The sequence below is a fragment of the Hyla sarda genome, chromosome 7 (assembly GCF_029499605.1).
Source record: "Hyla sarda isolate aHylSar1 chromosome 7, aHylSar1.hap1, whole genome shotgun sequence".
In the NCBI taxonomy this organism is placed as follows: Eukaryota; Metazoa; Chordata; class Amphibia; order Anura; family Hylidae; genus Hyla; species Hyla sarda.
Window position 1 is genome coordinate 28152243 of NC_079195.1, and position 123755 is coordinate 28275997.

Sequence of the window (123755 nt, forward strand, 5' to 3'; positions counted from 1 at the left end):
TACTGTTAAAGGGGTACTCCGGTGCTGAGCGTTCGGAACAAATAGTTCCGAAAGCTTAGAGCCGGCATCGGGGCTCGTGATGTCACGGCCCCGTGCCTCGAGACATCACGTCCCGCCCCCTCAATGTAAGTCTATGGGAGGGGGCGTGGTGACCGCCACGCCCCCTCCCATAGACTTACATCGAGGGGGTGGGACGTGACGTCAAGAGGGGGCGGGGCCGTGAAGTCATGAGCCACGGCGCCAGCTCTACGGAACTATTTGTTCCGAACGCTCAGCACCGGAGTACTCCTTTAACATTATAGATTTTTAACGTTCCATTTTAATACAAAAAGGCATACTATATTGTGAACAGAGCCTCACTTATCCCCCTGGAGGGTAAGTGATTGTCTCTGCCCACAGTATACATATATAAACATGCATTTAGATGGCTGTATATGTATACCACAACAATAAGGGATAGTTAACTCATTCTTTGCTGGGCCAGCACATCTCGCTCAGCCCAGCAAGGTGTTAAAGTAAACAAGCGATTTGTACAGATCATTGGTTTACAGTATATTGTTGCCGGGGAGGAGATTTGTATACCTCCTGCCCATAGGGTCGCCACCTTTCTTGCAAAAAAACATACCGGCCATGCTAATTTGCATAATTAATTATATAGACGTGACATCACAGGATACACATATGCGGGGGAGATTTTGTCCTATTCTGACCCCTATAACTTTTCTATTTCTCCTTATACGGACCTCACCTTATACGGAGAGCTCATTTTTTGTGCCCCGATCTGCAGTTTTTAACAGGACCATTTTTGTTTTGATATTACTTTTTTTATGCTTTTTTAAAAATAAATTCGGGAGTTGCAGTTGGTGACTAACTACAACTCTCAGCATGCCCTTATACAGCCTGTGGCTCAGCAGCTGCCCCAAATGAAGACTACAACTCCCAGCATGTTGGACTATATAGTAGTATATAGTAAAGGTCAGTGTTTCCCAACCAGGGGTGCCTCCAGCTGTTGCAAAACTACAACTCCCAGCATGTTGGACTATATACAGTGGGGATCAAAAGTTTGGGCACCCCAGGTAAAAATTTGTATTAATGTGCATAAAGAAGCCAAGGAAAGATGGAAAAATCTCCAAAAGGCATCAAATTACAGATTAGACATTCTTATAATATGTCAACAAAAGTTAGATTTTATTTCCATCATTTACACTTTCAGATTAACAGAAAACAAAAAAATGGCGTCTGCAAAAGTTTGGGCACCCTACAGAGTTAATATCTTGTACTGCCCCCTTTGGCAAGTATCACAGCTTGTAAACGCTTTTTCTAGCCAGCCAAGAGTCTTTCAATTGTTGTTTAAGGTATCTTTTCCCATTCTTCCTTACAAAAGTCTTCCAGTTCTTTGAGATTTCTGGGCTGTCTGTCACACACTGCTCTTTTAAGGTCTATCCATAGATTTTCAATTATGTTGAGGTCAGGAGATTGTGAAGGCCATGGCAAAACCTTCAGTTTACGCCTCTTGATGTAATCCCCCGTGGATTTCAAGGTGTGTTTAGGATCATTATCCATTTGTAGAAGCCATCCTCTCTTTAATTTTAGCTTTTTCACTCACAGATGGCATCAAGTTAGCATCCAAAATTTGCTGAAATTTTATTGAATCAATTTTTCCTTCTACTCGTGAGATGTTCCCTGTGCCACTGGCTGCAATACAACCCCAAAGCTTGATTGATCCACCCCCATGCTTAACAGTTGGACAGAGGTTCTTTTCATTAAATTCTGTTCCCCTTCTTCTCCAAACGTGCCTTTGCTTATTCTGGCCAAAAAGTTCAATTGTAACCTCACCGGTCCACAGAACTTGTTTCCAAAATGCATCAGGCTTGTCTATATGTTCACTTGCAAAGTTCAAATGCTGATTTTTGTGGTGAGGACGTAGAAGAGGTTTTCTTCTGATGACTCTTCCATGAAGACCATATTTGTACAAGTATCTCTTTATAGTGGAATAGTGTACCACAACTCCAGTGTCTGCCAGATCTTTCTGGAGGGATTGTGCAGTCAAACGTGTTTTTCTCACAATCCTGCGAGCTGTTCTGTCTGATATTTTTCTTGGTCTTCCAGATCTTGCTTTAACTTCCACTGTTCCTGATGCTGATGACTGCCATTTCTTAATTACATTCCGAACAGAGGATATTGACATCTGAAAACGTTTTGCTATCTTCTTATAGCCTTCTCCAGCTTTGTGAGCGTCAACAATTTTCAGTTTCAGATTTCTAGACATCTGCTTAGAAGAACCCATGGTGCTGATTGTTGGGGCAAGGTCAGATGAGTCTGGGAATTTAATACCTTTGAGATTGACATCACCTGGTCTTCCCACATGATGATTGAGAACAATCCATGACACTGGCAGGTCTCAGCATTGCAAAGGATCAGTGCACGCTATAAATTCTGCAGGGTGCCCAAACTTTTGCAGACGCCATTTTTTTGTTTTCTGTTATTTTGAAAGTGTAAATGATGGAAATAAAATCTAACTTTTGTTGACATATTATAAGAATGTCTAATCTGTAATTTGATGCCTTTTGGAGATTTTTCCATTTTTCCTTGGCTTCTTTATGCACATTAATATACATTTTTACCTGGGGTGCCCAAACTTTTGATCCCCACTGTAGTAGTATATAGTAAAGGTCAGTGTTTCCCAACCAGGGGTGCCTCCAGCTGTTGCAAAACTACAACTCCTGGAGGCTCCCTGGTTGGAAAACACTAGTAAATGGTGCAACATACTGGGAGTTGGAGGATTGGTTGGATTAATAACGGCCATTGCATGGCCGATATTTTTATATAAAAATACTGGCAGGGCGGCCAAAATACCGGCTGTGCTGGTAAAATACAGGCCAGGTAGCAACCCTACCTGCCCAGCATAAGCTGTACTCTGAACTGTACAGCAGGCCCAGTTCTGAAGGGGATTCCCAGTGGTTGGATGCCCCCAGCGCCCAACCAAACATTCGCAATCAGACACTTTTTTCCCCATCCACATTCCCCCTCCCCATAAGTTTTTCATAACCGGAGTACCCCTTTAAGTCTAGACAATGCTCAGCTTGGACTCCAGGCTGATACCAGCACAAATACATTGTTTAGTTCACTGATCATCTTATTTTACAAACTCCCTTGACCTTCTAGTATGCTACTGAAGCGTAACAAGTTCCTGTACCACTACAAGAACCTTCGCTGGGCCCGAGGACGGCACGAGACTTACCTGTGTTACATTGTCAAGCGCCGCTACAGCTCAGTCTCCTGCGCCATGGATTTCGGTTATCTGCGCAATCGGAGTAACTGCCATGCCGAGATCCTGTTCCTACGATACCTGTCCCTCTGGCTGGGGCACGATCCAAACAGGGCCTTCCGGGTCACCTGGTTCAGCTCGTGGAGCCCATGCTGTGACTGCGCGAGGCGCACTGCTGAGTTTCTCCTTAATCACCCTAACCTGACCCTCCGCATCTTCAGCGCCAGACTGTACTTCTGTGAGGAGCGCAACGCCGAGCCGGAGGGTCTGCGGAAACTGCAGAAAGCAGGGGTAAGACTGGCGGTAATGAGTTACAAAGGTAAGATATTAGATGAATAATGGTGCCTATTAAGGAGTACTTCTGTCTCGGACATATATACCTTAAAGAGGTACTCCGGTGGAAAACACATTTTTCAAATCAACTCATGCCAGAAAGTTATGTAGATTTGTGAATTACTTCTATTTAAAAATCTTAATCCTTCTAGTACTCATCAGCTGCTGTGTACTACAGAGGAAGTTATGTAGTTCCTTCTGGTCTGACCAAAGTGCTCAATGCTGCCACCTCTGTCCGTGTCAGCAACTGCCCGGAGAAGGAGCAAATCCCCAGAGCAAACCTCTCCTGTTCTGGACAGTTCCTGACACGGACAGAGGTGGCAGCATAGAGCACTGTGGTTAGACAGAAAAGAAATACACAGCTTTCTCTGGAGTATACAGCAGCAGATAAGTACTGGAAGGATTAAGATTTTTTTTTTAAATAGAAGTAATTTCCAAATCTGTATAACTTTCTGCCACCAGTTGATGCAGAAGGCAGTTGATTTGAAAACATTTGTTCCCCACCAGAGTACCCATTTAATTGAAGTGTAATTGTTTTGACATACAAATTAGATATACAAATATATTACAGACAATAGATTTGATTTCTCAGGTGCTCCATAGACTTCCCATAGAATCTATCCTGCAGCTAGGAGAGACAAGGAGAGAAGAGCATAGCTCTTTAAAACTTTTGACATGTCTTCATGATGTGTCAATTTTAAAAAATCACTGGGAAATACAGATTTATAAAAAAAAAAAATATATATATATATATATATATATATATTTGTTAATATTATTATTGTTATTTTTTATTATTTATTTACCGGTATTTTTAAAGGTTCATTATAAAAATAGGTATACATGTATGGTACCACGGCTATCCTAATGAAATGTTATTTCTACAAAAAAATTATTATTATCTATACCATTTGACATAAAAAAAAAATTCAGATTTGCATTTTTACTTTATTCCCTCCTACAAAAAATAAATGAATAATAAATAAAATCATGTAAGGTAGGCTATGACTTGTGCCCCAAAGTGGATCAAAGAAAAACAAAATCCCACAACTCTTCCTATACAGAAAAAAAAAATGTACAACACAGTTTATGAATAACACTAAAAAAAGGTTTGCCTGCAACACAAAAATAACTTTTTTTTTTTCCATAAAACTCATTATTATTCTACAAAACTGCTCAAAAAAAAACAAAAAACTAGCCATATTTGGTATTCCCACATTCATATTGACCCGTAGAATAAAGTAATTTATTTTTTATTTTTACTTCATGGCATAAAAGCATTCAAGATCTTGGCACATTTATTATTTTTTTATATGAAGTAAAAAAAAAAAATTATAAAAAAAAAACATAGATGTATCAAAAATGGTTTAACAGAAGAATAAAATTCATCACACAAAAATTTTTATAAATAAAACATACAGCTACTTTGATGGGAAAAAAGAGGTTATGGCAATTCGAATACACTGATGAAAAAGGGAAAAAAATGACTTGGTCATACAGGTATGACTGGCCCGGTCATTAGGTGGGAGGGGCCTTGATCTTGAGATAGAAGCGGGTCCCACCTCTGGGTCCTGGACATAAATGTCTCGATTGGGAATACCCCTTTAGCAATACCAATAGTCGTTATGATGTCTGTTGGTTCTCACAGATTTTGTTAAATGACAAATCCAGCTCTGCTAGATCTGTATGGTGCTTGAGCACAACATTTCTTACATGCTTAATCTTTCGTATTGTTTCGCTCACTTTTTCTCAGACTACTTTTACTGTTGGAACACCTTTGTGGAGACCCGGGAACGAAGATTTGAGGCTTGGGATGGCTTGCACGAAAACTCAGTGAGACTCTCAAGGAAACTGAGGCGTATCTTAGAGGTGTGTACAACAGTTTAAAGGGGTACTCCGCCCCTAGACAGCTTATCCCCTATCCGAAGGGGTCCCGCTGCTGGGTACCCCACGATCTCGGCTGAGACACCCCAGACATCCAGTGCAGGGAGCGAACTTTACTCCATGCCGGATGACTGGCAATGCGGGGTGGAGGCTCGTGACATCACAGTCGTGATGTCACGGCCACGCCCCCTCAATGCAAGTCTATGGGAGGGGGCATCATGCCTTTAAAGGCTGTATCTTGGTTATGGCTCCATTATTTTGGAAGAAAAGAAAGAGAAAAAAAAATCTTGACTATTGGTAAGAGATAAAAACTATTCAAATAAAAAAACATCGCCATGCAGTGCCCAGATACCTGTGCCATAAACTAAGTGGGCTCAGCTTGTAGAGCAGGAAGTGCTTTATTGTATTGAGGGCTATTGAGGCCCAGTCACAAGTACCCCTTTTGCCCATATCATAATCTGGCCTTGGTTGACACTACTAAAAGGCCCTAAAAATTTTTCCGAATATGTGGGCAACCCAAGGACAGATCATAGCCAGTGTATATAGGATCAGGGCTGCCATCAGAAATTTCGGGGCCCCTTACACAGCTTCAGGCCTGGGCCCCCCATCACCCCCCCCCCCCCTTGGTAATTCCCCTTCACCTATTAGTTAATGTCCCCATTAGGTAGGTACAGAGGTAGGATATGCCCCTGGTAAGTGGTAGGTAATGCCCCCAGTAGGTAGTGCCCTCTGTAGATAGATAATAGGTAATGCCCCCAGTAGATATTGCCCCTAGTAGGTAGGTAGCAGGTAATGCCCCCAGGTTTGTAATAATGCCCCTCACATAGCTGATGCCCCAGGTTTGTAATAATGCCCCCAGTTAGGTAATAATGCCCCTCACATAGCTGATGCCCCAGGTTTGTAATAATGCCCCAGTTAGGTAATAATGCCCCTCACATAGCTGATGCCCCAGGTTTGTAATAATGCCCCCAGTTAGGTAATAATGCCCCTCACATAGATTCTCTAAAAAAAAATAATAAACATTAACTCACCTTTTCGCCTGCTCTTCCTGCGCTGAGGCCAGTCTGTCAGCAGCCTCTGGAGCGGCGCAGGACTTCTCCTGCAGGCTGCGTGATGAAATTACACCATCACAGGGCATGCAGCGCATTGTACGCTCTTGTACGTACATTGCGTACGCGATTTGCGTAATGAACGTACAGGAGCCGGAAAATGCTATCACCTGTACGTACATTATGTAGACAATTTGCGTACTGTACATCCAGAAGCAGGACACCGCTGTTTACACAGCGGTCTTCTGCTGCTGTGCTTCTGCTGCCGCAGGGGGGTGCAGCGGGGCCCGGGCCCTCTGAAAGCCCAGGCCCCTTACTGGTGTACTGGCTGTACCCCCCTGGCGACGGCCCTGTATAGGATCAAGATCACTTGAAGACTAATCCATTATATCTTCTTCTTCCCATACAGCCGCCCTATGACATGGAAGACTTACATGAAGCATTCGATCTTCTGGGCCTATAGGGGGTCATAGCAAACCAGATGTAACAGGAGCTAAATCCAGGCCCAAGAGCTAGAAGGAGAAACGTCACCCAAAGTCATCATAAAACCCTCATACAGATGAAGTCCTAGGGGATCAATTATCACTTCCAACATCCTCTGATCAGACAATAACTGGTGTCACTGACGTCCTGAGGATCATCACAGGGCAGGAAAATAACAAAATTCAGGAACAAAAAGACAATATGCAATACCACTTGTGACCACTATGTGGGGCACTGAGACCTTTTTTCTATTCTGTAACATAGTAATATAAAATTCAGTATAATGAATAGAACTATTTATAACATCTTAATCAGGGGTCAAGTCCTGAGAAAAAAGGTAAGGGAACTCGCCCAAGATTTCCACTCAAGGGCTGGTCCTGCAGGACTCCTGCTAATGGGAATGAGGATCCTGATGTGGAAAAAGTGCAGGAACTCAGTTCCCACACGTTCCTGCAGGACTTAAGCCCTGATCCTAGTACAATATGCCAGGATGGGGAATTATGTGCTATTTATCTGTGTCTATAGAGAGAAAGTCCACTCACTTAGTATTATAGTAGTTATATTCTTGTATATAGGAGCAGTATTATAGTAGTTATATTCTTGTATATAGGAGCAGTATTATAGTAGTTATATTCTTGTATATAGGAGCAGTATTATAGCAGTTATATTCTTGTATATAGGAGCAGTATTATAGTAGTTATATTCTTGTATATAGGAGCAGTATTATAGTAGTTATATTCTTGTATATAAGAGCAGTATTATAGTAGTTATATTCTTGTATATAGGAGCAGTATTATAGTAGTTATATTCTTGTATATAGGAGCAGTATTATAGTAGTTATATTCTTGTATATAGGAGCAGTATTATAGTAGATATAGTCTTGTATATATGAGCAGTATTATAGTAGTTATATTCTTACAAAGTCCAAAGTATTAGGCACAGCTCACTCGTACGCCCTTTCTGCGTCTCGGACGAGACTGAACCACAACTCGTATAATTAAAAAAAATGAAGAGATGTCCAGCGCAGGTTCCAAGCAATACGAAATAATTTATTCAGCGGTAACACGACATGATGACAGGTAGGTGACGCGTTTCAGCCACAATCTGCGGCCTTAGTCACTTAGTTCTTGTGTATTCTTGTATATAGGAGCAGTATTATAGTAGTTATATTCTTGTATATAGGAGCAGTATTATAGTAGTTATATTCTTGTATATAGGAGCAGTATTATAGTAGTTATATTCTTGTATATAGGAGCAGTATTATAGTAGTTATATTCTTGTATATAGGAGCAGTATTATAGTAGTTATATTCTTGTATATAGGAGCAGCATTATAGTAGTTATATTCTTGTATATAGGAGCAGTATTATAGTAGTTATATTCTTGTATATATGAGGCAGTACTATAGTAGTTATATTCTTGTATATAGGAGCAGTATTATAGTAGTTATATTCTTGTATATAGGAGCAGTATTATAGTAGTTATATTCTTGTATATATGAGGCAGTATTATAGTAGTTATATTCTTGTATATAAGAGCAGTATTATAGCAGTTATATTCTTGTATATAGAGGCAGTATTATAGTAGTTATATTCTTGTATATAGGAGCAGTATTATAGTAGTTATATTCTTGTATATAGGAGCAGTATTATAGTAGTTATATTCTTGTATATAGGATCAGTATTATAGTAGTTATATTCTTGTATATAGGAGCAGTATTATAGTAGTTATATTCTTGTATATATGAGGCAGTATTATAGTAGTTATATTCTTGTATATAGAGGACAGTATTATAGTAGTTATATTCTTTAATCTAGGAACAGTATTATATTAGTTGTATTTTTATATATAGTAGTAATATTCTTTAATATAGGAGCAGTATTATAGTAGATATATTCTTGTATATAGGAGCAGTATTATAGTAGTTATATTCTTGTATATAGGAGCAGTATTATAGTAGTTATATTCTTGTATATAGGAGTAGTATTATAGTAGTAATATTCTTGAATATAGGAGCAGTATTATAGTAGTTATATAGTTATATTCTTGTATATAGGAGCAGTATTATAGTAGTTATATTCTTGTATATAGGAGCAGTATTATAGTAGTTATATTCTTGTATATATGAGGCAGTATTATAGTAGTTATATTCTTGTATATAGGAGCAGTATTATAGTAGTTATATTCTTGTATATAGGAGCAGTAATATAGTAGTTATATTCTTGTATATATGAGCAGTATTATAGTAGTTATATTCTTGTATATAGGAGCAGTATTATAGTAGATATGAATTCAGGTAGAAAAACAGACATGGTGCACATCTACAATCTTGTATAATGATCTGATTGCTTCTCAGCATAATATCAAAAACTAACAGGTTGTTAGTATACATTTTTGATCAAAAAGTACAAGCCCACTCGCCACGTCAAGGCCACCTATTTAGAGTGGGTCCCTAACGTCCCTAGCATAAAATGGCGCAGCACCGGGCGGCGACCACCACCGCTGCGACGCCAATGCCCACAGGGGGGAACGACTCACCGGCAGAGCAGCCCCAATGCCACTCAAACCCGTCTATGGGCCGCACCCCCCCCCCGCAGACACGGCGCCACGGCAGCAACGGACGCCACCCAGCACCACACCAGTGTGAACAAGATGTAATAGCTCACTTACCATGCTCTCCTAGTCAGACTGGGAGGCTGCTAGGAAAGAAATGGCCCATGTGTAGCTAATTACTACTTATATAGGGTTGGGCTGAGGGGGTGGGGAAGAGTGCAGCACATGTTCCAAAAAAAGGAGGGGATAGAAATCACAGTGTGAATTCGGGTAGAAAAACAGACATGGTGCACATCTACAATCTTGTATAATGATCTGATTGCTTCTCAGCATAATATCAAAAACTAACAGGTTGTTAGTATACATTTTTGATCAAAAAGTACAAGCCCACTTGCCACGTCAAGGCCACCTATTTAGAGTGGGTCCCTAACGTCCCTAGCATAAAATGGCGTAGCACCGGGCGGCGACCACCACCGCCGCGACACCAATGCCCACAGGGGGGAACGACTCACCGGCAGAGCAGCCCCGGCTATCCTGGAACCAATTCATATTGTAACTTGAGGGAGCGCTGTAGTTATAGTTTTGGACATAGAGAATAATAGTATTATAGTTATATTTTGAAAATAGGAGCAGTATTATAGTGGTAAAGCTTCTTGTAAATAGGAGCAGTATTATAGTAGGTTTATTTTTACATTCAAGTTTTGTAGTTATTCAGTTTTTGTTTATTCTCCCAATGTTCTCATCATGTAGTTTCAGGATGTTTTTCTTGTACCATTAATTTTCATATAAATCTCTGTTTAATGCATCTTTTTCTAGTTTCCTTTTCCTGCTCCCTGCTAGTCCATTGTATATATGACATACAATATTTAAATATAAAAATATCGTTTTCAAGAGCCAAAATTCTGTGTCTACATTGAATATTTTCCTAATTTGTCTCCAGAAATTATTTCTCAAAGACTTGAAAAAAAAAGTTGCTGTCGACTTTAAACATCTATTTGAAATGTCTCTAAACTTTCAGCAGCTGCTGGGTAAGAAATATTCCAGATGATCTAAGAGGCAGCATAGTGACCAGTCCTGAGCACTATACCAGGCTATACTATCAGGCTATGCTATGTATCAGGTGATACTATCTATCAAGCTATACAATAATTCTATGATATTTTCAATGGAAGTCTCTCCATTTTAGCATTAGTGATCCCCTTTGTAGGAACTCCCCCACTCCTAAAAGAAGACCCCTATTTTATAAGCTTTTTCAGAGATAAACAAATGTATGTGTCCACTATGGGCTACAATGATATAAAATGGCTGGAGCTAACACTAACACAGTGAGCAGTGTGTACCTAGACACCTGTCTTTATTTGGAAATGCAGTGTTTTGTATGAGTATAGTTAGAACTGGATTGCATAGTTGTATGTAATATATTGTATGTTATACTGTGTTGTGTTGCAATGTCTTGCTGTGGTCACTAGATGGCTTTTCTGCAGCAAAGATATATAACACACTGCTGACAGGAAGTGAAGTCAGTGTGTGGATAGCTAGGGAAACCTGCTAGTTGCAGCCCCTGGAACTTTAGGCCTGGACGAGCCTCCTCACATGTAACTAGTCAAAGCCTAATGGAGGACCATTGGTGCCACAAAGAACAATTACTGAAATGGCGTTTACTGACAGACACTAGAACGCAGACTATTTGAAGAGACCTCTGTTTAACAGATACTGTTTGAACCAGGAACAGAAGCTGACTGACTGCATATGGCAATGACTTTAGAGATGACCATAAGGCCCATAGTTAAGACTAAACTGCTGATATATGGGGCTGTGAAGACTAAGAGCAGGGACTAGGGTGGGTCAGCGGGAAGTCTTCTTGTGGGATTACAGTGCAGAAACTGTGTGGAGAGGGCTGTCTGCTGGGAATACACAGTACAGCCTCTTCGTATGTCAAATAATCATTACGCTTTTTGTTTGAGCAGTTGCTCAATACTACAATTCCCGGAATGCAATGGTTTCCACAGCTCTTTATCACAGCTCTGCCACCCTGCCTACTCTTCTCCCAGAGCTGCTACAGAATATTGCTCTACACAGCAGGCTCTCTCCACACAACAAGTCTGCAGTAGCTGCTGCATTGTTCGGAAAAAGGCAGCATGCTACAAACACGCCTCATTCTTCCCAAATGTACCAATATAGATATAAGTGTATATGTGTATATGGCAGCGGGATGGTGATGTAGGCTGACATCACGGACGGAGCTAGAGCTCAGAGACAAGATCCAGCCACACCTCCGGACACAACAGAAAATGATGTGTGGTCTTGGGAGAGACTGAGGAGACGGGGACCTCCTGAGACAAAACTGCAAGGACAGAAAGAGGACTACACAACTTCTTGTCAAAGAGAGGGAGAAGCCAGGGAGCTGCTGAGACATGACACTGACAATGCGAGGACTACATACCTTTCCTGTTAGGTGTATATCTGGTGGACATTCCACAGGCTTCAGGTGATCAGAAATGCGTTGTCTCCATGGACAGCAATGCATTTCTGAGCAGATTACGCCAAAATAATTTAAATGTGGAGGCTAGAATCAACAGATGTTTTCTAGGTCCAAAGACTCGGACCTAGAACAAACCCCTGTGGTCACCACTTGTAACCAGTCTCTGCTCAAAATACACACTATTACCAACAACCCTCTGATATCTATGCTACAGTCAACTGCAAATCCACTGAACTATCCAGGAATTAAGGCCAATTCTCAAACAATATGAAAGGGTTTGCTAAAGTCCAAATAGGTGAAATCCACAGCACCACCTTTATCCAGCACTTTTGTGACACAGTCAAAGATATCACTGAGATAACATGATCTGCCCTCAGTAAAACCAGACTAGTTTGGGTCCAACAAGTTGAAGGTTGTCAGCCGGTCAATTGTCCTCTTTTTATAGAAGGATTTCAATCATTTTACTATTACAGATGTCAGGCCAACAGGTCTTTAATTACTATAATCTTCTCTACTATCCTTCTTGTGAATGGGTATAAAATTCACCATTCTTCAATCATCAGGGCTGAACCCTTACAACTAGAGGCAATGTTCAAATATATCATTATTTTGAAAGTCATTATTCAATTGCCTTACCCCCATTCATTATTATTTTTTAACATAACTTTTTTTTTTTGCAGTTTTTCTTCTTTCTTTACTTTTTTAGTGTATAGTTAGTCCCTTATTTCTGCAACCATCTCCAGCCTCTGTAACCATACAAATACATTCAGACCCCAGACCCCTGAATTAATTCAGACCTAAGACTAGACTTTATACTTAATTCAGACCCCTAAATGAATTCAGATTGCAGACCAGACCTCTAAATAAATTCAGACTTCAGACCAGACCCCTTAATAAATTAAGACGGTAGACTAGAATCCTAAATAAATTCAAACCCCCAAATCGGACCCATAAATAAATTCAGATCCTAGACCACTAAATAAATTCAGACTGCAGATCAGACCCATAAATTTAAATGCCAGACCAGGCCACTAAATAAATTCAGACTGTAGACCAGAATCCTAAATAAATCCAGAACCCAATCCAGAGCCCTCAATAAATTAAGATCCTAGAAAACGAAATTAATTTAGACCGCAGACCAGACCCCTAAATACATTCAGATCCTAGACCACTAAATAAAATCAGACTGCAGACCAGACTCTCTATGTACTTGCCCTTTTTCCTTCTGTGCTCTTCTTCAGCTCCAAGTGACGTTGCAGATGTTGTTCTAATGCTGGCAGCATCAGGACGTTGTGTTCTCCACCACTCACTGCATCCTGGCACTAACTGGCATTAGGACCCTGTACAGCATCTCCCAGAAATGAAGAGGAGTCGAGGAGCAATGTGGGTAAGAACATTGGGACACTATCTGTTAAGCCAATAGTTAAAAGCTACATGTAGAAAAACTGGGGAATGGGAGCGATGTCCCTATCAAGTTCACTTAACTCTAGATCCACCTGTGAATCATCTAGAGGTAGAGAGAGAGTGACAGAGGCTTTATGGCTGGGGAGGGGAAGACAACCATTGGTGTCCATAGTGTTGTGCCAGGGGCATTTTGTATATTGCTAAGAGGTGCAACCTGACTATATAACCTAAGGAAGCTCAATAGTCCCTCTACCATATGATTAGTACGCGGTAGGTCGGGACTAGTGGCAGAGTTAGCATTAGGCCCAGTATTCATTGCTCTGGATACTGCTTCTAATATTGAAAATTCAGATTTAGTGTTAAAGGGGTACTCCAGGAAAGTATATATATATATATATATATATATATATATATATCTACAGTGAGGCAAAAAAGTATTTAGTCAGCCACCAGTTGCGCAAGTTCTTCCACTTAAAAAGATGAGAGAGGCCTGTAATTTTCATCATAGGTATACCTCAACTATGAGAGACATAAGAAAAAAAATCCATAAAATCACAGTGTCTGATTTTTAAAGAATTTATTTGCAAATTATGGTGGAAAACAAGTATTTGGTCATTAACAAAAGTTCATCTCAATACTTTGACCTCTATCATTGCCAACAAATTGTATTTAACAAACGTTTTCTGTAAGTCTCCACAAGGTTTTCACACACTGTTGCTAATATTTTGGCCCATTCCTCCATGTAGATCTCCTCTAGAGCAGTGATGTTTTGGGGCTGTCGCTGGGCAACACGGACTTTCCACTCCCTCCGAAGGTTTTCTATGGGGTTGACATCTGGAGACTGGCTAGGCCACTCCAGGACCTTGAAATGCTTCTTACAAAGCCACTCCTTCATTGCCCGAGTGGTATGTTTGGGATCATTGTCATGCTGAAAGACCCAGCCACATTTCAACTTTAATACCCTTGCTGATGGAAGGAGGTTTTCACTCAAAATCTCATGAAACAAGGCCCCATTCATTCTCCCCATTCATTCTTTCCTTTACATGGATCAGTCATCCTGGTCCCTTTGCTGAAAAGCTGCCCCAAAGCATGATGTTTCCATTCCCATGCTTCACAGTAGGTATCGTGTTCTTTGGATGCATTCTTTCTCCTCCAAACATGACGAGTTGAGTTTTTACCAAAAAGTTCTACTTTGGTTTCATCTGACCATATGACATTCCCCCAATCCTCTTCTGGATCATCCAAATGCTCTCTAACAAACTTCAGACAGGCCCGGACATGTACTGGTTTAAGCAGGGTGACACGTCTGGCACTGCATGATTTGAGTCCCTGGCGGTGTAGTGTGTTACTGATGGTAGCCTTTGTTACTCTGGCCCCAGCTCTCTGCAGGTCATTTACTAGGTTTCCTCGTGTGGTTCTGGGATTTTTGCTCACCGTTTTTGTGGCCATTTTGACACCACGGGGTGAGATCTTGCGTGGAGCCCCAGATCAAGAGAGATTATCAGTGGTCTTGTATGTCTTCCATTTTCTAATAATTGCTCCCACAGTTGATTTCTTCCAACCAAGCTGCTTACCTATAGCAGATTCAGTCTTCCCAGTCTGGTGCAGTTCTACAGTTTTGTTTCTGGTGTCCTTCGACAGCTCTTTCGTCATGGCCATAGTGGAGTTTGGAGTGTGATTGTTTGAGGTTGTGGACAGGTGTCTTTTATACTGATAACAAGTTCAAACAGGAGCCATTAATACAGGTAACGAGTAGAGGACAGAGGAGACTCTTAAAGAAGAAGTTACAGGTCTGTGACAGACAGAAATCTTGCTTGTTTGTAGGTGACCAAATACTTATTTTTCACCATAATTTGCAACTAAATTCTTTAAAAATCAGACAATGGGATTTTATGGATTTTTTTTTCTCATTATGTCTCTCATATCATAGTTGAGGTATACCTATGATGAAAATTACAGGCCTCTCATCTTTTTAATTGGGAAAACTTGCACAATTGGTGGCTGACTAAATACTTTTTTGCCCACTGTATAAAGCTCCAAAGCCACCATAATACCTGGATATGTTTCCTGTATACCATCCTGCCTGAGATGCATGTCTCCTGTGGCCCCTGTTGTCTTCTTTGGCTGCTTGGTATTCTTTGCCATCCTTTCCTCCCCATGCCTATATCTCCCAGCAATCATTACAGCTCTGCCAGTGAGCTCACTCTCTGAGAGCAGCCCCCACCCTCCTGCTCTGAGCAGCAGAGAGAGGTTCAGAGTCTGAAAGGCTGAGGCTGCACACACCTCCCAGTTTTCAGCACTAAAGAGAACATGACTCATCAGTACAGGGCAGAAACCACATGGTCTGTGTTTCTCATGGTCTGCTTTCAGAGAGGGATTTGGACAGAGACAGAGTGGATGGCTGGATAATGTGTCATTCCCTCACTTCATGCATGTAAATGACAACCAAAGAGGGGAAATTGCTCTATATAGATAATTAATGATATTTAGACAATTAAATGGGTCGATGAGAGGGAAAGGATGGGCTATGAGTTAAGTTCCCTGGAGTACCCCTTTAACTTTGATTTTCAATGTCAGTTTTTTAACATTTTGAATGTATTATTGACAAGGATACAGTGTACGAGAGAACATGTGGTACATTGGAGCCCCCGATTCCCGCTTTTCATACTATATATAGTTGTTTACTCATATATGTTTTTTTTTCTCTTTTGTGTTGGCTTCGGTTGCGCTAGACCAAACCCTGTCCTCTAGTTTCAGATTCTGCTCAGAATTGTACCCTCACCTACACAAACAAGGAATTGAAACAACGCCCTGGCGTGCCCCCTGCTTCCTATGTACACGTCCATTTTACAGACTTACTAAGGTCAGATTGGTAAGGGGATTACACAGCTAGACCATGCCAGATAGGGTCACATGCATATCTTCCCCTCCTACAGCAGTGGTCTCCAACTCTGGCCCTCCAGATGTTGCAAAACTTCAACTTCCAGCATGCCCGGACAGCCGTTGGCCACATGGGGTCACATGGGGGGGGGGTTGTTGTCCACTGTTCTGGCACTATGGGGGCTTTGTAAACACACATGGCCTTCAATTCCAGCCAAATTCTCTCTCCAAAAGCCCAATTGTGCTCCTTCTCTTCTGAGCCCTGTAGTGCACCAGCAGAGCACTTTACATCCACATATGGGATGTTTATATACTCAGAAGGAATGGTGTTACAAATTTTGGGGGGCTTTTTTCTCCTATTAACCCTTGGGAAAATGAAAAATTTGGGATAACACCAGCATTTCAGTAAAAAAAAAAAAAAATTCCAACTTTAATGAAAATTCTTCGAACACCTGTGGGGTGTTAAGGCTCACTGTACCCTTTGTTACGTTCCGTGAGGGGTGTAGTTTCCAAAATGGGGTCACATGTTTGTGTGGTTTTTTTTTGCGTTTATGTCAGAACCGCTGTAACGATCAGCCACCCCTGTGCAAATCACCTCAAATGTACATGGTGCGCTCTCACTCCTGAGCCTTGTTGTGCGCCCACAGAGAATTTTACGTCCACATATGGGGTATTTCCTTACTCAGGAGAAATTGCGTTACAAATTTTGGGGGTCTTTTTTCCTTTTACATCTTGTGAAAATGAAAAGTATGAGGCAACACCAGCATGTTAGTGTAAAATGTTTTATTTTTTACAATAACATGCTGGTGTAGGCCCTAACTTTACCTTTTCATACAGGGTAAAAGGAGAGTACGAAAATACCCCATATGTGACCCTAAACTGTTTCTTTGAAATATGACTCCGAACTGAGAGAGCGCCATGCGCATTTGGGGCCTAGATTAGGGATTTGCACAGAGACGGACCGGGATGCAAGAATTACACTTGCCTCTGATACCAACATTACCCTACAGCAGTGTTTCCCAATCAGGGTGCCTCCAGCTGTTGCAAAACTCCCAGCATGCCTGGACAGTTAATGGCTGTCCGGCAATACTGGGAGTTGTTGTTTTGCAACAGCTGGAGGCTCCATTTTTGGAAATAGTGCTGTACGAGGCATTTTTAATTTTTATTGAAGGGGGGGGGGGTAACTGTGTAGGGGTATATGTAGGGTTTTACTCTTTATTTAGGGTTAGTGTAGTGTTTTTAGGATACATTCTCACTGGCGGGGGCTCACAGTGATTTTCCTGCTGGGAGTTTGAGCTGCAGCGGAAAATTTGCTGCTTCTCAAACTTGCAGCGAGAAACTCGGTGTAAATCCCTGCCCGTGTGACTGTACCCTCTACATTCACCTGGGGGGGGGGGGGGGGAAACCTCCAGCTGTTGTTAAATATCAACTCCCAGCATGTACGGTGTTTCAGTGCATGCTGGGAGTTGTAGTTTGCAACAGCTGGAGGCACACTGGTTGCGAAACACTGAGTTAGGTAACAAACTCTGTGTTTCGCAACCAGTGTGCCTTCAACTGTGGCAAAACTACAACTCTCAGTATGCACTAACAGTCGAAGGGCATGCTGGGACTTGTAGTTATGCAACAGCTGGAGGCACACTACTACAACCCCCAGCATGCCCTTTGGCTATCTGTGCATGCTGGGGGTTGTAGTTATGCAACTGCTGGAGGCAGACTTTTTCATAGAAAAAATGTGCCCCCAGCTGTTACATGACTACAACCCCCAGCATGCACAAACTACCAAAGGGCATGCTGGGAGTTGAAGTTGTAGGCAGGCCTTCTGCTGTTGCATAAAAACTCCCAGCATGCCCTTTTTTGCACAATGGGAGTTGTTGCCAAGCAACAGCAGAAAGCCTTCCTTACCTCCTGCTTCTGCTCCAGGATCCTTCTGCCTGCCGCTGACTCCGCTCCTGTTGCCCCGATGCGGGGGATCGGGGGCCCCCACTACAGGTACCGACTTCTGTCACCCGCTCGCGCCCTCCGGATTAGGGACGGAGAAGGTGCCGTTAGGGACACCCCCACAGCAGGAGTCCTGATTTGTTGGGACGATGGTGAGGTGGCACCAGAGCCACCTCACTCCTCCTGCTAAAGGGAGATAGGTGATGTCTTAGATGGCACCTATCACCCTTTTTTCTGGGTCATTGGAGACCCGATTGACCCGCTATTCACCGATCAGAATTGATCATCCCCGACATGTCCTGGCACTTAAGGCCCAGGGCGTACCAGCAGGCACCCCGTGCCTGCTGGTACGCCCTGGGCCTTAAGTACCAGGACATCAGGGCGTACCTGTACGCCCTTGGTCCCTAAGGGGTTAATTAAAATTTTAGGAAATCTGTCATCACCTGCGCTCTCCTATCGGTACAGAGAGGTAGTGCAGGTTAGACTGATGACAATGATACTTACCTGGTCCTATTCGGTGCTGTGGTTCTCCCGCAATCTTCTGCCGCATCTTCCGTTCTGGGCCCGACTTCGAGCATGGGCGGAGCTTTTTGACGTCACCGCTGCTGCTTCTCTGCTGGGTCTGGATGCTAGCAAACAGCAGTGGTGACTCGCTTAAGTCCGCCCCGGAACGGAAGTTACTGGAAACGATAGTGGGAGAAACAGAGCACAGAATGGGACCAGGTAAGTAATATTGTCATTAGTGTCACCGGCACTAACCTGTCAGTAATCTAATGACAGATTTCCTTTAAAGGGGTATTCCGGGGGAATTATTATTAGTTTTTTTTTTAAATCAACTAGCTAGAGAAAGTTAAACAAATTTGTAAATTACTTCTATTTAAACATCTTAATCCTTCCAGTACTTATCAGCTGCTGTATGCTCAAGAGGAAGTTGTGTAGTTCTTTTCTGTCTGACCACAGTGCTCTCTGCTGACACCTCTGTCCATGTCAGGAACTGTCCAGAGTAGGAGGAAATCCCCACAGAAAACCTATCCTGCGCTGGACAGTTCCTGACATGGACAGAGGTGTCAGCAGAGAGCACTGTGGTCAGGCAGAAAGGAAATTCAAAAAGAAAAGAACTTCTTGTGGATCATAACAGCAGCTGATAAGTACTGGAAGGATTACGATTTTTAAATAGAAGTAATTTACAAATCTGTATAACTTTCTGGCACCAGTTGATTTAAAAAAACATGTTTTTTCACTGGAGTACCCCTTTAAATCAACTGGTGCCAGAAAGTTATACAGATTTGTAAATTACTTCTATTTAAAAATCGTAATCCTTCCAGTACTTATCAGCTGCTGTTATGATCCACAAGAAGTTCTTTTCTTTTTGAATTTCCTTTCTGCCTGACCACAGTGCTCTCTGCTGACACCTCTGCTGTATGCTCCAGAGGAAGAGGGAGATTTATCAAAAGCTGTGCAGAGAAAACACTGACCAGTTGCCCATAGCAACCAATCAGATAAGTTCTTTCATTTCTCTGAGGCCTCTTCAAAAATGAAAGAAGCAATCTGATTGGTTGCTATGGGCAACTGGTTAACATTTCCTCTGCACAAGTTTTGATAAATCTCCCCTGAAGTTCTTTCCTTTTTGAATTTCTTTTCTGTCTGACCACAGTGCTCTCTGCTGACTCCTCTGTCCATGTCAGAAACTGTCCAGAACAGCATAGGTTTGCTATGGGGATTTGCTCCTACTCTGGACAGTTCCTTACATGGACAGAGGTGTCAGCAGAGAGCACTGTGGTCAGACAGAAAAGAAATTCAAAAATAAAAGAACTTCCTCTGGAGCATACAGCAGCTGATAAGTACTGGAAGGATTAAGATTTTTAAATAGAAGTAATTTACAAATAGTTTTTTTTTACCGGAGTACCCCTTTAACTTCTTATCGCCCTGCAAATTTATCTCTTTGTACGAGATCATATGACAAACGAGATGCATTATAGCCTACTCACTGGCGCCATCTGGTGCTAAAATTGTAGCACAACAAGAGTGAGTTATCTTTTGTACTTTTGCCTGAATATTTTCAACACTGCTCTGTTTTCGGTCACATGACCTGGTACTTCTCACAGCTGAGGGTTTGGCACATTTGTCATTGAAATAGCATAAAATAATATGGCGGAGTTTTTATTTCACAGACGAGACATTAAACATCCTAATCACTGTGTTTTGCAACCAGGGTGCCTCCAGCTGTTGCAAAACTACAACACCCAGCAGGCCCGGACAGCCAAAGGCTGTCCGGGCATGCTGGGAGTTGTAGTTTTGCAACATTTGGAGGCGTCCTGGTTGGGAAACACTGTCCTATCCACAGAATAGGGTATGACCACTGGCCCCCTGCTATCTGGAGAATGGGGTTCCAGTGGACTATGTGCAGTGCTGCTCCATTCATGTGCAGTGCCGCTCCGTTCATTGCTTACGGGACTGCCCGAGATAGCTAAGTACAGTTCTCGTGGCAGAATGCATGCCCGACGTCCACTCTCATGACGGGAACTTGGGGAATCCCGTTCTCAACATCGTTGGGAGTCCAAGCAGTAGGACCCCCTGCGATCATACAAATATCCTTTGTATAGTGAATAAGTAAAAATGGGGGCACCTATCTCTTTAATGACTTTCACTGTAAGGGCTGAATGTCTGCCGGAAACATTTCCGTGAAAACATTCCGCAGAACATACCGGCACTAGGACCGCTCGGAAATGCACCTTCTCCATAGACGGCAGTGCATTTTTGCGGAGGCCAGAATCGAAATTTCCGCGGCTGATTTTTCCATCACGTGCACAGTGCAGCAGAATCCCATTGAAAAACAATGAGTCTTTGTTGCCCCGTGTGAACGAGGCCTAATGGGGGGGGGGGGGTATTCGGGAGTTCAGACAAAGAACATGAAAGAGCATCGCAATATCTAACAGTACCAGAAGGGGGCGCCTATTTACATTTCTGCTGTCAACAAATTCTCCGCTCCCCTTTCCAGACGTAAGCCAACCTATTTCAAGCAACGATATGGGGGCAAGGTACGATAAAGCTATTTTATTGTTAAAATATAAAAAAAAAAAAAAAGAAATTAAATAAAATCTTTATTCTTAAAAATAAAAAATTCCAATAATTTTTTCCCCTTTTTTAGCAATTGTTTTAGGCATCTCGCGTTTGATTTTGACATTTATTACTATAATGATGTGATTTTTATTTTATTTATTTTTTTATCGGATTTTGGGAGCTACAGCAGAGAATACAGATAATGTTACAGTACAATACAATATATTACAATATTAGAACCTTATATACATCATACATAGGTTGTGAAGTATCAAAAACGAGTTCCTTGTTGCGATTTTTCGACTATAAAATAAAAAAAATGTTTGGGCTTTAATATTTACAAAGCAGCAGGTCTAACATGGTCAATATATTTAAGTGACGCCCCCAAATCTCCAAACTTGCCTTCATGGTGGCCAAAAGACCTTGGGTGCCCAATGTCTTAGCTATAGGGCACTGGCCTTCGTACTGTGGGCTAACAGCTGTTGCAAAACTACAGCTCCCAGAATGCCCAGCTGGGAGTTGTAGTTTTGCAACAGCTGGAGGTCCACAGTTTGGAGACCACTGCTATAGGGGTTGTAGAGGCTACAATGTCAAACACATGAACTACGTGAGAATAAGAAGGTGGTCTGGTGGGTTAATAGGAGGGGACCCCCATTCCCCACCTGCATGTATTAGCTAGAGTAGATGTCAGGTTCAAAAAGTGTTTATCAGGGTGCGTTCACACCATGATTTGTGCCTCTAAGGCATGGATACATCAGAAAAAAACATTTAGTAGGCACGGGCCCCGATCAATTAAAAGGGGTACTCCGGTGGAAAATAATTTTTTGTTCAAACAATCTGGTGCCAGAACGGTAAACAGATTTGTAAATCACTTCTATTAAAAAATCTTAATCCTTCCAGTACTTATCAGCTGCTATATGCTCCAGAGGAAATTCTTTTCTTTTTGAATTTCTTTTTTGTCTGACCACAGTGCTCTCTGCTGACACCTAGCAGAAGAAAATCCCCATAGCAAACCTCTCCTGCTCTGGACAGTTCCTGACATGGACAGAGGTGTCAGCAGAGAGCACTGTGGACAGACAGAAAAGAACTATACAGCTTCCTGTGGCGCATACAGCAGCTGATAAGTACTGGAAGGATTAAGATTTTTATTAGAAGTCATTTACAAATCTGTATAACTTTCTGGCACCAGTTCATTAGAAAAAAAAAAAGTTTTCCACCGGAGTACCCGTTTAATGGCACAAACGTAGTCAACTAGTGACTACATTCAGGTCATTGTCTGAGCGTATGTGAGTCAAGGCTCGGACTGAAAAGCGCAGTAGACCAAAGTTTTTCAGTGCAAGCCTAAACCCGTACATCCTTGTGAAATGAGCTGAATATAGCGGACTACGTTCGGGCCATTGAAATGAATAGGACCCATGCCTATCCAAGCAGCGGATACATCGGCATCCAATTTCACGATTTTTCCCATGTAAATGCCTCAGAGGCACAAATCGGGGTGTGAATAATGCATCCTAACTCTGGAGGACCCAGCGTGTGTATGCTTCACACAGACAGCTTTTTAGTTTTCAAAAGGGAACCGTAATACCTCTTTTCGCCTGCGGTGGTGCTGCAGAGAAATTTTACACTTGCTGCTAAAGGACAAAGATTACAGTCGGAAGATGAAGCAGGGATTGTTCACTCACACACACACACACACACACACACACACACATATATATATATATTTTTCTACATTATTATTATTATTTAAAAAAAAAAAATATATATATATATATATATATACACACACACACACACACACACACACACACACACACACATTATACACAGTATATATTAATTTCAATGCTAGCCAAGCCTCTGTTAATGTGTCCAACAAAACAAAGAAGTGCTCATTCGACCTCTGGATTCCTTAGAAAGTCACAAGAGAAAAAAGAAGAATGGTCCTTGGATAATTCCTTAAAAATCCACGAGGGGGATTAAAGGGGTATTCCAGGCCAAACCTTTTTTTTTTTTATATATCAACTGGCTCCGTAAAGTTAAACAGATTTGTAAATTAAAGAAAAATATTAGGGCTCAAGGTCCCAGTATTGCATATAGGGGGCTCTGGACGCGTTTCAGGACCTTCTCGGTCCTTTCTTCAGCAGAGACAAATATATAACTATATATTTGTCTCTGCTGAAGAAAGGACCGAGAAGGTCCTGAAACGCGTCCAGAGCCCCCTATATGCAATACTGTGACCACCATTGATTTTCATAAGATCCAGCTACATCGATGCGCTATATGTTATAGGGCAGTCACCTGTTTGAAAGGACAATCAGCCGGCATTTAGCCCTTACCTGTGTCAAAGAACAATAAGCCCGGCATCCAGCCGTAAAGCGCGCCCTCGCTGCCAGGAGGACGCCGCCGCCACCTGCAGAGGACCCTCCTTACAAGCGCTGCAGGCACCACTGTCCGGAGCCCACCTGTACCAACATCACCAATATAGGAGACGGCCGAGTCTCCAGTGGTACTTACTCTCTCACAGCATCGAGAGCCGGAACATCGCCAGCAGCGGACATCGCAGCGCAGAGCAAGGATATGAACTTGCGGTCCCGGGGTGGTGAGCATAAAAGTATCATATACTGGTGTCTATGGGAGTGAACCGACGGTTGCCATTGGTTACACCATTTTGATTGGCAATTGCTATTGGATATAACTCTTAAGACTTTTTTCTGCAATTGACAAGTGATTTGCTACAGTGACATCTTTATGAATTGGAGCACTTTTGGCACTTGCCTTATATGATCTATAATTCTATATGATTAATAAGTGACTTTTTGAGCTGATTTTTATGAATTTTGAATTTCTTATGAATTTGTAATTGAATATATTTTTATTAGGAAGTTATTAATTTATTTGACATATTTTATGGTGGTCACAGTGTAAATATATTTTATTCATATATTTTAGTTATATCATTTATTACTACATATAGTTGATGCCGTGTTATCACAAGGGCCCTGTGTGACACGGACTCCGCTATTCCATCTAATCTACATCTATTAATTACTAATAAAATTATTATCATTATCAATGTCCTTGACCTTGAGCCCTAATATTTTTCTTTAATTCAGCTGTATATTCCCGACACTGTGGGTATAGGTGTCTATATTGGGTAGCCCAGGTCGATTTGGCAGTCAGACTGACAAGAGCCTCTCCATACTTCTGTTAGATTTGTAAATTACTTCTATTAAAAAATCTTAATCCTTCCAATAGTTATTAGCTTCTGAAGTTGACTTGTTTTCTGTCTAACTGCTCTCTGATGACTCACGTCCCAGGAGCTGTGCAGTTCCTATGGGGATATTCTCCCATCATGCACAGCTCCCGGGACCTGACATCATCATTGAGCAGTTAGACAGAAAACTTCAGAAGCTAATAACTATTGGAAGGATTAAAACATTTTAATAGAAGTAATTTACAAATCTGTTTAACTTTCCGGAGTCAGTTGATGTATAAAAAAAAAGTTTTTGCCTGGAATACCCCTTTAAGCAAAACCTGTGCAGATGAATAGAAGTGGAGCAGTTGCCCATAGCAACCAATCAGATCACTTCTTTTATCCTTCAGAGGCACAGGTTTTGATAAATATCCCCACATCTTTTATCCCTGAGAATAAAAAAGGTGTACAGATAGCAATTTTCAACGCATTTCTAGGCAGGAGTGCTCTTAATCATACTCAATGATGAAGAACATTCCATGCTAGAAACATGTCAGTCTCTGGACCAAAGAATTGCTATCCGTACACATTTCAATCGTCATGAAATAAAAGATCTAGATTTTAAGGTATCCAAGGATCGTATTTCTTTTCTTTTTTAATCTCTGTTAGGCTATGTTCACACGGCAATTCCGCACAAATTTCATTGAGCAAAGTTGGCTGAACGGAATTGCGGAATTCGGACGGAATTGCGGAGGAAGTTGGGTGAAATTCTGTCTTCTCTAAACACAGAATGGTGCCGAAAATGCAAGCCCCATTGAGTTTGATGGAATTCCGCCCACATGTCCAAAAAATTCTAAGACTGGAATTCGGAATGTGGAATTTCCGGGGCAGAATTTCCACCATGGCAAATTGAAGGGGACAGCGGAATCCCATTGAACCTAATGTGCAGAAAATTCCGGCCCAATTTTCCGGTGGAACATGAACATAGCCTTAAAGGGGTGCTCCGGTGGAATTTTTTTTTTTTTTTTTTTTAAATCAATTGGTGCCAGAAAGTTAAACAGATTTGTAAATAACTTCTATTAAAAAATCTTAATCCTTCCAGCACTTATCAGCTGCTGTATGCTCCAGATGAAGTTGTGTAGTTCTTTCCAGTCTGACCACAGTGCTCTCTCTGGAAAGAACTACACAACTTCCTCTGGAGCATACAGCAGCTGATAAGTATTGGATGGGTAAAGATTTTTTTTATCTAGAAGTAATTTACAAATCTTTTTAACTTTCTGGCACCAGTTGATTTAAAAAAAAAAAAAAAAGAAATTGCCACCGGAGAACCCCTTTAATGTGGATGGGGTAAGAGAAAGCAGGAGATGTTTTTTGTCGAATCACGTGCGTCAGACACCATAGAAAATCACATATGTATAAAAATATATTTATGCGTACACCATTTATAAATAAAATTGACCTAGTTCCGGTTAGTATTTTTTTTGATGGTCCTGGTCCAGATTTTTCATACCGTGAGTAACAAGGTTCTCCATTCCCATAATACTTTATATACATTCAATCAAAGATTTCGGTCTCTTCCCAATGACCTGTAGATTGATGGTGCCTCTTCGAGGCTTCCATCATACGAGAAATGTTAAATGTTACATTTTTGATAGTCTTGTCCTCAGCTGAGATAGTATCTTTTAGTCAATGGAGTAGATGTTCTGCAGAGAAGAGGTAGAGCAGTGGTCTCAAACGGTGGCCCTTCAGATGTTGCAAAACTTCAACTCCCAGCATGCCCGGACAGCCGTTGGCTGTCCGGGCATGCTGGGAGTTGAAGTTTTGCAACATCTGAAGGGCCACAGTTTGAGACCACTGAGGTAGAGCATGGTGGTCGTTGACCGTCGACCCTGTCATGTTTACTCCATGGGCACCTTGACTCCGGTTAGTTCTACGCTGTTGCGTTTGCTGGAAGGTTCCGGAAGAGTCTTTTTGTTAAAGTTCTGGGTAATCTCTTCGAATGTCCGGCCTTTGGTCTCGGGGACTTTGAAGAAAGTGAAGATGAAGAAGATGATCAGAAAACCCATGAAAATGAGGAAGACGTAGGGGCCGCATCCCTTCTGGAGTAAAGGAAGAAGAAAGAAAATGTAAGTTAAAAGAACAAAATTAAGGAGCTAGTCCTTTAAATGGGCACTGTCATTAAAGGGGTACTACCGTGGAAAACTTTTTTTTTTAAATCAACTGGTGCCAGAAAGTTAAACAGATTTGTAAATCACTTCTATTAAAAAATCTTAATCCTTTCAGTACTTTTTAGGGGCTGTATACTAAAGAGAAATCCAAAAAAGAAATGCATTTCCTGTGATGTCCTGACCACAGTGCTCTCTGCTGACCTCTGCTGACCATTTTAGGAACTGGAGAAAATCCCCATAGCAAAGATATGCTTCTCTGGACACTTCCTAAAATGGACAGCAGAGGTCAGCAGAGAGCACTGTGGTCAGAACATCACATTAAATGCATTTCTTTTTGGATTTCTCTTTAGGATACAGCCCCTAAAAAGTACTGGAAGGATTAAGATGTTTTAATAGAAGTGATTTACAAATCTGTTTAGCTTTCTGGCACCAGTTGATTTAAAAAAAAAAAGTTTTCCACGGTAGTACCCCTCTAAAACTAGTTTTCGCTATTGCACTCCTTCTGGTTAATAAAACTATAAATCTTTCTAATGTACTTTGTTTAAAAAAAATAAAGTTTTCTATATTTTATTCGTGTTTAAAAAAGCTGCCACTAGGTGTCTCCCAACTTATGCAGAGGGCATCCCCCCCCCCCCCCCCCCCTTCTCTTGCACAGACTTTGGACTCCTGCTGGCCTGGCAGAAGCCAAAATCAGGAAATGCAGGCTGGAGTGCTGAGGGTTGTGTGCGCAGCCACAGCCAATCATAGCTCATCTCACACTGAACTGCTCTGGGCTGTGTGTAGCAGAGTGAGGGAGGAAGTACTCCCCTGTATGGCTTCAGATGATGTCACGCCTGCTGGGGAGCACCCCTTCCCAGTCTGTGAATCCGAATGAGACGAAAATACAGAGCAATATCAAGGTAGAAAACAAAAAAATAATAAAAATAAAGGCAGGGGGTGGTTTATCATAATGGGGGCAGTGACCTGGGAGGATTATAAAATTTAACAAGATCATGAGTCAGGGTAAGAGTATGGAGAAGGGTTAGAAGGTGAGGCCACTGGGAATTACAGCTGACACATGTCGGCAGTGGCCGGGATCGGAGATAGGGACAATCCCAGCTGTGTAAACCCCTACATGTCGAGGTTATTAAGTCACTTTGTAGCCCCCCACTCCCATCATGGTATTGCATGCTGTTAAGATGGCCTCCTGAAAGCCACCAGGCCTGCCATCTTAAGCTATGTTAAGGGTAAAATTAAAAAAACTTATGGGTCTTGGAAGGTGAAATTAAATGGGCACTGTCAGATAATGTTACTGATTTGTACTATGGTAGTTTAATTTTTTTTAATATTTAATAAAGAAAACTACCCCATAAAATCCCACCACTAGGGGTCCCCATACCTACTGGGACATTTACCAGTCCTCCAGCAGCATCAGCTTGATGGACAAGAGATAACTCATGGACAAAGCTGCATGAGTGGATGCACCAATCACCTCCCACCACACACCAATCACCTTCCACCACACACCAATCATCTCCCACCACACACCAGTCACCTCTCACCACACACCAATCATTTCCCACCACACACCAATCATCTCCCACCACACACCAATCACCTACCACCACACACCAATCATCTGCCACCACACACCAATCACCTCCCACTACACACCAATCATCTCCCACCACACACTAATCATCTCCCACCACACACCAATCACCTCCCACCACACACCAATCATCTGCCTGTGGTGGCCATCTCCCACCACACACCAATCACCTCCCACCACACACCAATCATCTGCCTGTGGTGGCCATCTCCCACCACACACCAATCATCTGCCACCACACACCAATAACCTCCACCAGACACCAATCACCTCCCACCACACACCAATCATCTCCCACCACACACCAATAACCTCCACCAGACACCAATCGCCTCCCACCACACACCAATCATCTCCCACCACACACCAATAACCTCCACCAGACACCAATCACCTCCCACCACACACCAATCATCTCCCACCACACACCAATAACCTCCACCAGACACCAATCGCCTCCCACCACACACCAATCATCTCCCACCTCCACAAGGAGGCACACATCCCCTTAACCTGAGGGGATTTCTAACTCTGTGAGCTAATGAAAAGAGAAAAGAGGGATTTTTATAGTAAAATAGGTGATGGAGGCATAAAAAATACATGTACATGGACAGAATTAGGTACTAAGTAACTTTTTTTTTCTTTTTTTTGTAGCATATGACAGGTGAGTCTGAAAGGGACTAAAGAGATTCTCTGGACCAGAGGTGTAACTTTGTATTGGGCCACAATCCAAAACAAGCAACAGGACCCCCCACCCATTAGCTGTTGTACATACACTTCTTGCCCCAAAACCTCCTTCCCCCATAAAACCTCTACAACTTACTGCTGCATAGGGGAACAACATGCCCACTAGAAAGTTTGCCGTCCAGTTGCAACATGAAGACACAGCCATGGCTGCTGGTCGAGGACCTTGACTGAAGAACTCGGCAACGATGAACCAAGGGATGGGTCCTGGGCCGATCTCAAACAAAGCCACAAACCCGAAGATGGCCACGATGCTGACGTACCGCCATGCCTCAGCTTGCATCTGAAACAGAATGAAAGATAAAGACGTTATCACTGCCCTTCTATACAGGACTCTAGCGGCTCCCGTCACCTTTTGGACGATGCATTAGTATCACTAGAGTTGTAGGACTGTTGGTGGTTCTATATGCATACCATATATGCTGATAATATTCATGCCCTTTATGGGGTTGTTTTTTGGGCACTGTAATAGTTACGCATTGTATGTTGGTATTCTGTATGCATTATAAGCTGGTATTTGTTGAGCACTGTATGGCGGTATTATCTGAGCATTGTATATCAATCTAAGTTAAGCACTGTGTGGCAATCTTATATAAGCATTGTATGTCGGTATTAGTTGAACAACATATGGCTGTGAAACGTAAGCACTGTATGGTGCTATTATACTAGCACTGTATGACGGTATTATGTAAACATATTAAAGTGTTATTAGATGAGCATTGTATGGTAGATAGTATTATGTAAGCATTGTATAGTGGTATTCAGAGGAGTGCAATACATTGTGCTGTCTGGGTCCAGGAGTGAAATGCTGCCCCCCCCCCCCCCCAAAAAAAAAAAACGAAAACAAAAAAAAAAACTATAATACTATGCCATTGCACATCAGGGGGACATAATAAAAAAAAAAACGCTATTCTGGGGTTTGTTATTTTTTTTACTTTTACGCCATTTCCCGTAGGGGATTAATAATATTATATTTTAATAGTTTACACAATTACGCACACTGGGATACCTAATATGTTTATTATGTTTACATGTTTTTTATATGGAAAATGGGAAAAGAGGGGTGATTTGAACTTATAATATGGAAGGGGTTAATTTTTTAAGACCTTTATTGAACTTTTTTTTCACACTTTATTGTTTCCTTAGGGGACTTTTAGGAGGAATCATTAGATTCCTTATACAGAAGTTCCATAGAACTTTATTGATCTGTGTGCTCTGCAATCCTTTGGTAGAGCCTGGTGCAGCGAAGCTCTATCAAACGCACAGCCCTGGATGGGCAGGAAGGAGAGGTAAGCCCTCCAGCTACCTCCACTGTTGATCACCCCCCTGCGAGCTTGCTGTCGGGGAGGGGGGGGGACAGACCACCAGGGATGGTTGATCACCCCCCTGCGAGCTTGCTGTCGGGGAGTGGGGGGGGGGACAGACCACCAGGGATGGTTTAAAGCTACCTTCAGACGCCACCGTCAAAGCTAATCTAAAGGGTTAATGGTTGGCTGCTATTAGTGGCGGCCCCCAGCAACTGATGACAGCTGGTGGTCACGGGTCTATCGTCACACCCCCTCCCATAGACTTGCATAGTGGGGGCAAGGTGTGACGTCACACGGGTGCCGAGTCGTGACGTCTCGGCACCCTGCAGTTTGTGAGCTGGCAGCGCGGCGTGCAGCTCAAAAGAGGTGGGTGCCGAATGCAAGATTGCGGGGGTCCCCAGTGGCAGGACCGCCGCGCTCAGACATCTTATCCCCTATCCTTTAGATAGGGGATAAGATGTCTTAGGGCCAGAGTACCCCTTTAAACCTGGAAAGCTAAGGAAGAGCAGGATCACCTTCTTACCTCTAGTTTTAGGGCAATTGTCATGATGAGTGCAAACACCGCCATTCCACCAAGACCGGTGAGATGCAGAGTCCGACGCCCGGCACGTTCCACGATCAAGAGCTAAAAGAGACAAGAATAATATTAATGTGACTTCATATATTTTAAAGGAGATCTGCAGCGGTAGACAACTTATCCCCTATCTGCCAGATAAGTGTTTAATCACGGTTGGGGGGGGGGGGGGGTTAGTGGGGGTCCCCCACAATCTCCTGTACGGGGCCCCGCCTCTCCCCATGCATTTCTAACATTCTGCCATCATTTTGTCATTATGAGGGCAAAATAATAATAATGGGGACATTTTTATTTTTTTGTTTTAGCAAAAGGCAAAACAAAATGTAAAAAACTAAAAGGCTCTAAAGATTTCCAAATGCATTGATTAAAACTATGGCAAGACTCATTGACAAGTAACCATGGAGGTAGAGACATTGGCATTACGGTCGTACGAAACTTACCGATACTACCGTGAAAACAACATTTACAACACCAGCACCGATAGTTGCGCCGATAGGATTAGGGACATTTGCATCCTTGAAGATACTTGTAGAATAGTAAAAGACCTGCAAGGAAAAAACAAAACAAAAAACAAAAGATAAATCACTAAAAAGTCAATATGTAAAATAAAAAAAACAGAAGATGAGGCTACTTACTGCATTGATGCCAGATAGCTGCTGGGAAAGCTGCAGAACGATGGCGATAAAAATAGGCTGCCGGAACTGTTTGGCGCGGAACAGTTCTAGGAAGGACACCGGTTTCTCCTGAGCCATGCGCCGACCTTCTTCCTTCATCTCTTCAAGGTCAGAGGCCACATCCTCAGTTCCTCGAAGTCTCTTTAGGACTAAATTCATATAATGGAAGTTATGTAAGGCAGAATAAAAAACTATGAAGAAAGTTTCTTAAAAGTTTGTGTAAAATTCATTTCAAGTCAAGTCAATTTATAGCCGGGTGGGTTGTCTTCAGCAAAGATCTCATATTAAAAAGCGAGGGAGATGGGTGTCTGTCGACATGGTGCCACCTCACATATACACTGGTTTACTACTAACAAGTATTAAAGGGGTATTCCAGTGAAAAAGATTATTTTTTCATATCAACTGGCTCCAGAAAGTTAAACAAATTTGTAAATTACTTCTATTAACAAATCTTAATCCTACCAGTACTTATCAGCTGCTTAAGTTGAGTTGTTCCCCTCTGTTTGACCACAGTGCTCTGTGCTGACACCTCTGTCCATGTCAGGAACTGCCCAGTGTAGGAGCAAACTCCCATAGCAAACATATGCTGCTCTGGACAGTTCCTGTCATGCACAGAGGTGTCAGCAGAGAGCAATGTTGTCAGACAGAAAAGAACAACTCAACTTCAGCAGCTGATAAGTACTGGCAGGATAACGATTTTTTAATAAAAGTTATTTACAAATCTGTTTAACTTTTTGGATCCAAATAGTTTTTCACTGGAATACCCCTTTAATGCTTAATATAGCCACATCTACACCCATTTACTGACATAGGGCCACCAATCTACCTGCTGCTATATACACGCCAAGCCTATTTACTACTAATAAATGGGCACCTTCTAGTAGAAGACATCTGTTTCCCCCATTCCTCTGCCGAGATCTGAATGTACTTCTCTTTTATAGACAGACCTAATAAATCCAGTATTTCCAGATACAATAGCTAATGAGGGTGCACAGGTAGCAGTTGTGGGCCTCCTACTGGGGAGTTAGGGCTCTGTAGTAACATTTAAAAAAGCTCAGAATTACATTGAATGTCCACTGACTTGTGTACATTGATATATTGCTATATCCCATTGGATCAACAAGTCTTCCTAATCCATAATGATGTTATCACGTGTGGTCGCCCAGTATAGGATGGTGTTGCCTTTCCTTCCCTGTCCGGCAGTGTCCCCAGGGCCCCCGGTAGTTGTTTCCCCATTTGTATATATGTTGGATATTAAAAGACGGTTATACTTTTAATAAAATGTACCATGTGATTGTTACCCAGGAGGTAACAGTGACCAGCTGACCCCCAGAGTGACCTATGGGCTCCCTGCTAGTCTCCCCCATATAAGCCCTGGGTGGAGTTAGCTTCTCCAGTGCAGTTGTGCCTAGTGAGTGTGTCCAGAGTAGTGGAGGCCTAAAGTCAAGTGCAAGTAAGATAAAGTCACCGTCCTGTCAGTCAAGTCAAGTCATCTGTCTACCCAGTGTGGCCTGCACTAAATTCTCCAGTCCAACTACAAGTTTCAGCAAACCTGCGAGGTCTCTGTGTCACTGGTCACCTCATTGGGCCCTGGCTGTACTACATAGACTGTAACAACTGTCCGTAACTTGGCATCGGTGTCTTCATTACCCCCGTGCCTAGCCCAGGATCCAGCGGTATACCATCAGGTGGTTAAGGATAAACCACGCCCTGGCGTCACGAACACAAGAGGTTAATGCCATCTGCCCCTAGGGTAATTACACCTGCCCTGCTCCTCACACCCCGCCATACCACACTTGTATATCATCAGTGTTTGCACCAGGGTTCAAGAGCTTTGTGGGTGATGTCTACACCAGGTTTGATGTCTTCTCTGTTATACCTGGTCTTACTTTGGCTTAGGATATGTCATTCTATATTCAAAGTATTATAAATTGTAGTTCCTTTAAAGGGTATTCCGGCCTTAGACATCTTAGATGTCTAATCTCAGGGGTCCCATCGCTTGGACCCCCCCTGATCTCGGTGCAGCCCGTGGAATTCTGTGCCAGGCACTGCCTCCGAGATGTTATGTCATGGCCATGCCCCCCTTGTGATGTCACGCCACAACCCCTCCTTTCATGTCTATGGGAGGGGGCGAATTGGTAATTTGTTATTTTTGCCTGTGCAGAAGGATGCACAGAGAGCCCCCCCCCCATGAGCACTTTGGCCACCACACATCACTTACATAAAGCATAATAAGTGGACTTTTGTCTATAGACTCAACCTGGATTCATGAAGATGTGGACTATGAGAGTAACAGTGCCAATGAATTAGGAGGGGTCAACTTTTATAAGATAGAACCCTTCACTGCCCAAAAAGGATGGAGCAAATTAATGGGTCAACACTATGGGTAAGAAGACTCCAAGCATATACAACTTGATCCACCCAAACACTGTACACTCATTAGAGGGGTACTCCGCTGCTCAGTGTTTGGAACAAACTGTTCCAAACGCTGGAGCTGGCGCCGGGAGCTCGTGAAATCATAGCCCCTCCCCCATGATATCACGCCCCGCCCCCTCAATGCACGTCTATGGGAGGGGGCGTGACGTCCGTCACGCCCCCTCCCATAGACTTGCATTGAGGGGGCGGGGTGTGACATGAGGGGCGTGACATCATGAGGGGGCGGGGCTATGATGTTCCAAATGCTGAACAGCAGAGTATCCCTTTAAGTAGGCAGAATATCAGGTCTACTACAAGTACTATTATTACTCCTGGCAGTACTACAACCATTGGTAATCTGATGATACTCACTGATCTCAGCCTTTTCTGGCTCGTTCTTCATAATAAGTAGATATCGGGGACTTTCTACACAGAACGGCAGCAGTGCACACTGGATGATTGACAGGAAAACTGTGATCCCCAACAAGAGAGGCCAGAATGTAACCGACCCCAGGATCACTTCCAGACCAAAAATCTAAAAGAGAAGAAGAATCAGTAAGGATTTACATTATTTTATAGATAACACACATTCCATGTCCCAAATCATAGTCTTATAGTTCATAAGGTTATAAAAACGTATAACTCTACTGTGTTGATCCAGAAAAAGATCCCTGTACTGTCCGTTCATATATTTGTACATTGTGATCAGATGGTCCCCAACACGTCTTTTCTCCAAACTAAATAACCCCAAGTGATAACCTATCTTGGTCCTGTAATCCCCCCCATACCATTATTATCTCTGTCGCCCTCCTTTCCACGCTTTCCAGTTCAGCCACATCCTTCTTATATACAGGTTCCCCAAAATTGAACACAATACTCCATATGTGGTCTGACTAGTGATTTTTTACGTGGCCACAAAGGAATTCAGGATGGCCCCACCAACTCTCCATATCGAGCTATCATAGATACACGGACTGTCTCTTCACGAGTTAAAGGGGTACTCCGGCGCTAAAACATCTTATCCCCTATCCAAAGGATAGGGGATAAAATGCCTGATCGCGGGGGTCCTGACGCTGGGGACCCCCGTGATCTTCCACGCCACACACCGTTAGAATCAGTCCCCGGAGCGTGTTCGCTCCGGGTCTGATTACTGGCGATCACGGGAACGGAGCATAGTGATGTCACGGCTCCGCCCCGTGTGACGTCATGCTCCACCCCCTCAATGCAAGCCTATGGGAGGGGGTATGACAGCTGTCATGCCCCTCCAATAGACTTGCATTAAGGGGGCGGAGCGTGATGTCACACGGGGGCGGAGCCGTGAAGTCACTATGCTCTGTCCGTCCTCGTGGTCGAGATGGACTCAGCCTGAGGACCTCCAGCGGTTCCGGAAGCTGTTAAAAGTGGGTTCTGCAAGGTAGATCCCGGGGGTCCCCAGCAGCGGGACCCCCGCGATCAGGCATCTTATCCCCTATCCTTTGGATAGGGGATAAGATGTGTAGGGTCGGAGTGCCCCTTTAAAGGTGCCGACACATATATAGAGTCAAGCGGCGGTGCTCTAGCGCCCACGGATGTTCTGAGACCTGATCCACCGGTGTCCTCCATGTAGGAGCGTCAAGTCCATTACTCAACGGTGAGTGCAGGATGCTTTGTGTTTAGTACCATTGTGTATAACTAGTGATTTATACAGAGGCAAAACTATCTCCATGTCACAAGCCTCAATGCCTCTCCTGATACACCCCACGACTTTATTAGCATTAGCAGCAGCTGCCTGGCACTGATCAATAAAGGTGAGTTTACGGTGCACCAGTACGCCCAAGTCCTTTTCGGTAGTAATTTTACCTAATGTTTTAAAACTCTTGATAACTCTGTATAACTCTTTTCTAAATTAAAGGGGTACTCCACTGGAAAACTTTTTTTTTTTAAATCAAAAGGTGCCAGAAAGTTAAACAGATTTGTAAATTGCTTATATTAAAAAAAATCTTAATCCTTCCAGTACTAATCAGCTGTTTTATGATCCACAGGAAGTTCTTTTCTTTTTGGTTTTCCTTTCTGTCTGACCATAGTGCTCTCTGCCGACACATCTGTCCATGTCAGGGAGGTTTGCTATGGGGATTTGCTCCTACTTTGGACAGTTCCTAAAATGGACAGAGATGTCAGCAGAGAGCACTGTGGTCAGACAGAAAGGAAATTCAAAAAGAAAAGAACTTACTGTTGGGCATATAACAGCTGATAAATACTGGAAGGATTAAGATTTTTATATAGAAGTAATTTACAAATCTGTTTAACTTCCTGGCACCAGTTTTTTTTTTTTCTTAAAAAATGGTTTGCAGCAGAGTTCCCCTTTAAAGGGGTACTCCGGTGGAAAAAAAAATTTTTTTATCAACTGGTGCCAGAAAGTTAAACAGATTTGTAAATTACTTCTATTAAAAAAAAAATCTTAATCCTTCCAGAACTTATTAGCTGCTGAATACTACAGAGGAAATTCTTTTCTTTTTGGAACACAGAGCTCTCTGCGGACATCACGAGCACAGTGCTCTCTGCTGACATCTCTGTCCATTTTAAGAACTGTCCAGAGTAGGAGAAAATCCCCATAGCAAACATATGCTGCTCTGGACAGTTCCTAAAATGGACAGAGATGTCAGCAGAGAGCACTGTGCTCGTGATGTCAGCAGAGAGCTCTGTGTTCCAAAAAGAAAATAATTTCCTCTGTAGTATTCAGCAGCTAATAAGTTCTGGAAGGATTGAGATTTTTTAATAGAAGTAATTTACAAATCTGTTTAACTTTCTGGCACCAGTTGATTTAAAAAAAATAAAAAATAGTTTTCCACCGGAGTACCCCTTTATGTGATGTATGGAACTGATGTGATGGTCTTATCTGAGCATTGTATGGTGGTATTTATCTACTGCTCATTACAATCCCGTACAGTATAAAGTATAATAATTTTTTTTGCATTGTATGTGGTGGTAGCGGCACTTTATAGCAGTTTGTTGTTCATCCACAAACCTGTGCTATTAATATTCCTATTACGATGCCAAGCTGGTTCAAGGTCCCTAGAGCTCCTCGGTAAGCAGTGGGTGACAGCTCTCCAATGTACATGGGTACAAGACCAGTGCAGGTTCCGGAGTAAAGTCCAATAATAAATCTTCCAATAATAACCATCTCGAAGGACCAAGCAACCTTGGCAAGAGCCATTAACGCTCCTCCCACCAGAGCCGCAACGTTGGTCAGAAGCATCGCATTCCTCCTGGTAAAGAGAATTTGATCAGATGTATCGGTATTCTATTACTGGATCTAGTCATGAAATAAAAATGAGCAGTGGGTCTAGTGGCTTTAAAGGGGAACTCCAGTGGAAAACTTTTTTTTTTTAAATCAACTGGTGCCAGAAAGTTAAACAGATTTGTAAATCACTTCTATTAAACAATCTTAATCCTTCCAGTACTTTTTAGGGGCTGTATACTAAAGAGAAATCCAAAAAAAGAAATGCATTTCCTCTGATGTCATGACCACAGTGCTCTCTGCTGACCTCTGCTGTCCATTTTAGGAACTGTCCAGAGCAGCATATGTTTGCTATGGGTATTTTCTCCTTCTCTGGACAGTTCCTAAAATGGACAGCAGAGGTCAGCAGAGAGCACTGTGGTCATGACATCAGAGGAAATGCATTTCTTTTTTTGGATTTATCTTTAGTATACAGCCCCTAAAAAGTACTGGTAGTATTAAGATTTTTTAATAGAAGTGATTTACAAATCTGTTTAACTTTCTGGCACCAGTTAATAAAAAAATAAAAAATAAAGTTTTGCACGGGAGTACCCCTTTAAAATGTTTTGTGGTCTAGTGGTACTGGAGTTCCTTATATTATTTTGTTGTAGACACTAAAACGCATTACAATCTAATAGTACTGGACCTGGTCATGTTATGCCTGGGAAAGCGGTCAATTTAAAAATCTTAACCCTTCCAGTACTTATCAGCTGCTGTATGCACCACAGGAAGTTCTTTTCTTTTTGAATTTATTTTCTATCTCACCACAGTGCTCTCTGCTGACACCTCTGAACTGTCCAGAGTAGGAGCAAATACCCATAGCAAACCTATCCGACTCTGGACAGTTCCTGGCATGGACAGAGGTGTCAGCAGAGAGCACTGTGGTCAGACAGAAAGGAAACTCAATAACAAAATAACTTCTTCTGTAGTATACAGCAGCTGATAGGTACTGGAAGGATTAAGATTTTTAAATAGAAGTAATTTACAAATCTGTTTAACTTTTTGGAGCCAGTTGATTAAAAAAAAATTGTTTTCCAGTGGAGTACCCCTTTAAAGTATTCTGCAATATACTGGAACTAAAGCTGTTTATGTCACTATGTATGTAGGGATTAAGTGTCTGATGGTGGGGTGTCCAACTACTGGGACCACCGGCGATCTCCTGTCCGGCACACCAGCTCTCCTTACTGAGTGGTAATTAAGAGCTGAGTCGCGTGCTCTCTATCACCCAAAGTGCAAGAAAAAGTGCAAACGTGTCCCACTAAAAAAACGTGCACAAAGGATGCGGTCTATCGCTAAGCCCTTCTCCAACAGGAGAGAGGCCCCCCAAAAAACCTAATCTTCACCTCCGGGCAAAAAGGCACCTGCAAGGATCCAGGTTCGATGCCCCTTTTCGCCGAAGCTACTAAGGAGCCGAAAATGCTCCTGGCTTCAATCTAGGCGTTATCCAAGGTATCAGCCGAGGAGCCGTATACTGATGGCATCTCGACCGAAGCCAAGATGCCCAGGGGTTGCAGGGAGGTGAGGAACCGAATGGCCAGACACACCTCCCCTAGACCGCCAGGAGGGACTCCCAGAAGGACTATTGCATCCTGACAATCCTGTGTACAAAAACAGACACATAAATAATAAATAAGTGGATGAGTGCAGATATACTGCCCAGTCATCCGGCCGGATCTATAAAAATTTCCCCATTCCTAGCCAGAAGGCCGGGATACCAAGGGTGAGTGCCAAAGGTAAAGAGTTAATGGTGCATTGCTTTCACTCAGTAAGTTATAACACCCAGTGAGTTTCGGCACCTCAGGGTCCCCACTCCCCGAGGCACAGAAGTACCTCGGCTCTACACCCCCCAACCTCAGGGCAAGACCCAGAGGAAACAGGTCACATCAGGACAGCCATCGAGCTGATTCCTCAGAATCAGCCCCGAAACGCCTGCCTCCTCCATGCAGCACCCATCCTCACCAGCCCCACATCGGTGGGACTTCTCCACCAGCATGAAACTGATAAGAACAGATACTACACTTGATCTTAGCCAAAAGGCTGAGAAGCAATGAGTGGTTATGGGGCAGTGGTCAAAACACCCCCTCCATGCATCTCTATTGATGGCCGGAGAAACATAGGGATGGATGGAGGGGGTGTGTCGACCACTGCACTTAGGAGAGCTGGGGCACCATATTACGAGGGGTCCCCACTTTCAGGGGATAAAAAGTTCAATACCGTATCCCTTTAAAGAGTGTGTTTGCCGTTTTTGCTGAATCATTTGACTTTGTTGAACAAAATGTCGCGCATATACATAATATTACTCCCGTTACTCCATAAATACTGAACATAAACTCATCATGACTATCGGCACTTCACTATTTCACAAACGTTTTAAATATAGTGCTATATATTCGTAATGACGAATATTCATTATTTTTATAAGAACGTTATGCAAATTTTTCATACGAATTTTCACATGGAAAAAAGTTAAGGAACATAACGAACATGCGTATTTCGCGAACATAGGATGAATAATCGTCAATATATTCACAAAATATCCCGAATTTGAATATGGCCCCTACCGCTCATCACTAATCATGACTCTCCCAGTAACAGCATCAAGCACTAACCTGCCAAAGCGGTTTGCAAGTAATCCGACAGAGAGAGATCCAAACATTCCACCGACGGAGAATATGGCCACAGAGAGTGACCACAGCGAGGTGAGCATGGAAGAAGACATGGGGGTCCCGTAGCGATGGATGTACGTCTCATTATAGAAGGCTTTCATGATCTGTGAAGAACCAAGAAATGATCAAACTCAAGAAAGGCACAGGAAGATTGGTCTCCTCTAGCGAATATTATACAGTTTTAGTTAAAGGGGTACTACCGTGGAAAACTGGTGCCAGAAAGTTAGGGTGCATTCACACCACGTTTTGGACATACGGGTGCCGGATCCGGCGGGGGGAGGGGCAAACCAGGTGCTCCCATACCCCGGCCGGATCAGCCCGTGACTCCATTTACTTTAATGACCCGACCGGAGTCAAACAGTGACTCCGGTCTGCTCAGTTTTGACCCGTATCCAGTTTTGGACCGGACCTGAAACCGTAGTAAACTACGGTTTTAGGTCCGGTTAGGAAACCACATACGGTTCAAAACTGAGCCGACCGGAGTCACTGTTTGACTTCGGTCGGGTCATTAAAGTAAATGGAGTCACGGGCTGATCTGGCCAGGAAATCTTAATCCTTCCAGTACTTTTAAGGGGCTGTATACTACAGTGGAAATGTTTATCTTTTTGGATTTCTCTTATGTCACGAGCACAGTGCTCTCTGCTAACCTCTGCTGTCCATTTTAGGAACTGTCCAGAGCAGCATATGTTTGCTATGGGGATTTTCTCCTGCTCTGGACAGTTCCTATAATGAAGAGCAGAGGTCAGCAGAGAGCACTGTGCTCGTGACATACGAGAAATCCAAAAAGATTGGGGTGCGGAATCCCATAGAAGTCTATGGGCTTTAATTTGAGTTGGAATTCCGCAAGTGGAAATTCTGCCGTGTGAATAGACCCTAAGGGTACGTTCAGACGAGCGGATTTTTGCAGCGGATTTCACTGCGGATCCGCCGCTGAAGGACCTCTATATGTTGCCTTTACATGTGCCTGCTTGGAGCGGCAATACGCCGCTACGAACAGACACACTGCGATGTGCGAGTAGCCGCGCGCATGCGCAGCTCTCGGCCTAGCTCATAGAGCTCATTGAGCAGGGGGAGCGGTCGCGATGTGAGTACACCGTGCATGAGCGGCGACTCGCACATCGTTTCAGTGTGTCTGCACGTAGCGGCGTATTGCTGCTCCAAGCAGGCACATGTAAAGACAGCATATAGAGGTCCTTCAGCGGCTGATCCGCAGCAAAATACGCTGCAAAATTCCGCTCGTCTGAACGTACCCTAAGGCTAGGTTCACACAGCGGAAATCTCCAGAGGGAAAATTTCCGACCGGAAATTCCCAGTCAGTCGGCGCTAGGACCCCACGGACATTGCAGTCCCCAATAGACTTCAATGTGTTCGGCGAGGATAGCCGCCTGAAAAAAGAGCACCATTATTCCTCAGGCGGATATTTTAAAGCGGATTTTTCGTTCACAAATTCCGCTTCTAAAATTCCGAAGTGTGAATTTGTGGACGGAAAACCCATTCACTAGCTTGTGCATTTTAGCAAACAGAATTTCTGCCTGCAATGTCAAAGCGTAATTGCAGGCAGAAATTCCGCAGTGTGAACCTAGCCTAACACAGCACTGCAAGGAGAACCATGGCAACAAGAGGGAGACAGCAAAAAAACGGTATAAACTAGATACCGCAATAGTGCAAACAAGATGCTATAGCTATGTGGAATACAGTATCTATCCCACCCATCCATTAGTCCAGTGGTTCTTAACCTTGTTGGATGTACTGAACCCCACCAGTTCCATATGAGCATTCACTGAACCCTTCTTAATTGGAAAAATAAAATATGATTTTTTTCAAATTCAAAACATAGGAGGTATATATCTAAGTATATATTTATACATAGGTGCACAAAATGAACAAAACCATTAAGAACAAAATCATTAAAACATGATTTTCACACAAAAACATAATGAATATTTACTGGAAATCAGTGTGACTTCTGCTGTTGTCTTTCAGAGACCAGTTCAGAAATGCGCGGCTTTACCTTGGCAAGTGCCACTCTCATGTCATTTTCGCAACAATGGCAGTGTTCCCCCACATTAGGCAGGCAGTGTTCCCCCACATTAGGCAGGCGGTGTTCCCCCACATTAGGCAGGCAGAGTTCCCCCACATTAGGCAGGCAGTGTTCCCCCCACATTAGGCTGGCAGTGTTCCCCCACATTAGGCAGGCAGTGTTCCCCCCACATTAGGCTGGCAGTGTTCCCCCACATTAGGCAGGCAGTGTTCCCCCCACATTAGGCTGGCAGTGTTCCCCCATATTAGGCAGGCAGTGTTCCCCCCACATTAGGCAGGCAATGTTCCCCCCACATTAGGCAGGCAGTGTTCCCCCATATTAGGCAGGCAGTGTTCCCCCACATTAGGCAGGCAGTGTTGCCCCACATTAGGCAGGCAGCGTTCCCCCACATTAGGCAGGCAGCGTTCCCCCACATTAGGCAGGCAGTGTTCCCCCACATTAGGCTGGCAGTTTCCCCCCATATTAGGCAGGCAGTGTTCCCCCCACATTAGGCAGGCAATGTTCCCCCCACATTAGGCAGGCAGTGTTCCCCCACATTAGGCAGGCGGTGTTCCCCCACATTATGTAGGCCAGTGGTCTTCAACCGGATTTGTAGTTTTGCAACATCTGGAGGTCCGCAGGTTGAAGACCACTGATGTAGGCAGTGTTCCCCCACAGACATACAGCCTCCAGTCATATACAGTGTACTGCCCACTTCAGTGCTCCGACCACCGCTCCGGCTATAGCAGTAGGTCTCGGGACCGGTGGTCAGAGCACCAAAGATGACGTGCTGCTGGTCACTTACCAAGCTGGCCAGCGCGTGTCTTCCTCCTTCTCTATCCTCCGGTCTTCGGCGCCTTCATTTCCATGGGTGCACACACGGGTCTTCAGTGACGTCCCGGCGTGCGCTATGTCCCGGTGGCCCTGCGTTTTTAAACTTAACGCGGGGCCGCAGGGAGTTATTAGTGATGGGGGGAATTGCCCCGTCGCTACAGGACAGGCAAACACCGGCTCTGCTCGGGGCCCCAAGCAATTGCTTGGTTTGCCTGTCCTGTTGCGACCTCCCCCGCCGAACTCCCGGGACTGACTCACCGAAACCCCGGGGTTGGATCGAACACAGGTCAAGAACCACTGCACTAGTCAATATACAGTGCTATCCCATTGACCTTTATAAAGTGATTGTTACTGCAATAACTTTGGATGCTTGTTTTGTTTTGCTTCTGTTCCTAAGAAACTGAACTTTTTTGCACCACATTTTGGCAGAGAACGTCCCGTTGTACGGAGCTACGTGCAAACACTTATCTGCCGATGGGGAAACCAATAAAACAAGTTGATTCTTAAAACATGAAGACATTTTTTGCTGAGCGTAGAAATCATACATGTTCAGAGAGTGTCTGGTAGTCAGAAATCAAAATTCTTTCCCTTTGTATTATTAAAACTTCACTTTTATTGATTTACTTATAAAAGATGTCCGATGCAGCAAACTCCCTAATCCAATAATGCACACTCCTATACGGAGTTAAATTGTATATGCTTGACAGTGTCTGCAGAACGCCGTCTACTTGGGAACTGTGCTGCTGATTAAAATATGATCACTTTGTCTCCCCTACATTTGTCTCTAAACCCCTGAGGAAGTGGGTGACACCACGAAACATGTAGGGGAGACAAAGTGATCATATTTTAAGAGTTTGCTGCATTTTTAAATGCACAATATAAGACATCTTTTATAAGTAAATCAATAAAAGTGAAGTATTAATGATACAAAGGAAGGGAATCTTCAGTTAGGCTTTTTTTTTTTTTTTTACTCCGTCACTGGTTTGGCGCTTTTTGTTGCTATATACCCCTTTTCCACCTTGGGCATTTTTGATTGGTAGTCAGAAACCCCCAACCTCCATCCACGCCACCCCCGCTCTGCCATATACCATTACTGGGCACCAGGCTGCCCGCTTACCCCCTATTTACTACATAACATATCACTTAGGTTTTATGTTCCAGCTCGGTGCCAATACTTTTTTTTGCCTTTCTATGTTCTGGGAGACCCAGGAATTCTAGGACAGGAATGTTCACGACTCTAAGCAAATATGTATATCTAGTAACTTGTTGAAGCACGCAACCCGAAAGTGTAGCTATAGGTTCTCAGGTCCTTGTGCAAAGAATCCGCTTGGAGACCCTCCTCCTTTTTCAAAAATGAAAGAAGCGATCTGATTGGTTGCTATGGACAACTGGTCAACTTTTCCTCTGCACAGGTTTTGATGAAACTCTGTAAATATTATAATACTGCTCCCTTTGTAAAATAAATATATAACTACTATAACACTATAACTCATATTCTTGTATATAGGAGCAGTATTATGGTATTTATATTCTTGTATATAGGAGCAGTATTATAGTAGTTATATTCTTATACATAGGAGGCAGTATTATAGTAGTTATATTCTTATACATAGGAGCAGTATTATGATATTTATATTCTTGTACATAGGAGGCAGTATTATAGTAGTTATATTCTTGTATATAGGAGCAGTATTATAGTAGTTATATTCTTGTATATAGGAGCAGTATTATAGTAGTTACATTCTTGTATATAGGGTCAGTATTATAGTAGTTATATTCTTGTATATAGGAGCAGTATTATAGTAGTTATATTCTTGTATATAGGAGCAGTATTATAGTAGTTATATTCTTGTACATAGGAGCATTATTATAGTAGTTATATTCTTGTATATAGGAGCAGTATTATAGTAGTTATATTCTTGTATATAGGAGGCAGTATTATAGTAGTTATATTCTTGTACATAGGAGCAGTATTATAGTAGTTATATTCTTGTATATAGGAGCAGTATTATAGTAGCTATATTCTTGTATATAGGAGCAGTATTATAGTAGTTATATTCTTGTATATAGTAGCAGTATTATAGTAGTTATAGTCTTGTATATAGGAGACAGTATTATAGTAGTTATAGTCTTGTATATAGGAGCAGTATTATAGTAGTTATATTCTTGTATATAGGAGCAGTATTATAGTAGTTATATTTTATATAGGAGCAGTATTATAGTAGTTATATTCTTGTATATAGGGGCAGTATTATAGTAGTTATATTCTTGTATATAGGAGCAGTATTATTATATTTATATTCTTGTACATAGGAGACAGTATTACAGTAGCTATATTCTTGTACATAGGAGACAGTATTACAGTAGCTATATTCTTGTACATAGGAGACAGTATTATAGTAGTTATATTCTTGTATATAGGAGCGGTATTATAGTAGTTATATTCTTGTATATAGGAGGCAGTATTATAGTAGTTATATTCTTGTATATAGGAGCAGTATTATAGTAGTTATATTCTTGTATATAGGAGTGATATTATAGTAGTTATATTCTTGTATATAGGAGCAGTATTATAGTAGTTATATTCTTGTATATAGGAGCAGTATTACAGTAGTTATATTCTTGTACGTAGGAGCAGTATTATAGTAGTTATATTCTTGTATATAGGAGCAGTATTATAGTAGTTATATTCTTGTACATAGGAGACAGTATTACAGTAGCTATATTCTTGTACATAGGAGACAGTATTACAGTAGCTATATTCTTGTACATAGGAGACAGTATTACAGTAGCTATATTCTTGTACATAGGAGACAGTATTACAGTAGCTATATTCTTGTACATAGGGGTTAGAAAAAATCCTGTAGTAGTTAAAGTTGTGCTCCACACAGAAATCCTTCAGGCATAATGGAAGAAAAATGTTGATTAAAATTTAGAGAAATCATTCACACAGTGACATTACCTCTTCGGGGGCGTTGATCACTCCAGTGTTGTATCCAAACTGCAGGGAACCAATTGCCGCCACCAGTACAGAGAAGGCCAAATAACACGTAAGTTTCCCCTGCAGAGACATGAGAGAAAAAGGATTTATACTTTACCTTGTTCTACATCAATTACTTATCATGTGCTTTATGTATTATTTCCCCTAAAGGATTTTCCATATTATTGGTTTCACCTATTAATAACATATATGGCCCTATATGTCCCCCCCCCACTAATCACATTAATGCAGTCTTTTCTTTCTGGGCCCAGTCTTGCTTTAACACGTCAAGATCTCTACTTGCTTCCAGTGAATGAAAATGATTCATGTTATTATGTTATTATTCAGACTCTGAACATCTACCAAGGTAGCAAGCTGCTCACGTAAATTCCTGGGATATTGGGGGAGAGCTCCGCATCTATGTAAGCAGGATGCCTCTAACTTTAAAAGGGTACTCCGATGTCCAATTGCGGGGGTCCGGCCGCTGGGGCCCCCCGCGATCTCCCACAGCACCCGGCATTCTAAACAAAAGCTGGGTTCCTGCGGCAGTGGTCGTGACGTCATGGTCACGCCCCTCGTGACGCCACGCCAACCCCCCTCCATTCATATCTATGGGATAGGGATAGACATAAATGGAGGGGGTGTGCCATGACATCACAAGGGGCGTGGCCGTGATGTCACGATCACGCCCTCCAGCTCCCAGCGTTCTCAACAAAATGTTCAGAACGCTGAAGCACCGGAGTACCCCTTTAAACAATAATCAATGGGCCTCATTTAAAAAGGCTTTTCCAAGTACATTTTGTAGGGTTTTTTGTGTCACATGTGTCCTGTGCCAAAAAAAACCCTACTAACTCTCCACTTTACTCAGAAAACCCTACAAAGGGGCATGGCCATCAAGGAAAAGGGGCATGTCTCTGAAAAACCCTACATTTTTTAAAGAAAATTTTGCATACTACATAATAGCACATTAGTAATATGCTCCATTCTGGGTAGGAGCACGCCCACTTTTTAGTTGCTTCCATCTCCATTGTATATGTCGCGTATGTTGTTTTTATTACTGATTTTCTATAAAGATTGCTTTTTATTTGTATTTTGACGCATGGTAATGCCTTGTTTTCCCACTTGGGGCACTATAGGGACAGTAAAAGCAATTAGATGTTTAGAACACCGATTTCTAATCAACTAAGCTGCTCTATTGCAGGATCTACAACCCCTATCTACTTGTTAATACATCTGGCCAAACTGAATGTATAGACTTACTTTATTCCTGCATCATTCTTATGTGTGTGGCTCTGCTGAGACTACTAGTTCCCGAAGAGTTAGAGTGGTCTGCTGTATGTATATCCTGATCACATTAACTCGGGCTGCAGAGATTGCCCGGGACTTTTTTAACATCCTGCAACTGTCTAATACGGGGATATAAGGTCGAGATATGAGGTCGGGATATAAGGACAAGATATGAGGATAGGATATTAGGACAGGACATGAGGACGAGATATGAGGTCGGGATATAAGGACAAGATATGAGGATAGGATATTAGGACAGGACATGAGGACGAGATATGAGGACGGGGTATGAGGTTGGGAGATGAGGACGGGATATGAGGATGGAACATGAGGTCGAGATATGAGGTCTGGATATAAGAACGGGATATAAGAATGAGATATGAGGTTGGGATATAAAGACAGGGTATAAGGACAAGATTTACGGACAGGTCATGAGGATGGGATATGAGGTCGGGATGAGGACGGGATATGAGGTCTGGATATGAGAACGGGAAATGAGGACGGGATATAAGGACACGACATGAGGACAGGATATGAGGACAGAATATGAGGATGAGAAATAAGGACATGATAAAATGGACGGGATATGAGGATGGGATATGAGGTCAGGATATGAGGATGGGATATGAGGTCAGGATATGAGGATGGGATATGTGGACAGCACATCAGGACGAGATATGAGGACGGTGTTATGGCTGAGGAGTAGTGGATCTGCTTACCTGTGTGGATGATGACGTGGGCCATATCAGGGAGTGGAGTCTAAGGTGCTGCTGGTTTTCACCAGAGCCTGCCGCAAAGTGGGATGGACTTGCTGCTGCAGGTGGCACCCAGATCGCTAACCCTGATACGACTCGTCCGCACAGGCGGCTGAGATGTAACGTGGTACTGGATGGATAGGGCAACTTGTAGTCAGGACAGGTAGGCGGTCAGGGCAGGCAGCAAAGAAGCAAGGTCAGGGTACGTAACAACAGGGTCTGGAACACGGCAAGGCAAGGCACAAATAAAACACTTTCTCTTAGGCTGATAAGTCACAAAGATTCGACAAGGGTCAAAAGGAAGTGCCTGTACTAATAGGGTCATGGGAAAGCAAGAACCAATTAAATTTGTACTGTCCCTTTAAATTTCACAGAGCTGGGGCGCACGTGCCTGCAAGCAGAAAGTGAGTGGAGACGATGGGGAAGGTAAGAGGTTCTGCAAACCGCAGAATGGGATAAGCATGGCAGCGGAGGAGGAGTGCGTCCGCTGCCAGCATGTCTGACCGTGGCGCAACTCCTAACAGACGGGATATGAGGTTGGGATATGAGGACTAGATATAAGGATGAGATATGAGGACTAGATATAAGGATGAGATATGAGGACCAGATATAAGGATGAGATATGAGGACCAGATATAAGGATGAGATATGAGGACTAGATATAAGGATGAGATATGAGGACCAGAAATAAGGATGAGATATGAGGACTAGATATAAGGATGAGATATGAGGACCAGATATAAGGATGAGATATGTGGACTAGATATAAGGATGAGATATGAGGACTAGATATAAGGATGAGATATGAGGACTAGATATAAGGATGAGATATGAGGACCAGATATAAGGATGAGATATGTGGACTAGATATAAGGATGAGATATGAGGACCAGATATAAGGATGAGATATGTGGACTAGATATAAGGATGAGATATGAGGACTAGATATAAGGATGAGATATGAGGACTAGATATAAGTATGAGATATAAGGACTAGATATAAGGATGAGATATGAGGACTAGATATAAGGACTAGATATAAGGATGAGATATGAGGACTAGATATAAGGACTAGATATAAGGATGAGATATAAGGACTAGATATAAGGATGAGATATGAGGACTAGATATAAGGATGAGATATGAGGATTAGGTATAAGGATGAGATATGAGGACTAGATATAAGGATGAGATATGAGGACTAGATATAAGGACTAGATATAAGGATGAGATATGAGGACTAGATATAAGGACTAGATATAAGGATGAGATATGAGGACTAGATATAAGGATGAGATATGAGGACTAGATATAAGGATGAGATATGAGGACTAGATATAAGGATGAGATATGAGGACTAGATATAAGGATGAGATATGAGGACTAGATATAAGGATGAGATATGAGGACTAGATATAAGGACTAGATATAAGGATGAGATATGAGTACTAGATATAAGGATGAGATATGAGGACCAGATATAAGGATGAGATATGAGGACTAGATATAAGGATGAGATATGAGGACTAGATATAAGGACTAGGTATAATGATGAGAGCCTCATTGTTGCTTTCCCTCTCCCAGAAGGTTTATGTAGGGAGACCGGGCAGCACTGGGTATCCATCTAGCACAATATAACATTAGTATTTGTTACATCTACACTTCTTCGTCGCTGCCTTCATTCCTCATCAGTGATTCACACATACAGTGTATAATTAATATAATATATAATCCCGGAGCCATGCCTCGGATGCTGCATGTAAATCCAAATATGAAAAGTGCCGGGGGGTAAAATTGTATCTACTCCAGAATAAAATGACTTTCTCCATTGTAAACCTTACCATTTTACGCTGCGTTCATACATTTAGGGTTTTCATTGCAATTATTGAATAGAAAGCCAAGAATGGATCCGAAAAGAGAAATCGGCGTCTTTCCTTGTTTGGCTTTTTATTTAATAATTGCATTTAATACCCGAATGTGTAAACGCAGCCTAAAAGGTTCGATCCTGCCCATAGGGTCGCCACCTTTCTTGCAAAAAATATACCGACCATGCTAATTTGCGTAATTAATTATATATGCGTGACATCACAGGATACACATATACGGGGAAATTTGTCCTATTCTGACCCTTATAACTTTTTTATTTCTCCTTATACCTGCATGAGGCTCATTTTTTGCACCCCGATCAGTACTTTTTAACAGGACCATTTTTGTTTTGATCGCTTTTTTTTATTAAATTCGGGAGTTGCAGTTAGTTACTAACTACAACTCCCAGCATGCCCTGATACAGCCTGTGGCTCAGCAGCTGCCCCAAATGAAAACTACAACTCCCAGCATGTTGGACTATATAGTAGTATATAGTAAAGGTCAGTGTTTCCCAACCAGGGGTGCCTCCAGCTGTTGCAAAACTACTACTCCCAGCATGTTGGACTATATAGTAGTATATAGTAAAGGTCAGTGTTTCCCAACCAGGGGTGCCTCCAGCTGTTGCAAAACTACAACTCCCAGCATGTTGGACTATATAGTAGTATATAGTATAGGTCTGTGTTTCCCGACCAAGGGTTCCTCCAGCTGTTGCAAAACTACAACTCCCAGCATGTTGGACTATATAGTAGTATATAGTAAAGGTCAGTGTTTCCCAACCAGGGGTACCTCCAGCTGTTGCAAAACTACAACTCCCAGCATGTTGGACTATATAGTATTATATAGTAAAGGTCAGTGTTTCCCAACCAGAGGTGCCTCCAGCTGTTGCAAAACTACAACTCCCAGCATGTTGGACTATATAGAAGAATATAGTAAAGGTCAGTGTTTCCCGACCAAGGGTTCCTCCAGCTGTTGCAAAACTACAACTCCCAGCATGTTGGACTATATAGTAGTATATAGTATAGGTCTGTGTTTCCCGACCAAGGGTTCCTCCAGCTGTTGCAAAACTACAACTCCCAGCATGTTGGACTATATAGTAGTATATAGTAAAGGTCAGTGTTTCCCAACCAGGGGTACCTCCAGCTGTTGCAAAACTACAACTCCCAGCATGTTGGACTATATAGTATTATATAGTAAAGGTCAGTGTTTCCCAACCAGGGGTGCCTCCAGCTGTTGCAGAACTACAATTCCCAGCATGCTGAGAGTTGTAGTTTTGCAACAGCTGGAGGTGCTCTGGTTGGGAAACACTGGTATAGATTATGGTGCAACATTCCGGAGGTTGGAGGATTGGTTAGATAAATACCGTCAGGGTGGCCAAAATACCTGCTGTGCCTGTAAAATACCAGCCAGGTGGCAACCCTATCTGCCCTCAGGTTGGTACCTTTCACAATGCACTGACTTATAGTGTCCATACTGACCTAGTCATTTACTGTCAGGGAGGAATTGCTATTTTATTTGCAGGTGATGACATGTTCTACATGCTGTGCAGAGATATGTATATATATAGACGTTATATACACAGGAGTATGACACAATATTGTATTGTATTGTCAGACAGATGGGGCGGAACGCTTCTTACAGGCAGGAAGTGAACTTCGCCAAAACAATATTTCTTTTTCAGATTGATGATGAATAATCGTGAAGCTTTTTGCTGTATTCACTTTATTAGAATATATAATATCTAGATTAGGTTTGTGATAAGTTTTATCCTGCAATCCATGTACTAATTTAGTATCTTCTCTGAACTCTCTCTAGAGTATCTATATCCTTCTGGAGATACGGCCTCCAGTACTGCACACAATACTCCAAGTGAGGTCTCAGCAGTGTTCTGTACAGCAGCCTGAGCACTTCTCTCTTTCTACTGCTTATACCTCTCCCTATACATCCATGAGCACTTCTCTCTTTCTACTGCTTATACCTCTCCCTATACATCCATGATGAGCACTTCTCTCTTTCTACTGCTTATACCTCTCCCTATACATCCATGATGAGCACTTCTCTCTTTCTACTGCTTATACCTCTCCCTATACATCTATGATGAGCACTTCTCTATTTCTACTGCTTATACCACTCCCTATACATCCATGAGCACTTCTCTCTTTCTACTGCTTATACCTCTCCCTATACATCCAAGCATTCTGCTAGCATTTCCTGCTGCTCTATTACATTGTCTTCCGACCTTTAAGTCTTCTTAAATAATTACTCCTAAATCCCTCTCCTCAGATATTGAGGTCAGGGCTGTGTCAAATATTCTATATTCTGCCTGAGGTTTTTTATGCCCCAGGTGCATTATTTTGCACTTATCCACATTAAATTTCAGTTTCCAGAGTTCTGACCATTCTTCTAGTTTTCCTAAATCCTTTTCCATTTGGCGGATCCCTAGAGGAACATCAACCCTGTTACATATCTTTGTGTCATAAGCAAAAAGACCAATACCTTACCATTGAGACCTTCTGTAATATCACTAATGAAGATATTAAACAATATTGGTCCCAGTACAGATCCCTGAGTTCCCCACTGGTAACAAGACCTTGCTCTGAATATTCTCCATTGACTACAACCCTCTGTTGTCTGTTACTCAGCCACTGCCTAATCCACTCAACAATATGGGAGTCCAAGCTCAATGACTGTAGTTTATTGATAAGTCTTCTATGTGGGACAGTGTCAAAAGCCTTACTAAAATCTAGATGCGATGTCTACTGCCCCTCCGCCATCTATTATTTTAGTCACCCAGTCAAAAAAATCTATAAGATTTGTTTGACATGATCTCCCTGAAGTAAACCCCTGTTGTTGTTCATCTTGCAATCCATGGGATTTTAGATGTTCCACAATCCTTCCCTTTAATAGGGTTTCCATTAATTTCCCCACTATTGATGTCAGACTTACTGGCCTATAGTTGCTTGATTCCTCCTTACTACCTTTCTTGTGAATGGGCACGACATTTGCTAATTTCCAATCTTCCAGGACGACTCCTGTTACCAGTGATTGCATAATTAATTATATATGCGTGACATCACAGGATGCACATCTGCAGGGAAAATTTTGTCCAATTCTGACCCCTGTAACGTTTTTATTTCTCTTTATATGGACCTGTATGGGGGCTCATTTTTTGCACCCTGAAGTTTTTAACAGTACCAATTTTGGTTTGATGTGACTTTTTGATTGCTTTTTTTTTTTTTAAATTAAATTCGGGAGTTGCAGTTAGTTACTAATTACAACTCCCAACATGCCCTGATACAGCCTGTGGCTTAGCAGCTGCCCCAGACGAAAACTACAACTCCCAGCATGTTGGACTATGTAGTAGTATATAGTAAAGCTCGATGCTTCCCAACAAGGGGTGCCTCCTGCTGTTGCAAAACTACAACTCCTGCATGCTCGGAGGGCAGATGGCATTAACCCCTTGCATTCATGATGCCAGGGTGTGGTTTATCTTCAACACCACCCGATGGTACACCGTTAGATCCTGGGCTAGGCACGGGTAGCAATAATGACTCTGATGCCAAGTTACTGACAACGGTAGCTTTACTGAGTTAGACAGGTGTAAAAGTCTATACAGCTTAGCCAGGCCCACGGAGGTGACCAGTGACTTCAGAGACCTTAGGGCTTGCTGGGACTTGTAGTGGACTGGGACAATTTTTATGCAGGCCACGCTGACTAAAGACAGATTGACTTTGACTGACTTGAATGAGACTGACTATACCCCGTTTGTTGCTTACCAGGCTCTGACTGGGACCTGGGGGTTGTGGACTTGTAGACTAATGGCTGTGTGGTTGACTTGATGCTTCCTCTGGACTCAAAACACACATTCTTAGGTCTTGACTGCACTGGATGAGCTAGCTCCTCCCAGGGCTTATATGGAAGAGACTAGGAGGGGTCCCATTGGTCACCCTAAGGTCACATGGTCACTGATACCTCATTGGGTTACAATCATATGACACTGGTTCTTAAAGCTATAACACATTACAAGTATAATACACTGGATAACATATATACAAATGAATATGCAAGGGGAACAGATGTAAGGGGCCCAAGGGACACTGCCTGACAGGGCAGCAAGGGTACAGGGGTACAACTCCTGTACTGGGCCACCTCACAGAGCTAGGCTGCACAAGTTTCCGTGTGGACATTCCACAGACAGCAGAGTACCAGCAGAACATCCCAGTGCTGGGACCACTGGGAAATATGCCGTCTCATAGACAGTAATGCATTTTCTTGGCGGAATCCACAAAAACATTGAACAGGTTCAATGTTTTTACGGAGGCCGGAATATGGATGTTGCTGCCACGAATATTCTGTTGCGTGAGCAGAGCAGCAGGATTCTATTGAAATCTATGGGACTCTGTTGCTGCGGAATATTCACACGGAAATCTGGACGGACATTCATGGCCTAAGGCCATGCTCACACTGAGGAATTGATGGAAGATTATGATTGTCAGGAAATTCTGCCAACTTCTAGTTGACCTGTAATTGGAGCACAATGATACACGTATTTTCAGCTCAGAATTCCGGAGGTATGATCAGGGAAATTCAGCCTCAATTCCTCCTCAGAACTAAGTTTCTCAGGAAATATAAAGTCCCATAGACTTCAATGTGCTAGAACCCCAAATTCCTCTCCAGAAATTGCACCTCTAAAATTCTTCATTGTGGTCATAGTGGCAGAAAGACCATTGAAGTCGATGGAAGCTCCATTCAAGGCGGAATTGGCATGCATTTCGTGCATGGAATTCTGTATGTCAATTCCTCAGTGTGAACTTAATCTGAAGATTGGAATGGCCTGGGATATGTTTAAATGGGCACTATCAGATACAAATCTTTTGATATGTTGTAAAGCATGTATAACCAATAAGTTTTGAAATTGCTTTCATAAGAAAATTTTCAGCATTTCATACGGAAAAAGCCAGTCAAACAACTGCCCCCCCTGCCTGCTTGGACACATACTTGTCCTGCTGTGTCCATGCGTCATCACTTATGTCATGGACACACTTCCTTGATTGACAGCTGTGAGCGCAGGGCTCAGAGCTGGAGGAAAAATCCTCCCACTGTCATCTTGTGTCCCGCTACTGTCAGTGAGGACAAGCTGGGAGTTGTAGTTTTGCTAATGCTAGGGGAGATGTGAGCAGACAGCAAACTGAGGGAGGGGGCGGAGACCTGCACAGTGAGGCCACGCCCTCTCCCTTTGAGAGGAATTCAGACTAGTGAGCTAAATTAAAAGTGTAATAAAAATAAAAATAAAGGTGCAAGACACATAAAAATTTGATGTACATGGTCAGGATTAGGTACTGAGTGATATATTTAAAAACATTTTTTTTTTTTTTGTTGGATCTGATGGATATGCTTTAAAGAGTACCTGTCATGATCTTGTTAAATTTTATAATCCTCCCAGGTCACTGCCCCCATCATGATAAACCACCCACTGCCTTTATTATTACTTTTTAGTTTTCTACCTTGATATTGCTCTGTATTCTCTGCTCAGTCTCAGTCAGATTCACAGACTGGGAAGGGGCGTTCCCCAGCAGGCGTGATATCATCTGAAGCCATACAGGGAGAAATTCCTCCCTCACTCTGCTGCACAGCCCAGAGCACTTCAATGTGAGATGATCTATGATTGGCTAAGGCTGCACACACCCCCCTCAGCATTCCAGACTGTATTTCCTGATTTTGGTCTTCTGCCAGGCCAGCAGGAGTCCAATGTCTGTGCAAGAGATGGGGGGAAATGTGCTCTGGACAAGTAGGAAGACACCCAGTGGCAGCTTTTCTAAACACAAATAAAACATAGAAATCTTACCATAAGGAGTGCAATAGAAAAATGTAGTTTTAATGAGAGGTCCCATTTAAGAAGCTCTAATCCAGGGTCTATGGGGGATTATTAAAACCTGTGTAGAACATTTAGGATAAGGAAAATGTTTTTTTTTTTTTTTTTTTTTTTACAATGTGTAACACTTTATATTCATATCTCCTTAAGGCTCCTTATCAGGAATAATGTGTCCTGAACTAAACTCATACTCAGAATAATCTTTATTTATACAGCACCAACATATTCCACAGTGCTTTAGGCTATGTTCACATAGGTGTCGGAGACTCCGTTTGCTATCTCTGTGGCCTCTGACTCTAATGTGGGCCTAGCCAGTGTTTCACACCCAGGGTGCCTTCAGCTGTTGAAAAACTACAACTCCCAGCATGCCCGGACAGCCTTCGGCTGTCTGTAGTTTTAGTTTTACAACAGCTGAAGGCACGCTGGTGGGGAAACACTGCACCAACAGGTACAGGAAAAATCTGAAATTACAAACTATGATTTTATTTTTAATCTATTATTGGTTTCGATATTATCTGACAGATGAAGTTTAACTTTCCAGTCCTTTTGTTCTCCAAAAGTTAAGCCTTCGTAAGAGATGTCTGGCAGCAGTTTTTCTGCAATCAGAAAACATGTGTGGTGTCCCGATGCGGAACACGCTTGTCCATCTTCCCTATCTGGTGGAAGTGACTTTACTGTGTCTGCTGCGGCTCACTGCTCAGGTTTACATAATATATGTGTTATATTGTATTTTGATGAATTGCCATCTATTTAGGGTCTTATTATTGTCATTTTCTTTTAAAGAAATAATGTTGTCTGTAAGAGGATTCATAGAGGACCACATGAGCACTTTGGCCAATGAGGGCCTCCAGCCCTGCTCCCCCAGGTCTGTCTAGATGGGGAGGAGCTAGTCAGTTGTGAGTCAGTTAAAGTCTGGAGAGGAGAGTGAGTGGAGGTCCAGTCCAGACCTCTGTTGTTGGACCGGTACCACACCACATAAGGACAATCCTAAAAGATCCAGTTGAAGAGATTCCAGTTCCCGAACAATATCACCCTTCACCAGGATCCCACCAACCAGGTCGTCAGTCTGTCATGTCTGTCCACATCAAGTTTAGACAAAGTCAGCTTTGGGGAGAAGTGTCAAGAGAGCCGACGGGCCCAATAGTCAAAAAAGAGCATAATGTGAGTCAGGTTGAGAGAGTCAGTGATTGTCAGCTCCTAAGTCAAGTCAAACTCCAGTGGAAAACCATATTTTTTTTTCAATCATATGTTGCAAGAAAGTTAAGCAGATCTGTAAATTACTTCTATTTAAAAATCTTAATCCTTCAGTACTTATCAGCTGCTGTATACTACAAAGGAAGTTTTTTCTTTTTGAAATTTCCTATTTTATTTTATGTTTGACCATAGTGCTCTCTGCTGACATCTCTGTCCATGTCAGGAACTGTCCAGAGCAGGAGAGGTTTGCTATAGGGATTTTCTCCTGCTCCGGACAGTTCCAGACATAAACAGAGGTGTCAGCAAAGAGAACTGTGGTCAGACTGGAAAGAACTACACAACTTCTTCTGGAGCATACAGCTCCATACATCTGATAAAAAAAAATCTTCTGCACTGGAGTACTCCTTTAATTCAGTCTAGTCCCAGTCAATCAGTCTAGTCCAGTCACGGTTAGCTTAGCCAAGTCACAAGTAAGTCAAGGACAATTATTATTCCCAAAGTGCCAAGATGCAACTGTGGTTCTCTATTGCATCTTTTAGGGGAAATTGCACTAAAGTTAAACTGTCCTGTTTGTACTGTCACAATTCCTAAAGTAAAGTTTCAAAGTGGTTTTCTTACTTTGCATTTATGGGATTTCTTTCCCATCCTTCATCCTTGGAGTGTGGTGGATTAACACTCCTGGCGTCACGAACAATAAACCAGGACACTTCACCTATAGTCAACATACACCCCTTTAGCCTGACACCACACATGCACGCTCAGCTTAGCTGAGGGAGCAGGAAAGATAGCTATTGGCCAAACAAGCGTGTCTGATGTGTATGACCATGGAGGGATTGAAAAGTATCAGAGTCATTTTAGATGGTCAGACTGTGAGGAGATCCGGGCGGGTAAAACATTGTGATCTTGCTTGGGATGGTGAGGGGCAGAGTTGTAAGTTTTGAGCAGGAACTTGAAGGAGATCTAACATATGTGACGTTCGGCACACCTACAACAGCACTGTGAAGAAATGTGGTTAGGGCTTGTGCCAAGAAAGTCATTGTACGATTGCGCAGGGGACAAGAAAGAGCAAGAAAATGAGATAAAGGCGTAAACAAAGAGAGAAACAGAGAACGAGAGAATAGAAAATTGAGCTAAAACCACACAAGGATGACACGTAGGGGGAGATTTCTCAAAACCTGTGTAGAGGAAGAGCGGTGCAGTTGCCCATGGAAACCAATGAGTTGGCTTCTTCCATTTTTCACAGGTCTCTTTAAAAATGAAAGAAGCGATCTGATTGGTTTCCATAGGCAACTGCACCGCTCTTCCTCTACACAGGTTTTGATAAATCTCCCGCATAGTGCGAATAGAAGAATGCGTGAAAACGACAAGAGAATGACATGTGATGTCCCGGCACCATATTTCATACTGTGCCTTAGTTATTAGTCCCCTAAGTTAGAGTCCCTAGGACTGTCGGAGTTCGCTTCCCTAATTAACCCCTAGTCACCTCTTAGTAACTTAATATTTATGAATATTATCTATATAAATATATGTATATGGTCTTACTTACTTGTTTTAGCGTCGCAGGACCTGCGGGTCATGTGACCGGGTTACAGAACTCTATGGTTTTGCTAAAGGACCTTTGGTGGTTCTAGTCAGGTGATCACCCACAATCCATTGTAACGGTGAGTGACAGCTGATATGGACCAATCCAAAACGGCCAGCCCCTGCCCATATAAGGGAGCTGCACCATTTTATCGCTCTCTTGTTCCTGCGCTGCCAAGCAAGCAGCATCATTGCTCTTGGGTTGCTGACTCTGGACGAGGTAGGACCTCCGCAGCTTTCAAGACAATTTCTAGGCCAAAGCCTTGCGGCCTAGGCCTGCGCTAGAGAAGGATAGTTCTTACCATTCCCCGCTATCTCCGCAAGATCTATGGCCCTAGTCTAACCCCTAAATCTAGCGGACCTATGCAAATACAATCCTCCTAATCTTAAAGGGGTACTCCGCCCCTGGCATCTTATCCCCTATCCAAAGGATAGGGGATAAGATGTTAGATCACCGTGGTCCCGCTGCTGGGGACCCCGGGGATCGCCGCTGCGGCACCCCGCCATCATTACTGCGCAGAGCGAGTTCGCTCTGTGCGTAATGACGGGCGATACAGGGGCCGGAGCAGCATGATGTCATGGCTCCGCCCCTCATGACATCACGGCACGTCCCCTTAATTCAAGTCTATGGCAGGGGGCGTGACGACCACCACGCCCCTTCCCATAGACTTGTATTGACGGGGACGGGCCGTGACATCACATGGGGCGGAGCCATGACATAACGATGCTTCGGCCCCTGTATCACCCATCATTACGTGCAGAGCGATCTCGCTCTGCGCAGTAATGATAGCGGGGTGCTGCAGCGGCGATCCCTTTGGATAGGGGATAAGATGTCTAGGGGCGGAGTACCCCTTTAAGAGAAAATTCCGGTCCTAAGGAACTGTCAGTCACTGCTGTGCTGTCTATATAGACTCTGTTATCTGGTCTGTTACCGATACTGCATGTACAGAAAATCTTCAGTAAAGTTCCTGCAAGTTTTAAGTTCAGCACTGCTGTGGACAATCCATTTATTTCACACTCACCTATCGCTCTTGGGAAGGGTGGCGATAGGCCCAGCATCACTACAGAGTTTTAACCCTCACCCTGGTGTCACGAGTAACAAGGATTAACAGCGCCCTTTATTATACAGAACCGCAACACCCCAATTACCCTACATACCCCCTAGGCTACCACAGACACATAGGGGGAGATTTATCAAAACTTGTGCAGAGGAAAGGATGACCCGTTGCCCATAGCAACCAATCAGATCGCTACTTTCAGTTTTAAGAAGGCCTCTAAAAAAGTGAAAGAAGTGATCTGATTGGTTGCTATGGGCAACGGGTCATCTTTTCCTCTACACAAGTATTCCCCTGTAGTGCGAATTAGAGAGCGGAAACTAGAGGAAGACTCCGAAAGAGGGTGAAAGATGAGAGTGAAAGAAAGTGCAGCAAGATATAAGAGAGTGATGGAGACAATAAAAAAGAATCAAATGGGAACACTTTGCATTACGTATAGTATCGTTCGCGAACCCTGTAGTAACCATTCGCACAGCTGAGAGTCCGCAGCTTTGACTGTGCATATAGTGTAAAGTCACCGTACTAATATAACCAAAAAAGGAACCGTGTGATTACCGTATTTTTCGCCATATAAGACGCACTTTTTCTTCCCCAAAACTGGGGGGAAAAAGTCGGTGCGTCTTATACGGCGAATAAACCCCTGTCGCGGCGGTCCCTGCGGCCATCAATGGCCGGGACCCGCGGCTAATACAGGACATCACCGATCGCAGTGATGCCCTGTATTAACCCTTCAGACGCGGCGATCAAAGCTGACCGCCGCGTCTGAAGGGAAAGTGACACTAACCCGGCTGTTCAGTCGGGCTGTTCGGGACCGCCGCGATTTCACTGCGGCGGTCCCGAACAGCCCGACTGAATAGCCGGGTTAGTGCTTACAGGACACCGGGAGGGACCTTACCTGCCTCCTCGTTGTCTTCTCCGTTCAGGGATCCCCTGTATGGCCGGCGCTCTCCTTCCTCGTCATCACGTTGTCGCGTACGTGCGTCGGCATGCGTAACGACGTGATGGCGGTGACGGAGAGCGAGGATACCCGGGCGGCATCAGAGACGTTCCGGAGCGACGGGGACACAGCGACAGCGATGGAGCGACATCCAGGGCAGCGGTGACGGGTCCGGAGCGGCGGGGACACGTGAGAATTACCTCCTATGCAGTGGTCTTCAATCTGCGGACCTCCAGATGTTGCAAAACTACAACTCCCAGCATGCCTGGACAGCCTGGACTGTATAAATCAGCTGTATGCAACAGTATATACCAGTGGTCTCCAACCTACGGACCTCCAGATGTTGCAAAACTACAACTCCCAGTTTGCCCGGACAGCCGTTGGCTGTCCGGGCATGCTGGGAGTTGTAGTTTTGCAACATCTGGAGGTCCGCAGGTTGGAGGCCACTGGTGTATACTATCAAAAAGTGTTTTGGGTGTGAATATTTATCGCGAATATCGCATATTCGCGAATTCATGAATATTGCGAATATAGCGCTAAATATTCGCAATTACATTTTTTTCCCCACAGTACACATCACAGTGATCATCCCTCGCTGCTTCCAGCTTGTGGTGTAAACAAGGCTCCAATACAAGTTACTGTGTCAGACTGGCGCATATTGATCCCTACCTTCTTTTAGCTCTTTTATCACGCGATATTGTGTATGCGAATTTTATGGTGAATGCGCACGCTAATTTTATGGCGCATAGCAAAAAAAAAAAAGGCAGCGAATATTGCGAATATGCGTATTTTGCGAATATATGACGAATATTCCTCCATAAAGCGAATTTCAATATGGCCTATGCCGCTCAACACTCCTATCAACCTACAAGAAATGTTGCAGCAGAAACTTCGCAATAGTTTATTATATTTTTCTTTAAAAAAAATAGTAAATAAAATAAAATAAATAAATATAAAAAAAATTAAATTAATAATTAATAAAATCTTTATTGAAAATCAGCGATAGTAACATAGTTTGTAAGGTTGAAAAAAGAAAGACAAGAGTCCATCGAGTTCAACCTAAAACCCAACTGTGTTTATCCAGAAAAAGGCAAAAAAATTTAAATAAAAACCAAGAGGCTGATGCCAATTGCCCCATGAGAGGAAAAATCCCTTCCCGACTCCAATACGGCATCAGAATAAATTCCTGGATGAACGTTCTGTCCACATAGATCTAGTATACATAACCTGAACAACAACATACATGACAAAACCGACGTACGCGACATATGCAATGAAGATGGTGGCAACCAAAAGGTAGGAGCGCTCTGAAACCTAGAATAGAGAGTATCACTAATGTGTAGGTGTATGGTATGCCAAAAGATAACGTGTCAACATAGAATCACAGAAGGAACGGGCTGTAAGTAAAGCCAACAAGTAAAGTGCAACAACAAGACAAGTCACACAGCAACAATACCAACATGTAGGAGAACACTCGAAAAATCCCGAGAATGCCCAGAGCGTTCCAGAATGTACCTTCTATACTGACACTATGGGGGGTATTTATTAAATTTTTACCTTTTTTTTTTTTTCATTTTGGTTTTTGCGGACATGCACCAAAATTATTATTTGGTGCACGTTGTTAGTAATTTTGGCGCAAATGTTGAAATCAGCTGTTCACAGCGCCTTTTACACAGAACTTACCGCCACAAAGGATTTTACCTCTTGTGCAGCCATTTCGGAGTCCCTCCTGCAGTATATCAGCAAGCGACGTGTTTTATTTTCTTTCATGGGGTTTATAGTCACCGTGTGAAATAGATTTTATTTTTAACTTGAGCGTTTATTTATTTATTATTTTTTTGGGTTACTTTTAGTGCTTAACCTGTGTGGCCATGTCCAATGCTGGCTCAACGGAGGGTGAAGGTCCCTCAGAGACAACTATGTCGCAGGATAGTATTGCGCAGCCCCGGAGGTGTCACTGCTTTCACAAAAAAATTTGCGCCAAAAAAACCCCCTAAAGGTGAAAAATTACGCCAAAGTTCGATTGGATAGCAAATGATGAATTACTGACCAAAGTAAAAATCACACACAGGACTGTGTGATTTTGAGAAAGTTTAAAAAATGACAGTGGAGAGAATGCGCCAAACTTTGGCGCAAAAAGACACTGCGCCAAAGAATTTCACCAAGGTTACGGAAAAAAAAACACATAAATCCGTTGATAAATACCCCCCATTATCTTTTGCATACTAAATAATAACACATTAGTAACATGCTCCATTCTGGGTATGAGCAAATCCGTTTTTTTTAATTGCTACCATCTCTTGTAAATGTGGCATGTGTTGTTGTATCTCTGATTTTCGATAAAGATTGCTTTTTATCATGATGTTTCTGCTGCAACATTTCTTGTCGGTTGATAAAGTTTCCTTCCTTGTAGATTAAGGACTCTCTCTAAATAAATGTCCCAGAGGGCTGAGACATCCATGTAGAGATTCTTGTGTAAAAGCAAAATCTCTAAATGACGGCACCGCCATGGGGATATTAATTGCTCCAACAATTGTTATGCTAAATGTTTATATTTATGCAACTAATTCCTCTTAGTAGTAGTATCAGATGTGGTCAGCTATTAGAGAGGGGCAGGGGGCAATTGCCCTTCTGGCACACTCTATACATTGCATATATACATAGGGAATGGATATGAAATTAATTATATGGACCAGTCCTCAAAGGTACATAGGAATATGGTAGAAAATGGATCCAGTAATGCAATATAATAACAATTTATTATTAATAATAATAAAAATATATATATACATTGTATAAGAACAATGTTTCCCAACCAGTGTGCCTCCAGCTGTTGCAAAACTACAACTCTCATCATGCCCAGAAAGCCGAAGGCTGTCTTGGTAGTAGTGCCAGATATGGTCAGCTAGTAGAGAGGAGCAGGGGGCAAATGCCCTTCTGGCACACTCTATATATTGCATATATACATTGCATAAGGACAATGGTTTACCAACCAGTGTGCCCCCAGCTGTGTCAAAACGACAACTCTCAGCATGCCCGGACAGCTGAAGGCTGTCTTGGTAGTAGTGCCAGATATGGTCAGCTAGTAGAGAGGAGCAGGGGGCAATTGCCCTTTTGACACACTCTGTACATTGCATATATACATTGCATAAGGACAATGGTTTCCCAACCAGTGTGCCTCCAGCTGTTGCAAAACTACAACTCTCAGCATGTCCAGCCTGTCTTGGTAGTAGTGCTAGATATGGTCAGCTAGTAGAGAGGAGCAGGGGGCAATTGCCCTTCTGGCACACTGTCCGGGCATGCTGAGAGTTGTAGTTTTGCAACAGCTGAAGGCACACTGGTAGGGAAACACTGCATTTAGGAAGTTCTTTTGCAGTTAAACAGTTCTATTCTCCATCATGTAGTTATGTAGTAGTATGTCCCTAAAAATATGTTGTGCCAATGACATTACCCTCTGCTGCAGCTGCTGTCCATCACCTTTGCTCATATATGCAGGAAAAATAAGGTAAGTACTCACCTTTTTAGGCTCCATCTCGCAGATCTCTACGTAGGGTTAAATCCAAAGATGACTGTGGCACCAGGAGCCCGCCTAATGAATATAGAGCAAGTCGCGTCCTGTCCCTCCACAGGCACTGCAGACTGTACTTCCCTTTCCCTCTCTGTACTCGCTTGCAGAATTTGGCAATGCATCGCTACCCTGGCAGATATATACAGGTTGCAAGAGGGCTGAGTCTGCCTGCGTCATCCTGATAGCTTCTGCTCAACGCGTGTACAGCGGCACCGCCATGGGTATTTTAATCACTCCAACAAAAAAAAACTATATTATTGTCATGCTCATTGTTTATATTAAGCTGGAAAAATACAACTAATTCCTAATAGTAGTAGTGTCACATGAGGGTATCTTGGACCCAAATATTTTGGGTTCCAGCTATACAGGATTCTGTTTATTTGCATTAAAGGAGAATTTCAGAAAAAGTTAACTTATCCCCTATCCACAGGATAAGAGATAAGTAGCTGATTGTGAGGGGGTCCCAGCAGTCGGAACCCCCACAACAGGACGGGACCCTGGATTTCTCAGTAAGGAGCGCGTGTCGTCTAGCATGTGCTCCATTCATCTCTATGGTCAGTGCTGCATTCAGGTCTTTTAGGCGCTCCCATAGAAATTAATGGAGCAAGTGCCGTCTGCAGCATGCGCTCCTCACTGATCAGTCACATATCAGTTACATATGTGGACAGGGGATAAGTTCATTTTTGCCAAAGTTCTTCTTTAAAGGGGTACTCCACTGGAAAACATTTTTTTTTAAATCCACTGGTGCCAGAAAGTTAAACAGGTTTGTAAATTACTTCTATTAAAATATCTTAATCCTTCCAACATTTATCAGCTGCTGTATGTTCCACAGGAAGTTATTTTCTTTTTGAATTTACTTTCTGTCTGACCGCAGTGCTCTCTGCTGACACCTCTGTCCATGTCAGGAACTGTCCAAAGCAGGAGAGGTTTTATATGGGGATTTACTCCTGCTCTGAACAGTTCCTAAAATGGACAGAGGTGTCAGCAGAGAGCACTGTGGTCAGACAGAAAGGAAATTCAAAAAGAAAAGAACTTCCTCTGTGGTATACAGCAGCTGATTTATACTAGAAGGATCTAAAAAATGTTAATAGAAGTAATTTACAAATCTGTATAACTTTCTGGCACCAGTTGATTTAACAATTTTTTTTTCCAGTTGAGTACCCCTTTAAAATCTTGCTGTCATCATCACCTACATAGGCTGAAAGGGGAAAATATATTAATATTGGAGTGGGTGAATTTATTTATTTTTATATATATATATATATATATATATATATATATATATATATATATATATTTATTTATTTATTTTTTGCTTTTTTTTCCTGTGTGGTGGTATTGTATACCTGTGCCAAATTTATTAAATAATCCACACAGCTTTGTATGGATTGACTTCTCTATGCATGCCACAATAATTTATGACTTTTCAAAACACCAAAGATTGTGGAAGTAGAGCATTTCTCTACATGTGGTGTGGGCTGGTGGGAGTTTCTGCTAACTTTTAGCTTTTGCAAGTTTTTCTGCCACTTTTTTGTTATAACCCCTAAAAGGGGTACTTCGCCCCTAGACGTATTATCCCCTATCCAAAGGATCCCCTATCCTGGCCACTGGGAACCCCTACGATCTCGGCTGCGGCACCCCAGACATCGGGTGCACAGAGAGAACTTCGCTCCATGCCGGATGACTGGCGAAGGGGGCAGAGGCCACACCCCCTCAATGCAGGTCTATGGGAGGGGGCGTGACAGCCGCCATGCCCACCCCCATAGACTTGCATTGAGGGGATGTGGCTGTGACGTCACAAGCCTCCGGCGATGCACCCGATGCTCTAAATGATCGCCGAGTGCAGCAGGGAGATTGCGGGGGTCCCCAGTGGCGGGACTTCCATGATCAGACATCTTATCCCCTTATCCTTTGTATAGGGGATTAGATGTCTAGGGGCAGAGTACCCCTTTAAGGACGCAGTGATTTTTCATTGTTATGTTTTCCTTTTTTCCTTCTCGCCTTCTAATAGCCGTAATGCTTTAAATTTTCCACCTACAGACCCATATGAGGACTTTTTGGATCACCAGTTGTAGTTTGTAATGACATCACTCATTGTATTAAACAAATTTCTATGCAGTGTACTTTTTAGAAAAAAAATGACACATTATATTTATTCCTTAGGTCCATACAATTACGACAACGCCCAATTTATATAGTTTTTTTTTTACTTTTTGTTTAATATTGTCCTATTCTTACCCCTATAACACTTTTATTTTTTCATATAAGGGGCTGTATAAGGACATTTTTATTGTGTCATGATCAGTAATTTTAATCGCTACAATTTTTCTTTTGATGGGACTTATGGATCTCCTATTAATTTTTTTTTCTGACATATGATCATATGACCAAAAATACTCAATTCTGAACTTCTGTATTTTTTTACATCTACGCCATTTACCATAGTGGACTATTACAAGCAATCTTTCGATTGCAAACACTGAACAATGCTGTGCCAATAGTGCTGAGGCTGTCTGCATTGTTGGAGCACCGATCGCACAGAAGTCAGGTTAGAGACCTCCGTCTGTGCTCTCAGCTGATCAGGACATCGCGTTTTTTAGCACTTTTAGATGCTGCGATCAACTTTCATTGCCGCATCTAAAGGGTTGAAGACGGACATCAGCCAGTCTGTCATTGGTGATGTCTGGCATTAGATGTGGGTCACGGCTGCTGAGAGCAGCCAGTAACCATCGAGTATGAAGCTCGCTCAGCTCCTAAGCACACTGCAGGGCGGGTGCAGGGCGAACATTTACGCACTGCGTCCTCTAGGGGTTAAACCGTTCCACTTGTTCTCTTAAAAGAGTCTAAATCCATTGCTCAAAAACATTTTTATTATTCCAAAAAAAAAAAAACAGGGTAAAACCAATGATAAATTCCCCCCAAAGTGTTCCAGTATTTTGTAGGGAGAAGAAGTGAAAAACTCCAGTAGCAGGAGAACCAGAACTCATCTTCATAACCCAACAAGTAGTGTACAGTTCCTGACATGCACAAAGGTGTCAGCAGAGAGCACTGTGGTCATGACAGAAAATAAAACCAAAAAGAAAAGAATTTCCTCTGTTGTATACAGCAGCTGACAAGTACTGGAAGGATTAAGAATTTTTCATAGAAGTAATTTAAAAATCTGTTTAACTTTAAAAAAGTTTTCCACCGGAGTACCCCTTTAAGTATGCACTTCAACATTAGACTGTAGGTAGAGCAGAAGTAAAGCCTTATACCGAATTCTAAATTTCTGCAGACAAGTGTATCCTGAGTCCCACTAGGAATAGAGAGCCTGTTTACATAAGGACAACTGTAAGTCACATACTGTCATTTATCATGTCTGACAAGTTACTCAAGGACTCCAGTTACCAGTTATTTCTCAACATCAAGTACTGTATTAAAAGGCTGGGTCATTGCAAGTGTCTTCTATTCTATCAAATCTGCATAACCAGTAATGAAAGAGTTGATATCTAGAAATCCTGGTTTTTGAGGTATTTATTTCCTGGAACTGTTAGACAGATAGCTACTTTATTGAAGTAGTGGTTAGTGGGTACTGTCGTCTAACTACAGGGTTACTACACTCCAGCCACCAGACAACTACAACCCTCATCATCTATCCCTCATCCTAATCACAACCCTACTTTTGGTGTAACAAACTGGGCAACCGTGCCAGCTAGGTGTCAGTAGTATGGGGTGTGAGATGCAGGGCAGATGGAATTATCCTAGGAGCAGATGGCATTAACCCCTTGTATTAATGACGCCAGGGTGTGGTTTATCCTCAATACCACCCGAAGGTATACCGCTGGATCCTGGGCTAGGCACGGGGGCAATAATGACCCTGACGCCAAGTTACTTACAACGGTAGCTTTACTAAGTGAGAGATGGTAAAGTCTATACAGTGTAGCCAGGCCTACGGAGGTGACCAGTGACTTCAGAGACCTTAAGGGCTTGCTGGGACTTGCAGTGGTTTTGGACAATTTAGTGCAGGCCAAGTTGACTTAACAATAGATGACAGTGACTGACTTGAGACTAAGCTGTGACTTTAGCTTACTTGTGGCTTGTGGCTGCAGACTTGACTTGAGGCCTCCTCCAGACACAATCTTAGGCTTGACTGCACCTCAGCAAAGACTCAGGAACTAAGAGAGAGACGAGACTCCTCCCCAGGGCTTTTATGGGGGGGACTCTGGTGGGGTCCCATTGGTCTCCCTTAAGTCACCTGGTCACTGATACCTACTGGGTAACAATCACATGACTCTGGGCTCTGGAGGGCTCACACCGGCTCCTTTGGCCACTTGAGCTGCACGCTGTCGAGCCGCCAGACGTTCTGTCCTTTGACTCTGGAAGGTACAGCTGGGCTACAGGAGTGTATTTGGGCAGAATCAGACAGTAGCAGAATCAGACAGGTTAACTAACCGCACTGGGACTCTCCCGTTGGTGACAGTGACAAGGCTTCTCGCAGCTCGAACAAGAGGATGATCTTCCAATGGCATAGGTTCCAGCAAGGCTTGATAGTCCCTATTCTTGACTCCAGGATGTGCATGACACCAGATGATGGTCTCCGTGTTGGGTTGTAAGGTCACCGACCTGATGTCTTGAGCTCATACTCTGCAAATTTCACCTTGCTTGTTGGCAAACTTCTGCTCTGCCTGTAGAACTTCCAAGTGGTGCTGCGCAGCCCGCTGGCCTGAAGGGGACAGATGGGGAAGAGAGGCATACAAGGCATCTAAAATGTCAGCAGACCCCTTATCTGTCACCTTAATTGCAATCACTCCCTGCCTGGTAAGTACATTCTTTCCCAACTGAAAGGTTGGCTCCCAGTATCCATGTCTGGGGACTGGTTGCCCATTTCCAGCGACTACTTAAACATCATCCGGCTCACACAATAAACTAGCATCCCAATGCTGATAGAAAACACAGTATAGTAGACACTTGTGACCCTGTATCTATCAATGCCTCCAACGGTATACCTTCTACAACCATTTTTACATAGGGGCAGGGGGCAACATAAAGTGAGAGTCCTGACTTAGGTCATTCGGGGATTGGACCTGATGACTGTTTTCCTGAATGCTGGTCCTCGACCTCAGGGGAAATCCATTTAAATCCCAGCACTGCATTTTTCAATGTCCTGACTTGTTACAATAAGTGCAAAAGGGCCTATGAGTCCCCGAGGGTCTATTAGGTGGAGGATTGCGGTAGTTGGGATTGTGGGGGGTAGGAGCAGGGGCAGGTTTTCTAGGCAAGGGCTAGAGGTTAATGGTCCGAGGGAGCAAGCCGGGTGGACAGCTGCTTTACAGCCTTGGTCAGTTGTTCAATGTCCTGCCTAACAGTCTGTAAGTCTGAGGCTACAGCGACTGGCAAAGTAGATGACACTGGGGTGGGGACAGGTGACGGTGGTGGTATAGGTCTGGCTACAACCCCTAGTGGCTCTTGAATGGGTGTAAGGGGTGCACAAACTTCCTCTTACTCAGTCCCGGACTTAATTACTTGGATAGCCAGTCTCTTGAAAGCGGGGAATGACAAGTTGGGGTTTTGGACCGCTAGCATTCTCAGCTGGGCTTTGTCTCACTTATTAATGGCCCCATCAATAAATCTGTCCATGAACACCTTGTTACCCTGCTCAGTAGTTATACCATCTAATTTTTGGACAGTCTCTAGGGCATTCTGCAGGGCTACAGTATACACTCTCAAGGTCTCGCCTGGCTTTTGTCGCTTTTCATACAGCCGGAGACGTACCTCTGATGGAGAGTGTGACTCAAATACCTGGTACAGTCCTTCACAGATCTGCTCTACAGTCGCCTTCTCGGAGGCTGGCCAGGTGCGGACTTCCTCTAACGCTGGTCCCTGAAGTTGTACTGTGAGCAATTGCACCTGTAGATTAGGAGGGAAAGAGTAAAAGACAAACAAACTCTGGATTCTCTCTTTTAAATCGCTCATGGGGAAGGGGTCTCCATTGTAGGTAGGGAGGACAGGGTTCCCCATGAATACCGGTGCAGACGCTGGAACACCAGGACTGCTGGTGCTGAATGCAGGCAGGGCTGGCAAGATCCTGGCTGCTGGGGCAGGTGATGACCTCGCTGTAGGAGATGAAGGGGCGCTGTCGCCGGGTTGATCTGGAAAGCTGGGTTCTGACATCCTGTTGAATTTTGAGTGCGCTGTCGCTTTAGGGGAGATAAGGTGCGTTCTTCTTTAAGATGCCTACTGTAGCACAACAGCGGCTTTGGCTTGACTGATGGGGGCACTGTAACGGATGCTCCCCCTCTGTTTTTCAGGCACCCAGTTGTAATTTGTCTTGTGACCAGACTTGCGGGCACTAACGGTTTAATACTGATAGCTACTAGTGCCAGAGACTTGATACTGACAATCATTGGTGTTTTCAGAGTCTGCGCTGCAGCGGGTGCTTGACAGGTAACAACAGAGACAAGCGCAGAAGCAGGAGCTTCCAATATGGCTGCGCCCAGGGAACGAACTTCCTATTTTGGTCCGGTCGGCAAAATTCTCCCCTGTGCACCACTTTGGTTCCTCCTCGCAGCACTGAAGAGGCGTCACCGCTTGGGACTGACGGGGTTGAGCTGGGGGAAACACCGGACCAAATTAACCCTTTTTAGGTACCACCTCTATACAGTTCACACAGTTCACAGAGGCAGATAACAGTCTTTTCTTCACCTCCCCCTCTATTTCACAAGCACCTCGGGTAAAACACTTTTCACTGGTAAAGTTCCGTACACTTTCTGGCGCAAATTTTATTTGCATCGGCATGCGATTTTCTGACAATACTGGGCACAGTTCAGACTGGTGGGAAGACTTGTCGCATAAGGCGTACACCCGTATCCTCTTTGTAACGCAAAGAGTTGTGGTATGGGGTGTGAGATGTAGGGCAGATGGAATTACCCTAGGGGCAGATGGCATGAACCCCTTGTATTTGTGATGCCAGGGTGTGGTTTATCCTTAGTACCACCCGAAGGTATACCGCTGGAGGTGACCAGTGACTTCAGAGACCTTAAGGGCTTGCTGGGACTTGCAGTGGTTTTGGACAGTTTAGTGCAGGCCACGTTGACTTGACAATAGATGACAGTGACTGACTTGACTTGACTTGAGTCAGACTAAGCTGTGACTGTAGTTACTTGTAGACTTGTAGCTTGTGGCTGCAGACTTGACTTGAGGCTCCTATGACTCCAGACACAATCTTAGACTGCAACTCAGCAAAGACTCAGGAACTAAGAGACAGAAGAGACTACTCCAAGGGCGGTTATGGGGGGGACTCTGGTCAGATGCAGGGGGGCCCAGGGGATACTGCAGGGAGGCTGCCTGACAGGGCAGCAAGGGTACGGGGTAGCAACTCCTGTACTGGGCCACCACATGTCCATACTAAATATCTCTCACTCCCGCCTACCACACCTCCCACAGTACATCACACCCTTCCGCTATCCCAGTACCATCCGGGTTTCCACACTGTAAAAATGTTAGGGACCAGTTACACCATTCTAGAAGGTAACTTGACTATTTCTTAGCCAGCAATAATAACGTGATGCCATTTCTTTGGCCCTTCAGGTCAATGTCTAGGGGCTCCCTGGCACCTATAGAATTAGCCTAGTTATAAAGTTCAGTCACCATCTGATAGTTTTGCGCATTGGGAAATTTTCAGTAACGCTAGTGGCTGGTTTTGTCATCTAACTGCAAGCTTCCTCTCTTAACTCATCACTCTTCCTGTCATGTCTTCATGTACCAGAATATTTGTTACAAAGACCTATGTTTCCTCATTAACCTCTTAAAAACATAGCGATTCTTTCAAATGCAACGATACCCAATTTATAAAGGTTTGTTTTATCTTACTACTTTTTACAACTTTTGTAATAAAATAATAATAATAATATTATGCCTAAAATTGTTCTAGGAGGAACAGCTCCCACAGTTTTCTTGTCCATCATCCAGGCATAGGTGGACCCTTCATTACACACCTATTTCTCTTCATTACACACCTATTTCTCTTCATTACACACCCCTGTATCTTCATTATACCCCCCTGTCTTTTTATTACACTCCTGTCTCTTCATTATACCCCCTGTCTCTTCAGTGCTATGTGGTAGCTTGGGGGTGTAGGGTAGGTGATGTAGCTGTGCAGTGATGAAAGGGTGTAGCATTAACCCTTACCTGTTGTGACACCAGGGTGCGGGTTCCTCTCTGTATATGTATCCTACCGCCACCCGTCCCAGGAACGATAGGGAGGAATAAAGGATTGTCCACAACCGGAATTTTAGTAAACTGAGGATAACTTTACTGCAGATTTTATGCAGGTTAAACGTAGTAACAGTCTTGACTAGGGGATCGTATAGATCCGCTGGCCTACTACCACCCCTTTACCTGAACACAAGACACAGACACTTGCTTTGTGGTAGAAAAACGGCCACAGCGGACCCCATTTTATTAAACCTTAACAAAATATAAATATTCATAAATATAACATATACATCAAACGGGGGGTAAACCAATAACCCCCAATAACAAATATAAAGTGCAACCAATATTTTAACCCCTGATATATTTCAAATACAATAAGGAAGGGGGACCTGAAGGCAACCCAATTTTATTACTCTCCTACTGAGCCCTAGGTCGCCTCACCCCCTGACCCAAAGGGCCCCACCTTCGGAGAGTATCCTGCCACAACCAGCTGGGTTCCATCCCAGCTCCACCAGGGCCGGTATAACCGGGCCACTGCACCATTTTTCCAGCAATGCCTCCAAGTCCCCCCTTTAACATTCCAGCCGCTGCGACAAGCACTCACCAACCCCCACACCGCCTACCACTCATGCCAACACAAAGGGCGGGCCGGCGGGACAACTCCGCTTTCCCTGGCAGAATGACCTCCTGTTCCTGTTCCCTCCTATTTAACCCCTCTCACTCCTCCCCTTCTTTTCCCGCTCTTGACTTGACCTCTTACTGCTTCTCATACCCCCCCTGTCATGTGCCCCCTCCTCTCCCATGCTGTCCAATACGTGGGCTCTCTTTACAGAGGACCAGACTTTAGGCTCCTCACAGGTTTGGTTGGGACCTTGTAGGGAATAAGCTTGAAGGATTTGCTTTACGCTGTTCCACTGGATTTAGGGGTATTGTTTAGGTCCAACAGTCACGTAGGAATAATGGAATTTGGATTGAGTAGACTCACGGCTTAGTAAGGCTCTGGATTGGTAGGCTTCAGGCCTAATTTGTCTTGTAGGTAAGCACAGAGCTCCGCTCGCTGTCATATCCCAAGGGAAAGAGCCGGACAAAAGCGCAAGGATTGGATAACAGCGCCCTTATATCTAAAGGGGCGGGCTTCAAGCTTATTGGTCCCCCAGACCTGTCAGTCCTAATACAAAGCATTGTGGTACATCATGTGACATGAGCACATGACCTGGAAGGTCCTTAACCTTAGCAGAATAACATAATTATTAATCGTGTGACCTAAGGTCCTGGAAGTAACATTTACACTATACAATATATAAAATATATACATAAAATTAAAGAAGGAAGAGGCGACTAGGGGTTATCCCACTAAGAGCATCCTATCAGTACGGAGGAACTCTGAATTTGGGGACTTATTACACAAGGTACAGTACACGTACAGTACCGGGACACCACATCATACCTTGTCTCTTCATTACATACCCCTATCTCTTCATTACACTCCTGTCTCTTCATTATACCCCCTGTCTCTTCAGTGCATACTTTGTCTCTTCATCACATACCCCTATCTCTTCATTACACTCCTGTCTCTTCATTACACACCCCTGTCTCTTTATTATTTACCTCTGTCTTTTTATCATACCCCTCCCCTCCACGGTCCCTTGATTACATACCCTGTCTCTTCATTATGTGGTGTCCCGGCACCATATTGCATCCAGTACCTAGTGTAGAGGTCCCCAAAGTCAGAGTAACTACGTTCAGGTAGGGTTCCTCAGGTGGGACAGCCCCTATTTGCCTCTACTTAATTCATAAATGTATATATTAGTAATTATATTTATAATTCTATAGGAATGTATAGTACTTACCTTGTTCAGCGTCGCAGGACCTTCGGTCATGTGACCATGTTAGTAACCTCTATGGTATGTTGCAGGACCTTAGGAGGACCTTGGGTCACGTGTTACCCAGAAATCTCTGTAATGGTGATTGACATCCATATGGACCAATTAGCGTTAGTCCAGCCCCTGCACATATAAGGGAGCTGCGTCCATTTATCACTCTCTTGGGTTGCTGCTCTCGTGGATGCCGGACTAACAGGATGGTGCTACGCAACTTTCAACGACACTCTAAGCCTCAAAAACCTACGGCCTCAGCAGAACCAAAAATCATGAGTCTTACTCTAATCCCTGCCAATACTAGCCTGACTACTGGACCGCAACTAATTCCCCTTAATCCAGTGGAACAGCGCAATAGACTAGAGACTCTTAAAGCTAAAGTCCCGACCATTGTCAATCTCCAAAAGGAAGCTGTATTGATGAGAGACTGTTATGTTAATGAAGTGTACAGAAAATCTTCAGTAAAGTTAACGCTGTTTGCAGAAGCTTTCCGGTTGTGGACAATCCATTATTACTCACTACTTAAACTCAGTATCATCTACCTCCCTATCGTTCCTGGGAAGGGCTGCGGTAGGAAAAGCTTTATAGAGGAGCCCTCACCCTGGCGTCACGAATAGCAAGGGTTAACAAGCACCCTTTAATACCAGCACAGCTACACTCCCCATATCCTACACCCCCCAAGCTACCAGAATTACACTCCACAATCTCTTCATTACACACCCCTGTCTCTTCATTACACACCCCTGTCTCTTCATTACACACTCCTGTCTCTTCATTACACACTCCTGTCTCTTCATTACACACTCCTGTCTCTGTCCAGACCATTTCCAGGCACTTAGCAGAAAAAAATTTGGTGTCACAGTGACCATTACCTGTCCTGCCATTGACAGACAGCCACCATTGCCTTAGTTTGCAGTGATGTCCTAAATGAGAAACCTGAAGTTCTACAGACTACAATCGTATTTCATCCTGTATATTCAGGATAGAGGCGCCCAACAGGGAGCTAATGTCTCCTTTCAGTTGTACAATTTTTCCCCAATTAGAAAGGCATGCATTTTTTTTTTTACAGAGGGGTGGGGGAACTGTATACCTTCTCGGGGGCACCCATCTATATTGTGGGCTCCTATTTAAACTGGGGGGGGGCACCTATCTACACCAATATGAACTAGGGGCAACTCTCAATGTTCTGTGTAGCCCCTATCCTGTATCTGTTGTGGGGGAAATTCCTACTCGGGCCACTTATCTACTTAATGGGAGGGACCTGTCTACTGAGTGAGACTCACTGGGGAAAACTGCCTGCTAGGAGCACAAAGATACCTACTGGGGAGCACCTATCTACCAAGTGTGAACAAATTTTGTGGATACGAGTAATGGGCAGAAAAAGTCGTCAAGGCTGTCTGGGCCAGATTGAAAAGGGAAAGAAACACTCAGATCACCTGTGAGTCACTGGATGTAACTGCACTGTAATCACTTATATGGTTTGCAGAGCCTGTGTAAAGCTCTTACCTACCACTATGTGGTCATTGTATATACAGTATATATATATATATATATATATATATATATAGTGGTCCCTCAACATACGAAGGTAATCCGTTCCAAACGGACCATCGTTTGTTGAAACCATCGCATGTTGAGGGATCCGTGCAATGTAAAGTATAGGACATTGGTCTATACAACCTGTGGACCTCCAGATGTTGCAAAACTACAACACCCAGCATGCCCGGACAGCCAACGGCTGTCCGGGCATGCTGTGTGTTGTAGTTTTGCAACATCTGGAGGTCCGCAGGTTGTAGACCACTGTTAGAGAAAGTTATACTCACCTGTCCCTGCCGCTCCGGACCGTCACCGCTGCCCGGGATGTCGCCGTCCATCGCTGTCGCCGCGTCCCCGAGGTGTTCCCGACGCTCCGGCAAGGCCTCTTCTTCCCCGGTATCCTCGCTCTCCGTCGCCGCCATCACGTCGCTACGCAAGCCGCTCCTATTGGATGACGGGACGGCGTGCGCAGCGACGTGATGACGTTGATGGAGAGCGCCGACGATGCAGGGGATCCCGAAGAGGACGCGCCGGAGCCCCGAGGGCAGGTAAGTGATCATCACCGGAGCACGCGTGGCACCGTAAACGATGTGATGGCCCCGACATACAAAAGCATCGTATGTTGATGCTGCCTTCAACATGCGATGACCTCTGAGAGGCCATCGTATGCTGAAATGATCGTATGTCGGGGCCATCGTAGCTCGGGGGGTCACTGTACTGCCCAATTTAGGGGTACCCATGGGGCAGGCAGAGTCACACTGCAACTCTCTTCCTTAAAGGCACAGTACATAAATAACATGTATAACACAATGAATATAACAAACGCCATGAATATAATAAAGTGCTTGGTCGTAATACACAGTATAACATTTTCACAATGGGGCCCACACAAGAGCGGCAGACATGCCTGAGGAGATCCGCAGCCTATTTATGTAGATCACCATTAATAACCCATAGACCATTAAGAAGGTAAAGACTCTTAGGGTCTAGGACTCCTTAAAGAGAACCTCTCATGGGCGAGTGGTCACTGTATATATATATATATATATATATATATATATATATATATCTCTTGGAGTTAGTATATGTTTTGCAGGTACTGTTGTAGATTATTGTAGTTAGTTGTGTACGTGCCTCAGACGTGTCTCTCCAGTCACAGTATAAGAGTTGACAGTAAGTATCACCATAGTAGTAGTAAAGGAGGGAAAACGTTATAACAGCAGGAAGCCGCCGTCCTACATTATGACACAACACCTCTTCCTACAGTCATCACAGCGTGTGGAATCCCCTCCTCTTTGTATTACTCATTACTAGAGATGAGCGAACTTACGGTAAATTCGATTCGTCATGAACTTCTCGGCTCGGCAGTTGATGACTTTTCCTGCGTAAATTAGTTCAGCTTTCCGGTGCTCCGGTGGGCTGGAAAAGGTGGATACAGTCCTAGGAAAGAGTCTCCTAGGACTGTATCCACCTTTTCCAGCCCACGGGAGCACCGGAAAGCTGAACTAATTTATGCAGGAAAAGGTATCAACTGCCGAGCCGAGAAGTTCGTGACGAATCGAATTTACTGTAAGTTCGCTCATCTCTACTCATGACTAAGGTTTCAGTCATACATAGCATTTCTTGGTTTTAGAGTCACGTTATATGTATCATGGGCCTGAGCTGTGCACAGTACGTGACCTTCCCCACGGGCCCCAGTAATTTGGCGTTTCGGTGCAGCAGAACCATGAGAGTCAGCATGTTATTTATAGCAAAAATGCAATTCTTACAGTTTGGCAGCAACATGTACGGGCACCCTAGGTACATATCCATACCGCACTATACATGCCGACAACTACGTGACAGAGGAACTCTCTGTCTACCCAAGCTCAGCTTGTCAAGAGTCCCCTGAGTAGTTAGTTACTTTGTTGATCAATACTGATTGTTTCTGCTATTGATATGATATCACTTGGGGCTTTCAATGACTGTTGAATACGGAACCTTTCCAGGTATTTGAAAAGATTGCGCTGCAATACCAGGCACAACCTATAGAGAAGAGTGGCGCTGTTGCCTGATAAAAGACCATTTCTTTTTAATATACACAAAAGTATATAAAAATTAATAATACAGAAGTGCTCTTATGACCATGTACAAGCTGTTAAGCTTTGTTTTCTGTGCAGAGTATATTATTTATGATCAGCGAGGGGGGCTCATTACTTTTATAAAAAAATCATGTTATAGAACAGGAGTATTACTTGCAACTTAACGTATTTTTCGCCCTATAGGACGCACCGGCATATAAGACGCACCCAATTTTAAAGGTGCAAAATCTAGAAGAAAAAAAAAGATTCTACACCCAACAGTGATCTTCAACCTGCGGACCTCCAGATGTTGCAAAACTACAACTCCCAGCATGCCCGGACAGCCGTTGGCTGTCCGGGCATGCTGGGAGTTGTAGTTTTGCAACATCTGGAGGTCCGCAGGTTGAAGACCACTGGATAGGAGGTAATACTCACATGTCCCCGCCGCTCCGGACCCGTCACCGCTCGTCACCGCTGCCCTGGATGTCGCTCCATCGCTGTCGCCGCGTCCCCGGGGTGTCCCTGACGCTCTCAGGGACACCCCGCTCTCCGTCTCTGTCATCACGTTGCTGTCATCACGTCGCTATGCACGCCGCTCCTATTGGATGACGGGACGGCGTGCGCGACGACGTGATGATGGCGAAGGAGAGCGCCGGCCATGCAGGGGATCCCGGCATGGAGCAGACACCGAGGAGGCACGTAAGGTCCCTCCCGGTGTCCTGTAAGCTGTTCGGTCCCGAACAGCCCGACTGAACAGCTGGGTTAGTGTCACTTTCGCTTCAGACGCGGCGGTCAGCTTTGATCGTCGCGTCTGAAGGGTTAATACAGGGCATCACCGCGATCGGTGATATCCTGTATTAGCCGCGGGTCCCAGCTGTTGATGGCCGCAGGGACCGACCCGATAGGTATGTATTCGCCATATAAGACGCACCAACTTTCTCCCCCCAGTTTTGGGGAAGAAAAAGTGCGTCTTATACGGCCTAAAATACGGTACTCCAGGCTGCCTTCTAGGCTCAAAATGACTAACAGCCTGTGTAAGCATGCTCATAAAAACAGCTGTCAATTATTGCCTAGAACCGCCTCCTGGACTCATAAGCTCAAAGGGATCAAGTTTAGGACCACCCACTGGACTCTAAACCAGAAGGGAACAAGAATATAGAAACATTTATTACCAGTTGTACTGAATTGTTCCCATATATCTATATATATTATTCTGCTCAGCTCGTCCTCCTCTATTACATGATGTGGGGGAAACATGTTCACGTTGACAAGTTCAATTTATAAAAATGCTGCTATTTTAAAGCGTTGTCACAAATAAGTGACAGTTCCATCGTACTGTGCAGGATATTTATATGCCTTATGGATTGTGACAGTGTACACAGGGCGTCAAGTGTATGTAAGAAGATAAGACTGGGTATTGTTGCCTGAAATGGGCAAGTATTCAGATGGCAAATGTTCCTAGGAATACGTGCTAACAAGGAGAATGACGTTTTTGGCGTTGAAGACTACTTCCAACACCTTGATTATAGATAGTCTGCTATCAAGGGCCTATAGTGATGGCTCTTTACCATTTCCATGTGCTCTACAATTGACGAAGAGCCAAAAGATACCTATATAATCATGCGTTACTCCCGTCAAGTTGAGGTTGGGCAGACGGGGTACCTGACTATGCCTCTGTTGCCCCAATGTCCACCTACATTCACCAGAAGCTGATCCCACAGGTCAGTCATTACAATGGGGTGCTCTATTTAGTGCTTATTTAGTTTTCATCAGATAAAATACAGACTTTTTGTTCATCTGTGATAGAGTATTGTGCCATATAACTTGCAAGAAATCAAGATAACTTGATAGGACTATGTAGGATGAGATATTAGCACCAGATCCCTGATCAATATTGAGAGATCTTCAGGCATAGGATCAGGCCAAGGTGCTAGCAATATACTGGGTTATAGTTCGGGTGAATTTACTTGAATATGTGCTGTATTTGCTGGTTAATGTTCCAGCTGCATTGCGCAGCTCTGTGCAATGGAGGCGGGGAGCCAGCTTGCCCAGCTCCCCTGCCTCTGCCCCTCGTCATGAATATTCTAATGGTTGCCGGGAGTGAGCACTCTGGCAGCAATTAGCATTTTCAGGACAGGGGCAGGTCGCACAAAATATATGGTGGAGGCCGGGGAGCTGAGCGAGCCGACTCTCTGCCTCCATTTCACAGAGCTGAGCAGTGCAGCTGAAACATTAACCAGCAATACAGCACATATTCAAGTAAGTAAGGACTTTTTATGAAGCTGTTCACCTGCACTATAACCCAGTATATTTGGTTTAGTGTGAGTGAACATGGTGCCAGATTCTCTTAAATCGATATAAGAACTCATAGTCCAAAAGAAGTGTAGGGGTTTCTCAAAGCAACTGTGAGTTTATAAAAGGGTCTTCTTAAAGGAACAGAACGCACGGCAGTGAATTGTTTACAGAGCGCATAAGAAAGTAGACATTGAATATGTCACCCTATCATTTCTCAGGAATGGAATTAGTCACAACATTTATTACTTTGCCAGAGGGTGAAAACTACCGGAGTGTGGTTATGTGCCAACTCTGCATTCTTTCCAGGGCCATCCCATGTGGAGATGCATCATTTGTACTTCAATACATAAACATGATGAGGGTTATCCTTGGGAGGCAGAAAAGAATTTGAAGAGTTAAAGGGGTACTCCGCTGAAAAGCTATTTTTATTTATTTATTTTTAAATCAACTGGTGCCAGAAAGTTAAACAGATTTGTAAATGTCTTCTATTAAAAAATCTTAATCCTTCCAGTATCAGCTGCTGTATGCTCCAGTGGATGTTCTTTTCTCTTTGAATTTATTTTCTGTCTGACCACAGTACTTTCTGCTGACACCTCTGTCCATATCAGGAACTGTCCAGGACAGGAGAGGTTTGCTATGGGGATTCGCTCCTATTCTGGACAGTTCCTAAAATGGACAGAGGTGTCAGCCGAGAGCACTGTGGTCAGACCAAAAGTAAATTAAAAAAGAAAAGAACTTCCTGTGGAACATACAGCAGCTGATAAATACTGTAAGGATTAAGATTTTTATATAGAAGTAATTTACAAATCTGTTTTAACTTTCTGGTACCAACTGATTTAAAACATTTTTTTTCCAGCGGAGTACCCCTTTAACCTCTTAAGGACCCATGACGTATGCATACGTCATGAGTCCCGGTCCTGCGATATAACGCGGGGTCACACGGTGACCCCGCATCATATCGCGGCGGGCCCGGCGTCATAGTGAAGCCGGGACCCGCCTCTAATAGCGCGCGGCACTGATCGCTGTGCCGCGCGCTATTAACCCTTTAGCCGCGCGCTCAAAGCTGAGCCGCGCGGCTAAAAACGAAAGTAAAAGTGCCCGGCTAGCTCAGGGAGCTGTTCGGGATCACCGCGGTATAATCGCGGCATCCTGAACAGCTGTAGCACAGGAGGAGGTCTTCTTACCTTCTCCTGCGCTGTCCGATCGCCGAATGAATGCTTCAAGCCTGAGATCCAGGCTTGAGCATTCAATCGCCGAAAACACTGATTGATCCATTCCTATGGAGATGGATCAATCAGTGTAAAAGATCAGTACATGCAATGTTATAGCCCCTTATGGGAGCTATAATGTTGCATAAGAAAAGTGTAAAAAAATCATTAACCCTTTCAATTATCCCTTTCCCTAATAAAAGTTTGAATCACCCGGCATTTCCAAAAATAAAAAAAACATTATGTAAATAATAATAAAAATAAACATATGTGGTATCGCCGCGTGCGGAAATGTCCGATTTATAAAAATATACCGCTTTTTAAACCGCTCGTTCAATGGCGTACGCGCAAAAAAATTCCAAAGTCCAAAATAGCGCATTTTTGATCACTTTTTATACCACAAAAAAGTGAATAAAAAGTGATCAAAAAGTCTGATCAGAACAAAAATGGTACCGCTAAAAACTTCAGATGACGGCGGAAAAAATGAGTCCTCAAACCGCCCTGAACACAAAAAAATAAAAAAGTTATAGGGGTCAAAAGATGACCATTTTAAACGTATAAATTTTCCTGCATGTATTCATGATTTTTTTCGGAAGTGATACAAATTCAAACCTATACAAGTAGGGTATCATTTTAACCGTATGGACCTACAGAATAAAGATAAGGTATCATTTTTGATAAAAAATGTACTGCGTAAAAATAGAAGCCCCCAAAACTTACAAAATAGTGTTTTTTCATCAATTTTGTCGCACATTGATTTTTTTTCCCGTTTCACCGTAGATTTTTGGGTAAAATGACTAATGTCATTACAAAGTAGAATTAGTGACGCAAAAATTAAGCCATTATATATAATTTTAGGTGAAAATTTTTAAGAGTTATGATTTTTTAAAGTTAAGGAGGAAAAATTGAAAATTAAAAAACGGAAAAAGCCCGGGTCCTTAAGGGGTTAATGGATCTGAGCCCATGAGACTAAATACCAGCAAGGAAGTATAGATGGAGGAAAGTCCAAATGGGTGGAGATTGGTGGAGCCTGATGTGGACACTTGGTGAACATTGATCCATATGGATCTCAGATAATGTTTGAGTTATAAATGTAGGTTAACATTAGACATGAGAAATCTGGAGGTTGCCCAAATCTCCACCATGCACCAGTTCCCCCTCCATCCATAGTCTTATCCTCAGTTCCTTCTTTAAAGGGGTACTCCACTTGAAAACAATTTTTTTTTTTCAAATCAACTGGTGCCAGAAAGTTAAACAGATCTGTAATTTACTTCTATTTAAAAATCTTAATCTAATGTAAAATGTAATGCTCCCTTCACGAACCTCTATCATGGAGTTTGGGAATGCTCATTCACCGTGCAATATTGGCAGACCGTCTGCTCGTATATTCGGGATCATTGGCACACTCAACTTTCTTTCACCCACCAATCGTTGCTTTTTCACCAATTGCGCCCACCAGAAGTTGGGGAGAGGGAGGGAGATGGGGATAGTATGCCCGCCTTTTTACACGTTGTGCTCCTGGTTGCACTGAGATGTCTGTTTCACACATGGTTAGAAGCCCATACACCTGATGTTGCTATGATTGTTTCACAGCTGAAATACTTCATGGGGGTAGACAGGATTGATGCGGAACGACACCTAGACTCGGGGACGCAGAAATTCTTTAAAAAATGGCGATCTTTCATTGTGTCTCACTTTGACCCCACTGAGATTGCAGAAGTAGTATATCCCTTCAGATACGGAAGAACTTCAGGGTACACTGGGAGCATTACGTCTTCCAAATGACTGACCACACTCTGACCATTTCTTCATATTCACTGACTGACACTGGAATAGAGGGAACAGCCAGGACTTTCAGGAAAGACACTACGTGGGGTGGTCCGATGGTCGGGAAAGGTCGCTTGACAATGTATGACTGTGATTGGAGATCACTGTTGGATAAGCAGCCCTGTTTCTACAGGGATACTCCTTTATCTGCCTCTGTATGGGTATCACCTATACATATATACCTATCTGGATAAGGGAGGGTGACATGGGTCTAAAGGGTTATGAGTGTAATGTCCTGCTCTTATCTATGATTTTTAGGCCCTTACATCTCATCTGGGACTGTGTTATATCATGATTGTTCCACACAAGACATATTTGCTGTATTGTGTATTCGAAACAGTGACTTACTGTTTTCTTTGCATTTTTGTATTAATGTTTATTTTTTTTTAAATTCCAATAAAAATATATAAAAAAAAAATAAAAAAATCTTAATCTTTCCCGTACTTATCAGCTCCACAGGAAGCAGGAGCAAATCCCCATAGCAAACCTCTCCTGCTATGGATAGTTCCTAAAATGGACAGAGGTGTCAGCAGAGAGCACTGTGGACAGACAGAAAGAAAACTCAAAAAGAAAAGAACTTCCTGTGGAGCATATAGCATCTGATAAGTACTTGAAGGATTAAGATTTTTAAATAAAAATAATTTACAAATCTGTTTAACTTTCTGGCACCAGTTGATTTACAAAAAAATAAATAAATAGGTTTCCAGTGGCGAACCCCTTTAATACAGTATGTGTATGTGATTAAACTAGGGGAAATCCTAAATATCTGGTGCTGCGGGATGGAATATAGGCAGGGGAGAAACGGACGCCCCGGCGTCCGTTTCCTCCTGCCTACATTCCATCCCGCAGCCCTTATTGTACGCTCTCTTTTATGGATATACTTTGCATCTATCAAGTGTTCATACGGGGGTCTTACCTCACGGAATCAGAGATTTTGGTTCCATCTCTCGAAATTTATTGGTTTGACCCTGGTCCATTCCATATGATCCATTGTTTCCATAGACAAACTTAGTTATCTATCGGCCTACTGATCTGGTGATTTTTAAGCACCTATATACCATAGATTTGTGAGCACCTATATACCATAGATTTGTGAGCACCTATATACCATAGATTTGTGAGCACCTATATACCATAGATTTGTGAGCACCTATATACCATAGATTTGTGAGCACCTATATACCATAGATTTGTGAGCACCTATATACCATAGATTTGTGAGCACCTATATACCATAGATTTGTGAGCACCTATATACCATAGATTTGTGAGCACCTATATACCATAGATTTGTGAGCACCTATATACCATAGATTTGTGAGCACCTATACCATAGATTTGTGAGCACCTATATACCATAGATTTGTGAGCACCTATACCATAGATTTGTGAGCACCTATACCATAGATTTGTGAGCACCTATATACCATAGATTTGTGAGCACCTATATACCATAGATTTGTGAGCACCTATACCATAGATTTGTGAGCACCTATACCATAGATTTGTGAGCACCTATACCATAGATTTGTGAGCACCTATACCATAGATTTGTGAGCACCTATACCATAGATTTTTGAGCACCTATACCATAGATTTGTGAGCACCTATGCTCATTCTGGCCCCAATAAACCATTGTAGATTTGTTTAACCCAATTTACCATGGTCAATTGGAGAAAGGCATTGAGCCCGGAAGTTTAAACGGACACTATAATTAATTTTTTTTTTATATTATGGTAAATAAAAAATCTTTTTAATGTACTTTGTTTTAACCCCTTGGGGACCAAGCCCATTTTGACATTAAAGGGGTCCTCCGGTGGAAAACAATGTTGTTGTTTTTTAAGTCAACTGGTGCCAGAAAGTTAAACAGATTTGTAAATTACTTCTATTAAAAAACTTTCTTCTGTCTAGGCATGCTGGGAGTTGTATTTTTGCAAGATCTGGAGGGCCACAGTATAGAGACCACTGCACAGTGGTCTCCAAACTGTGGCCCTCAAGATGCTGCGAGGCAACCACTGACCTGATCGCCACCTGCTGGATCACGCCACCGCCTGCAGGATCACGCTGCCGCCGATGCTGCCAGGGGGATCTCTCCAGGGCCGCCGAGGCTAAGTAGCCCTGCTTCTCCGAGCATTCCCCCGCTCTGCCTGCGCTTTCCTGGGTGGGCAGAGCGGGGGGAATGAACTTTAACCCCCCGCCCCCATCAGCCATTGGTCGGTCAGTCCTGTCCGACCAATGGCAGGGAATAGGAGGAGGTGGTACCCCTGCCACGTCACTACTATCCTTCAGCGTGATCGCTGCTGTCTCTGACAACGCCGATCACCCTTATTTTCAGGGCGATTGGGTCACCAGAGACCCGATTAGTCTGGAAAAATCGTGATTCGCCAGTCAGAATTGATGTTATGGGGGGTCTCATGACTACCCTAGGTCATGTGCCGGGATGGCATCCCATTCGGTGCGCGGTGGTTGCCAGAAATGCCAAGGGCGTACAGGTATGCCCTTGGTCCTTAAAGGAGTAGTCCAGTGGTGAACCTAAGGATAGGGGATAAGTTTGAGATCGCGGGGGGTCCGACCGCTGGGGCCCCCTGCGATCTCCTGTACGGAGCCCCGACAGCCAGCGGGAAGGGGGCGTGTCAACCTCCGCACGAAGCAGCGGCCGACACGCCCCCTCAATACAACTCTATGGCAGAGCCGAAGCGCTGCCTTCGGCAATCTCCGGCTCTGCCATAGAGATGTATTGAGGGGGCGTGTCGGCCGCCACTTCGTGCGGAGGTCGACACCCGCTATCTGGCCGGAGAGCCTGGCCCCCGTACAGAGAGATCGCAGGGGACCCCAGCGGTCGGACCCCTCGCGATCTCAAACGTATCCCCTATCCTTAGGATAGGGGACACGTTTTTCACCACTGGACTACCCCTTTAAATACCGGGACACAAGGGCGTACCTGTACCTGTACAAGCGCGTCCTCTTCGGGATCCCCTGCATTGTCGGCCCTCTCCATCGACATCATTACGTCGCTGCGCACGCTGTCCCGTCATCCAATAGAAGCGGCGTGCGTAACAATGTGATGGCGGCGACGGAGCGCGCGGATGCCGGGGAAGCAGAGGCCTTGCCGGAGCGTCGGGGACACCCCGGGGACGCGGCAACAGCGATGGAAGGCGACATCCCGGGCAGCGGTGATGGTCCGGAGCGGCGGGGACAGGTGAGTATAACTTTCTCTAACAGTGGTCTACAACTTGCGGACCTCCAGATGGTACAAAACTACAACACTCAGCATGCCCGGACAGCCAACGGCTGTCCGGGCATGCTGGGTGTTGTAGTTTTGCAAAATCTGGAGGTCCGCAGGTTGTAAACCACTGTCCTATACTTTACATTGCACGGATCCCTCAACATACGATGGTTTCAACAAACGATGGTCCGTTTGGAACGGATTACCATGGTATGTTGAGGGACCACTGTATATAGGGTAAGGGGGGAGGAGTTGCCTCAGTCCAGCCAAGAACTGTGTGCTGAGTACAATGTGGAAAGGAGAAGTCGTGTGTGGAGAAATCCTGAGGGAAGCCTAAGAAAATCTCTTCTCAAGTCAGCCCCGCTATTCTGCAAGTGTTCCCCCGTACAGCAGTAAGACAAGCTCAGGCGGTAATAGTAATAGGACCTTGTCAGAACCCTAGTCAGCGTAGGATATCTTTCAGTCTAAAGTCTACATCAAACAAGTGGGTGAAAAGCACCATAAGTTTCAGCAAGGCAACAGGGCTCCTAAGGGTTAAACTGCATCCCTTCTACTCCGCTCCGTATTGTGTGTAATACCATCTGCACCCGCTCAGTAAAAGGCAGTTATCCGTAACCAAATTTCGGTGTGTTTCTTACCCCCCCTGTCTAGCCCAGAAGATGTCTTCAACCTCAGACCGTGTATAGGATAACGGTGCCCTGGCATCACGAAGTGATAGGAATTCCTTGCACCCCTCTAAAGAAATGTCAGCAAGAACATAAACTCATTATACAGTTATTATAACACATTGTATGCCGAGTCTGATTTACATTTCCTTATTGCCAACATCAGCAATCAAACCACCCAGTGACTATGGATGTGAGCAATGTAACAAGTGCACACGGTGTCTATTATTCCAGGAAAGAGGCCAAGATAACAGAGCCTTCACTTTATATATAGCACCGACAATAGCAGGACAATGGTGTTTATCAGCCTCTATACAATTAGTACATGAGCCTGATATAAGCTTAATATACATCCGAAGAGAGATAAAGGACAAGAAGAAATCTCTACAAAACAACACTCAAGATTTTATGTTAAGTAAATTCACTGGAGGAGTATTCTTGTATATAGGAGCAGTATTATAGTAGTTATATTCTTGTATATAGGAGCAGTATTATAGTAGTTATATTCTTGTATATAGGAGGCAGTATTATAGTAGTTATATTCTTGTATATAGGAGGCAGTATTATAGTAGTTATATTCTTGTATATAGGGGCAGTATTATAGTAGTTATATTCTTGTATATAGGAGGCAGTATTATAGTAGTTATATTCTTGTATATAGGAGCAGTATTATAGTAGTTGTATTCTTGTATATAGGAGGCAGTATTATAGTAGTTATATTCTTGTATATAGGAGCAGTATTATAGTAGTTATATTCTTTTATATAGGGGCAGTATTATAGTAGTTATATTCTTGTATATAGAAGGCAGTATTATAGTAGATATATTCTTGTATATAGGAGCAGTATAATAGTAGTTATATTCTTGTATATAGGAGCAGTATTATAGTAGTTATATTCTTGTAAATAGGAGCAGTATTATAGTAGTTATATTCTTGTACATAGGAGCAGTATTATAGTAGTTATATTCTTGTATATAGGAGCAGTATTATCGTAGTTATATTCTTGTATATAGGAGCAGTATTATAGTAATTATATTCTTGTATATAGGAGCAGTATTATAATAGTTCAATTCTTATATATAGGAGCAGTATTATAGTAGTTATATTCTTGTATATAGGAGCAGTATTATAGTAGTTATATTCTTGTATATAGGAGCAGTATTATAGTAGTTCCATTCTTATATATAGGAGCAGTATTATAGTAGTTATATTCTTGTAAATAGGAGCAGTATTATAGTAGTTATATTCTTGTATATAGGAGCAGTATTATAGTAGTTATATTCTTGTATATAGGAGCAGTATTATAGTAGTTATATTCTTGTATATAGGAGCAGTATTATAGTAGTTATATTCTTGTATATAGGAGCAGTATTATAGTAGTTATATTCTTGTATATAGGAGCAGTATTATAGTAGTTATATTCTTGTATATAGGAGCAGTATTATAGTAGTTATATTCTTGTTCATAGGAGCAGTATTATAGTAATTATATTCTTGTATATAGGAGCAGTATTATAGTAGTTATATTCTTGTATATAGGAGCAGTATTATAGTAGTTATATTCTTGTATATAGGGGCAGTATTATAGTAGTTATATTCTTGTATATAGGAGCAGTATTATAGTAGTTATATTCTTGTATATAGGAGCAGTATTATAGTAGTTATATTCTTGTATATAGGAGCAGTATTATAGTAGTTATATTCTTGTATATAGGAGCAGTATTATAGTAGTTATATTCTTGTATATAGGAGCAGTATTATAGTAGTTATATTCTTGTATATAGGGGCAGTATTATAGTAGTTATATTCTTGTATATAGGGGCAGTATTATAGTAGTTACATTCTTGTATATAGGAGCAGTATTATAGTAGTTATATTCTTGTATATAGGGGGCAGTATTATAGTAGTTACATTCTTGTAAATAGGAGCAGTATTATAATAGTTATATTCTTGTATATAGGAGCAGTATTATAGTAGTTATATTCTTGTATATAGGAGGCAGTATTATAGTAGTTATATTTTTGTACATAGGAGCAGTATTATAGTAGTTATATTCTTGTATATAGGAGCAGTATTATAGTAGTTATATTCTTGTATATAGGGAGACAGTATTATAGTCGTTATGTTCTTATATATAGGAGCAATATTATAGCAGTTATATTCTTGTATATAGGAGCAGTATTATAGTAGTTATATTCTTGTATATAGGAGCAGTATTATAGTAGTTATATTCTTGTACATAGGAAGCAGTATTATAGTAGTTATATTCTTGTATATAGGAGCAGTATTATAGTAGTTATATTCTTGTATATAGGAGGCAGTATTATAGTAGTTATATTCTTGTATAAAGGAGCAGTATTATAGTAGTTATATTCTTGTACATAGGAGCAGTATTATAGTAGTTATATTCTTGTATATAGGAGCAGTATTATAGTAGTTATATTCTTGTACATAGGAGCAGTATTATAGTAGTTATATTCTTGTATATGGGAGCAGTATTACAGTAGTTATATTCTTGTATATAGGAGCAGTATTATAGTAGTTATATTAATGTACATAGGAGCAGTATTATAGTAGTTATATTCTTGGATATAGGAGCAGTATTATAGTAGTTATATTCTTGTATATGGAAGCAGTATTATAGTAGTTATATTCTTGTAAATAGGAGCAATATTATAGTAGTTATATTCTTGTATATGGAAGCAGTATTATAGTAGTTATATTCTTGTACGTAGGGGACAGTATTATAGTAATTAATTAATTAACTTTCCATTTAGTCATGTACATAACTGAACTATCATTCTGAAGAACTTGTTAAATATTTCCTTTTGTGGTTCAAAGGGACAATTATAGAAAATGATAAGAAGTCCCAGAAAAAGTGTCTGTCTAGAGATTACTAATGTGTGTTACTGGCATAGGGTGCAGAGCTGTACAATATAAACCACAATAGGCAAAACTGAATTCAGTATACGTTACACCCTAGGTTTGTCCAATTTTTTGGTAATAGCAATATACTACAATATATAAATATAGTACACACAGTCATGGCCGTAAATGTTGGCACTGAAATTTTTCAAGAAAATTAAGTATTTCTCTCAGAAAAGGATTGCAGTAACACATGTTTTGCTATACACGTTTATTCCCTTTGTGTGTATTGGAACTAAACTAAAAAAGCGAGAAAAAAAGCAAATTGGACACAATGTCACACCAAACTCCAAAAATGGTCTGGACAAAATTATTAGCACCCTGCACTTAATATTTGGTTGCACACCCTTTGGAAAAAATAACTGAAATCAGTCACTTTCTATAACCATCAATAAGCTTCTTACACCTCTCAGCCGGAATGTTGGACCACTCTTCCTTTGCAAACTGCTCCAGGTCTCTCTTATTGGAAGGCGCCTTTTCCCAACAGCAATTTTAAGAAAACTCTCCAGCTCTTTGTTGCCATCCATTTCTGGTGCTTTTTGACGTATGTTTTGGGTCATTGTCCTGCTGGAAGACCCAAGATCTCGGATGCAAACCCAGCTTTCTGACACTGGGCTGTACAGTGCGACCCAAAATCCATTGGTAATCCTCAGATTTCATGATGCTTTGTACACATTCAAGGCCCCCAGGGCCAGAGGCAGCAAAACAACCCCAAAACATCATTGAACCTCCTCCATATTTCACTGTAGGTACTGTGTTCTTTTCTTTGTAGACCTCATTCCATTTCCGGTAAACAGTAGAATGATGTGCTTTACCAAAAAGCTCTATATCTTGGTATCATCTGTCCACAAGACGTTTTCCCAGAAGGATTTTGGCTTACTCAAGTTCATTTTGGCAAATGTAGTCCGGACAACAGAAAGAGTAGAAGAGAATTGTCTGAGGACTTGAGAAACAAAATTGTGGAAAAATATCAACAATCTCAAGGTTACAAGTCCATCTCCAGAGATCTAGATTTGGCTTTGTCCACAGTGCGCAACATTATCAAGAAGTTTGCAACCCATGACACTGTAGCTAATCTACCTGGGCGTGGATGGAAGAGAAAAATAGATGAAAGGTGTCAACGCAGGATAGTCCGGATGGTCGATAAGCAGCCCCAAACAAGTTCCAAAGATATTCAAACTGTCCTGCAGGCTCAGGGAGCATCAGTGTCAGCGCAAACTGTCTGTCGACATTTAAATTAAAGGGGTACTCCGGTGAAAAACTTTTTTTTTTTTTAAATCAACTAATGCCAGAACGTTAAACAGATTTGTATCTTAATCTTAATCCTTCCAATACTTATTAGCTGCTGAATACTACAGAGGAAATTATTTTCTTTTTGAAACACAGTGCTCTCTGCTGACATCACGTGCACAGTGCTCTCTGCTGACATCTCTGTACCTTTTAGAAACTGTCCAGAGCAGCATATGTTTGCTATGGGGATTTTCTCCTACTCTGGATAGTTCTTAAAATGGTCAGAGATGTCATCAGAGAGCACTGTGTTCATTGAATGTGTACAAGGCATCATGAAATCTGAGGATTACGAACGGATTTTGGGTCACACTGTACAGCCCAATGTCAGAGAGCTGGGTTTGCGTCCGAGATCTTGGATCTTCCAGTAGGACAATGACCCCAAACACATTTTAAAAAGCCCCCAGAAATGGATGGCAACAAAGCGCTGGAGAGTTCAGATCTAAATCCCATTGAACACCTGTGGAGAGATCTAAAAATTGTTGTTGGGAAAAGGCGCCTTCCAATAAGAGAGACCTGGAGCAGTTTGCAAAGGAAAAGTGGTCCAACATTCCGGCTGAGAGGTGTAAGAAGCTTATTGATTGTTATAGGAAGTGACTGATTTCAGTAATTTTTTCCAAAGGGTGTGCAACCAAATATTAAGTTAAGGGTGCCAATAATTTTGTCCAGCCCATTTTTGGAGTTTCGTGTGACATTATGTCTAATTTGCTTTTTTCCCTCCCTTTTTTGGTTTAATTCCAATACACACAAAGGGAATAAACATGTGTATAGCAAAATATGTGTTCCTGCAATCCTTTTCTGTGAGAAATACTTATTTTTCTAGAAAATTTTCAGGGGTGCCAGCATGTACGCCATGACTGTATTTAAGTGTCACAAAGATTAAATATTTTGTTTTTCAGTTTAACTCACGGATGGCATTGTATCTTGGGGCTCCTTTAACTATACAAAACAATCTCGGACACCTCTAATAATTAGATTGCCAGGTGAGCCCTATTTAAAGAAAAACTTCTAAAGGTGAGTGTTCCACATTATTAAGCAGACACCATTTTCAATCAATACAGGGAAGAAAAAGGATCTCTCTGCTGCCGAAAAGAGTGAAATAGTTCAATGCCTTGGACGAGGTATGAAAACATTAGATATTTCACTAAAACTTAAGCGTGATCATCGCACTATTAAGAGATTTGTGGCTGATTCAGAGCACAAACGGTTTCATGCAGATAAAGGCACATTGAGGAAGATTTCTGCCAGATCCATGCATAGGATCAAGAGAGCAGCTGCTAAAATACCATTTACATAGCAGCAAACAGATATTTGAAGCTGCTGGTGCCTCTGGAGTCCCACGGACATCAAGGTGTAGAGTCCTCCAGAGTCTTGCAACTGTACATAAACCTATTCGGCCTCCACTAACCAATGCTCACAAGCAGAAATGGCTGCATTGGGCAGAAAAATACATGAAGACTAATTTTCAAACAGTCCTGTTCATTGATGAGTGCTGTGCAACCCTGGATGGTCCAGATGGATGGAGTAGTGGATGGTTGGTGGATGGCCACCTTGTTCAAACAAGGCTGCGACATCAGCAAGGCAGTGGTGGAGTCATGTTTTGGGCCGGAATCATGGGAATAGAGGTGGTCGGCCCCTTTAGGGTCTCCAAAGGTGTAAAGATGAACTCTGTAAAGTATGTGGAGTTTCTCACTGACCACTTTCTTCCCTGGTACGAAAGGAAGAACTATACTTTCCGTAATAAAATCATCTTTATGCATGACAATGCACCATCTCATGCTGCAAAGAAAACCTCTGCCTCAATGGCTGCTATGGGGATAAAAGGAGAGAAAGTCATGGTGTAGCCTCCATCCTCCCCTGACCTCAATCCTATTGAGAACCGTTGGAGCATCCTCAAGCAAAAGATCTATGAGGCAGTTTACATCCAAACAGCAGCTCTGGGAGGCTATTCTGACATCTTGTAAACAAATTCAAGCAGTAACTGTCCAAAAACTCACAAGTTATTCAATAGATACAAGACTTGTGAAGCTGCTATCAAATAAGGGGTCCTATGTTAAAATATAACGTGACCTGTTCAAATGTTTAAAAAGTTAAAATGTTGGTAAAAGTTTGTTTGAAATAGCTTTTTATTTCAGTAAATATGCTGCAAAAACAACAAATGACAATTTTCAGTTCTTTACAACCTATAAAGTGTTTTCAAACTCACTGTGTGTAATAATTTGGAACAGTGCATTGTAAGATTTTTATGTGTAAAAAAAAATACTCATTAGGAGGTTTATTCAACAAAATTGTACTCTTAAAGGTTGATAACATGAGAATTATACTGACTGTTATTTACATCAATTATTTAGGCAAATGAGAAAAATATAATTTGCATAATAATTTGGAACAGGGTGCAGTGCACTTGCTCCTTATCCTCTTCAGGGAGGCTGTTTACATTGTAATTTGTAACCTTTACATTTCTTCTGTCACAGATGATTTCCTAAGCCGTGTTACAGGAAGACTTTATTTTAGGTTGTGATAGAAATCACTGTAGGGTTTGCCAACAATATATGTAGGTTGCCTCATCGGCTCAGCTAAGGAAAATGTTAGTCTTATCATTGAAGGGGTACTCCGCCCCTAGACATTTTATCACCTATCCAAAGGATAGGGGATGAGATGTCTGATCGCGGGGATCCCACCGTTGGGACGAAACACCCCCACCCCACCCCCGTGATCTCTGCTGCAGCACCCCAGTCATCTGGTGCACAGAGTGAACTTCATCCTGTAACAGATGACTAGCGACGCGGCCAGGAGATCGTAGGGGTCCCAGCGGCGAGAACCCTGTGATCAGATATCTTATCGCCTATACTTTGGATAGGGGATAAAATGTCTAGGGGTGGAGTACCCCCTTAAAGGGGAACTAGGCTGAAAACATTTTTTTCTTTAAATTAACTGGTGCCAGAAAGTTAAGCAGATTTGTAAATTATTTCTATTTAAAAATCTTAATCCTTCCAGTACTTATTAGCTAATGTATGCTCCAGAGGAATTCTGTTCTTTTTGAATTTCCTTTCTCTCTGACCACAGTGCTCTCTGCTGACACTTCTGTCCATTTTAGGAACTGTCCATGTAACATTCTCGTTTCTGAAGACAGGAACCCCCGGTGGATGTGGATCCGCTGGACCTGTGTGGCAGATGACTCGGACCGTACCAGGGAGCGGAGTCTAAGGTGTCGCTGGTTTTCACCAGAGCCCACCGCAAAGCGGGATGGACTTGCTGCTGCAGGCGGCACCCAGGTCGCTACCCCTGGCACGGCTCGACCACACAGGCGGCTGAGGAGATGCGAGGCACAGGAGGGATAAGGCAACTCGTAGTCTAGATAGCAGAAGGTCAGGGCAGGCAGCACAGTAGCGTAGTCAAAGCAAAGCAGGAGTTCAGTAGGCAGGCGGCAGAGGAGCAAGGTCAAGTCACAAGAGCAAGAGATCTGATACACGGCAAGGCAATACAGAGGAACGCTTTCTCAAAGACACAAGGCAACAAAGATCCGGCAAGGAACTGAGGAGGGATTACACTAATGCGCGTACTGGCCTTTTAAATCTTAAAGCTCTAGCGCGCGCACTCCCTAGGGGATGGGTACACGCGCGCCGTAGCAGAGAGGCAGAGGCAAGAGAAACACCTGGAGAGTGACGGACTTGGGCTCGCATGCAGGCGCGTCCCTTGAAGCGAGTTCCAGCCCCGGCGGCAGCAGAAGGTAAGGGGACCATGAGCTCACAGTGTGGCCGGAGCGCATAACGTAACAGTCCAGAGTAGGCGAAAATCCCCATGGTAAACCTCTCCTGCTCTAGACAGTTCCTAAAATGGACAGAGGTGTCAGCAGAGAGCACTGTGGTCAGACAGAAAGAAAATTGAAAAAGAAAAGAACGTCCAGTGGAGCATACTGCAGCGGATAAGTACTGGAAGGTTTAAGATTTTTAAATAGAAGTAATTTACAAATCTGTTTAATTTTCTGGCACCAGTTGATTTAAAAAAAGAGGATAGGGGATAAGATGTCTGATCACGGGGGTCCCGCCGCTGGGGACCCCCGCAGCACCCACCTGTAATGGCTTCCGGAACCGCTGGAGGCCCTCAGGCTAATACCATCCCGACCATGGGACAACTCCGCCCCCGTGTGACATCACACCCCACCCCCTCAATGCAAGTTTATGAGAGGGGGCGTGACAGCTTTCATACCCCCTCCCATAGACTTGCATTTAGGGGGCGGATGTGACGTCACAAGGGGGCAGAGTCGTGATGTCACGATCTAATGTCCCCGTGGTCGGGATGGCATTAGCCTGAGGGCCTCCAGCGGTTTCAGAAGCCGTTACAGGTGGGTGCCGTATGGTAGAATGCGGGAGTCCCCAGCGGCGGGACCCCCGCGATCAGACATCTTATCCCCTATCCTTTGGATAGGCGATAAGATGTCTAGAGGTGGAGTACCCCTTTAAACTTTCTGAAAAGGGGGGTGATTAAAATTTTTTAGGGAAGGCATTTATTATTATTATTATTATCATTGTTTATTATTATTATTATTTTTTTATGTTTATTATAAGTATTATTTTACACATTTTTTTTCACTATTTTTTAGTCCCCATAGGAAACTATTACACACTGATCAATGCTCTGCCATAGCAGATCAGTGTTATTGGCGCTCCTTTACTATTGCCTACCATGGCTGTCTGCAGTATAGGAGCGACGATCGGAGGGCACGAAGCACGGTAAGGGACCTCCGGCCATCCTCTCAGCTGATCGGGACACCGCAATTCCCCCATGGTGATCCCGATCAGCATCCCTGAGATAACTGGCAGTTCATTTCAGGACTTATAGACACCGCAATCAACTTTGATTTTCTAAAAGGGTTATTGCCGGACATCACCGCGATCGTCAGGTCCCGTCTATGACACGCGCTAAATTGCTGAGTGCGCTACATAGCTCGCATGCACAGGGCACCTCCGTGATACCTGCCGGCGGGACCCCTGGATTGGATTAGGTATTGGAGACATTTGCACAAGTACAAGTACTCGTGCAAATGTCCAATATTGGTCCCAACACCAATACCAGTATCAGGACATCCCTAAAGAAAATTTTAGACTTATATGGGTTGCTAGATTTAAAATGTACCTAGGTTTTTTTTTTTATATACATATTTTCCCATAAATTGATAGTGTATGTAAAGAAAATAAACTTTCTAATTCTTCTTGTGTAACAAGAATGCCTTTTCCCACTATACATGGCTATTGTATGTAATAACTGCTCAGAATCTCTGCACTCACTGAATAATCTCAATGATCATAAGGCTTTTCACTGAGGAATCAGATTACACAGATCAGAGAGACTGGGAGAAGGAGGAGAGGGGAGAAAAGATTTGTTTGTCGCATAATTTGTCACAAATATTTTTGCAAAACAAACAAAATTTGTGTAACTTTTTGCCAAATCATTTTTTAACTAAAATTCTAATACATTCTGCAGACAAGATATCAGTTTCAATGTCTCATGAAGAAGCAGATGCTTGATCACAGCATTGAGGTTGGGAAAACATGGAGGGCTCATCCAGGACACCGATCAGGACCCTCTCCTTCTTCATTACAGTAGTCATAGAATTGTTGGCTGGGAAAAACGGGATCAGTGCTTCTGAGTGGGGGCTAACATTACATAATGCTGTACATTCTGGAGCTCAGATTAGACCTACAGGGCCGGCTCTGCCTATAGGCAAAATAGGCAGCTGTCTAGAGCGCCCTCTTGATGGGGGCTCGGCAGGCTGCAAGAAAGTTAGACAACCAGTATCCGAACCACTTGCTCAGCCAGCAGCATGAGGAGCAGGTTTGTTACAGTGTGTCCCCCCCATGTAGTAGGCTAATTACATGAGGAGGGCGCTTGTTATAGTGTGTCACCCCAGTAGTAAAATGGGGCATGTTAAAGGGCGAGCCAATGGGCGGAGTCAAGTGTGCAGCAAAATTAGCTTTTGCCTAGGGTGGCAAAAATCCTTGCACCAACGCTGTAGACCTATGCACCAGAGGGAACTACTGCTGCAATGATCAGCTGATCGCCACAGTCCAGGCTTCTGGCACCTCTTCCTTTTCTCTGCAGTGACCCCTTCAGGGGCAACATAGTATTACATGGGGTTCATACTGATGGTAGGCTGATAGAGGGAGTCCTGATAGAAAGACAGAACCTTCTATGACGTTCATATGACCCTTTAACCGCACTTGCTCCTTACCGGCACTTGCTCCTTATCCTCATTTAGGGAGTTGTTTGTATTGCAACAGTGAATTTCATGCTTTCATAGTCAGTTCCCTAATCTAAGTAACTGGAAGCCTTTATTAATTTGTCATGATGGAATCACTATAGGGTTTGCCTGCAATAAATATAGATGCCCTCATCAGCTCAGCTATAGGAGGAAAATGTTAGTCATACAAATAACCCGTGTCATTAGGCACAGCTCCAGCGTATGCAGCCCATATGCATAAATATACATATATATGCATAAAAATACGAACTGAGCAATGTTCCAATGGAGGCTAGGTAAAATTGAAGCAAAAAAAATTTGAATTCCTGTGAGCCACATAGAGAATTGCAGGCCAACTGCAACCATTTTATGGCTTCCATTAACCTTAAAGGGGAACTCCGGCGCTTAGACATCTTATCCCCTATCCAAAGGATAGGGGATAAGATGCCTGATCGCGGGGGTCACTGGGGACCCCCGTGATCTTGCAAGCCGCACCCGTTAAAATCAGTCCCCAGAGCGTGTTTGCTCCGGGTCTGATTACTCTCGATCACCGGGCCGGAGCCAATGCAAGCCTATGGGAGGGGGCGTGACGGACATCACGCCCCCTCCCATAGACTTGCATTGAGGGGCGGGGCGTGACATCACACAGGGGGCGGGGTCGTGACATCACGCTCTTTCGCTCGCTTGGTCAGTATCCGAAGCCTCCAGTGTTGCCGGAAGCTGTTGTGGTGGGTGCTGCAGCCGAGATCCCACGGGTCCCCAGCAGCGGGACCCCCGCGATCTGACATCTTATCCCCTATCCTTTGGATGGGGGATAAGATGTCTAGGGGCAGAGTACCCCTTTAAGTGAAAAAAATGTTAAATATTAATGTGGTGTCCCAGTACCGCATCTTTTACAGTACCTATGTATGTGTGGGTCCCCATAGCCAGAGTCCCTAGGACGTAGGGATCCCTGTTGTGAGGCCTACCCCTTGTCACCTCTATTCCAACTAATAGCCTAGTCATTTATGTAAAGGTAATGTAAATATAGTAATATATATGTAGATAAATGGTTAATTACCGGTTCCATAGCGTTGCAGGACCTGTGGGTCACGTGAGTAGGTAAACTCTATGGTATTCTGCTTAAGGACCTTTGGAGGCCATGTGACGTATGCAATCCCATTACTCTGTGTAATGGTGAGTGACAGATGTTTGGACTAATCGGATTCACCCCGCCCCCTGCCCATATAAGGAAGCGGCGGCCATCTTCTCACTCTCTTGTTCCTGGGCTGTCAAACGAGAAGGATCTGCGGAGCAGCTATTGCAGTGATTTATACCCGAGCCTTGCGGCAACGGCCGGATCATGCAAAATATAGAGTGTATCAATTCCCAGACACTCTGCAGCATCACCGGACCTAATATACCCCCTAAATCTGGACGGATCTGCAAATATCTACCCTAAATTCAACTGTCAGTCACTAAGCAATATAAGGACTGTTTGTATGAGACTGTTACTGTGCCTTGGATGTATCGTAAGCACTTAAGTAAAGTTGTTCAAGTTCAATCTCCTTGTGGACCTTCAGTCATTTCATGCACCTATCCTTACTGGGAAGGGCGGCGATAGGCCGGAGCATTACCTCAGCATACCAGCCCCCAGCTAGTTTAGGCCTGCTGTCACGATTCGGCTAGCTGGATGTGGATCCTCTGTGTCAGCGAGGGATTGGCGTGGACCGTGTCGGTGGACCGGTTCTAAGATGCTACTGGTATTCACCAGAGCCCGCCGCAAAGCGGGATGGTCTTGCTGCGGCGGTAGCAACCAGGTCGTATCCACCGGCAACGGCTCAACCTCGCTGACTGCTGAGAAGGCGTGGGACAGAAGGACTAGGCAGAGGCAAGGTCAGATGTAGCAGAAGGTCGGGGCAGGCGGCAAGATTCGTAGTCAATGTGGATAGCAGAAGATCTGGAAACACAAGCTTTGGACAACACTAAACGCTTTCACTGGCACAAGGCAACAAGATCCGGCAAGGGTGTGCAGGGGAAGTGAGGTATTATAGCCAGGGAGCAGGTGGAAGCTAATTAGGCTGATTGGGCCAGGCACCAATCATTGGTGCACTGGCCCTTTAAATCTTAAGAGAGCTGGCGCGCCCTAAGGAGCGGAGCCGCGCGCACCAGGACATGACAGCCGGGGGCCGGGACAGGTAAGTGACTTGGGATGCGATTCGCGAGCGGGCGCGTCCCGCTATGCGAATCGCATCCCCGCCGGCAATGTCAGTGCAGTGCTCCCGGTCAGCGGGTCTGACCGGGGCGCTGCAGAGAGAGAGACGCCGCGAGCGCTCCGGGGAGGAGCAGGGACCCGGAGCGCTCGGCGTAACAGTACCCCCCCCCCTAGGTCTCCCCCTTTTTTTGTCCGGTAACTGCTTCACGTGGGACGAGGACACTGGGAGCGATTGTAGGGTTTCCTCATCAAAGGCAGGCAGTTTAGGAGGAGTGGGAATGGGGAGGGAGGGCAGAGGGTGAAGCTTGGCACGGGGCAGAGTGTTACCAGGACGGGGGCTATGAGGAGGCAAAGCAAAGTCCTGATAGGCCTTGGGGAGACCAGGTGTAGGAGGAGGCACTGAGGCTTGCCTGACGGCACTGGGAGGAGACGTGAGGCATCTCTTGCGGCAAGCAGGACCCCAATTCTTGATCTCCCTGGTGGTCCAGTCAAGGGTGGTAGAATGATGCTGGAGCCATGGCAGACCGAGGAGGACTTCCGAGGTACAGTTGGGAAGGACGAACAATTCAATCTTTTCATGATGGGGTCCAATGCACATTAAGAGAGGTTCTGTGCGGTAACGCACAGTACAGTCCAACTTCACTCCGTTGACGGAAGAAATGTAGAGCGGCTTGACGAGACGGGTCACCGGGATGCAGAACTTATTCACCAAAGAGTCCAGAATAAAATTTCCAGAAGCACCAGAGTCCAAGCAGGCCACGGCTGAGAGAGAAGAGTTGGCAGAAGGAGAAATCCACACGGGCACAGTGAGACGTGGAGAAGCAGATTTCGTACCAAGAGACGCCACACCCACGTGAGCTGGGTGCGTGCGTGCGTTTCCCAGACGTGGAGGGCGAATAGGGCAATCCACCAAGAAGTGTTCGGTACTGGCGCAGTACAGACATAAATTGTTATCCCTACGGCGAGTCCTCTCTTCGTGGGTCAGGCGAGACCGATCCACTTGCATAGCCTCCTCGGTGGGAGGCACAGGGGTAGATTGCAGAGGATACTGTGAGAGAGGTGCCCAGAGATCAAGGTCTTTTTCCTGGCGGAGCTCCTGGTGTCTCTCAGAAAAACGCATGTCAATGCGGGTGGCCAAATGGATAAGTTCTTGCAGGTTGGCAGGAATCTCTCGTGCGGCCAGCACATCCTTGATGTTACTGGATAGGCCTTTTTTAAAGGTCGCGCAGAGAGCCTCATTATTCCAAGATAATTCGGAAGCGAGAGTACGAAATTGGATGGCGTACTCGCCTACTGAAGAATTACCCTGGACCAGGTTCAACAGGGCAGTCTCGGCAGAAGAAGCTCGGGCTGGTTCCCCGAAGACACTACGGACTTCAGCGAAGAAGGACTGGACTGTGGCAGGATCATTGCGGTCCCAGAGCGATGTGGCCCAAGACAAGGCCTTTCCAGAAAGAAGGCTCACTACGAACGCCACCTTAGACCGTTCTGTAGGAAATTGGTCCGACAACATCTCCATATGTAGGGAACATTGAGATAAGAATCCACGGCAGAGTCTAGAGTCCCCATCAAATTTGTCCGGCAGGGACAAGCAGAGGCTAGGAGCGGCCACTCGCTGCGGAGGAGGTGCAGGAGCTGGCGGAGGAGATGGTTGCTGCTGTAGCAGTGGCAGAAGTTGCTGTAACGTGGCGGTCAACTGCGACAGCTGCTGTCCTTGTTGGGCAATTTGCTGCGATTGCTGAGCGACCACCGTGGGAAGGTCAGCGAGACTTGGCAGCGGCACCTCAGCGGGATCCATGGCCGGATCTACTGTCACGATTCGGCTAGCTGGATGTGGATCCTCTGTGTCAGCGAGGGATTGGCGTGGACCGTGTCGGTGGACCGGTTCTAAGATGCTACTGGTATTCACCAGAGCCCGCCGCAAAGCGGGATGGTCTTGCTGCGGCGGTAGCAACCAGGTCGTATCCACCGGCAACGGCTCAACCTCGCTGACTGCTGAGAAGGCGTGGGACAGAAGGACTAGGCAGAGGCAAGGTCAGACGTAGCAGAAGGTCGGGGCAGGCGGCAAGATTCGTAGTCAATGTGGATAGCAGAAGATCTGGAAACACAAGCTTTGGACAACACTAAACGCTTTCACTGGCACAAGGCAACAAGATCCGGCAAGGGAGTGCAGGGGAAGTGAGGTATTATAGCCAGGGAGCAGGTGGAAGCTAATTAGGCTGATTGGGCCAGGCACCAATCATTGGTGCACTGGCCCTTTAAATCTCAGAGAGCTGGCGCGCGCGCGCCCTAAGGAGCGGAGCCGCAGGCGCCAGGACATGACAGCCGGGGGCCGGGACAGGTAAGTGACTTGGGATGCGATTCGCGAGCGGGCGCGTCCCGCTATGCGAATCGCATCCCCGCCGGCAATGTCAGTGCAGCGCTCCCGGTCAGCGGGTCTGGCCGGGGCGCTGCAGAGAGAGAGACGCCGCGAGCGCTCCGGGGAGGAGCAGGGACCCGGAGCGCTCGGCGTAACACCTGCAAACTACAAGATGCCCGGGTCAGGTACAGGCCATTGTAGGCCAAGTAGAGGTGGTAGGAATTAGGGTTGCTACCTGGCCGGTAATTGACCAGCACAGTATTTTTATATTAAAAATGCCGGCAATGCAATGGCCAGTATTTATCCAACCAATCCTCCAACTCCCGGAATGTTACACTATATACTATACCATTGTTTTCCAACCAGAACATCTCCAGCTGTTGCAAAACTACAACTCCCAGTATGCCCATTGGGAGTTGTAGTTTTGCAACAGCTGGAGCCACCCCTGGTTGGGAAACACTGGCCTATACAAAATACTACTATATAGTCCAACATGCCGGGAGTTGTAGTTTTTTATTTTATTTGGGGCAGCTGCTGAGCCACAGGCTGTACAGGGGCATGCTGGGAAGTTGTAGTTAGTAAATAACTGCAACTCCTGTATTTGCTTAACATTTTTTATAAAAAAAAACAATCAAAAAGTCACATCAAAACAAAAATGGTACTGTTAAAAACTACAGATTGGAGCGTAAAAAATGAGCCCTCATACAGGCCCATATAAGGAGAAACAAAAAAGCTATATGTGGTAGCGGAATGTGATGAGGGCAGATGTTGTTACCCTAGGGGCAGATGGCATTAACCTGTTGTATTCATGACGCCAGGGCGTGGTTTAGCCTATAACCAACCGAAGGTATACCGCTGGATCCTGGGCTAGGCACGGGGGCAATAAAGACTCCAACGTCAAGTTACAGACAACAGTAGCTTTACTGAGGGTAGACAGATGGTAAAGTCTATACAGTTCAGCCAGAACCAGTAAGGTGACCAGTGAGGCAGAGACCTTAAGGGCTTGCTGGGACTAGTAGTAGGACTGGACAATGTAATGCAGACCACGCTGACTTGACAGATGACAGGGACTGACTTGACTCCGCAGGACTGGACTTTGAGGTCTCCAAGACTCTGGACACACACACTAGGCGACTGCACTGGACCTCAGCAGGAAGAGAGAGAAGCTCCACCCAGGGCTTCTATGGGGGAGACTAGCAGGGAGCCCATAGGTCACTCTTGGGATCACCTGGTCACTGGTACCTCCTGGGTAACAATCACATGACATATCACATGGTATAACTCTTAAAGCAACATTATACTTTATAACACTTTACATGGTAAAACATATTTACAATGGTAACAGGGGACCTTGGGGACACTGAAGGAGGCTGCCTGACAGGACAGCAGGAGCACAGGGCAACACACCTGTACTGGGCAACCACATATAGGGTTCAGAATAGGACCAAATTTCCCCCGCATATGTGTATCCTGTGATGTCACACATATATAATGAATTATGCAAAGTAGCATGGCCAATATTTTTTTGCAAGAAAGGTGGCAACCCTAGGCGCAATACATTGATGTAATTGTGCTTACTGCACTGAGCTTGTTGCATGAGGATATTAACCCCTTAAGGACGCAGGACGTAAATGTACGTCCTGGTGAGGTGGTACTTAACGCACCAGGACGTACATTTACGTCCTAAGCATAACCGCGGGCATCGGAGCGATGCCCGAGTCATGCGCGGCTGATCCCGGCTGCTGATCGCAGCCAGGGACCCGCCGGCAATGGCCGACGCCCGCGATCTCGCGGGCGTCCGCCATTAACCCCTCAGGTGCCGGGATCAATACAGATCCCGGCATCTGCGGCAGTTCGCAATTTAAATGAACGATCGGATCGCCCGCAGCGCTGCTGCGGGGATCCGATCATTCATAACGCCGCACGGAGGTCCCCTCTCCTTCCTCCGTGCGGCTCCCGGCGTCTCCTGCTCTGGTCTGTGATCGAGCAGACCAGAGCAGGAGATGACCGATAATACTGATCTGTTCTATGTCCTATACATAGAACAGATCAGTATTAGCAATCATGGCATTGCTATGAATAGTCCCCTATGGGGACTATTCAAGTGTAAGAAAAAATGTAAAAGTAAAAGTAAAAAAAAAGTGAAAAATCCCCTCCCCCAATAAAAAAGTAAAACGTCCGTTTTTTCCTATTTTGCCCCCAAAAAGCGTAAAAAACATTTTTTATAGACATATTTGGTATCGCCGCGTGCGTAAATGTCCGAATTATTAAAATAAAATGTTAATGATCCCGTACGGTGAACGGCGTGAACGAAAAAAAATTTAAAAAGTCCAAAATTCCTACTTTTTTAATACATTTTATTTAAAAAAAAATTATAAAAAATATATTAAAAGTTTTTTATATGCAAATGTCGTATCAAAAAAAAGTACAGATCATGGCGCAAAAAATTAGCCCTCATACCGCAACTTATATGGAAAAATAAAAAAGTTATAGGTCATCAAAATAAAGGGATTATAAACGTACTAATTTGGTTAAAAAGTTTGTGATTTTTTTTAAGCGCAACAATAATATAAAAGTATATAATAATGGGTATCATTTTAATCGTATTGACCCTCAGAATAAAGAACACGCGTCATTTTTACCATAAATTGTACGGCGTGAAAACAAAACCTTCCAAAATTAGCAAAATTGCGTTTTTCGTTTTAATTTCCCCACAAAAATAGTGTTTTTTGGTTGCGCCATACATTTTATGATATAATGAGTGATGTCATTACAAAGGACAACTGGTCGCGCAAAAAACAAGCCCTCATACTAGTCTGTGGATGAAAATATAAAAGAGTTATGATTTTTAGAAGGCGAGGAGGAAAAAATGAAAACGTAAAAATTAAATTGTCTGAGTCCTTAAGGCCAAAATGGGCTGAGTCCTTAAGGGGTTAAAGGGGTACTCCGGTGAAAAACTTTTTTTTTTTTTTTTTAAATCAACTGGTGCCAGAAAGTTAAACAGATTTGTAAATTACTTCTATTAAAAAATCTTAATCCTTCCTCTACTTATTAGCTACAGCGGAAATTCTTTTCTTTTTGAAACACAGAGCTCTCTGCTGACATCACGAGCACAGTGCTCTCTGCTGACACCTCTGTCCATTTTAGGAACTGTCCAGAACAGCATATGTTTGCTATGGGGATTTCCTTTTACCCTGGACAGTTCCTAAAATGGACAGAGATGTCAGCAGAGAGCACTGTGCTCGTGATTCAGCAGACAGCTCTGTGTTTCAAACGGAAAAGAATTTCCACTGTAATATTCAGCAGCTAATAAGTACAGGAAGGATTAAGATTTTTTAATAGAAGTAATTTACAAATCTGTCTAACTTTCTGGCACCAGTTGATTTAAAAAAAAAAAAAGTTTTTCACCGGAGTACCCCTTTAAGACATTAAAGTTACAGCGGGCACATGAAGAGGGGAGTATTCTTATTATTTGATGCATAATGGTGGTGATGTAACCCACGATGCATGGCAGGACCACGGGGTGTAGCAGAGTAGGTGGTGGGTTCAGATTGTATTAACCCCTGGGGCAAGATGTTATTAACCCCTAGTGTTCGTGACACCAGGATGTGGTTGTATGGTGTAGGGCACCGCCGACAACCAAACCAAAACGGCATATATTAAATGAGTCCAAAGCAGGTTTTGATGCAACTGGAACTTTACTGAAGAAGGCAGAAAACAGTCTTTACAAATAGCCAACTTCCACAGAGGTGACCGGGACACAGGGAACCACTCATGCTTAGTGGTAATTATGATGGAGGCCACTGTGCTACTGTTATGACTTTGGTAGGGACAGTAGAGACTAGTAGACATAGAAGAGACTTACAGATTAGATGTGGCTGCAGACTTGTAGACTTTGGCCTAGCTTCAATAGACTTGTACCGGACTTGTGCTTGCTTTACTGTCCAGGAATCAAGACAGAGAAAATAGAGACTACAGCCCTTTATATATCAGGGGCTGGACTAAAGCACATTGGTAGCTGGTTGCCTGGGGTTACCTGTGCCCCTGGAACTCTGGGTATCAGGTGATCACATAGCACATGACCATATCACATGACCTTAGGAAGGTCCTATACAGTTTAAAGTGTACCTGTTGTCAACAAAAACTTGTTATATAATGTAGATAATACCATTATATGTATATTCAGAATATACATTGGTTAAAAATTATGTATATTTTTGAGTGGAAAAAAATGCTGTCCCTGCAGCTATTGTGTGTGTGTCTCTATGAGGAGTCCAAAAACAGGAAGTGAGGGCAGGACAAGCAGGGATCGGTGCAGACTCCTGGCTTGTCAATCATTCTGATGTATGAGCCGGGAGCCTGTTATAGAGCATCAGTGCACACTGCCCTGCTTTTTCTTAGTGCGCAGAGCCCTGCTTGTCCACCCTCACTTCCTGTATTTGGACTGATCATAGAGACACACAGACAAATCATTTTTAACCAATGTATATTACAAATATACATATAATGGTATTATCTACATTATATAAAACGTTTTTTTTGACGACAGGTACACTTTAAACATCCTAATAACCTTTGTACATAGCTTATATTTACTGTACATTACATATAATAAATGTACATAATTAATATACAACAGAATACAATAGAATACCATAATAATGACCTAGGGGGACCCTACAGGAGAGCCCTGTGGACCTGAGGGACTCTACCTGAGGGGACTAGTTGAAGCCCCTGTGGCAGTGATTCCGGCCTCCAGTCTTCTTGGGAATGAGGCCACAAGGTTTACACACCTGGATTTAGGGATTTTCTGGCCATTCTTCTCTGCAGATCCTCTCAAGCCCTGTCAGGTTGGATGAGACCATCAGTGGAAATGCTTGCGGTACAGCTGAACGAGTCCAGACGGAAGGGAAATCCCAGCTTAAATGAGGGGCGCACAACGCTGATAGCAGAAAACCACGGCCACCATGGATTAAGAATAAGGGTTCTTTTATTTTACACGGACAACGCGTTTCGAGAGCTGCCTGCTCTCTTTTTCAAGCCTATTAAGAGTGGGCATCTCTCGAAAGGCGATGTCCATGTAAAATAAAAGAACCCTTATTCTTAATCCACGGTGCCCGTGGTTTTCTGCTATCAGCATTGTGCGCCCCACATTTAACCTGGGATTTCCCTTCTGTCTGGACTCATTGAGCAGTACCGCAAGCGTTTCCAGCCACCCCCTGCAGGTGGATCCAGGTCCGGAGGCAGACACACTAAGGAATCGCTACTAAATGCTTCTATAGATGTTGAGCTCTGAGCCCAACATCTCCAGGTACGTGAGCATTTTGCCTAATCGCATGTACCCACCAGACTTTTGGTAACAGCACAGGGAGCGCCTTTGGTTGTCGGATTTTTGTTTCCACATATTTCGTCCGTCAGTGGAAGCCATTTTCAGGTCGCCCTAGAGATGTTCTTGTAACGCCGAGCGCTCCGGGTCCCGCTCCTCCCCCGGAACGCTCGCGGCGTTCTGTTCATGCTTGCAGCGCCCCGGTCATACTCACTGACCGGGAGCACTGCTCTGTGTCCCTCGGCGGAGATGCGATCCACGCGGCGGGACGTGCCTCCCCGCGGGTCGCATCCTGATCATCTCACCTGCCCCGTCCTCCTGCTCAGTCCCGGCGAACGCAGCCCGCTCTCTAGGGCGCGCGCGCGCCGCCTCTTAGGTTTGACCCCTTAAGGACTCAGGGTTTTTCAGTTTTTGCACTTTCGTTTTTTCCACCTAAAAATCCATATTATGGCTTATCTATTGCATTAACAATTCTACTTTGCAGTGACATCAGTCATTTTACCCAAAAATTCAAGGCAAAAAAAGGAAAAAAAATCATTGTGCGACAAAATCGAAGAAAAAACGCCATTTTGTAAATTTTGGGGGCTTCCGTTTCTACGCAGTGCATATTTCTGTAAAAATGACACCTTATCATTATTCTGTAGGTCCATGCGGTTAAAATGATCCCCTACTTATATAGGTTTGATTTTGTCGTACTTCTGGAAAAAATCATAACTACATGCAGGAAAATTTAAAAATGTCATATTCGGACCCCCATAACTTTTATATTTTTCCACGTACAGGGCGGTATGAGGACTAATTTTTTGCGCTGTGATCTGAAGTTTTTATCGGTATGATTGTTGTTTTGATCTGACTTTTTGATCACTTTTTATTCATTTTTCATTGTATAAAAAGTGACCAAAAATACGCTTTTTTGGACTTTGGAATTTTTTTGCGCGTACGCTATTGACCGTGCGGTTTAATTAATTATATATTTTTATATTTCGGACATTTACGCACGTGGCGATACCACATATGTTTATTTATTTATTTATTTTTACTGTTTTATTTTTTTTATGGGAAAAGGGGGGTGATTCAAACTTTTATTAGGGAAGGGGTTAAATGACCTTTATTAACACTTTTAAAAACTTTTTTTGCAGTGTTATAGCTTCCATGGGGACCTATAACACTGCACACACTGATCTCTCATGCTGATCACTGGCGTGTATTAACACGCCTGTGATCAGTGTTATCGGCTCTTGACTGCTCCTGCCTGGATCTCAGGCACGGAGCAGTCATTCGTCGATCGGACACTGAGGAGGCAGGTAAGGGCCCTCCCGGTGTCCTGTAAGCTGTTAGTGACACCGCGGCGGTCCCGAACAGCCCAACTGACTTGCCGCTTCTAAAGGGTTAATACCGCACATTGCCGCAATCGGCGATGTGTGGTATTAGCCGCGGGTCCCGGCCGTTGATGAGCGCCGGGACCGACGCGATGTGATGCGGGGTCGCAGCGCGACCCCGCTTCATATCGCGGGAGCCGGCGCAGGACGTATATTTAAGAGGTTAAAGGACCAGTGCACCATTAATTGGTGCCTGGTCCAATCAGTTCCTAATCACTCCCTACACATAAAAACCCACTTCCCCTTCCTGTCCTTGCCGGATCTTGTTGCCTTGTGCCCTGAGAAAGCGTTTAGTGTGTTCCCTTGCCTGTGTATCCAGATCTTCTGCTGTTGCCCCTGTTACTATGAACCATTGCCGCCTGACTTGACCTTCTTCTACGTCTGACCTCGCCTCTGTCTAGTCCTTGTGTACCGCGCCAGTCTCAGCTGCCAGAGAGGTCGAGTCGCTACTGGGGGACACGACCTGGTAGTTACTGCCGCAGCAAGTCCATCCCGCTTTGCGGTGGGCTCTGGTGAACACCAGTAACTACTTAGAACCGATTCCCCAGTACGACCCGCAGTAGAGCCGGCCATGGAGCCCGCTGAGGTGCCACTGCCGAGTCTTGCTGATCTCTCTACCATTGTTGCCCAGCAGTCCCAGCAGATCGCCCAACAAGGACAACAGCTGACGCAGTTGACCGCCATGCTCCAGCAGCTTCTGCCTGCCCAGCGTCAACCATCTCCTCCGCCAGCTCCAGCTTCTCCTCCATTCCGAGTTGCTGCAACTACCTCTAGACTTCGCTTGTCTCTCCCGGAGAAATTTGATGGGGACTCTAAGATGTGCCAGGGATTCCTGTCCCAATGTTCCCTACACCTTGAAATGATGTCGGAGCAGTTCCCCACAGAACGGTCGAAGGTGGCTTTCGTGGTCAGTTTGTTATCTGGAAAGGCCTTGTCCTGGGCCACACCGCTGTGGGACCGCAAAGATCCTGCCACTGCTTCTGTCCAGTCCTTCTTCTCCGAAGTACGCAGCGTCTTCGAGGAGCCAGCCCGGGCTTCCTCTGCCGAGACGGCTCTTCTGAATTTCGGCCAAGGGAGCTCTTCAGTGGGCGAATATGCTATTCAGTTCCCCACCCTCGCCTCTGAGCTAGCTTGGAACAATGAGGTCCTCTGCGCGACCTTCAAGAAAGGTTTATCCAGCCACATCAAAGATGTTCTGGCCGCACGAGAAATTCCTGCTACCTTGCCTGAACTCCAGTTGGCCACCCGCATAGATATGCGTTTCATGGAAAGACGCCAGGAGCTCCGCCAAGAAAAGGATCTTGTTCGCACCAGGCGGTTTCCTCGCTTGGGACCTCTCTTCCAGAGTTCTCTGCAACCTACCCCTGTGCCTCCCGCCGAGGAGGCTATGCAAGTGGATCTGTCTCGCCTGACCCAAGAAGCGAGGACTCGCCGCCGAAATGGAAATCTGTGCTTGTACTGTGCCAGTACTGAACATTTCCTTAAAGACTGCCCTATTCGCCCTCCACGTCAGGGAAACGCACGCACCTAGTTAACGTGGGAGAGGCGTTACTAGGTGTGAATTCCTCCTCTCCACGCCTGACTATTCCAGTGCGGCTTTCTCCATCCGCTAACTCCTCCTTCTCTGCGGTGGCCTTCCTGGACTCTGGCTCTGCAGGAAACTTTATTGAAGCCTCGTTCATCAACAGATTTAACATTCCAGTTACCCGTCTCATCAAACCCTTCTTCATCTCATCTGTAAACGGAGAGAATCTGGACTGCACCGTGCGTTACCGCACAGAACCCTTGCTCATGACCGTTGGAGTACTCCATCAAAAAAAATTGAATTCTTTGTTTTGAATTGTACCTCGGACAATCTGCTTGGCTTACCCTGGCTCCAGCGTCACACTCCTACCCTCGACTGGACCACTGGGGACATTAAGTCCTGGGGCGCTTCCTGCCACAAACGTTGTCTTAAGTCAGTACCAATCAGCCAAGTCCCCATCGCTACTCCATTGCCTGGCCTACCTAAGGCCTACCAGGACTTTGCTGACGTCTTTAGTAAAAAGCAAGCGGAGGTCTTGCCACTACATAGACCTTACGACTGTCCTATTGACTCGCTCCCTGGTACCACACCGCCCTGTGGCAGAATTTATCCTCTCTCTGCTCCAGAAACCAAGGCCATGTCTGAATACATTCAGGAAAATCTTAAGAGAGGTTTCATTAGGAATTCTTCTTCACCAGCCGGAGCGGGGTTCTTCTTCGTTGCCAAGAAGGATGGTTCACTACGCCCCTGCATAGACTATCGTGGCCTCAATAAAATTACTGTAAAGAACCGCTACCCTCTGGATCTCATCTCTGAGCTCTTTTAGCGTCTGCGTGGAGCAAAAGTTTTTACAAAGCTTGACCTCAGGGGTGCCTATAACCTCATCAGAATTCGTGAGGGAGATGAGTGGAAAACCGCTTTTAACACCAGAGATGGCCACTTCGAATATCTCGTCATGCCATTTGGACTTTGCAATGCCCCTGCAGTCTTTCAAGATTTTGTCACCGAAATATTTCGGGATTTACTGTATACCTGCGTAGTTGTCTACCTAGATGACTTCCTAATTTTTTCCTCCAACCTTGAGGAACACCGGCTCCATGTCCGTCAAGTGCTCCAGCGCCTTCGTGTAAACCATCTTTACGCCAAATTAGAAAAATGCCTTTTTGAACGCAGTTGTCTTCCTTTCCTGGGATACCTGGTCTTTGAACAGGGTCTACAAATGGATCCTGACAAGCTCTCTGCGGTCTTGGATTGGCCACGCCCCTCTGGACTTCGTGCTATCCAGCGCTTCCTCGGATTTTCCAACTACTATCGTCAGTTCATTCCCCACTTCTCCACCATCGTTGCTCCTATTGTGGCACTGACGAAGAAAAACGCGAATCCGAGGTCCTGGCCTTCCCAAGCGGATGAAGCTTTTACTTGCCTTAAGGCCGCCTTCGCTTCTGCACCAGTTTTGTCTAGACCAGATCCACTGAAGCCTTTCTTCCTTGAGGTTGACGCCTCCTCCGAAGGAGTCGGGGCCGTCCTTCTTCAAAGAACCGCTAAGGGAAAAACGTCACTTACGTTTTTTTCTCTAAAACTTTTTCGCCTCCTGAAAAAAACTATTCTATAGGAAACCGTGAACTTTTGGCCATCAAGTTGGCACTTGAAGAGTGGAGACATCTCCTGGAAGGGTCCCTTCATCCTATCACCATCTACACTGATCATAAAAATCTGTCCTATCTCCAGTCCACCCAACGTTTATATCCTCGCCAGGCCAGATGGTCGTTGTTCTTTGCCCGCTTCAATTTTCAAATTCATTTTCGTCCTGCAAACAAGAATATCATTGCAGATGCCTTATCACGTTACACCGATGCCTCCGAAGCTGAGACCCTTCCTCTGCACATCATACCTCCTGAGTGCCTGATCTCTTCTGCTCCTGCTTCTCTGGTGCCAGTTCCTCCAGGAAAAACTTACGTTCCTCCACGTCTTCGCCTCCAGACTCTCAATTGGGGTCATTCCTCCCATCTGGCTGGTCACGCCAGAATTAAAAAATCCATACAGTTAATTTCCAGACACTACTGGTGGTCTTCCCTGGAAAAAGATATGACTGATTTCGTACGAGCCTGTACAGTATGTGCATGTGATAAAACTCCACGCCAGAAGCCTGCAGGTCTTCTCGACCCCCTGCCGGTGCCTGAACAGCCATGGTCCCACATAGCCATGGACTTCATCACGGACCTTCCTTCATCTCATGGCAACACCGTCATTTGGGTGGTCGTTGATCGCTTTTCCAAAATGGCTCATTTTGTCCCGCTTCCTAGCCTTCCTTCTGCGCCACAGTTGGCGAAGCAATTTTTTCTGCACATTTTTCATCTCCACGGGCTTCCCACGCATATTGTCTCTGATAGAGGTGTTCAATTTATCTCAAAATTTTGGAGAGCATTCTGCACTCAATTAAAGATCAAATTGAATTTCTCGTCCGCCTATCACCCTCAATCCAATAGACAAGTGGAAAGAGTGAACCAGATTCTTAGTGACTACCTGCGACATTTTGTCTCCTCCCGCCAAGATGATTGGGTTGACCTGCTGCCCTGGGCCGAATTCTCGTACAATTTCAAGAATTCTGAGTCTTCCCTAAATCTCCATTCTTTGTAGTGTACGCCGTCACCCGCTGCCCCCCTCCCCATTCCCACTTCATCTGGAGTTCCTGCCGTAGATTAATTAACTCAGGACTTCTCATCTATCTGGAGGGAGACTCAAAAGTCGCTCTCACTGGCCTCGTATCGCATGAAGAGACATGCGGATAAGAAGAGAAGAACTCCTCCTGTCTTTGCCCCTGGTGACAAAGTATGGCTCTCTGCCAAATACATTCGGTTCTGGGTCCCTAGCTACAAGCTGGGTCCTCGTTACCTCGGGCCTTTTAAGATCAAGAATCAAATCAATTCCGTTTCCTACAAGCTCCATTTTCCTTCTTCTCTTCGCATTCCTAACTCTTTTCATGTTTCTCTTCTCAAACCTCTCATACTTAACCGCTTTTCTCCCAAGGTCACTGTTCCTGCTCCTGTTTCTGGCTCTTCTGATGTCTTCTCTGTCAAGGAGATCCTCGCCTCCAAAGTCGTCCGAGGTAAAAGATTTTTTTAATTGATTGGGAGAATTGTGGTCCTGAAGAGAGGTCCTGGGAGCCGGAGGCCAATATTTTGGACAAGGAGCTTATCCACAAATTTCTTGGTACCAAAAAGAGGGGGAGACCTAAGGGGAGGTGTACTGTAACGCTTGCGGCGTTCTGTTCATGCTTGCAGCACCCGGTCAGACTCGCTGACCGGGAGCGCTGCTCTGTGTCCCCCGGCGGGGATGTGCCTGCCCGCGGGTCGCATCCCGATCATCTCACCTGCCCCGTCCTCCTGCTCAGTCCCGGCGCGCGCGCCCCACTCTCTAGGGCGTGCACGCGCCGTGTCTCTCAGATTTAAAGGGCCAGTGCACCATTAATTGGTGCCTGGTCCAATCAGTTCCTAATCACTCCCTACATATAAAAACCCACTTCCCCTTCCTGTCCTTGCCGGATCTTGTTGCCTTGTGCCCTGAGAAAGCATTTAGTGTGTTCCCTTGCCTGTGTATCCAGATCTTCTGCTGTTGCCCCTGACTACGAACCATTGCCGCCTGCCTTGACCTTCTGCTACGTCTGACCTCGCCTCTGTCTAGTCCTTGTGTACCGCGCCAGTCTCAGCTGCCAGAGAGGTCGAGTCGCTACTGGGGGACACGACCTGGTAGTTACCGCCGCAGCAAGTCCATCCCGCTTTGTGGTGGGCTCTGGTGAACACCAGTAACTACTTAGAACCGATCCTCCAGTATGACCCGCGCCATCGCCTCTCTGGCACAGAGGATCCACCTCCTGTGTCCTCACCAGCCGGCAGTCCAGATCCTGACAGTTCTATTTACTTAAATTTGATGTCTCAAGACAAACGGTCTGAATACTTATAAAATTTTTGTTTATAATTTTCATAAATTTACAAACATTTCTAAACATCTATTTTTGCATTCTAATTATGAGTATTGAGTGCAGAATGATGGGAAAAATTTATTTTTATTTCAGCACAAAGCCACAACATAACAAAATGTGAAAACTTTCTGAATGCATTGTACATTAAAGGGGTTATCCGGCATAAGGTGATTTTAGTACGTACCTGGCAAACAGTAATGGACATGCTTAGGAAGGATCTGCGTTTGTCTTGGGCTAAATGGCTATGCTGTGAGATTACCATAACACTGTGGCTAGCTTTCTGTGAACTTGTATTTCCTGTTTTCAGTTTTCTTGTTTGCCTACAAATCCCATGATACAATTTTCCTCCTTCCCACACATCAGCTACCCCACCCATTGAAAGATAAATGAGCTGCAGACCTGTGGTCTTCAATCAGCCCCTGTAGCATAGTCAAATAAAAAAAAATCCCGGAATACCCCTTTAAGTAAAGGGGTTCATTATACACATATGGGAGTGTTTTATGGGGTTTTCCATTCAGCACTATCTCAATTATTTTTGTCTGCACCCTGCATGATTCTAAACCGAATTTCTTAATTTCTCTTGGCACTTCTGTCACATTTACTGTAATACACAGGAAGCGTGCAATAATATTTGTAAAATTATGAAATTTATTCAGAAATTCTATAAAGTATACAGTGGGTGAAAAAAGTATTTAGTCAGCCACCAATTGTGCAAGTTCTCCCACTTAACCCCTTCCCACTATTGGACGTATGCATACATCCCGGCATCCGACACATTCGCGCACTGGAACGTATGCATACGTCCTAGCGATCTCCGGCACTGGTGCGGGCAGCGCAGGAGATCGCCAGAGGGACCAGGCTGTCAATCGCAGCCAGAGTCCTGCCGCAGCTGCCGGGGCCGCGATTGCGCCGATCCTGGTAGCATTAACCCCATAGATGCCATGATCAATCCTGATCACTGCATCTATCGTGTTGACAGGGGGAGCACTCTCCCCCTGTTCACCAACAGTGGCGCCGTGATATGATTGCGGGTCGCCATTGGTTGCTATGGCAACAGGAGGTCAGATCATGACCTCCTGTCTCCCTGCTACGGAAGCCTGTGAGATCCTGCCAGAGGCTGTACAGTCTGCAGATGATCGGGTCATACTGTGCTGCAGTACAAATGTATTGCAGCATAGTATAACCTGTAAAAAGAGTAAAAACATCACGTGCCAGGGGCGGAGTACCCCTTTAAGACCTGTAATTTTCATCATAGGTATACCTCAACTATGAGAGACCTGAGAAAAAAAATCCATAAAATCACATTGTCTGATTTCTAAAGAATTTATTTGCAAATTATGGTGGAAAATAAGTATTTGGTCACCTACAAACAAGCAAGATTTCTGGCTCACTGACTGGTAACTTCTTCTTTAAGAGTCTCCTCTGTCCTCCACTCGTTACCTGTATTAATGGCTCCTGTTTGAACTTGTTATCAGTATAAAAGACACCTGTCCACAACCTCAAACAGTCACACTCCAAACTCCAATATGGAAGACATACAAGACCACTGATAATCTCCCTCGATCTGGGGCTCCACTCAAGATCTCACCCCGTGGTGTCGAAATGATCACAGGGGACTCAAATCATGCAGTGCCAGACGTGTCCCCCTGCTTAAGTGAGTACAAGTCTGGGCCCGTCTGAAGTTTGCTAGAGAGCATTTGGATGATCCAGAAGAGTATTGGGAGAATGTCATATGGTCAGATGAAACCAAAGTAGAACTTTTTGGTAAAAACTCAACTCATTTGGCCGACATTTATCATTGTCTTTAGACTGTTTTTTGTGTCTGCAAAAGGCACAAAAAGGCGCAAGCAGGGTTTATTTGCGCCTCTTTTGTAACTTTTTGTTTACACATTTCTGCTGATTTTGAGTTGCAATCCACTGATTTTGGCAATACACATGATATAGAAGGGATTTATGAACTGCGCCTTTTTGTAAAAAGTTGCAAAATAGGCACAAAGCCACTGAAAAGTCTCTGGCCCACATTTATCATTGTAGGTGTAAGTGAAGCATTTTTTACACCTTTATTTTGTGTGCTGGTAATGTGTAGGAGCACCAAATTTATTGTTCCAAAATTATTGTTCACAGAGCATTTGATAGATTTTGTGCAGGTAAACATTTTTTCAAATTTCTCTCTTCACATACACTAAAAAGCTACGCCAGGTCTGGGATGGTGTCGTTTTAGAGACTTTTCAGTGGCTTTGCGTCTTTTTTGCGCCTTTTTACAAAAAGGCGCAGTTGATAAATCCCTTTCATATCATGTGTATGACAGAAAACAGTCTAAAGACAATGATAAATGTCGGTCTCTAAAACTGCACCATCCCAGACCTGGCGTAGCTTTTTAGTGTATGTGAAGAGAGAAATTTGAGAAAATGTTTACCTGCACAAAATGCTCTGTGAACATTTAATTAAATTTGGTTTTCCTACACATTACCAGCACACAAAAAAAAGGTGTAAAAAATGCTTCACTTACACCTACAATGATAAATGCTTCACTTACACCTACAATGATAAATGCTTGACTTACACCTACAATGATAAAACAGACACAACAGTGTGTGAAAACCTTGTGAAGACTTACAGAAAAGTTTTCCACCGGAGTACGCCTTTAAAGTGCCACTGACTGCTATGATGCTGTTTCGCCCTTTAGTAAGTCGGACAAACAGGTAGTGTGGTGTGTAGACAAATATGTGTTCTCATTCCACCTCCATCACAACTTTATGGGAGGACTCATGCAGACTGATGAAGTGCACGATACGGTCCGTGGCCCGACTGTTTGTACTCCCCCATCATCATCTATCTACTGCCTCCCGGCTATGTTTTTATTACTTCAACGAATAAAGACGTTTTCATCGTACCTGTCTGAGATCTGGTGAGTGCCCCGATACATTTCTTTGTTGTGTTGATTATTATGTTATTGTTGGGCATTGAATAAATGTATAAATTATATTAGGGAAAATTATAGGGCCCCACTTTTTAATCATTAAAGGGGTACTCCGGTGAAAACCTTTTTTCTTTTAAATCAAATGGTGGCAGAAAGTTAAACATATTTGTAAATTACTTCTATTAAAAAAATCTTAATCCTTCCAGTACTTATTAGCTGCTGAATGCTACAGAGGAAATTCCTTTCTTTTTGGAACACTGATGACATCACGAGCACAATGCTCTCTGTTGACATCTCTGTCCATTTTAGCAACCATGCATAGCAGTGGTAGGCTAAGGGCAGCATGGTGGCTCAGTGGTTAGCACTGCTGCCTTGAAGTGCTGGGGACTTGGGTTCAAATCCCACTAAGGACAACAACAATTATTATTATAATAACGTCAGCAGAAAGAACTGTGCTCGTGATGTCATCAGAGAGCAATCCAAAAAGAAAAGAATTTCCTCTGTAGTATTCAGCAGCTAATAAGTACAGGAAGGATTAAGATCTTTTAATAGAAGTAATTTACAAATATGTTTAACGTTCTGCCACCAGTTGATTTCAAAGAAAAAAGGTTTTCACCCCTTTAAATGTGTGTGTTTTATTAGTCCCATTGTCACAGATGTATAGAATACAGCTCCAACCAATTCAGTCACCTCTACAAACATCTGTATAACAAAAAACAATGGGCCGTTCTATAGAACTCACCAAAATTATAGTACTGTAATAGGAGCAATCCCTGCAACAAGTTAGTTTCTGAAATGTCCTCCCCTTCCCCCAGATCTTTTACAATGGGATGAAGGGATCTAAAGCCAACGCTACTGGAGCAGAGGAAACGTGTTCTGAGAAGGGACGGATCTGACTTCTCTATCTGGTGTATGACGGACGAGTCTGGGTTTGGTGAATGCCAGGAGAACGTTGCATTAGTAAAGTTTGGTGGAGAAGTGGTAATGCTATAGGGTTGTTTTTCTGGGGCCGGCCTAGACCCCTTAGTTCCAGTCAATGGAAATCTTAATGGAGTGTAGTTCTCTTTGTGGGTTTTTTGTTTCCGACAGATATTTTTCCATAGTATGTACTATTGTATTTTGCATTTGGGGATTTTTCCTACATTTTGCTTTTTTCACACATGCTCTGAGTTGTCGGGTTTTCCAGAGCTCAAATCCACCAAATTTTATCTGGGAACTTTGTATATATTTTTCTTAATGTCATTTATGGTTTTTTGGAGACACGCTGCTTTTCCCCAATGGACACACCCTTTTTTTTTTTTATAGGTTTTATGAGTAAAGTGGAGAGTTAGTAGGGTTTTTTTTTGTTGGAAATTCTACAGCATGACACATGCGACACAAAAATCCTACAAAATCTACTCGGAAAAGTCTTAGTAAATGAGGCCCAATGTGTACAAGTGTTGCTGCCAGCTTAGAGGGAACATTTATGGTTTGCCATTTTCTGTTTCTCCATGACTGAGCCCCAGTGCACACAGCAAGGTCCATAAAGGCATGGAGGGAAAGTCTGATGAGGGAAAATGTGACCGGCTGCACAGAGCCTGGACCTCAACCCTATCCAACACCTTTGGAATAAACTAGAATGGAGATTGTGGCACCCAGGCCTCCCCTCCAACATCAGAGTCTGACCTCATAAATGCTCTTCTGGATTAAAGGAGTACTCTGGTGCAGACTACTCCTGCTCCGTCCTGCCCGGGCTGCAAAAAAAATGAAAATAAACCCTCACTCACCTTCCTGGGTTCCTGCGGAGCCGCACTACAGCTGAACGGTCTTCCGGTCCATCTTATTCATACTTCTGTGTGAATGAAGCGTCACAAGCTGGCGGCCGCGATGTTCTGCCTCGGCCCATAATAGGCTGAGCGCCATGTGACGCTTCGTTCACACGGAAGTATGAAGAAGATGGACCGTAGGACTGTTCAGCTGTAGTGGTGCTCCGCGGGAACCCAGGAAGGTTAGTGATGGTTTATTTTCATTTTTTTGCAGCCCGGGCCGGACAGAGCAGGAGTAGTCTGCTCCAGAGTACTCCTTTAAGGGCCAAAACTTATCACATATACCCAAGGCTGGTGCAAGGATTTTTGCTACCCAAGGCGAAAGCTAATTTTGCCGCCCCTTGACCGCGCCCATTGGCTCTGCCCTTTGACACGCCCCACCTTACTATTAATGTGACATACTATAACAAACCTCCTCCTCATGTAGTCATCTTGCTATTGGGGTGACATACTGTAACAAACCTCCTCCTCACGTAATCTCCTTACTATTGGGGTGACACACTGTAACAAACCTCCTCCTCATGTAATCTCCTTACTACTGGGGTGACATACTGTAACAAACCCCCTCCTCATGTAATCCCCTTACTACTGGGGTGACACACTGTAACAAACCTCCTCCTCATGTAATCTCCTTACTACTGGGGTGACACACAGTAACAAACCTCCTCCTCATATAATCTCCTTACTATTGGGGTGACACACACTAACAAACCTCCTCCTCATGCAATCTCCTTACTACTGGGGTGACACACTGTAACAGACTCCCTCCTCACGCGACATCGGTTCTGACTGGGTGGGTGCTTCGGATGAGCGGCGGGTGCTTCCGATGCTGGCTGTTTACTAGCTTTCTTGCAGCAGGCAGAACGGCCGCTCTTTTCGCGTATAACAGTTTCCACTTTTAGGGGGTGACTTTGTACAAGATTTTGGAGGTATATGCAAGGCCGGTTCTGCCTATAGGCAAAATAGACAGCTGTCTATAGCATCCTCTTTATGGGGGCGCTATTGGCGGCTGCCTATTTTGCCTATAGGCAGAACCGGCCTTGCATATACCTCCAAAATCTTGTGCAAAGTCACCCCCTAAAAGTGGAAATTGTTATACGCAAAAAGAGGGGCAAACTCCATAGTATCGCCTATGCATTTAGAATGGGATGCCCTCCGAGCTCCTGGAGGTGCTAATCTTCAACACATGGCACCCATGGTGGCACTCGGAGTGCCTGTAGCTCCATAACACAGCTCCATAATGTAGCTCCATTGTAACGTATTGGCCCTATTCCCATATTATTGGTGATCTCCTGTTACTTGGCCATGTTCGGAGCCCGGTCTTATCACACCTTCCATGCTCCATGCCAGCCTGGGATTAGTGTAGAATTTCTGTTCTCTTCATTACCTGCCAGTATACAGGGTACATCAGATTACTATATGCATATCACCCAGAGGTGTGCCCTGGCATGCAAAGCTTAAACACATAAGGAAAAGGGATTTTTTTTTTTAATAGAACAAGCTCTGCAGGAACCAAGTGCCAAGTGCTGGCTACTTGTATGACGCATGGAGAACTTTGTTTTTTGCATCCAGAAGACCTAGATAAACCATCCTCCACAGTGAAGACCAGTGGTCTCAAACTGTGACCCTCCAGATGTTGCAAAACTTCAACTCCCAGCATGCCCGGACAGCCAACGGCTGTCCGGGACTGCTGAGACACAATTAGCTCCTAGCAGGCTATAACTACCCCTCCCCCTTATTACAATAATTAATTAAATAATAACTGATACAACAACAATTTAACTTTTCCGTGGGTGGGAATCGGCCACAGCTTTATTTATAAAATTACTTATATAAATAACAATTTAACTGTAACAAAGACACCGATTGGCTTCTTGCCAACCCGAGAGGTGCTGCCACACTGTCCTGTGTGGAGGTCTACCCTGGGTTGACCCCGCTTTCACCGTCTTCTTACCGCCAAGCTGTGACTTACAATAAACAGAGATACAAAAAGGGGAGGAGGGAGGGCAAAACTGTGGGTCCTGGGCAGATTGAGGGGGGAAGGGAGGCACCACAGCTATAAATACCCAGGGGAGGGCCTCTGAAAGCCCAGGAAACTATTACACCCCTGATTGGTGCACTCCTTCCCCCCTACCCATGGGACATACCACTGTAGCCACTGGGAAGTTTTACAGGCGGGGGAGGGGGCTAAAAAACCTTGCCTGTACATTTCTTAACCCCTTAACTGCTCACCAGTCAGGGGGCAAGCTAGTTATGCACAGCTTGCCCCTCCAGCTTGCTGGGAGTTGAAGTTTTGCAACATCTGGGGCCCAACAGATTGAGACCACTGGTTTTGACAGTCCTCCAGTAGACTGTAGTCTACCAAGTATACATTGCCAACATCGGCGGAGTCCAGAACACGGAAGCTTGGAGCTTCCGTGTTTGTGATGTCATGCCACGCCCCCTCCATTCATGTCTATGGTAGGGGGCGTGACGGCCTGTACATAACCATCACGGCTCCTCCCATAGACATAAATGGAGGAGAACATGGCGGCGGTAGTTGCCAGTCATCCGGCACGGAGCGGAGTTTGCTCCGTGCACCGGATGACTGAGGTGCCGCAGCGGAGATCCCCCCCCCAGTCGCAGGACTCCTGCGATTAGACATCTTATCCCCTATCCTTTGGATTGGGGATAAAGAGTACCCCTTTAAGCAAATTGGCCAAACATAGTCATTAGTAGACTACAGTCAAGCGGGCATACTTTTTTTTGCCGGTATGCCAACATATGGACGTATAGCTTGAACATGATGTGAATGAGGCCCTGTATTAGGTTCCTACATAAACCCATTCACAAGACCCATAAGCTTTACACCCATCTTTCTGCTCACCCAGAGTAACCTATAAATAGGGACGATGGAGGAGATTTATCAAAACCTGTGCAGAGGAAAAGTTGCCCAGTTGCCCATAGCAACCAATCAGATCGCTTCTTTCATTTTTCACAGGCCTTATCAAAAATGAAAGAAGCGATCTGATTGGTTGCTATGGGCAACTGGACAACTTTTCCTCTTCACAGGTTTTGGTAAATCTCCCCCATTGACTCCCCCATTGTCTTACATGCGCAAAAATGTGCAATAAAATCCGTGGAGGGAGATTGACCAAAACCTGTGCAGAGGAAAAGTTGTCCAGCTGCCCATAGCAACCAATCAGATCTCTTCTTTCGTTTTTGAAAAGGCCTGTGAAAAATGAAAGAAGCAATCTGATTGGTTGCTATGGGCAACTGGTCAACTTTTCCTCTTTACAGGTTTTGATAAATGCCCCCACCCCATATGTTTTGCACATAGAAAATAAAATTCAGCTAAAATATTGTTGTATAGGTGTCAGTCACCGACTAGCACTGCTAAATCTGTGACTGCTGCGTTCAGTTTGTTAGTGGGTCAGCAGAGACGTCGGCTTCTATTGTGGATCTAAATGGGTCGGAGTCTTCTCTGTATTCGTCGGCCCTGCCCTTTTACATAATTTATGGACAATTTGTTGCGGAATCTTTCATTAGGCTGAGATACAATTATACACATAATTGCGGGGGAGGAGGCGTTCTCTTATTTTCCCTGAGTATTTCCTCATGAGATGCCCATGCCCGGGCACATGTCCTACGAGTTCCAGGTTGGCCAGTTTTACCAAGCAGCAGATGACAGACGGGTAGATGCTTTAGTGAAAATACACTAAAATCGTGCATTTCACGTTTCCACCAATATCCTGGCACCAACACATTGTAACAATCCTTCTACACTCAAATACACAAATCAATGACACAAGATTTCTTGGCAGCGCAGAGAGACTGATTCCGAGACGCTGCCCAATGGGCATATATTGAGTCTGGCACTGATTGATGTGTATATAATGGGTCACTGCGCATTTATAGGGTTTGGATTGACCCATGTATGGGCGTATTCACACATAGCAGGTTTGTTGCATACATATGAATGGGGTTGTTTCTCTTTCGGGTGGATGGATTTCTTCAAATCTGTTTAGGATAGTTGCTGAAATTTCTGCAAAAAAATCTGCGTGTGAACATATCCTGATAGTGGAGGATGGTGGAGGGTCTATACTGTCTATAGAGGCAACCGTTAGGGTGCGTTCACACCATGTTTGGGGGATCTGGCAAGAGAATTTAAAAACCGGCCACTGCCATATCCCCGCCGGACCCGCGCCGCACCCTATTCATTTGAATGAACCGGACAGAGTCACATAGTGATGCAGTTCGGCTCATTTTTTAACCGTATCAGTCCAGCAACAAAACCAGATACAGTCCAAAAATGAGCCAACCGTAGTCACTATTTGACTTTGTCCAGCTGATTAAAATGAATGGGGTGCGTCGCGGGTCTGTGGCAGTTTTTAAATTCTCTCGCCTGATCTGGCTGCTGTATCCCCAAAACGTGGTGTAAATGTAGCTTAAATGGGCACTGTCACCAACTTTATTTTTTGATATGTTGTAGTACTTATGTACTACAACATATCTCTAATATACTTTTATTTATTTATTTTTTCATTAAAAAGGTTTAATTTACATTTAAAAACCGGCTACTGAAAAAGGACTGATTTTGGAGTGGCAATCAGTCCTTTTTCAGTTAGGCTGCACTCGCTCCCTGCCTGTCAATCAGACAGGCGGTAGCGAGCGCATTGGCTCCCCGGCCACTCCTCCCGCACATCGCCGCCGCCGCCTCGTTGCCGCCGCCGCTGTCCCTGCACGCCCGCTGCCAGACTCTGCAGTAACTGCAAGTGTAATGAGGGAACGGGGTATGCGGGGCGGGGGGGGGGGGGGAGGAGGGAACGGGCTAGTGCCGTAGCGGGGCGGGGGGGGGGGACGGGCTAGCAAAAAAAAAAAAAACATAGGATGGTGGGAGCTACCCTTTAACAATAGCAAGAAAAAGTGAGTATAGACAAATACAACCTAACTAAACTTATTAGACACAAACAGTTGGACTGCTCTTGACTTTTACTGAGCACATTGAGTGAACATCCACAGTGCAGGGAGAAAGGTTAATGGAACTCAGTGTTAGTGAATTCTCCAAGAGGTGAGGAGA

The 123755-nt window shown here is 43.9% G+C and overlaps 2 protein-coding genes and 1 pseudogene across 6 annotated transcripts in view; 1 reads left to right on the plus strand and 2 right to left on the minus strand.

Annotated features, from left to right (window-relative positions):
* Positions 1-7659, plus strand: part of AICDA (activation induced cytidine deaminase) — an 8212-nt gene extending 553 nt beyond the window's left edge. Inside the window, exons 2-4 of the mRNA XM_056532367.1 lie at positions 3166-3587; positions 5355-5470; positions 6944-7659. Coding sequence (XP_056388342.1) covers positions 3167-3587; positions 5355-5470; positions 6944-6997 — 591 coding nt within the window. The 5' untranslated portion in view covers position 3166 and the 3' untranslated portion in view covers positions 6998-7659. The remainder of the gene's footprint in view (positions 1-3165; positions 3588-5354; positions 5471-6943) is intronic.
* An 18700-nt stretch (positions 7660-26359) lies between these two features.
* Positions 26360-105746, minus strand: LOC130283164 (solute carrier family 2, facilitated glucose transporter member 3-like). Of its 5 annotated transcripts, none has more exons than XM_056532362.1 (10): positions 105628-105746; positions 45741-45839; positions 39868-40028; positions 37007-37247; positions 34375-34537; positions 31549-31736; positions 31354-31458; positions 30863-30964; positions 29112-29315; positions 26360-26628 (listed from the first exon to the last, which is right to left on the minus strand). In XM_056532362.1, the coding sequence occupies exons 3-10, from the start codon at positions 40023-40025 to the stop codon at positions 26428-26430; spliced, it is 1362 nt and encodes a 453-aa protein (XP_056388337.1). In that variant the 5' UTR covers positions 40026-40028; positions 45741-45839; positions 105628-105746; the 3' UTR covers positions 26360-26427. The 5 variants fall into 5 exon arrangements, with proteins under 5 accessions (XP_056388337.1, XP_056388333.1, XP_056388335.1 ...); XM_056532358.1 differs by lacking the exon at positions 105628-105746 and adding an exon at positions 63820-63978; XM_056532360.1 differs by lacking the exon at positions 105628-105746 and adding an exon at positions 59333-59526.
* On the minus strand, positions 39226-39307 carry LOC130283749 (U2 spliceosomal RNA; annotated as a pseudogene).
* Positions 105747-123755: the final 18009 nt, after the last annotated feature.

What these genes read in the sequence shown, in the direction of transcription:
- LOC130283164 (XM_056532358.1), bottom strand. An exon ending in CAATTGCCCTAAAACTAGAG is followed by an intron (nt 29,316 to 30,862) that starts GTAAGAAGGTGA and finishes ATTCTGTTTCAG; the next exon opens with ATGCAAGCTGAGGCATGGCG. An exon ending in TGTTGTTCCCCTATGCAGCA is followed by an intron (nt 26,629 to 29,111) that starts GTAAGTTGTAGA and finishes CCTTTACTCCAG; the next exon opens with AAGGGATGCGGCCCCTACGT.